This window comes from Pezoporus wallicus, unplaced genomic scaffold (assembly GCF_028554395.1).
Source record: "Pezoporus wallicus isolate ANWC-B61680 ecotype Strahan unplaced genomic scaffold, APGP_CSIRO_Pwel_v1 contig_7835, whole genome shotgun sequence".
NCBI lineage: Eukaryota > Metazoa > Chordata > Aves > Psittaciformes > Psittacidae > Pezoporus > Pezoporus wallicus.
The window spans coordinates 2,432,890-2,577,068 of NW_026636866.1; the positions used below are offsets into that span (position 1 = coordinate 2,432,890).

A 144,179-nucleotide genomic window follows, 5' to 3' on the forward strand; every position below is an offset into this window, starting at 1 on the left:
GTGGCAGTGTGTATTAGCTCAGGAACAAATTCAAAGCAGAGATGAGGCAGCCATAAACATTCATACCCCTGGATCCAGACATTCGTTTAATCCCTAACACTTTACATGCGGGGCTGAGCTTTGAGGAGATGCCCTAGATCCATCCAATGATCAAACACACTTCAATTCACTCACAAGGGAGAAGTACCTCATTTCACCAAGGAAACCCTACCCTCTTCACAGCTCCCTTCTGGGCCATCCCTCCCCACGGGGCAAGTGGGTGCTGCTGGAGGATCATCATTCTTTCCTGGCACAGCCCCTAATCCACCCAGCCTGACTGCAATGAGATAGCTGGCTGTTTGGGAAAGAGCAACCCTGTGGGGGTAGAGTTTTTAACCTATTCTTGCCTTATTCCATGTGAGGAAGCCACAAAACCTCTCTCACTGAGGCAGCTGAAAAAAATCCCCTCCTTTGTTCAGCAGTAGAGCAGAAAGGACATTTAACTGGCAAGTAACTTCAAGAGTTATTAAAATCTGCAAGCAGTTGCAGTCATTTATGTGCGCTCTACTGAATGAACATGCAATTATCAAACGATTCACCCACCTCTTCTAGGTTGTTGGGGTTATTAAGTGAAAGCGAAGGATTGCACTGCACACCTGAGATAAAAGAGCCTGCAGAAAGCTACATTAGACTTTGCTATGCTAACAGTTGCTGTCTGCAGTCAGAGTTCCTTCTCTAAGCAGTTGAGCACTATAAAGCGCTTGATGGGACACCGCCTTTGCCTAGGGATAGATTTTGGGTGAGATTTTGGAAGAAAGGTTTGCATACAAGTAGCGTTTGATCACCGCTGGAATGCTGTTTTCCTGCTAGACACACACACTGATTTTGTGACCCTGTGTTCCTTTACAAAAGAAGAGTGACCTGCAAAACCCCATCATTTCATATCTCAAAGTGGTGGGGCAATACAACCTACATAACAGTAATGAGTCATTGGGAAAGAGAAGGATCAAGCTCCAGGGATCTCCTCAGCACAGGCCTGTAAATACACTGGAATGATTTGCATTCCACAGCTTGCAGAATTCACAGATAGAAATCAGGCATGGCTAGGGTAACTGAGCAATATTTAGTGGCAGAACAACGAACCACCCGGGAAAGTACGTACCTATCTAGATTCAAGTAGGGAAGTCACTTTGGGCAAGATGGTTCCTTGGGGATTGCCTGCGCAGGGAGGTTGGTACAGGGTAAACTGAGGTTTGAAGCAGGGTGTGTAAATCCACTCCAGATAAAGGTGGTGTCAACAGTCTGGTTGTTCTCAGAGCAGTGGATGAAAATTGCCTGTGGCTTTTCTGGCTGTACTAGAGTGAAGGCCCCCAACAATCAGAGAGCTGGAACAGCACTTCCTAACTCTGCCCATAGCCTGATGTGCAGCAGCTGCAGATGTTGCCTGTTCCCTCATCCATTGCAGGGCAGAAGTTACTGCCCCCATAACAGGAACCAGAGAAGCAAACCTTCATCTCTTCAAGCCCCTCAGGCCTTTCTTTACTGGTGCAATTGAAGCAGTGCAAATGAAGCAGTGTGAAAGCTACACCAAATTTGGGATGAAAAAGCAAGACAAAAGCAGCGCAGAATCTCAGTGTGAGCCACCAGGCTGTGAATGGGCACAAATGAAGCCTGGATTCAGGTCCTGTTATGTAGGGCTCAGGCTAAAATTGCAACCAACCACTCCCTACTCCCAAAAGTCAGCGGTGTGGGTGACCTGCAGTCTCCTTCTTCAGAATGGCAACACAAACAGCAATGACCTTCAGGGAAGGAAAAAGAGAGGCAGTCCTTACTGATGCTTACTGATGGTGACTTGTAGGTATGGTTTTGCTGAGCCCTTTTAAGGGAGAAAAAAAAGGATGAAAAGACCAGAATAGGGCTAAGGAGGAGCAACAGAAAGGGAGCAAGCCCCAGGCAGATGTGCCCAAAGCCAAGAGGCTCTGATCAGACTTCCCTGTTCATGCGCCCATCAGACATATGACCTGGCATGCTAATACTGAAAGAGCATCAGAGGAAGTGGGATTTGGCACAGTGTGCCAGCACAGGGAGACAGATGCATTCAGTCCATAGTGCAAGACCGAGGCCATGAGTGTCTACAACACCACAGTGTCTCTCTCCAGCAACCTCTGGCCTTGACTGTGTTAGCTCTGGTGTGCAGCACCAGAGAGGAAAGACACATGGTGTTGTGATGAACTGCTCACCACCTCTCCATTCCCATTTTTGGGAGCAAGGCCATCTCTGCCTGCAACAGAGCCACATACAGAGCTTTTCCCACTGAGAGGCTGTTGTGGGTTTCCCTGTGGCCTGGGTGAGAGCAGCTTCTTTCTGAACAGAGCCACGATGATGCTGATGTGGCAGAACAACCCTGCTGCCACATGGGAGGGATGGATGCTGCAGCAGGAGGACTTGAGCCCAGCAAATTCCATGAGCCACCCCTGCTCCTAAATTCTCTGTCCTTTGGGAATGCTCCAGATTTGGTGCAGGTATTGGGGGACCCCTGGTAGGCTGTGGCACTCTGAGCCCCAGGAATTCAGGCTTATCTCTTGCATGCTGAGAGTAAGTTTACATACCGTTTGCATAATGCTTTGGGTGAGAAGTCTCAGAGGAGGTAAGGGTGTCACTTGTCACCAAATTGCCTTGTGAAAGCAGATTGAGATGTGTGAATCTACTAAAGAGGCTTGCTTAAATCTCTGAGGGAAGGGACTCAGCCTCGTTCCTCCTGCCATCAGAAGTGCAGAGACACTCACCTGAGGTTCATCTTGGAGATTATGGCACATTGCTGCTGGGCAGCAGAAGAGGGTTAAGGCGACCAGAAAAGCAAAGTGAGCAGGGAGGGCTAAAGGTGGAGCAGTTTCATCTTGTTCAGACTTCCTCCTTCCAGCAGCATCTCTGTGCACTGAAGCATTACAGGTGAGATCTCTGTGCATCTTGGTGGGCCCTATGGCAAAAGGAGGTACCCATCTATAACTACAGGACAGTTTCAGGGCAGGAGTATGGCAATAAACTACATATCTTACAGAAGAAGTCAGCTGACAGCAGGCTTTTCTGTGTGTCAGAAGCTCTAAGCAAAGTCCTTCCAGTTGTGGTGGTATTGGATGCTGTGTGGGCAGCCTTCCCACCTCGTGCCCTAGTCTGCACCCTGTTGTGGTAGCTCTGCTCCCCAGATAGCATCTGGAGCTACTGCAGGTGCTTCAACAGCCCCTATTCAAGGAGGGGTGAGAGCCTTTTGTCATCACAGATTAGTGCTGCACACCGGTTCAGCTCTGTTCTTTCCTATTTCAAAACAAGGAACAAGACAGAAGCATCTTCTCCAAGGAGATCAGAGGATGACCTTGAATGACTTTCTGGCATGTTCAAAGGTCAGCCTTTCTGCCAGTCACACAGATGGGGTGCAAAGGAGGACAAGGACCAGAACTGAGGCCATCAGGGAGCTGTCCTCCATCCTCAATGCTGGACCATTTGCCTTCATCTCCACTGAGTTTCTTGTAACAGTTCACCTAACTGCTACCTGCAGTTCATCTGCTGATAAGCAACACATAGGGCACTTACAGTTAGCCAAAGCAAGAACAGCAATTAACCGAAAGAAGCAGGTAAGATTTTAGATCCTGGCTCCAAACAATATATTGTCTAAACTGAGCTACTACCTTCATGGCTTTTTTTTTGGCATGGAGCAAATTTAAACTACCATAATTTCAAGTTTCTAGGAGCTTTTTGTTCATAGGAAAAAATAAATGGTTAAGATTTGAGGGCCTCAGTATAAACAAAACCAGATTGTATTTATGAGATTAGGGTTTAATATTTGTGGGCAATATTTGTGAATTTGGTGACACCCATAATTTAGTAGGAGTGCAGTGCAGAAACACTAAATCTACTGTGTGCTTTGGACAAACCACTTAATCATTCTGATTCATGGCATCCAGTGCTAATGAGAAGAGTCTCCTATGCTAAACTTATCACACATGCAAGCTTTGTTTTGCCAATCAGGACTGTGCCAGGGAAGCACAAATACCCAAAGATTATAGGCAATGGGGATGGGTGTAGCAATAAGGATGAACTTGGCAATTACGTACCTTCAAGAGAGAGGAGAAACTTGTTTTGACTTGCAAATGGAATAAACCTGTCATAGCTGTGATAAGAGTCACCCAGCCTAGCAAGAGCTAGGGGTTTTATTGAAGTCTCTTTAATAAACTGGTGTAGTGGGGGAAGAATCTGTGAGAAGCTCTGCTTAGAACACACTCACTTGGTCCTCCAGATTCCCTGATCTGTTCTGCTTTCAACCATGTGTCATTCCAGGTCCAAGCAAGGCTTCCCTGTCTGGCAGCCTCCTGCAAAGAGCCCTTGCAAAGTCAGACCAAATACAAAACCTAAGCATAGTTTGTTGGACTGGGGTCTTACTTTGCAGTCTTAATGCTGCTTATACCCCAGGATCAACCCCAAGGGCAACACTGACATGGCATGTTGGAAACAGGGTGTTGGTTCGCAGGAGTATAGATGCCTGTGGCTGTGATGATGTCTATTTCCTCTATGTAACTATGTTGTTCTAGTGTTCTCTGACTCACATAACTGTCTTTTCCAAATGGTTACATGCAGTCATAAAGAAAGACAGGGCATTTCTCTGTTCATTTAACCACAAATCCAGAACTGAACATCACAAAGAAATATTGTAGGAAGATGTTCTCTTGCAATACTGCCAATGACAACGAAAGAGTGGAAACAGAGGAGACGTCTAGTTGAAATTCACTTCTACAGATACAAAACAATTTGGAATCGTATTATACCTTCCTTTTAAAACTCAAGGATAAAGTAGGCAACAGCTATGCTACTCCAAATAATTCTTGGCATCTATTTATTTATCTATTTAGGCAAAGAAAATGTTCACTTTTAGGACCTTTAGAAAAATGCGTTTGTACAATAAAGTGCAAATCCATGGAGCATCTGTCATCTCAGAATAGGGTCAGAACTTTGTGCCATTTTAATTACAACAGCTTCAAGGAACAGGTTAAGCTAGGATAATAAAGGAACTCCAGAAAGCTGGAGTGAGCAGTCAATAACAAGTAGCAAGAAACTTATTAGATTTTGGCTTATGTCAGTCACACAGCTAATACCTGGAGAACATAAAATGTCATTCAGCATGGAGTAAAAAAGTCAGGAAATGCTGCACACACTGAACCAAGTAGTGGTGCATTGGTTCTGACGCTGACATGACACCTCTGAGCAGAGAGAAACGGAATGTGTCTGCGTTCCCCAAGATTCCAACTTGGGAAAATACTACAATGGCATAATGCTACTCCTGTACCAAGTAGTGAGTCCAGCCTATTTCTCTGAGCAGGGCCTGTTTAACCTCAGCCACCGCCCCACACCTGAGGGGTTTGTTTCAGACTGTTCCTCCTCAGCCCTTTTCTGGTCTCATTTCTTAACACGTGGGTTTCACAACCACCCGGCTGAAAACCAGTTTTGTTTTCGTTTTAGCTTGCCCAACCTTCCTGCTCCCTTTAGACATGTATAGGTAGTGGGGGGTTCTCTTTTCCAACTTCCAGTGAAATATTTGTAGTAAGATGGAAAATCCCAGGGAGCAGTTGGAAAAATGAGAAGGCTAGAATGCCGCACACCAAAGGGACGCAGCGTTTGCTAACTCCTTCGTTTTATGTGCATGTCATTCACAAACTGCTTTATGAAAATGGAAAAATGAGTGAGGAATCAGTCAGGTCCTGACAAAAAATAAACTAATAGTAACAATCTAATTTTCATGAAAACGGGCTGGTCTCCAAAGCATCTGCCAAGAGCAGACAGCACAGTGCTTGCAGCTTCCCTTTGTTGCTCTTCAAAGCAGGTAGAGTGAGGAATGTTCTCATGCCTCATGGCAAGCTCTAAGATGTGGTACATGACTTTCAGATGAGGGAATTTCATGTTTCTTCCTGAATATTTCACACTATGACAGCACGGAGAACAGCACAGACGCAGCTGAAATGAGGAGGAGATGAACTGAAAGGCTGAAAATGGATTCTTCAGCCTTAATCTGTAGTACATGGAACCGAGCAGGCAATTGAAACCAACATGAAAGAAGATGTAATTGCAAATCAGCAAAACTTGCTGAAGCACAGATAGCAAGAAGCAAAGAATCACCCCATCTGATGCCCTTCACAGAGGAGAGCATAGTTCTTAGCTCCATGGCCAGCTGATGTGAATAGATAGACCCTTTCCAAGGAGATACTCAGATCTCATAGGCACTTTCCAAGGACACATTCAGATTTCATAGGCCCTTTTCAAGGAGACGTTCAGATCTCATGGGCCCTTCCTAAGGAGACATTCCAGTCTCAGACCCAACAGCCCTTGGAGGAGCACCTCTCTCTCCTCAGCACTGGGTGAGTCACTTCAGCCATGAGCATCTCGAGATCTAGGACAAGCTAAGGAAACCACAGCACAGCCCTCCCCATCCCTGCGAGGTCGCCACATCCAACGACGCAAGCAAAACCAAGGTGAACTGCGAGCAGGCACTGATTGGAGACCACGGGGCCATACCTAACCCACTGCCTCATTGCTTCTGCACTGTGCAGTTACTGCAGTGTATGGGCCACAGCTCTTACATCTGAGCCTGCAATAAAGAGGATGAGCAGGAACATTAGGGACTCAACCATACTTGGGGAAGGGGGCTCTAGGGAAGGGCATGGAGAGGGAGAAGAGGGAGGTCTTGCTGCTGATGAGGACACAGGCAGGAGATGCTCTCCTGGATTTGAGGAGATGGGCAGCACTGCTCGAAGGAGGCATCATGGTAACACATCACCCTGTTGCTTTGGTCAGGCAGCTTTTGTCATTTCAAAGCGCTTCTGTTGTTTGGGACTCCTCCCCCTGACTGGAACAGGCGAGCAGATGTTTATGGGGTCAGCAAAACCCCTGCTGCACAGGGCCCTGAAAGGCGTCCTTATTGTCTGTCCTGAAGCAAATCTCACTGTGCTTGAAAGTGCTTCAGTGTGCTCTTACCTTTAATTGCTTTTCTATTCCCGAGGCAGGAATAAGGCACGGGAGAGCAGCAATAGGCTGTGCAGAATGTCAGGGCCATGCTGCCTGCAAGGTGAACCCTGCACTCACCGTGTCCCGGGGGTGGCAGCACTCACGCAGGCACCAGGAACAGCAAGGGATGGATGGATTCAGCCTCTTCCTGAGCAAAGCACCCAAGCCAAAAAGCAGCCCACAGTGGTAAGGACCTGACGTGTTGCAGAGGCAGCAGGGTGGGTACCGCAAGGGGGATCTGCTTTCCTCCTCAAGACAGAAAACATCAAAGTTGCCCTTAAGAATGAACAGGCTGTTAGTGCATTTAGAAAAGCAAACCAGACTGATTTCAAAGCCCTCTTCCCAGAGGTCCTTCCTGAACGCACATCACATGCAATGGAAAAGGACGGCACGCCTGGCAGTTAGCATTTTTCACCTGTGACCCGGGATTGATGTCCATTTAACTCCCTCATTTTAATCCGATGACATGCCTCAGGGAGAAAAAAAATCCCTGTCAGGAGTTTGGAAGGGAGCTGGAAAGAAACTAAAGTCACGCTCCGCACTTCCCCTTCCCTGCAGAGATAGGAGCGCTGCTTGGCCTTTCCTGGCGATAAGCATATCCTGGTGGTTAAAAATACCTTTAGCTCTTACCGTAAATTCTCCATTAGTCAACTCCTTCAGCCCAGCCCACGGTGCTGGAGTTCACAGTCCCTTAGAGGCCACACGTGACAGAGCTTGGCCTGTGGCACATCCAGATGCGCTGAAGAGGCAGGAATAATGTCACTGGTGCTGCTGGCATTGCCCGGAGCAGCAGGAGCTGGTGAGTGGCAACCACTCATCCCAACTTGCACCTTTCGCAGGACCCTGCACTACCTTTAGACTCCACCTTCACAGCAGCTTCCAGACAGAGAGCAAAGGGTTGTGTTGAATTCTGAGCAGCAATTAATTCTGTTAATCTTATGTTCGCAGTGATCAAAGGGCTGACTGAGCAACACAGAGCTCAGCCAACAGCAGGGCTTGCTGATGGATTTGTGATTCCAGAAGCCAGGAGCCACTTACCTCCTCTGCAAAGCTTCTCGTCCTTCCCACATCACCTCCTTACCTGGAGAGCCCAGCCTGGGAAAGCCTGCTCTGAGACCTCGGCTCTGCAGAGGACACAGACACCACCTCTTACCAAGGAGGCACCAGCCCTGGGAAGAACCTGGCTCAGCAGAGCCGGGGCTGCTCCCACACCCCAGCACCTCCACAGCAGCAGCATTATTGTTCCTGTTAGGACAGAGGTGGTGGGATGCTCTTCTTGCACGTTGGGATAGAAGTGGTCCTTTGTGATTCCCTGTGGCACTAACATGCCAAGCCCTGCTGTGTAAATGCAGCACCCAGCTGCCTTGGTTGGCCCAGCACGGTGCATGTGGGATGGCAGAGGGAGGCTTTGCTTCAGGCCATTGAAAGCCTTGGCTGAAAATCCTGCTCAAGGAACCATTCCTGGATTTCTTCTGCAATATTTTAGAAGAAAACTGAGGAGGTAAAAAGGTGAAGAAATGGAAACTTGAACTTTTATCTCCTCCGTGCATAAAAGGTAAAGGAAAACCAGGCAGCAGCCCTCTTCCCTTTCTGTTAGCATTCCAGGCTGTGGAATAAAGATAAATCTCAAGTTCACCCTCCTGTCTTTGTTTCCCAGGACTCAGTAAGACAGGGGAGATACGGCAGAGCCCATCTACGCAGTCATAACCATGGGAACACCAGCAACAAGGGTAAACCAACAAGAGATTCCCTATCATCAGCCCATATTTACACTGGAGGCCTCGGGCTCTCTGCACCAAACTGGCTCGTGGTTCAGGGCCTGTGCTCTGCTTGGTATGGCTGTTGAACTAAGCAGGAAAAGATTGTTACTGAGCAAATATCCACCCTTCTGTCCTAACACCCATCATCCCTGTTAAAATACTGTTCAGAGCACCCAGCACTCTGCTGTGGCGCTGCCTTCCACTCCGCTGCCCTTGCACAAGCTACCCCTAACCTTCCCCTTGACCTTGCCTTACATCTGGCCTTGCCTCAATATCCTTTCATTTAAGAAAAGGTATTCAGAGCTCTGGGTGAAATAATGTAATTTCCTGAAGCCCAGAAGCACAGGACTGCTGCAGAGTCAGTTTTTTGCAGTCAGTGCACTCCCACCTCTCACCACAGACAGTATCCCTCCCATCAATAGTCTGGTTCTTGTGCCTTGGCAGAGGCAGCAGTAGCAGAAGCAGTGGCTGGTGCATCAGTAAGGGGAGAAGTGCAGCATGAAGGAGGCAGATTGTTTAATCTGGGTTGCAGCTGCTTGGCATCTTAAGAAAGCCCTGAGCTCTGAACTCACAGAGGCCGTGTATGCATGCCGTGGTGCAACTGAGGATTGCCATAGACAGGGCAGCCCCGTAAGGAGCCGTTTGTACCCACCCCTGGGAGTGCTTGTGCTTCACATCTTTTTTCTCCTCTTCTTTTGAAGTGATGCGGAAGCACCAGGACTTGTGAAGGGGGCAAGTGAAGGTGATGCAGGGAAGAACAAAGACACAGAGAACAGTGAGGATAAGCTAAAGCTCCTTCCCATTCCCACGTCTCATGGAGTGGCCACCAAACACCCATGGGTCCACAGCCATAACATTCACTGCCCCGACAGAGTCAGAGAGGGACCGTTCAAGCCTCCCCTGATTTCCTTAGCCTTTCCTCCTCCATTTATTTCCTTTGGGTTTTCCCCTTTCATTAAACTCCTGGCATGTAGAAATGTTAAATAATAAAGCAGATAACTCATGGGAGATGGTATTTATAAAATCTACTGCTTTCTTTTTTTTAATTCCTCTTCATTTTTCATAAGACCTTGAGAGAAAATCTAGAAGTATGTCCTTCCTTCCTTTTGAAATGAGAGAGAAAAAGCATTAAGGAGCAGTCAACAGGTTTTTCAAACCATCAATGTTTTATTTGGTTAGTTTATTAAACACCTTTTAAGACAATTAATTTTGGTCTGTACCCTTCTATAAAATAATTCAAGTTCTGAACAAACCTCCGATACATAAAGCAAAGTTACTTTTACCATATGCAAATTTCAGATCAAAATACAACACTCTGATTTCTTACATTTATAAAACCCGGTCAAATACAAACGACATTAAAAAAGATAAAACACTTTCACTGATCCTTGGTACAATATTACAGCACAATTTGCACAGTGGCAACTAAGTCCCCAAAGCACAAGTCAAACACTTTAGAAAGGGAACCTCCCTTTTGTCACCCAACATTATACTGAACACGTAAACGAAGCGAGTGCTACTTAATCCAGGGAAATTCTCGTCTCCCTTTTCGTCTCGTGAGCCACAAAGCAATGCTGCAAGGGAGGTTACTGGTAAGTAACCACACAGCTTCCCTGCTCTGCTCTTCTTACACACGTTATGTGCAACTGCTCCATGAAAGTAAATGGATGGAGGTGGACCAGACTCTGCACTGGGCAATTTATGGCAACCAAAGTAAACCAAGGAAAGTGTATTTTCCTAAAATCAGATCATAAAACTATTGGGAAAAAAAAATTAAATAAATACCAAATTATCTGTGGGTACAACTGGAGTAACTGACTTTTTCTGCGCTTTCAGGACATATACTATAGACTCAGAGTGTTTTCAATTGTTGAGAGTTTGTTCCATTGCAAAACTCAATGTTCCAGCTGTAGGTCAAAGTGCCATTGAAACTGCACATTTTTTCTTCCATTATGAGAACCCACGGTAGCATGCAATGTTCATTTGCTATTATGCCTAAAGCTTGCACTTGCACTAACCTATGAACGAGGCGGGATCCCTTACAAAACAGGAACAAAAATACAGACATAAAACTATAAAATGGAGGTGTCAGTTGACAAATGTTCCGAGGAAGCCTTATAATAACACCGCGAGAAGAGAACTAAAACCAGAGCAGTAACAGAAGGGTCTGATACATCAAACTTGGGTTATACTTTGCATAGGCAGTCAGGGCAATTGCACTGCAGGGCAACTGAAGGGTATTTTTACCTGCAGTTCTGCAAACCCCTTCTTTATTTCCCCCCAGACCACTAATTTTACTTATAATTCAATTGTAAGTTCAGTTCCTGTATTCTTAGCTAATGTAAAAATGTGCATGTAATTAAATGTAAAAGTACACTATTTTTCTTTCTTCTCCCTCCCCTAAACTTATGTCTTCTCTGCTGGGATACCACACTTTCCAAAACCTTTCAGGTCTGTTAACATTAGTATTATCCCAACAGAATGCAGAAGGAGAATTACACTGCACAAATAGTACACTTAAATAATGCTCAAGTGTAAACAATACAGGATGGAAACAGCTTAAAAAATCCCAGCAAAACCTTAATTTCCTAATTTAGTCTTTTAAGTGCAATTAAAACACTGCCCTTCTCCCAAAAGATCTCTCCATAATTAAGCTACACGACTAGGCTTATTCCCTTAAAGCTACATACCCATGCTACAACTCATTATATTGACTTAATGCAAATACCTGTGGGGGAAAATTAATTTACAGGGTTAATTAAAATCTTTGTAGTATTCAAAAGGAATGGTAGTAAAGGGATCAACCATGGAAAATGTGGTAATACACATTTTTAAAAAATATTTCCAATAATTCTAACACAAAACACAAGTATATTTTGAAAAATGCATAGAAACCCTGTCAATACAAAAATCCCCACTGGAGTTACACAATTAAGCAATTTTAATCTAAATAGTTTATGTGCTTTTCCTATAAAGGCCACTTTGACATACAAATACAAAAGAATTTACATAATTCCCCCCCCCAAAATAAATTATTTGTTCCTCAATTAAAAATACTGAATATGGAAACCTAACAACGCCCTTGATGCCAGCTGCTTGTCCGCAGTGGCAACTTCCACAGAAAATCTCCAAATAGTTTCAATCATCAAAAGAAAGGAAAAACAGCTTCAGACTTTGCTCTGCCTAGCACTAGGGAAAACCTGGTTTGGGGGCTGGAATAGGCTGAACCCCTTGCACTGCATGTGCTGGGGAGGGAATGAACACACAGGCGACTGCAGAGATTTTCTGCGTGTCTCCCATGTTGTGCATGCACTGAAATCCCCTTTTGAAGTCAGAGAAGCAAATCAAGCCTAACCTGAATCAAAGAAGACCAAATAGCGAATGGTGTGAGGAGGGAGAAGCAGTGTGATGTACGACGTGGATTAAGTAAATAACAAATACTACTCAGAAAGCATGTAAAGGTGACAAGAGGTGATCAACTAGTAGCGAAGACCCATTCACGGGATGTAGAACTAGGGGAAAACAGTGTACCCGTTTCACTAGTACTTAACAGGGGGAAGAACAGGAACACAAACTTAACTGGATAAATGAAGCAACGGGAGAATAAAGAACCTTTACCAGCAGTCCTGACCACACGGCCATTTATCCCCAAATTGCTATGGAAGCAGCAAAACTCACATACAAGCGGTGGAAACGAAAGCTCAGTTGGGGTGGATTGCAGATCAAGTCACAGGTATTCTTTACTGTAAGCACCACACCCGCACCTGAACAAGACAGGATGCACTAAAGCTAGACCTACAGCTACCTGGAGGGGCACAGCAAAGCCAGAATGCCTGACATGCTCTCCAGCAGAGATGCAAACATTACAAAGTGGCCCCTAACTCGCTCCAGAGGGTAGCCCACACTGGTGGGTTTGCAAGACAATGTCCAATTGACAACAATACGAGACTGACAGGAGGGATACATTTTGACAGCACATAATTCAGGGTCAAAACACCTATAAACTGACCGGTGAGGCAGGGAGAAGTAGGAAAATCATCGAACAAGAGTTATTTGGCTGCAAGACTGCTGGGCAGCCAATGTGTTCAAGTTCTCCCAACCTTGGACCAAGGACTGGCTTTGGAAGGACACAAGAGCTGTGCAACTTCTGTATCACAAGGAATTCAGCTCTTTGTTGTGCTATATTGCATAGTTTGACTGAGGCCAAAGAGCATTTACGTCTTATTTTTCCTTGGTTTTAACAGAAATAACTCAGCATACTCATGTCTGAGGATTCCAAAGCCTGGCCCCAAGCAATTAACGGATTAATTCCTAGAGCAGTTCAGGAAGATTTTTGGGGTGGGCACACAAACGGATACAAGCAAAAACTCCACTCCCACAAAAAGCACAAAGACCCACAGAAAAGGTAGCCCATAAAAAGCCTGTAACAGTAAACACATCTGTAATATAGAAGTCCAAGCACAACAGCTGGATGATGGGAATAAACCTCGCTGCCAGGCTGCATGCCAGCGATGGTCAACAAGACCAGGTGAGTGTTTCTACCACAACACACTGATGTATTTTCTGTAGAAAAAACAGCAATATATTCTCACAATACCCTGGTACTTATCAAGATCTCAGATTTGACAGAACGCTGAACCTTTATGAGAGCAGCACCAATGTGGCAGGCATTATGTACCAACACCCTCCTATTACTCAGTTCATGGAGTACAGATAACATAGTTGGATTAATCAGTTATTTCATTCTTACTCTAAAAAAACCACATTTTTACAGTGCAAAGTCAAACTAAGTGTACTAGTCATCATTCATGTAATATATATTTCAATTCTTTAGCCCAATCCTACAAGATTTATGGTACTCAGTAAAGACGGTTTACAGAGGGAAAACTCCGAAGGTAGAGCATGTAATATAAAGTTCTGCTTTTGCCTTTTGAAGGCAAAATTAGAACAGTCTCAGCTTGTCAGGCCCCACTTCAGATTATTCTGCAGTTAGCCTACAAACTGGGACAAGATCGTACATTTCTGTTTTCTCAAAAAATCCCCCAAAAGTGGAGGGGAAAACCAGGGGACTGGCCAGGAGCTCACCAGTTATTTAGGGCCATAGTTGCTGTTCCACCCTGTAGAAACAGTTCCAAAGCCTCCAGTAATTTCAGGTTTCAACAGAACAAATGCAAAATGTTAGATCTCCTATAGCACTCAGCCCAAAAACCTGTATGTCTTATGTAAGGGACAGGGTGAACCCATCTTTACCCACCCTGCCAAGGCACAGCTGCAAGGTTCAGACTCTGTGCACAAGCCTGCCAATGAATGGAGCTGCTCTTCAGCCTTCCTTAAAACAAGAGGATCGAGGATTTCGGGGTCCCCCATTTAGTGGCTGTTTTTCAAAGCATGCTGCACGTAATGCAGATACTCCTCATAAAGGCCACCAGCCCAAGGTTCCCGGCAGTCTGGGCGAGTTAGGATGGTGCAGAGAACAGCACCCAGCATGTCCTACAATCCTAGAGCGGTTTGGGTTGGAAAGGATCTTAAAGCTCATTTAGTTCCAACCCTTTCTGCAGGTTCAGCACACTCAGGAAACTGGTGACTTCCCTCCACTCAGCACCTCTGTGCAGCAGAACGACAAGGCAATCTGTGGCCTCTTCAAAAGGCTAAAGGGCTCTTAGATTAACAAGACTGAGAAACACTAAACCAGGACTGTGAGGCCTTTTCAGGCTAACCAGGACTGTGAGGCCTTTTCAGGCTCTAACCTGGTGTCTGGAGATGGGACAAGTTCAAACATCACCCCCAGCTCCTTCCTACTGCTCCACACAGGGCAGGAATACGACTTTTTGTCCCCACAGAAAGAAAAAAGTTCTAGCAGTGATTAATCACCAAATCCACAAACCAAACTGATGGTATGGATTAAACAAAAATACAGGGCAATAAGGATGACAACAGAGTTCCTACCCAGGACTGAGGTTCAGCTCTCTACTCCGCAGCTGCACGCACAAGAGCCTCCTCATCAGTCCCATCAAGCTGATTCCACTGCAGTGATGGCAGCACTCGGTACCATCCCTCCCTCCTGTCTCCCAACCACTGGAACCAGGGGGTGAGCCAAACAGACCTTGGCAGCCAGATGGCTCCGGAACAGGCTCAACTGAGGCACAATCTTGAGCCTAAGCCACAACCCACACCTGGCCCCCTGATGGAAACAGCCACATGGGTCACAGTGTCCCAGGCAGGGAGGAAACAACACACCGCCAAGACCTTGAGAGCAACACCATGAAGACTGGTATTTACAGAAGAGACACAGTGATCCCAACAGAAGGCTCTGGAATTAGCAGGTAATTGGTAGGGAGCCTTGAATAGCTCTTTGTTTCATCCCTACTGTTTGTGCATTGGCCAGTAAGATGATTGCTACACCTAAGTCCAAGTTAACATGAGCTGCTACTTAAAAATTGTATAGGACAATGTTTCCCATAAAGCATTCAGGTTTGCCTTTATAAAGAAGGAGAAAAAGGCAAATTTTTCCCATTACATTTTGTATTCTTAAGGCCTTTGATAGTTCAGAAGCTGTCCGTATGAAGAGGGATGAATACTCCAAAAAGAAAAGACCAACCCAGGAACCAAACACGAGCCGATTATCAGCCTACCTTAAAGTCAAGCACAGTGTAAGGAATTTAAAAATATGTCAAAATAGCACCTTTAGAAGCAGAAAACACTTTTTTTTTCTAATTCTTCAAGCTAAGCAAAACCCTGCACACCTGAAGATCCTAAACAGATGGGCAAGCACATCATGACGGGTACAGAAGGTGGGTATTTATTTGGACAGTTCCTCCTCTGTAGGTGAGTAAATGGGAAACTTTATGGAAAAAAAATCCAAATTAGACATTACAGAAAAACCAGTGAATCTCTATTGAGATAACTGATCAAGTTCACAGGCAAAGCAGTGCAGAGTAGAGGCAGAGAGATAACCATATGATCTCTCCTTAAGAGAGCAGAGACTTCTACTTTCTTAGACAGATTTTCTCCCTCTTCACAAGTTGCCAGGACAGTCATTCAATTACTTCTCTCATTTACAAGTATAATAGTTACTTTCAAGTAATTTAATTTTTTATTTACTTTTTACAGCAGCTGCAGGTCAACCTTGGTCTTTTTGTACAGACAATGCAGTTAAAGTAAACTATCCTTGGACAATGGCATCATTCTGCCCCACTTCTAGTGTGCTTTTAGCTTTTTGTTGGAAGGACAATATGCAATTTGAAACAAAACAGAACAAAAGAAAGCAAAACAAAAGATCTGACAAAGTGAAAACAAATGAGGTAGGTGGGAATAAGGGTTTTTCCCCAGGGAGAAGGCAGCAGACTTCCAACCACAAGTAGCACTCATAGAGGGGAGTGGGCTACAGATGCTCTACGTACAGGATTGCTCACAGATGTTCAGGTGATCTCTGTTCTACTAACATTAGTTTTACCAGCTTGATGAAAACTCATTTAATCATTTCATCATCTCCCCACATACACCAAGTGGAGTTAGAGGATGCAGAGGTATGCAAAAAGCCAGTGCACAGAGAGGTGAGGGGTGTGTGGATGCCCCCCAACCCCTAGCAGCTCTTCCCAGTGATTTTTAGCAAAAGCAATGCATTCAGACGTACATTTGGGGCAAGAGTGAAGGCAAAATCTTGTTAATAAAAGTGACGGGCAAAACACCCGACACCAGCAAGCAGTGTTATTCATGGTGTCAGTAATCTGCATGTTTGGTCTGGACAAGGCTTTGAGGATCAATTCTCAGCCAACCACAGCCTCGACTCCCAGCAACAACCCAGACATGTTCCATACACCAAAGGCAACAAGGGGTAGCAATGACATAAGCCCTGTACAAAAACAAGGCTGTTACCCCATTAGATGCACACCAAGGCCATGTGCAGTAAAAGGAGAAGCTTGTTTTGCTGATACTTTCTTCCCCCTGGACAGAACCAGAATACATCTTGATGTTTCTATCAACTAAACTAAGATACAGAATAGTCAACATACATTGCAAAATACAATTTCAGACCCTTAAACAGAAAAAAAATTCAACTGTAAATCATTAGGTTTTGGAAGTCAGGGAGGAAAAAATGCTTAAAGTTGCCTTAGCAGCTGTTTCCCCAAGCAAACACAAGCTAGAACAGATCTTGGTTTCTCTAAGCCATCTAGAAGAGTCCTTTCAAATGCTTTAAGACCAGTTCTGAAAGAGTCTGAAATTGAAAATATTTCTTAAGAGGGTACTCCTTGGCTTCCCTTCAGAAAGAAACCTTAACAAGAGCTTTAAAGAATGCCAGCTCTGTTCAATTTGAGCACCTTGTCAGCTCCCCTGGTGTTCTGGTTTACATACTCTTAATAATTAAGCAGACTTACTTTTTAAAGACCTAAAAAAAAACAAAGCAAGTGACAAGGATGACAAAGCTTTCCTGCTATCATGTATATTAATAAAACAGATGCTGCCGAGCCAAAGCTTTAGCACGTGAGATCATTAAGGCGCAAATCCCAAGAACAGCAGAGGTTTCTACAGCATATATGCCTACCACATACCACATGCTACAATATGAAATTTGGAATTTCCAAAATCACTTTTGCTTTCATCAGGTCCAATAATATTCTAGTTCTTATTCTATTCTGAAATGAGCAGAGGTGGCAGCGTGCTAACAGAATGCACAGGAATTATACTTGGGAAAGCAGCCCACTGTGCAGCCTGCTAACATGGTATCAGACTTTGACTGGGTTTAGAACTATGGATGAGCATAAGTTGCCTTGACAAAAGCAGAGGATGTGTTAGGATTAATTGAGAAGAATAGGACATAGAAAGGCAAAGAAAACGAAAAATAAATCAAGGGCATTATGTGATTATTCAAAGCACCTGGTATTAAAATGAAGTAAAATTACATTCTCATGTTTTATCTTTAAAATAAGGTAAATTACAGAGAGGAGGTCTCTTTTTATCCTATTATTGTAACCAGATCCATCAGCTTTCACAAGGGCTCAGTATACTCTCATCTAATTATGAAAATTCAAGGGCGCAAGTAGGCAATGGCATTGAGCTCGTTCAGTTCCTGATACTCTGACAGATGTTCACTGTTTACAGGAACCCCTGCAAAGAGGTTTAGCCTTTTGCACTGGAAAGTTCCAATCTTTGTCTCACTTTTCAAGACATTTCAGTAGATTACGTCAAATAACCTTCAAATAACTCCTTTGTGTATTTTAATGATTAATAAGCAGCTACCTAGAATAAGCTGCTTAAAAAACACCTTTAAGATTTTGCATCACTAACAAAGTTACAACATAATCACCTGTTGGTAGCAGTTTATAGTTTAATTCTCCTATCACCTCACTCCTTTTAGCAGATGATTTTAGCTAGGTAGGCACTTTGCATGGTTTTAGTCTATTCTAACAGCTTACCTTTGAGAGAACTGATTACTGGAGGATAACAGCAGTTGGATTTCAGAGTCACACAGGACATGGCTGATCAGAGATGCCACCTTAAAGCCTGGCTGCAACCTTTTCTTCCCACATTAAGGAATTTCCCAGAAAATAAAACCACCAAAACCCATAGGGATTCTGGAGAGGAGGTGACCAGCCTGTCAGCAAGCTTTAGAGCACACAGCTCTGACCCCTGCAGAAAAGAAACAGGGCTTACCCAAACCTCACTGGCTTCACAGCCACGTCTCCAAGTCAGCCTTTACTGACTCACCTTCCCAATCCCAACTGACCAGACAGATCTCCCTTCTCTTTCCCAAGCAGTGTGCCACAGAAACACACGCCCTGCTGACACAGCTCTCAACTCCAACAGCAGACAAGGAAGAGCAACAGAAAATGGCAAATGTCAAAAGGCCGCAGCACTGACAGCTACAACACCAGCCTGCACTTGATCCTTAATGGTAAAAGGAAATACTCCATGTGAAGATGGAAATAGTAGCTTTAACTGCAAAACAAACATGTATACAATTAGCACCTGGCCCAACCACCTGAAGAAGCTGTTTAAGTATACCAAAGAGTTAAGAGAACACAAACACCAAAGCTTTAATGCTAACACCAGAAACAGAAAGGATCCACATCCTAAATCAAACAGAACTTGCTGGAAAACATCGCTGTGAGTGGCACCAAAACATACCTCAGTATGCCTGTGCCCCTGGGTGCAGTCATACATCCCGAGACACAGCATTCCTTCTGCTGATAAGATTAATGCAAGCAAACTGCATTTTACCTAAATATTTATAATTTTAAATAGTAAAACCTGTTGTCAGCTGCCATTTGTTAATGGACTTGCATGGCACTAGTGCTCTAACAAAGTGTCCATATGCATCACAGAGAGTGATGTCTCAAGGCAGCTGTGAAGAGCAACACAAACCTGCAGAACAGTATTAAAATAAAAGATTTACAGTGTTTTAAATAACATTCATTAAAAAAAAAACAAAACAACAACAAACCCAAACATAACAGAACCACTGGTCTTCTTTTGGAAGACAGTGAATTTTAGGCATCTTCTATATTTTAGCCAAACAGTTGAATTTTTATACACAGAGGAACCCAAAAGTTTGGCACTTGTAACAACTTGCATTTGTTATTGCATCCTACTCTTTGCATGGTGTATGCGTGTTACCAGAACCCACACAGGCTGTACAGCCACAAGAGATACAGAGCCAGGCAAAGAAACTGCACTTGAACCAGGGAACAGCTCTCCCTAAACCCCTCACTTTTGTACTCCTGCATTTACCAAATCAATCAGGCACAAGAAATACAGAAAAAAAAAGAAATTAAGCTGCTTTCTGGAAGGGGTTTTTAATACAAGCCAGGTGCTTCAGAAGCTTTGATGAAAAATCTCCTGTTTACACTAAGAACTCTGCTTCAGAAGGCAGGCTGTACCATGTGCAAGGAATATAGAGTCAAAAGCAAAAGGAATAGAGCTTGCCCACAGTTACCAGTGAGTGCATTTTGTCAATTAGCTTTTGTTTAAGATTCACTCCTGTTCTTTTGCGCAACCTCATCTAAATTTGCCTTCCATTTAAAGATGAAGTACCCTCAAAGCTACAGAAAGTCACCTGACCGGGAGCAGCCGAGCTGATAGGTTTTAGTTATTGTGGAAATGCTGCAAGGAGTAGCTGATAAAATATACGAGAACAGGTAAAACTCAACAGAAGACTCGCCAGAATGCCTCTTTTTAAAGTTATTAAAACAGAAAGGATGAGAATTTGAAATCCAACACTGACTCTTCAGGAATACGAGCATCTCACAAAGCCAGATAAGTAACAGAGACCAGGCCAAGCCTGTGCCTCCCTAAGAAACCCAAGAGATTTACTTCGAGAAGAACAGCACTTTACTCCTTTATGTCTGTAATCACTACTCCTGCTGTGGAGAGCAGCCAGAAGACTGCACACATAGGACATGCACGGAGAACACTGCTGTGTGCTTATGGTACTGTCTCTTTTTCTCCCCATTTGCACTCTCAAACTTTGGATTTTACCCTTAAATTAGCAATTCCAGAGGTTTTCAAAAAATTGCCTCTGGCACACAGAAAAAAGAAGAGGAAACTTTTGGAGGGGTTAAGAGCTGAAGTGAGGATTGAGCCACTGCTACTCCCATCTTCCACAACCCCTACCCCATATTTGGTGATTTTCTGATTACAGTCATAGAATCCTAGAATGGTTTGGGTTGGAAGGGATCTTAAAGATCACCCAGTTCCAATCCCCAGAGTGCAAACTCACAAAATGCATGGAGTTGCTTCCCGTATGGTTCAGCCATCACATAAAGGGGGTACACAGCCACCAGGACAGCTGGGGTGGTGGCATGCATCAGTGAACTCAGTTCAATCTATAGCTGTCTGCACATGCTCAGGAAACTGGTGACTTTCCTCCACACAGCACTTCTGGTATCAAAGCCTCTCTCCTCCACTGCAGTCAACTGTTTCTTCTCTCTTGGGAAAAGTCAGGTCAGTTCCCCGTACATCATCAGCTGTACAATCAGGCTCCCCCTGAGGAAAGGAGAGCCTCGGCTTCAAAGCCTTGCTCCAGACCGGGAGGCAGCAGAACCTGGTTACTGCACGTCTCAAGAAATGCATTCATCAGTGGGCTTGCAGATCAGAACTGGACAGACACAAGTCAGAGACCCTGAAAGATGCACGCACAGGGACTAGAGCATTTCCAGGGTCAGCCCCACGGACAGCAGAGATTGGCAATAATCCACACTCCCTTAAAGCAAGGCCGAGGAAGCCAACTGTGAGATCTAGGGAGTGCTTTAATCTTCTGCTTGAGCACGCACCCGGAACTCCAGGACACAGTGTCTCTACAGACTTGATCCCTGGCCACCAACATACATGGCTTAAGGAATTAAGTTTGTGCCTGTTTGAGGTGAAGAGGCTTAAATTTCTTAGTCAAATCTCACCGAGTGCATTTGCAACACACTCCAATTACTAGATTTGTTGCATTTATGTTAAAATTAAAAAGTAGGACTACTTATTGTTAATCCTACTTTAAGTGTAAACATTTCGTTCAATAACTTTAACTGCAAAACACTGCTACAGCATATACAATTTGGATTTATTATGTGCATTTATTACTTGGGGTTTCTGGATGCTGAATGACTTCAAACGTACTGGGAAGCTACAGGGACTCAAGAGATAGCAGCCTGCGATATTCTGAATAACGTTTTTCAAACATTTTGTAAGCCACTTAGAAAACAGCTCAAAAGTGAAACAGATACTTAGGAAACATCACTTTTCAACATGGGATCTTGGCACTTGTCTAAGAAAAAAAAAAATGGAACAATGTAAGATTTTTCAAAAAAGGGAAGTTTTACAGATAAACTAACAGCACTTGATTTATTTCACAAGACAGCCAAGGATGGAAATAGTTCACATTTCTGTAGTAAAGCATTATATATAAATTTAAAATCTGAAGACATATATATATATACACATACACCAAGTTTACTGCAATGCATAAATATATAAACTTTCTAATATGCCAACTAATATCGGTCAGAAAATTGATGTATATAGTTCAAGTTTTGCAGCACTTCAGCATTGTAAAAAATAAAAAATAAAATAAATAATGGTCAAGGGTTTGGCTGCTGCCCTCTTTTTATCCCCCATTCTTTTGCTCAGAGTCCCAGTAATTCCAACTACACACCAGCGGTATGGAGGGACTGAGCAGAAGTAAGTTTAAGAATGTCTCTTCAAGGAATATTTAATGAAATATAACTATTTTGTACTACTCTGGGATTGTATTTCAGCATATCTAAGATGATCCCACAAAGATGAAGGTTTACACTAGCAACTGAGGGCAGAGATTGGTTTGTCTGAGGTCCACAGAGTTGCAGAGTGGAAAGTATTGTATGTAGTTATAATACTGGTTATACAACATCTTTTCTTCTGAAGGGCAGGAGGTCTTATTTCTATTTCCATCTCCCTCTTTTTATTTGTTTTAAATAAATACAGGTTATGCCCCACCCATCACAACAATAATGAAATTAAAAATTGAGGTAAAAGTGTTCTACCAACTGATCTTGACTATGAACAAAACTCAGAAAAATACCACTACTGATGTGAACAAGACTTAGTAAGAAAAACAATGCAAGACACTAAATTCTTCACTATAACCATACCATAAAACCCAGCTTTCAAAGTCAGACAGCAGTAAACAAGACTATACCTTAGCATAGAAATCATGAGTAAACCAACTTTTGATCACAATTTAAAGTCACTGTAGAAATTTTTCTTAACTTTTAGTCCAAAAATCATGTTTTCTGAAAAAAAAAAATACAGGCTTGTCAGATTTCACCTTTGTTCTATCAGAAATAAACTGCACTTTTCTATAATCCCCAGTTTTAAAACCATTTTTAGTCAGCAAGTGATTTGAAGTACAAAGGAACACACCTATTTTCTTTAATTTGTCAAGTTTTGCTGATTTTAAACAAAAGTTGCAATCATTATTAACCACTGCAAACACTATTTCCTTTTTACTTCAAGGAAACAGCCACCAGAGCCAACACAGGAACACATCCCACCCACCTGTACACCAGTTCATCAGGCTATCCAAATGACAGCGTAGAAAAACACGGTTTACTTCTCTGTAGTATACTGTATCCATTTCAGATTAGTCCATTTTAAATATATTAAAAATATTTGTAGGAATGAAACCATTGCAAATGAATGAAAAAAACCGTATGTACACACCTCCAACATTTTTAGGCACAGACCTTAACTTTTGAGAAAGGACTAGAAATCAAAGGTGCAACAACCAACATCTCCTATGGCATTATGGTCAAACCAGTATACCACAGAGGTTGGTTATCATATAGCTTCTGTGTATTACAGCTATCCAGTCCAAGATAGCACATTAAGTCTTATCAGTTCCCCTCAGGGGAAACACATCTGAAATCTTACTGTCAATAAACTTCGCCAAAGGAATACCAATTCCCACCTATTTCAGACATAAAAAAAATCCTCCTTCGATAACACAGTTCTAATCTTCCAAATGGCTACAACTGAAGGTGTTTCATTAATCCCCTTTTAATTTCCCCCCCTCTCTTCTTTTTAATGTATACTTAAGTTATTTGCTCCCGAAACAAGAACTGAGACTCAAGCTTTTTAAGCATTTAAAACAAAAACAGTTACCATACCAAAGCACAGCATACAGTGTAAGTTTCAGCTGTAATTTCTCAGCTTTTCCTTTATATAGAGCTATATTATGGTGGACTGCGCAGAATTCTTCCAGTCTCCTCCTCTGTCAGCATACGGCTCACGGAGAAGGTACGCGGATGCGGAATAACCCCTGTTGAAGCTGCAGGCGAAAGAGCTTGCAGTTTGCGATCCGCAAAGCCGCGCAGCCGGTGCGGCGGAGGTCTGATGGGAACAGTGGTTTAGTGCGCTGCCAGGTTCCCGTGCTTCTCTTAAATTCTCTAACATAGTCATAATTTGTACCTAAAGTCACACATGCACACACAAAAAAAGAGATAAAATGCTTAAAATATAATGTAGCTACTGTCACATTTAACCTGTAATAATGCAAACACATGGATAAGAGAGTGTACAGAAACGCAAATCAGTTTCTGGATGCATGATTGAAATTATTGTTAAAAGGAAACTACTATGACATTTTTATCTACTTAAATCCACCACATTTGGAATTCTGCTCTTTTACATCTTGTAGAAAGCCACGTTACACATTCATATACCTATATATGGCCATGAAAGCACGTTGTCTTTCAAGCACCTTTTACAGTATGTGGCCAGATGTTGAAAGCTGAATATTGAATATGAATATGCTTACTAGTACACATTTATTCAGTTGGGATTTAGAGCCTAGAGTCACGATCGCATCCATATGAACCACTGGATCATGTTACCAAAACACAGAACCACCTGCTTACCACCACAAAGGCGGGAGAAGCACCTACAGGCACTAACATTTTTAATTATATTTATACAAGTGCATAACATACTCCTCGTCTTGATCTCTTATGATCTTCAAACTGCTAAGCAACCAAATGCTTTAGTGCTGAATCAGTTTCTGAAGAGCTCCAGTGTACAAAACCAAACTGTATGTTTCTGTGTGTCCAACATAATTAACCACAGTACTTTATCAGAACATAGTCCCAGCCTTTTATTCTAACAAAATGCAGTCTCATTAGTGCCAAACAGACTGGAATAATGCCAAGACTGGAAAAAGATACGCAGAAGGTTATTAGTTCTAATTCTGACCTGTATCAAGATCTCCAATCACATATATGCTGGCTCCGATGGGCACAGCTCCATACACGAAAGAAGAACTAGTTGGGATACATAGGTTCTGGTCATTTAGATAAATCCACCTGTAAAAATAGTAATTAAAAAATGGTGATTTTTATTGAGCACATTAAAACATCTGGATTATTTTTGCAACTGTAATCAGTAAAAAGTACTTTTTCAAATATATTAGCAATTAAAGGAGGGCCAAGGAGAACCTCTATCCTCTGCTGGATAATAGGGGAAACATAGTGACTGAGGATGAGGGAAAGGCTGAGGTACTTAATGCTGCTTTTGCCTTGGTTTTTAATAGACAAACCAGCCATCCTCAGGGTACTCAGTTCCCTGAGCTTGATGGCACAGATGGGGAGCTGACTGAAATCCCCATAATCCAGGAACAGACAGTGACCTCCTGCTCCACTTAGATGTATACAAGTCTAGGGAGCTGGATGGGTTCCACCCAAGAGTGCTGAAGGAGCTGGCAGAGGTAGCTTGCTAAGCCACTCTCCATCATCTATCAGCAGTCCTGGTCTAGTGGGCAGGTCCCTGAGGATTGGAGGCTGGCCAGCGTGACGCCTCTCTACAAAAAGGGCAGGAAGGAAGACCCCAAAACTCCAGGCCTGTCAGCCTGAGTTTAGTGCTGGGGAAGGTCAAGGAGCAGATCATCCTAAGTGAGATAATAAAGCACCAGCAGGAAAATGGAGGGATCAGAACCAGTCAGCATGGGTTCATGAAGGCCAGGTCCTGCCTGACCAACCTGATCTCCTTCTACAACAAGGTGACCCTCCTGGTTGATGAGGAAAAGGCTGTGGACATTGTCTATTTGTACTTAAGTAAAGCCTTTGATACTGTGTCCCACAGCATTCTCCTGGACAAACTGACTGTTCATGGCCTGGATAGGAGGATTTTTCACTGGGTTGGAAACTGTCTGGATGACCGAGCCCAAAGATTGTTGGTAAATGGTATCACATCTCATTGGCGAGCGGTCACTAGTGGTGTCCTTCAGGGCTCGGTGTCAGTGCCAGTGTTAACATCTTCGTTGATGATCTGGATGAGGGGATTGAGTGCACCCTCGGTAAATTTGCAGACAACACCAAGCTGGCTGGGAGGGTTGATCAGCTGAAGCATAGGGAGGCTCTGCAGAGGGATCTGGATAGGCTGGATCGATGGGCTATGGTCAATGTATGAGGCTCAACAAGACAAAGTGAGGGTCCTTCATTTGGGTCACAACAACCCCATGCAATGCTCCAAGCTTGGTGAAGAGTGGCTGGAAAGCTGCTTGGTTGAAAAGGTCTGGGGTTGCTGACTGACCGAGCTGAACATGAGCAGCTTGTGCCCAGGCAGCCAAGAAGCGAACATCCTGCCCTGTATCAGCAAGTGTGGCAGCAGGATCAGGGCAGTGATTGTCCCTCTGTACTGGGCACTGGTGAGGCTGCACCTCGAATCCTGTGTTCAGTTCTGGGCCCCTCACTATGAGAGAGACATTGAGGTGCCGGACTGAGTCCAGAGAAGGGCAGTGAAGCTGGCAAAGGGTCTGGATCGCGAGACTGATAGGAATGACTGAGGTACCTGGGGTTGTTTAGTCTGGAGGAAAGGATTCTGAGAGGGGCCTTATCGCTCCCTACAGCTATCTGAAAGGAAGTTGTGGTGAGGTGGGGATCAGTCTCTTCTCCCAAATAAGTGATAGGACAAGAGGTAGCAGCCTCAAGCTGTGCCAGGGGAGGTTCAGAGTGTATATTAGGAACAGTTTCTTCACAGAGAGGGTGATTAGGTATTGGAACAGGCTGCCCAGGGCAGAGGTGGAATCACTGTCCCTTGTAAGTGTTCAAAAACAAAGTAGATGAAGCCCCCAGTGATACGGTTTAGTGGTGGCCTTGGCAGTCCTAGGGGAATGGTGTATGATCTTCTGACTCAAAAGCAGAGTGTACAAGTTCATTTTTTTATGTAAAGACTGCCTAGTTCAGGACATTCTGGCACTTCCTAACCAGGAAAAGCAATTGGTACTGCTGTATGTGAAGCTCATAATACTTGATCCTGAAGTTGCTTCCTTTCAGAATCACTCCACTTATCTGTATAACCAACCCATAATGAGTTCTTGCAGCCATCCAATATGACTTTCTGGAAGGGAACAGGCATATAAGGGAGCCTTTTCTACAACAATAGATAGAAGACTGGCAATTAAAACTGCAATGGATTTGGAGGAAAAAAAATAAATGTCTATTACCTGGAATTGAAATAGACTTTCCTGATCACCCACCAGACTCTTTTTGAATCATTTTCTTGCTCCTACTGTAACCTCAGTGTTCATTTCAAGTGTATTCTCATTTCAACACTGAAATCAGCCTGACCTTTCTATCAAGGGAAAAGCAATTTTCAATGTTGAAGCCTTTGGAGACCAAGTAAGTAGTTTCCTCACCCAGTGGGACACTGACTTGTAAAGATGTCCCATTTATCTAGAGCTGTTAGCATCCTTTCTGTGGGTCTGAAACAATTTTGTACAAAATGCTGCTGCACTTCTGCAGATGCTCTCACAGTTACTGTTTAGAAAACCCTAAAAACATACAAATCAATGCTATTTTAACACAGCAATGCTATTCAGCAGTTTTAGTTACTACTCCTAGATATTTTATCAAATAATTTACAGAGAACACAAAAGCTTGAAAAACTTTTGAAAAGCATCCCATATATTTTCATGGCCATACCTGGTTAATTTGAGAGAAATTAACATTAGGAAAAAATCTTGACAGATACTGTTGACCTTTGAAAATTCTGCGTTATCTTAACCCATGATTCAGGAGCAAACCTCTTTTCCGGCACTGAAGGATATGCTGCTACTTACTAATTATCTTGGGGAAAGAGATCAAATTTTAAAGGCCAAATGAAAGGCTCAGCTGTCCAGTACTGTCTGTGCTGTACACGCAAGTATTCTGATTCTGTAGAAAGCAAGGGAACGTATTGTAGCAGTCACAGAGGAACTAACAGCAGCAGAAACAAAAAGCCCTCTACACTGGTTCAGAGCCCCTGTTAAAGAGCAAAACTTCTCACACCATGTTACATTAGCTTCTTTTCCTGACTGTGCAAGAGGACACAATATTTTCACTGGTTGTTGTGGTTTAAGCCCAGGACACTGGCTTTTAGCTACTAAGCGACCTAGAAATTATGAAAACTGATTAAGTGGCAGAAAAATGCAGGATGACTACTGTAATTCCTTTCTTTTTTCTTTTTAAAATAGTAAATACAGGCCCACATTAAGGAAGAAAAAAACAACACAATTAGACAAGTTTAGTCTAGCTACTGACGAAGTTTAGGCTTGGAAAATATGTGAATTTCATGGGCTTATCTGCACTAGATACTCAGGGCATCAAAGTTCAAATAAAAGTACCCTAAACATATGAGGCCTAAGCATCTTCCTACTGTGTATCACGGAAGGATGACATTAAAGTGTGTGCAGTTGCCTATGAAAAATCACTGTCACCCTTTCTCAACACATATACTTTAAAAATCAGGCAGAACTTTTCAGGAACAGAGGCTTTAGCAGTTAAAACTAGGAAGGAACAAAGACAGGAAGGGCAAAGGGTCACATTTCTTCAGAATTTGACTAAGTTCCAGCTCCATGTGGGTTGTGCCTGCTGTTTGAACACCATGGAAAAAACACCATGGCAAGAAATTCACAGTCTTCAGGAATCTGAAGACACTCCTTGGGACATAGCTCTTGTGTTTTTCCCTGGGAGGGCTTTACTCAACCCAAATCAGAGAGTAGCAGTGGAGGGAAGGCATGTACCTCCGTAACCACATTGCACAGACAGCAGTGATTACTCTGAACCTGAAATATGCTTCCACTAGTGTTAAAAAAAAGGAAGGAATCCTGATTCTTTTTTTCAGTCTTAAACAAAATAATCCATCCACACTGCTGTGATTAACAAGCAGGATGGCAAGTGTTTTGTTTCCAAGTGAGAAGTAAATAAAAAAGTGATACAGAATCAATGTATTCCACACATGTCACCTAAAGCTTACACCAGCTGTGAAAGGAAGCCTACAAATGAATGAGAATCTTCTCCATGTTCCTCTCCTCTGACAGTGCTGTCAGTCACTTTGTTTTCTCATCACATTTGCATAAGCATTCTTCTAATGAAATTCCTGCACACTGAATGGGAGAATCTTCCTAATTACACATACTATCAAATCTGATGGATGGACGACTCGGTGGATAAAGAACTGGCTGGATGGCCGCACACAAAGAGTTGTGGTCAATGGCGCAATGTCTGGCTGGAGACCAGTAACGAGTGGTGTCCCTCAGGGATTGGCCTTGGGACCGGTCTTGTTTAACATCTTTTTGCTGACATGGACAGTGGGATTGAGTGCGCCCTCAGCAAGTTTGCCGATGACACCAAGCTGTGTGGTTCGGTTGATACGCTGGAGGGAAGGAATGCCATCCAGAGGGACCTTGACACACTTGTGAGGTGGGCTGATGCCAACCTCATGAAGTTTAACCATGCCGAGTGCAAGGTCCTACACCTGGGTCAGAGCAATCCCAGGCACAGCTACAGGTTGGGCAGAGAAGAGATTCAGAGCAGCCCTGCGGAGAAGGACTCGGGGGTGTTGGTTGATGAGAAAATGAACATGAGCCGGCTTCAGTGTGCGCTCGCAGCCCAGAAAGCAACCGTATCCTGGGCTGCATCAAAAGGAGCGTGACCAGCAGGTCGAAGGAGGTGATCCTGCCCCTCTGCTCTGCTCTTGTGAGACCTCACTTGGAGCATAGTGTGCAGTTCTGGTGTCCTCAACATAAAAAGGACATGGAACTGTTGGAACAAGTCCAGAGAAGGCCACGAGGATGATCAGGGGACTGGAGCACCTCCTGTATGAAGACAGGCTGAGAAAGTTGGGGCTGTTCAGCCTGAAGAGAAGGCTGCATGGAGACCTCACAGCAGCCTTCCAGTATCTGAAGGGGGCCTATAGGGATGCTGGGGAGGGACTCTTTGTTAGGGACTGTAGAGATAGGACAAGGGATAAGGGGTTAAAACTTACACAGGGGAAGTTTAGACTGGATATAAGGAAGAAGTTCTTTACTGTGAGGGTGGTGAGGCCCTGGAATGGGCTGCCCAGGGAAGTTGTGAATGCTCCATCCCTGGTGGTGTTCAGGGCCAGGCTGGAAAAGGTCCTGGGTGACATGGTTTAGTGTGAGGTGTCCCTGCCCATGGCAGGGGGGTTGGACCTTGATGATCTTAAGGTCCTTTCCAACTCTTAACTATTATATGAGTGTATTATTCTACAATACTGTGTTACTAGATTTAGTTGACTACTTAAGATACTGTTGGAAGCATTCCCTTATTTTTGTGATGTTTCAGGAACAAAAATAATACTTCTAGGGAGTTTTTACCAAGTAATTCGTATTGCTTCTGAACAAGTATCTCTCCCTTATCTCCCTCAATATCTGCAAACTTTCATAATGCTTCTGAACCAGAAGCTCATGAAGAGAAGAATGCCTACCCCACTTACAGACCACCAGTGGCTATACCCCAGGACAGAGATCCATCAGCAGGTCTTGCAAAGAATCCTAAAGCCAATCTGTGCTCTATTAAATATTTCAAAATATTCACATCAAAAACAAGAAACCCAAAACACCACAGTGTTTACAGACAGCATCCAACTCTCCACACACTTATGCAACACTAAATGATATATTATAAATTAGGAACTCTGGCAGAAGGACTGACTGACCCATGAAGGTCCTTAAGATTAATAAGATTTCCTGCTGTTTACAGAGTAAAGCAATGCTGGAACATTGAGTGAAGGATACCCTTAAATACCCATGAAAGAGGAGATGGAGATGTTAATCGATTTTTAGCTCAATTGGTATTTTAAGCAGGGTACAATAAAGCACATTGAGCACAAAGAGCTCAATCCATAGCCTTTGAAGATAAGAAAAAAAAAAAAAATCTACATCCTGCAGACCTGCACTATGATATTTGCTATTTGCTATCCTTTGGTCATCTAAATTTATTCATGGTCATGACTCAAAAAATAGACTGACAAAACATTTATTAATTGAAATTAACAAAAAACTCACTTCCAGAAGTACTTCAAACGTAAGATTTGTTTTCTACATTATCCTGTCCACATTTCATATATATGCTACTACCCACACTCACTTCATTTATTTTATGATTTGCTTATACTGCGTATCTTAAGAGGAGCCTCAGTGTTTACTCTTCTGCCACCATGAAGATTTCAGCACATCTCCAGTCTTTACAGAAGTCTGCGTCATGGTCAAGAATAACAATTTTGGAAGACTGTGCACTGCGAGTTATTCTGGAGTAAGTTACTGTCAATGTAAGCAATATTAAACAAGTCTAGTCCTTTAATCCAAGTCAAGCCAGAATTATGCCAGTTTATATGAATTAGTATGTTTATATACTGATCTAAGTACACACTTAGACATGTACACTGAGTCAAACTCAGATCCTCATGGACTCTGGATGATGCCAGGCCCTGTGTTCTCAGGTAACGAGAGCCAAGGCACGTATGAAAGATGATGCCGATCACACACGTGTGCCTTGCTGCACGTACCTGCAAGCCAACAACATCTAATGGCTGAACTCACAGTACAAAACATTCCTTCTATTCAAAAAGAAAGTGAGTATGGTGGAGTTCTGCACTTACTTAAAAACAGCTGGAGAAATCTGTAGCTCATTACAAAGCATGTAGTACAGAGATGTAAAAAAGCGTTGAGTTTTAGTTTGAGACTGCTAGGATTTATACACTGAGCTTTCTGACTCACTGCTGCTAAATGATCTTGCAAACACGTTCCTCCTTCCCAGAGATCTCTTAATCCAACACTTTTAGACTTCTCTGCGCAATACACACATACACCGTCAATGCAGTATTTCAGTATTACTCCTCCACTGTGACCACAAAAAGAATATGTGCTGAAGAGTCTGAAGGTACTTGTATCAAAGAATCCAACCCCACAACCCTCCGAAGGCACCAGGGTACTGAAATCAGGGTAACTGTTCGACTCCAGGAGGTGGAGCAGTATGAGATACTGCAGTAACACTACACTCCCTCCTGGCCAGCAACAGGACTCCTGCCTCCCAGGGCTGAAACTGGGGGCCTTCCAAAGCCACAGAGCACAAACCCCTGATAGCAGCACCCACTGCAGAAGCTGGGCCATTGTCCCAGTCTTTGCTGCCTCCTATTTCCAAAGGAGGACACAAAACCTGTGTACTACCTGCAGCGCAAGCACACCTGCGGTCAGAGTTAAACGTCTAAGCTCAAATTCTATGCAGTGGCAGAACAGAAAGGCAAAGTCTGAGTATCTCAGCAGCCCTCAACACGTGCCTCCTGCAGCAACTCAAGATCCAGATTACCTGCTGCTACTGTCAGCCCTCCCTCTGCACCAGCACAGCGCTGATGCCACACTACGTATGGGGTGTAAGAACAAGATATGAAGCAACTGGATGATTATGATGATTTTACTTGAATCCTGTAACACCTCTAAGATGCCAACATCAGAAGCACTGCCGCGCTGCAGCCAGCAGGTGGCACCAAAGATTTTTTCAAACTCCACTTTGTGGGAGCTCTATCTGAAACAACCTACACAGGTTCAAACATCGATCAGCTATAAATGCTTGGAATTTCTTACCTCTAGCTTAGGAATTCCCAAGATGCGAATCCCTGGAGATAGGATTGGATCATGGAGCAGCATCCCTGTACATACTTCCACTCCTCCAGACGCACTCATAAGGAGCCTAAAGCATGAGTACCGGTAGAGGGCAGCGGTACTCTAGCACTTAGGCGAACTGCAGGGTGCAAGGGAAGAACGAGGCAAACTACCTGCATATTCAAGGAGTTTCTCCTGCTTAAGCACACTCAAGACATGGTGGCTCAGGGCTTTAGGAGTGGTATCTTAGAGAGACACGCCACTGAAGCAGACAGCCCTTTGTAACAGCCATATTGTATCATAAAAGGGAAATTGAACAACATAGGTACACAGCACAAATGTAAGATGCTTTGAAGTGCTGGAGCAAGGGCGGGGGGAGCAGACAGGTAAGTGTGTAAGGCATGTATTTTTTATCTTTATAGTTGCAGCTAGTTACCTTTTAAACTCATCATGATAAAATTCAGATTTGCACGTCACCATCTCACTGGCTTGACTGTCATCACGACTCCTGACGCCGCCAAATACATAAAGCTCAGAGGCAACTCCACAGGCCACTGCCCCAAACCTGAGAATCCAAATGAGAAAAATAAGTAAATGCAATATACCAAAACAATTTCTTATATCCTTCTGAACTTTCTTCATTTTCTAAATTTATATACACACATACATAAATGTTTAACTAGATGAGTCATAATATAAATTATAAACACCTAATTCAGACCATGTAAAAGAACAAAATAGCAGAGTATTAATCTCTGGAAAAATTCTCAAGTTCTAGTTGAACTACAATCTCTAGTTTTCATTTTGCATTAGGGAAGTATTCCTTGTAACATCAGGAGTGTGTTTCTACAAAATTCATATTTATTGCCAAGATGCTCATCTTTACTCAGCCGAGTTAACTACAGGCCACCAGAAAGACATGATGAAATCGACAGGTCATCTTCAGGGATTCATCAAGGAAAAGACAACTCCTTCTCACCAGAGTGTTAAAGGAAGAAGTTTGTACACAGCAGCCTAGCTGTCCCCTTCCATTTTCACTCACCTTCTCTCTTTCAGAGGACAGATTGCTGTCCACTGCTGAGTCCTAGGGTCATAACACTCAACAGATTCAAAGAGTTTCCCATAGGAGCCTCCACCCATTGCATAGATTTTCTTCTTCATAGCTGCATAGCAGCCAATCTTGTAGAAAAAAAGAAAAAGCAGATCTAAAATGACACGCAAATGTACCATATTGAGAGCTCAAAACTATATGCACATACACACATGTATTTAGTTGCCTGCACCACATGTCAAACAATGCCACACAAAAATATTCAGCCACAGTTTTGTTCTGGTATATGAAAAAAGCAGCTGCTCTCTCTTATTTCGAGACTGTTATAACTTCTACTTGAAGCAAAAGGTTGGAATATATACATATATGTTGGCATTAACTATTAAACATAAGCAATGTGATAACATACAATGCAGTTTTTACCTTTCTAACCATGGTCAAGTCTGGCTGCTTGGTCCAGGTCCGGCTATAAATATCGTAGCTCTCCATAGAGATGAGCTCCCTTTCACCGTCCTCACCTCCCAGGATATACAGAATTCCATCAATTTCTACCACACCAAAATTATGTCGTGCCTAAGGAATATCAATAAAGTCAAGACTGTAAAACATAAGCACCACTGGGAATAAATCAGTATGACCTTTTTTCCGTATATCTGTCTGCAAAGGGTTATTGCTATTATGCCTGAGTTTAGGTTTGATTTGGGATTTTTAATGGTGAAGTCCTAAACTCCAGAATAAGATTATTAATTTATTCAACTAAACAAAATAAAGAGTATTCAAAAAATACAGAGCAGCAAAAGCCAAAAAAGACCACACAGAAATCTAAGAAAAGGGCTTGGCCCTATTTCAGTTTGCACAGTAGCGGTCTCCATGATGAAGCTGTTGCTTTAAGGTCTCAAAAGCAGCAAAACTCAGACCCATTATCTGTGAAAAGGCAGCTCTTCTATCTTTTACGTAGGAGAATAGCTACCCTCAGTCCCACAGCAAACAGAAAACACAATATATTGTAAAGTCTTACTCCCAGTAAGCAGGAAACAATGCATCGTAACTACAAATGTAGCCAAAACTACACGTCTTTGCCAACCAGAGACTAATGAGGAAAATCCTGTGGCAAACAACAATTTCTGAATAAACACCCTATGCTGATATAAGAAGATAAAAACACAGGTGTATTAAGGATGTATGTTTACAAATAATAAACTGTACTTTTTGATGGAATGCAAATTTGAAGAAGGAAGCATTAACTCAAACCAAACCTAAACGGGTCTGTGCAAGCCAAGTTCTGTATATTGGCCAGTCCTCTCTCCACCTTTTCTACACAGTCCAATTCCTTTGTCCATTTAACAGTTTTCTTGTTTTAGAAGGCCAGTACTGGCAGAACATTAAGTATACTATATGACTGTTTGCTTATGAAATTCCTGAAATTTTGTAGTTCATTTTTACAGCTAGGTCTTCACTAATTGTTTAGTTTTTCCAGATCCAGCAGTCAGTATCGGACCAGAAGTATAACAGGTTGTAAACACAAGTCAGTCTGTAGCATGATTTTGAATGTGTAAGTTGCAAGTGACTGGAGATTCACAGTAAAATTCCCAGAAGAAAAGGAACATCTTGCCATAACAAAAACTTAAATCCCAACAGCTAGATAGAGATCTTGCCTCATTCATTGGCGGTAAGGAGCTCCATGAATTGGTATCTGGGTCGTATTTCTCTCCAGAGCTTAGCGTTCCCTTGTTTTCATCCTGACCACCAAGCACGAATAAAAACCCTTCTGTAAAACAAAATGCAACATGATCTTAAAAGCAACACTCACACTTGTACACTGAGTGAGACAAGGTGACTGGTGAGCTCTATCCTGGAATTCACTATGAGATTCAGATCAGTCACAGGTCAAACTCTGGCCTGGAGAAGGTAAAGCATATACTTACATCTCGACTAAAGTCTACCCTTGTATATACTCCTCAAGATATTCAGTGATGCAGCAACTAGAATTTCCTTAAAACATGGAATACTCCTGGAGACACAGATGTAGCAGATTCCCACAAAACGTTGGGGGAATAAGACACTCAGATGACAGGGATTTTCACAGAATTAAGTAATGTTTTGGGCAGACAAAGGGGAAGCATGAAATAACCCCAGTGCAGTCAATCTTAAAGAAAAAACATAAGCTGTATTTTGAGGCACTGGTAAGTTTTTATAATATTGACTTTACAAATACAAAGTTCCCCTTTACCTGCTGACAATACTCCATGATTGATCCTTGGAATACTCATAGGAGCAAGTTCAATCCAGAGCTGTCTATTGGGATCATAAAGAGGACACATACATCGCATCACTGAGGTTGGTTTCCGTGATCTGAACACAGTGGTGGGGAGGGAACAAACAAAAACAGAAAGACAAGACAGTTTTACGAGTTTACCATTAACAACTTGTGTCCAAAGATTGCTTGTTCATTTTCTAGTGTATCTGGCTTTCATAAAGTGCCGAATCTGGCATTTTCTGGTAGGGAGAAGACCCCCAAACCAGACGTGTGCAAACCGAGTTTTGTACAGACATGAAACCAGATGTACTTCATTTGAACTCTATCTGCCTGTAATATCTTTTATGAAGGAACTTTAAGCAAACTAAAAAGAACTGATAGAGAGTACTAGTAATGTCTGAGCAAACCAATGACAAACTGACATGCAAACTGTTATTGGACTACTTCATTACACTTCTATAAAAACCAAACATCTAAGTGCTGAATGTATTTAAACAGGACAAAAACCTCCCCTCCAGTACAGGAGGCACCCAAAAAAACAAAAAGGGATTATTGTGAGGAACAGGGATTTTCACCTGGCATCTCAGATGCACCAGTAATAACTTTTTTTGGAGACCACAGATACTATAAACGAAACAGTTAAAGCACGTTCATTATTTTTAAGATTTGTTATAGATGTTTTTCAGATCATCAGAAAAGAGCTTCTCCAATGATTTGTGCTTATTTTGAGTACAGCCTCTTCAGTTAAATAAAAACCAGTCAACACCTACCGAACAAACACCATGTCCTACTCTCTTGTACACGCTGCATGTTAGAAAATTATCACAAAATAACTATTTATTGCTGAATCACTCACAAAGGTATTTTAGGTGTGTCTGACCAACTTAAAACCAAACTCAAGTGACAGAGTAATAAGCCCATTAGGTGGACATATTCTCTCCACACTGTGTTTTCAGACATGCCACAAATACTAGACACCTGCCTCTTTACCAGGTGTGACAACCTGTGGTACCACTTCATACTTACACTCGTTCTTCTCCACCAACAGTCACTATACACTCCGAGTAGCCCCGGGGCTTGAAGGAGGCCAGCATCGCCTCTCCCTGCTGCGGTGGTGTGAGGGGAATGTTGTTGCACTCTTTGACGATCTCCCTTACCAGCGGTTCACTCATCATCTGCTCACGTAAATATGCTGAATCTAAGCCTGAAACCCACACTGCTGACATGACATCCTTCATGTGAACCTACAGGAAGAGAGAAATGTCAGAAAATCCCCGAAGCTTTACAGAACACCTCTAAGGCACTCCTATATACAGAAGCATCTATACTCATTAAAAACTTACGTTTTTTGATATTTGGAAGTAATAACAAAACTTACAACATAGTGTTATTAAGAAAATACATCATCTTCATAGTTTCACTACAGACGTGCTTTCTCCCCACAAAATCAAGATTATATCAAATGCCAGAAAGTTGCCTTCTTATTTACTACTTATTAAATAATAAAGGCAGCAGATAATACATCATGAACACAGCCCTCACCCTGTTACTGGGTGCATCCGCTGTCTGCATTTCGGGAAAAATTCAACTAGTTCTATAAATGCAAGATTATCCCTGAACTAAGTGTCTCTATTTCAAATTCCTACCAACGAAAATAAATGCTCCCATTTGGGCCACATTCAAAATATAAACATTTGGATGTCCTGACCTTTCTTGATTCAGAATCATGAGAAATCCACCTAATCACTGCTTCAAAGACGTATTTTTCATTTCCAACATTGAGCTTTTCCATCGACAGCACTTCTTTCAGTTTTTGAGGAGTCAGTTCCAAGAATTCCTCTGTGCTGCTGACATCTCGAAAGTGAGTTTCCAGATACTCTGAGGCAAGGTAGTGAACATGATGCAAACAATAGTGCAGTGCAAAGTCCCGAATACCAATACAGTTCTCAGCAGCTATGCAACCTTCTAAAAACTCACAGCAGAGAGTTTTTAAGTCTGTAAGCAGCAGGAGATCAGCTGCTTGTACCACATCTTGGATAGTTTCTTCATTTAGCCTGATCTGAAAGAATTAATTTAGAAGTTATACTACTATCTCACTCATTAGTTTAATGACATGTCCACATTCATTACAGTCATTCTCAGCGGCTACAAAAATGTATTAATGCCAAGGTAAAACTTAAGAGAAATTTGTATGATAGAACACATTCATAAATTAACACAGGGACTGAAAGGCATTTGCTTGACAGGAATTTTGTGCCTGAAGTAACCATAAAATTGCTCATCTAAACTGAGAACATAAAATTACTTTTGCCTCAATAAAGAAATAATTATTTAAAATGCATATCCAGAAGATAATGTCAAACCACATCTCCCTTTTCTTTTTCTGATGAAAACTAAACTCATTCAGCAACCTCCACCTCCAAATAAACTGGACGCACCAGCTAAGGCTACGGGCACAGAGATCTGAAGGGACATGCAACCAGAGGCCAGAGAGGTGGGCATGAGGGTCAGTAAGGGAAGATGCCTGATGTACTGCAATGTTCAGTGCCAGAGTATCAATCTCTTTTGCTCTCAAACCAGTTCTTTTTTACAGCTATCAAAGACTGCATGTTTTAAAGCAGGTTACTGAATACAGCCACAAATTTCAGTACATCTGACATTGCATGTGACATTTACTCATTTACAGCCCTTCCTGGCTGCACTAGAAGAGCAGAGACAACTCCTGCAGAGCCTATTCCCTCTACTTCACATGCACAGCCCCAGCATGACATACCACTCTATGGAAGTTTTATGACAAAGCTTTAAAAGTCAATAGGTTTATCTTTCAGGACAGCAGTGTTAAAACCCAGGTTACTTTACCAAATATTCAATTTCTGTCTAGTTTATTTGAATACCATACCTGCCCACTGAAGATGTAGTCTAGTATCTCTTTCATGATATCAACAGATATCCCTTCAAGTTCAATCTTGTACGTTGAGCCATCATCCTTTGGAGGATTATAATTCAATTTTGTTCTAAGAGAGAAGAAAAAAAAGAAAAAAAGAAAAACCTCACAACTTGGACATTTGTTGCTCTTGGTTTCCTGAAGAAACAAATGCTAGCTGTGGATCATGTGAGTGGTAACAGGTACGTTAAAACCTTACAATATGACGTGAAAATTGTCTCTCAAATTAGCACAAAAAAGATGTATGTATTGTCTTAGTATCACTCATCACATTTCCAAATTCAACAAATACATCAGCATTCTAAGCTACCCATGGCATCAGAGAGCCAAAGTTAATTTTTCCCAGCTCACTCATCACAAGCACTCAAAAATTTCACTCAGAACTTCAAACAGAACAGCAGCTCTGCTGACAGATGAAACACAAGAATTTGCTTTAATAAAGGTGGGAAAAAAAAAAACAAAACAAACTAAAACAAAAAAAAACACTTTAACAACAAAAAATATTTTCAATGAGCAGATGTGACCAGAATATACACTGGCAGCACAAATATTTGGATTGAATTACCATTTTTGTATAGTTTATGAAGTTATCAGCCTAATGCTATGCCTGGCTGTAACTAAACTAAGCTGAGCTCACAGCTGTAGGAAACAGCCCATGTGCTGCTCAGCTGAGCTTTAAATATTCATTTGCATCAGTGGACGCTTCACTTATGAGCAATTTCTTTAGAAATACCAGGGAGAGTTTGATGTACCTTTGAATAGTATGGAGGGGAGCTGGGGGAAAAGAGGAAATAAAAAAATAATACAGCAGACAGCATCATTTTCCATCTTAGAGCAAACCATTCCATTAGAGCAAACACTTTTTGCAGGAAAGACAACTCCAGGTGCTCAAAAGGGAGCAGTCTCCACCAGTCTAATGAACACAGCTACAAGAGCTAATAAAAGATCATTTTGAACACCTTTTTTTCATGCTTTAGGCAATGAAGAATACATTATATAAAGAACAGAAAACTTCTTTTACTACCTTCACATCTCTATCACAGCACATTAAAGCCTTAAAAAAAAAATTGTATTCATTTGAATATATTCCTAGACAAAGTAAATTTCTTAATGTGAAAAGCTGTAGCTTTTGTAGGATGGAAGCGTCAGTTCAGCACAGTCTTCTGCTGTCCGCACTCATACTGAGTAAATATATAAACAGGACTTAGCTAAGGACAGATTCTGCTTCATTTTTTCATATCAGAATAAATAAGTTTCTCTCAAAGTAAGATATAACTCGCATCAAACAAAATCATAGACTATACAGAGTTATTTTAGAGTGTGAATAAGGATGGCAATTTTAGCCCTGAAGTGAATCGTATTTGTGGCACTGGTCTCACATGGCTCTTCTATGCTGCAAGAGACCTATCACCAGTGAGCAGAACCTCCAGGAGATAACGCTACTCTGATGAGTGCGTAGAACTGTATGAGTTCTGAAGTTAAACTGCCTCACTACGTTTGTACAGCACCTAGCACAAGTCATAATACAAATAATAATGATATAATATGGGTGAAGAAATTGTTTATTTCCTAACACTTGGAATGAAATTAGAAAAGTTAAGCCTGTTCTCTAAAGTCTACATGACCTCCAATAAAGTACATGCTGCAATAGCTGACATTGATTTGCAACTTGTCAGCTAAGAACTCCTAAACAGAATGTACATCACAAGCAGTACTATACAACATGTAGCTCAACTCACACCATCCTTGCACATACGGAATGTGCACTTTTCATGCCTACAACCTCCAAAGGAATGAAAGAGCATGTACATACAGAGTTAACACACATTTCACTCTAAGAGAGTGAAAAGGCTTCTTTATGTGCATTTTCAAAACTATTCAAACTAGATCAGTTTTGTATCAACTAGACTCAAGTTTTGGGTTTCTTGTTTTTTAATGAAAGCTGCATCTGGGATGAAATTGTGTTTTAATTTAACACAGCATGTATCAAGGCTTGCAGCATCTGGCTTCCTTCACAAGAGAGCCAGTCAGGTGGTATCGGGGCCTTATACGTATCAGGTACTCATGAGTAGCTGGTACGGTTAACTACACAGTGGTACCTACACAGAACCTGGGTAGTCCAACACATGGTGGAGCTCATAATGGATGCAAAGCATATAACAAACATGTTTCATGCCAGCACTAATCAGGAGATTATGGAAAGGACTGGTGCTATTATTTATCACCATCTTCCATCTTAGCATCACCTGTACACACCCAACCTAAATCACCTCATTGCACGGACTTTACGCTGACGCCTCCTGGTAACAAGAAAGTGTTGTTCAGAGGTTTTGGGTCTTATCAGGCTAGGTGTTCTAATTACTGGCTACTTTTTCAGGCATCAACAGTTGTTAACCTGAAAGAAACAAACCAGCCACCACAACACAAACCCGAAGCAGAAATATAAAAAGCTTTGTCTGTCCTGAGAAGCAGTAGGTAAACATCTGTCCCATCACTTTAATTTGTTAGTTAATAAACTACTAGGTTATTTATTTCAGTACGGATTTCTGACATTAGAACCATTTCCAAACAGCAGCTGAAGGTACTTTTTGTCCCTCACGTCTAGTACTGCAGGACAGCTACTGGCTGTTGGTAAGACGGGAGGAATAAAATGATGCAAGAACTTATTATAAGCAGGTTTGGGGCTGGAAAAGTTTAAGACAGAAAATTGTTAGTCCAGTGTGGAAAGCTGGAGGAGGAGAATAAAGTAGGAGGTGTGTAAGTGGAGGGCAAGGAGCCACACGTCCTCTTGCATCACACAGCATCAGCTGTTATGAGCAACCACACCTTGCTCACAAACTGGGATCTGGGCATCTTTGCAACAGACAGAACAATGAAGTTTCAAAACACATTTGTTCCCAGTTCAGAGCAGACAGCTCACAGTGGTCCTGGTCCTCTCTTAAATTTAACTTTATAAAAACAGTTTCTAGCTGGGCTTAAGCAGATAGTTTCCAACCTGCCAATATCCCACGAGGGAGGATGCTTTCTTTCCACCATGCTCTTCCCTCCCCACAGCCTGTGATTTGTGCGGCTACAAGCAGCAATCAGCGAGCCAAGCTGCAGAGAGGTACTCAGCTGCAGCATGACTGCTTCTAACACATGCACGTGAGAGCTTCCTACTCCGGACAGCATTTATTACTTTAAAAGCACTCTAAGCTGCCAAAGCTGCCAAACCACAGTAGAAAAGGCTGCCTTAGTCTTCCTTAATTCAGATGCAAGAGCAGAACATCAAGATTCAGAAGCAAATAAAGTTCCCACAGCCAATGAGAAAACCTGTTAGCTAGGAGAGAGCCGACACATGCAGAGCTGAGGGAAACAAACCAAGGCAGCTTCTTCATCCTGTTCCCTTAAGTAATTTAATTTTGAGCAGCTTGACTCCATCCATGTTTTAAAACAATGTTTTCCATTTTTTTTATTAAGAAGATCATCACTGCAAGTTGAAACTGCTTCCAGTAACACAGTGTTCTATAAATGGATAACATCCACACCAACATCCTCTTGTAGCTGGTCAGAACTGCTTGGCACATACTGCACCTTCAATAAGTGGCATAAGAACAACTGGGTTTATATTGTGTTTTGATGTTGTGTGCCTGTGACAAATTTAGAATCTGCTCTTCCACATCACTTAAGGAATACAATCCTAATGAGTCATCTCAAATGGCACTACATGAGGTAGAATGAGGAAGAAAAATTCAATACCTCTTCTGTCTATGTAAGCAACAATATAAGCAAGGTAAATCATTAAAATGAAAGCAAGGGCTTAAGAACGAGCACTGCTGCTGCTAGGAGTGAAAATGCATATCTAATGGCATAAACCAGATTCAAATAATTTAAAAAATACCCAAACAGATAAATTTAAGACTTTCTGCAGTTCTTGTTTAAGTTAAGATGGATCTTCCAACATATTCCTAACTTTAGGAGAGGGAAAAAAAGAAAAACAGTCATACTTGCAACCTTGCAGTCAAGTTCCCTTCAAGAGCACTGTGGTGGGACAGTTAAGATGCACAAGGAGCACATAGAGAAAGGATTCATGTGGCTGAATACTCATTTTCCCTACCTTTTACAGTTGACAGTTTATAGGAGGGGAAGTAATTTACAAAACCCCAGACAAAACAACAAACAAAATGAATATCAAAACAAAATGTTCAGCCACCACCAATAACACTTGCTTACCTGATTCAAACATATTCTTGTGGGAATATTTTTACCTTTAAAACCTTCGCCTTATTTGTAAACTGTTACGAAAAGACAACAGATGTGTTTCTGCAACAGTGACATGAGTTATACTGTTCCCTTTATGAACTTTTGGAATGCTTTAATCCTTAAAGCCCTGGTGTATTGGTACTTAAACAGGTAAAGAAAACATCTGTCTGCAAAGACTGTGCCTTTGTACATGAGAATGCTCTAGACCACGTTCACCTCAGGCAGGTTTATGATATTTAGAGTGAACAACAACTGAAAAATCTGGGAAACAAAAGACAAACACTTTGCTTTTGATGCTTTGCAACACAATACTTTTTACCTGCTCCCACGTCATGGCACTGCAAACAATGCTCTTTACTGACCTACTTACACAGCTGTAGGAGGGTGCCAGGAACCAAACTGCTGGAGACAAGAGGGAAACACTTGGAAAGGAGCTCTTTCCAAATTAGTGATTTTGCTCCAGATTAACCATAAGGACTAGTCTACACAAGCTTTGCCAGGATTGCCACACCAGCAAACCTTAGTATTACAGTAGCAAAGCCATCCTTCCAATCCAAAGAGTAATAAAATTGGGGTTTGGTAATATATCCTTTACCTGCACCACTGTTTGGGTCTTCTCCAGAGAGCATTACCAATTTAAAATGAAGTTATGCCTCCAACAAATGTTTCCAGCAAAGACATGCACCAAACCCAAAACATGCTCACAAAAATGACTCAGTCCCAAAAATGACAAGCAAGTACTTTGAGATTTTGCATCATCAAGGAGAAAATGTGAAAGACTCTACTTTTGATGCAGTTTCCTCCTGACCTAGGCTTCCTTATGCAGGCTTGAGTCTTCAAGTACAAGCTTTCCATGCGAAATCTCATTAAGTCAAATTTAGGATTGACCATTTTAATGGTGAAGTTTTTTCATCTGTCTGCCTTTACCCCTGCAACATTTTCCCCCATGCAGGCTCGTTTTTTTTGCATGCAAAAAAAACCCTTAATAATCACATTATTAAACCGGTCAGGCACAAAAACATGATGCAGCAGTTCACTCCACCCACTGCCATCCTCCAAAAAGATATTTTACAACCAAATCAGAAGGTTTTCTTTGAGGTCGCACCCTGGCCTTTAGCACCACACATTAAAGACAATCTTCACCACACCCTGCAAGGGTGCCAGCTCTCAGGATTTGGCTATGCCTCTCGTATGTCTCTCTTCTTAAGATTATCTGTTAAGTGCACCTTCAGGTCTCAAAGCAGAAGTAGTCCACCTAATAGCACAAAAACGTGCAGAAGTTGCTTTGCTTGGTGTAAGAAAAACAACAATAAGGAATAACTTCATTTTTTTATCTGTCGGAAAGTTTAAATCAGGCAAAAATTTCAGGCTTCTCCCCAAACAGAAAAAGAACAAATTCCTTCAGCAACAGCAGCAGAGGGGACAGCAACAGAGCAGTAAACACCTTGTGGGCTTCACACAGTTTTTTTGTTTACCCTGAAAATCTGAAGTGACTCTGACTACACTTAGCTCATTCAGACCTAGACACAATCTAAATTGGAAATCTACCCTCAACCAGCACGTCTTGCCTAAACATGCAAGTTAGCCCTAAGTAGACAGAACACACACTTGACAAACACAGTCCCCAAGAATGGACCCTTCAGCCTCTCTGCAGCAGTAAGAACCTCCCATCTCATTTTACTTTGGAGTTTTTTAGACAACTTTGAAAACAACCAAGCTGAGCTTACAAACAAGTCAAACACAAACAATGCAGATGAGCTGGCTGCCGGGTACAGGCAGCTCGTGCCATGCACCTCGTACACAGCTTGGCCTCACCTATGTGTGCAGCTGAGTAGGCCTGGTTCAGCATTTGGCTGTTCAGCTCTTCTCACATGAAGCGCAGATCTATTATGTACCTACCAGCCTCTATTAGAAATACCTGACACTGGACTTAGAAAGGTGGTTTGGGGTGGGTTTTTTTTCTTGGTTTTTAAAAGGTGGGAAAAAATTATCTAATCTCTGTTTCTCTACAGGCAGCAGACTATCTGGCATGAAACACTCATCACAGCATCTCCTTAAGGAATTAAATCTGTATCATATTTATACCCTTTTTGTGCTACACACAACACTTGAGTATATTCACTAAATAGACAATTCCTGAGATTTCCATTCCACATCAACTGAAAATTTAGCTTTCTTCTAAACAGTACTCTTACACCCAGTAGGCAGCAGTTTGGAACTAGGACTTCATCAGAAAAGCAAAGGAATACATTCCTGGAATGCAATTTTAAACCAAGAAATTAACTGTATCTTACTTAAAGATATGTCTTCTAAACAGCTTTCTTCTAAACAGCACTATTACACCCAGTAGGTAGCAGTTCGGAACTAGGAATTCATCAGAAAAGCAAAGGAAGACATTCCTGGAATGCAATTTTAAGCCAAGAAATTAACTGTATCTTACTTAGAGATATGTCTTCTTTCAAATTAAGTCCACTTTTGATCTTGCTACAAATGCTCTTTTAGAAGGAACAGGTACAATACCATGCCCATGCTGTTAAATTTACCATTAAATACATTTAAGAAATGCAGTGCTGTGTAGATCATCTCTAACAACAATAATCTAAACATTCTTGTGACTGACTAAGATCATTATTTGGAAAACACCAATGAAGCTGCAGAGAAAACATGGTTTAACCAGGATTTTATATCTCACTTCTCCTATGGGAGAAATAAGCATCAGAGTCAGATTTTCATCACTGCTGGTAAATCCGAAGTCAAGTGGACGTTACAAGTGCATGAGTAATGCCATGGGACAGCTGGAAGATGCAACAAATGCTGTATTTCTTTGGGAATCCAACTGAGGGAGGCATCAGCTCTGGGCATGGTGGGAGCTGGAAAACACATATGTGAGACTATCACAGAAAGTGATGACACAGCCAAGAGGAAAGAGGAAGCAGGAGTGTGGATTTCACTAGCACAAGAAGGAAGAGCCAAGAGTCTGCAATTCAGAGCACTAACCGTGTCCATAAACAACAGCATGCGTTGTACGAGGCAGCTTAAAGTCATTCAGGGGATGTAAACCAATGCCTGAGGACATAAAACTGCCACTAACTACATGGTATTAAGAAGGTATTTCCTTCATAGGCAACAAGCAATTCTGAGCTGACCATAACAGTGATTTTTTTCTTAGTTTTCTCAGAAATATTAAGCAGTGGCACAGCTATAATATGGCAGATGAGGAGGAGACTGGTGACTCCCCTATGTATGGGTAACGCTACACTGGTACTCAGTACCAGCACAGGGAGAAAGCTTTGCACAGTATATAACAGGCCTAAACAGAGAGGGGAAAAAACAAATTCATTAAGTCCACCAGTTATTTTCCACGTGTCAGTCCATATGAGGAAAAAGTTCCTTTTATAACTACAGCTGAGACCAATGCAAACAAAACAGGTTCAAGGAATAAAAACAAACACAAAACCCAAAACACAAATCAAGAAATTCAGACTCATCAATTCCAGATCTTTTTCCAGACACAGAAGCACCTTCAGAGCAGCCTCGCTCCAGCCACAAAATATGTTTTAAAGCTTGTAAGAAAAGTCATTAATAAAAAAAAGATTCTTTTAATAACAGAAGTTTTGCCAAACAGGGCAATTAATGCAGGTGTGTAAAGGCAACCTACAGAGTATAAATTACCCAGACATCCCAAGCAGCTCCATCCTGCCACACCTCCTTCCACCCCAACTTGCCTCTTACATCAGGCAAGCAGATGAACCACATGTCTGCAGATACAAAGAAAGGACAAGCAATTTCATCTCAAGTTCTCCTGCGTAAACAGATGCTCTGATTTTCAGTTCTCCCTTTGTCTGACGTGTAGGAGCAGCCCAACTGTATTTTCTTACTATTTTGAGCTAAGAGCCTTATTGCTTCCTCCCTTCAGGCCATCTTTAGGGGCTTGTTCCAGCAGGAATATAATTAACAACTCCCCATTCAAGCCTGGTATAGTGATTTTTAAATCCCTTTTTAAGCCATAAGTTTTTAACACACCTTTATCACTGTTGCCCCCCAACTACTTATGCAAACATAACACACATTTAGGCACTTACGAGTTATACCAGCTAGAGAATTTCTGGACAAGGCACTATTTTGATTTATTGTGTCTCAAAGTTACAGAGACTTTACAACTCAGTTATCACTAAAGCATCACAGGTGAAATTTAGTTACTTTTTTCTTTTAAAAACAAATCCAAAACAAAACTAGGCTTTAGGAATCTGGAAGCAAATTCTGGCCCCATTTCTTCCTGACTTCCTACAGCCAGGACAGCCTGTAAAGTCCCCAGGAGGCTGTCAGAAACAGACTCCTTATAAGAAACCTTGAAGACAACATGACTTTAGAGCCCTTCTTGATAGGGCAGTAACCACAGCCCTGCCCTGCATGCCCAGTGAAGACAGAACAAGCCCTGGCACAGGCACAGCACGATTCAGCCACAGAAGAACGTGAGAGCACAGGGTCTTGACAAGCAAATACCTGCCAGCTTCAGCAATGGTTTGTATTTGTGACTTCAGTACTAGTCCCAAACAGAAAAAGGCTCTAAAACTCTACAAAAAGTCTCTATAAATGTCAGTAAAAAACAAGCAGGTACCAGGAAACGAGCAGCAGAAGCTACTGGCATGCCTTGGCTTCCACCTTGCCTTGCTCTAGAATATTTATTAACAAGTGTAACAAAAACTGGATGTCTCACCTTTTTGGTGTGCTGCAGAATGGACACCCTGTCCCACCTTTCATACTAGCACTTAGGGGTGCTCCCAGACACCCTTACACAAGGCAGGCTGTCTTCTCATGGTTTCACAGCAACTCAAAAGTGTTCCACGTGCCAGCATACAGAGGAAAGGAAAGGAGATCAATGATGGGGACATGTCCCATCACATGTCTGTGGAAGTCTGTTTTGCCACTGGCAGAGTTTTGGGGCTGTGCAAGAGTCTTACAAGGCCTGCAATGTTTTAGGGATGTCAGAATGCTGAACAGCACAAGTGAGAATATGCAAATGCCATCAGGTTACTTCTGGCCAAAAACTATTTACAAGTAGTACAGCTATTTACAAGTAAATGGAAAATAATATGAACTTAATTTTACATTTTCATTTTGTTTAGCTAAATTATGCTCATCTGGAAAAAGACGAAACTATGGTCACTGGTCCATCAATAAGCTAGAAAAGCCTTAGTGAACAGTATAGACTACATACCTCCACCTGTAATCTGTTCACACAGACGCATGAAAACCAAAGACAAAACTTGCTCAGATAACAAAAACATCTTACTGTAATTTCTAATACTGCACCATATTCTCTGCATAATGACATTAAGTGCATCTAAGAATTTGAGCTTAAATATCCTTCTTGTTAAGGTGGCTCCCAAATGCTCCCTATGATACAGGCAAGCAGACTGTAAACTAGCAAGTATGAAGAGCTGCAAGTTTCAGCTGGCCAGGAACAACTCATGCCAGGCAATGACAGATCTGTGTAGATGAGAACATCTGCTGCTACTGAGGATACCAGGAATACTTGGACCAAATCTATCCTATAAAAGGTTCACAGATACACGCTAACAGCTTACGCCAAACTTACTAGTGCAAGCATGGTTTATTCTGGTGAAAGCACTCCTATGCCACCATAACTTACACTAAATGAATTAAATCAGGGCAATAGAATTATATCTACATTAGGGCAATTGCCAGGATACAAACTGCTGGAAAGAAGCACAGGCTTCTGGTAGATTTGTTACAGAAGAGAAAATCAAGAGGTAACCTGGCTCGAACTTAACTTCTCTGGGACGCACAACAGCATCACTTTGAGTCAAAGCACTCTCTGTCCTATGGCAGTTTCTTCCTGAAGAAACCTCCTGTTCTCAGGCTCAGGAACACACCACAAGATGTTAGAGATAGGCAGGAAGACTTCCCTGTTTTGCAAACGACAGGATTTGCTTCAGGGGCAGAGGGATTAGATAAAACTTCACATATCCTGCAGTTCTGTAGGAATTCTCACGACTACCCCAAACCTCACTGAACTCAGAGAGCTACAAACAACTTGGCATTAGGCAGTTGAGGCAAGACCTCAAGAATCAAATTACCACAAAAATTTAAAGTCCTACTGCTTCCACAGGCTGAAAATGTATTCATGAAAGAGGCACTTATTTTCTTCTGTACATGCAGAAGCTACCTTATGGGCAAGAAAGCCAGATGGGACCTGCAACACCAGTAACACTTCTGTGTGTTTCTGCGTCCCCTTCATACCACCTGTCCTCTCTCCACTGAAGCTGCCGTTTTTTAGCTGCATGGATAATTCAGTTGCCAAATAACTAGAGGAAAGCCTCATCACTATAATTTACAAGTGTCCTACTCATAACCAGTCAGCCAAACAGCTTCCATGCAAAACTAAAAACAGGTAACGCTCCTCTCTCTGCGGCTTCACAAATCCTTCAGCACACACCGACTCTGCTCACACCCAACCACCCCCTGAGCCCATGCCTTACTTTCCTACTCACACCCTAAACTAAGCACTCATGCAAACCCTACAGATTCTGAACTCGTCCACCAACTTGCCCACAGCCACAAAACATAACAACACAGCCAGATACAGAAAACACCATGCCAGCTCATACTTCCACTGCTTCACTGCTGAGTACATTTGACATATCCACTCATGTTTCTTCCAAGTTTCACTTCTGAATTTAGTTTCTGGACTTTTCTGAGGTTTGTATTGGAATTTTTCAAGCGAGACCACCCCAAATCAATTGGCAGTTGGAGACTGTAACAGCCTATGGTACCAGAGCATGCCTTGGAATCATCTACCCGTAAAATACAAGGACTTAAAAGTCTTGCATCTCCTGCAATAACTCTTTATATCAAAACCTAGGCCAACTGTTTTATTTAAAAGTCAGCACTCAAAATACATGGGATTTGCACAGGCTGGAGATAAAATTCATCTCCAAAAAGAGCCACTGAAACATTACTTTTGGCTGGAAACATCATGCTCCAACACTAGTAACCTACCTGACTAATTCTACTCCATGTGGAGACCAGATGGACTAAGAGATAGATCCTGGAGCAATAAACAGGAGAGAGACAGGCAGCAGGTAAAAATTAGGCTCTGCAAAGGCAGGTAATACAAATCTGCTTCTTAATGTGCCATGCAAGAGCTAGGTGAACGTATCTTTGGTACTATACATCTTGCAAGCCCGAGGAGAAAGGATGAGTAAGCTTAAAAACAAAACAAAAAAAAAAAAACACTTAACCATATTTATATTTTAATGCATGTAACCTACTTTCACACATAGTTAATAAATTCCTTCATGGGATGTGACCCTGAACAATTCCGAGTTTAAAAAACCCACAACTCTAATGACTACAAGCTTTATTGCTACTGTAGTTATGTCTGGGGCTCTTACTCCTCATACATGCTTAACTCATGTCTCCCCAGTCCCTTTTTCAGAGATGAACAAAATGCAGTACTTAAAGATTAAAATCTGTGAACATGTACTTCTCCATGGAATAATTTACAGTATGTTTTAATTAAGCAGTCTTTCTCCACGGTAAAAAACAGCATATTTTCTGTAAACACTACAGGAAAGATACTGAGGTGCTGGAGCAGGTGCGGAGAAGGGCACCAAAGCTGGTGAAGGGTCTGGAGAATAAGTCTTACCAGGAATGGCTGAGGGAACTGAAGGAGCTTAGTCTGGAGAAGAGAAGGCTCAGAGGGGATGTTATGACTCTCCACAACTACCTGAGAGGAGGCTGTTGTGAGGTGGGGGTCGATCTCTTTTCCCAAGTTACAAGGGATATAACAAGAGGTAACAGCCTCAAGCTGTGCCAGGAGAGGTTTAGACTGGATATTAGGAAAAATTTTTTCATGGAGAAGTGCTCAGGCATTGGAAGAGGCTTCCTGGGCAAATCAGCATCCCTTGGAAGTGTTCACAGACTGTGTAGATGAGGCACTCGGTGATATGGTTTACTGGTGGTCTTGATAGTCCTGGGGCAATGGTTGGACTTGATAAAGCTCTTTTCTAATCTAGTTGATTCTATGATTCTAAACTCATCTTTCTGTTACAGCAGAACAGCAGTTTTTCCAAGAATATGGCCTTTTTCTACCTACAGCAACCCTTCTGAACCTTAATTTCAGATATGACATACAATCATCTAAAATAAGATGACCAACAACCTGAAAAGTATTCAAGCATTTTGAAGAGTATTGGATCAATGGTTCATTCCAATTTCATGTCTTCCATTTGTCTTTCACCACAGTGTACAAAACTGCTTCTTAAGCAGCAAAAAAAGTTATTGGTAGTACACAGGCTCTGCAAATTTTGCAACTTCTTGCTGATCTTCCTTCTCTGTGAATTTTATTTCATTTTACACTCAGCTCTAGCTGGGTAGGTAGACTGACTAGCTCAAACTGCTGAGGAGAACTGCTGCTCTGTCCACAGTCAGCACTCATTTAAAATTTAGTCACCAACTTAATATTCTATTTATTTTTAGTTTATTTCTGTACTTGAGAAAGTCAAAAGTTGTACTGCAGCAGTCACCCAAAATACTGCATTGCCTAACAACAGATGCCAATGTGACACTGAAGTAGGCTCCATCTTATTCTGAGAGTAGCAGACAGACTCCCCATCCCCACCTTGAGCAAATATTCAGATCTTATTACAACTTCAGAGGAAGCTACAGCTGGAAAGAATGTCCAGCCATTACCAAAAGTCTGCTACAGACTCATGATAATCCTGTGTTTAAATGATACCAAAAAGTCTTCTCCTACTTTACAGACTTAGACAAAATTAATGTCTTCATTAGCTGCAAATTATGGGACGTAAAATAAAAACCCTTTAGAATTAACCACCTGTACCTTTTGTTCACGCTTCCTGACACGTAGCTACATGCTGTGAAGATCTCCTACGGTGGGTATATCCTGACTTGGTGTCAGGGCGGATCACCACTGAGTGTGACAAGTTCAAGCTGCTGCTGACAGCTGCAGCAGGACCTTTCATTAACTGGGTTTCACTGAAAACACAGGCCAGGATAAGATGTTTGCCGGGCCACCTTGGAAACCGTGACTGTGCTAATACAGCTCACTGTCAAACGGCTTGGTTTGGCTGCACACACTGCTGGCACTCGCTGCCAGGAGTCACCGGCTCTCCCAGCTCTGGCACCTTTGGCAGCTTCCAAGTTCTGTTCCTGGATACTGTGAGGGCACATGGGAACAGGAGATGGGGAGACAAAGCAATCTTCTCTTAAATTTAGAATCGGATGTACTTCAGAATCCACCACCACCACCCGGAGCTCTGTCGTGCTAAGCGCTGCCAAGGAGAAGACAAACGAGGCTGAGGAGCAGGCGGGGGAAGCCCTGGCAGCGGGCACAGCGGGCACAGGCACCGGCCCCTCAAAGTTCCTTGTTTCTGGGTCGGTTGTTTACACCAGGCACTTGGCAGCACTTAACTTGTTCAGGGCGGTTTTACCCGGTAGTTAACCACGCCGCCTCTCGCACCTGCACGAAGCCACAGTTCAATGAGCAGGCGGCTCCTCCACGGGCACTCGGGCCGGGGGGGAAGCTCCGCAGGGCGGGTACGGCCGGGCCGCCGCTGCCACCGGGGTGCTCAAGCAAACTCCGGGCTCCGCAGGCCCGCTGCGCCCGGCCCGCCCCGGCTCCTCCGCCCTCAGACGAAGCCGAGCCTGCTCCTTACATAACCGGCCGCCCCCCGGAGCGCGGCCTCCCGCCGACTCACCGCCCGGGCAGGGCGCGGGCCCGGCTGCAGCCCTCCTCCCCCGGCCGTACCTGATGTAGGGGCTGGCAGCCGCCAGGATGTTCTTCTGCACCGGGATCTCCTCCCCCTCCAGCACCAGGTGCGCGTCGCAGAAGCGGCTCTCCTCGCGGAAGGAGCTGAGGGCCCGCAGCAGCCTCGCCGGGTGCTGGGGGTCCGACACGGCGCTCGGCCCAGACATGTTACCGAGCGAAACCGTGCCGCGCCGGGCCGGCCACCTCAATCACTGCCCTCACACCATGGCTTCCAGCCCGCCGCTGACATCATCCCCCTGCGCCGCCCCGCCGGCCTACCTCTGCGGGGCGGGGAGAGGCGAGGCGGAGGCGGCCTCGGATGCCCGGGGCGGGCTGAGGGGATGGCGGAGGGCGGGGACGGGCGGGCTGCGGGCTTAGCGGCCGACAGCCTGAGCGACAGGGAGGGAGAGCGAGCGGCTGACTGGGCGGTGGCCTGATCGGCTGAGGGACCGACTGACGGACAGGTTTATAATGTGTCTGAACCCGCCTTTATTTATGTCTTTCCCCCCTTCCTGAGGTGAACATGACAGGCGTTAGCTTGAGAGAGTGAGAATTAAATACAGTGAGACCAGTTGGGATAGCGCTGCTTTCCACAGCTGCCCGCTGGAAACAGCCTCGGCCGGCAAAAAGAGGATCTTCAGGTCGGTGCACAGGGGTTTAGGCCGTATATTTAACGTGCTTAATTGCACATTAAAAGACGACTTGATTCCATCTGCTGCTGCTTTCTTTAGCAGCATCCAGTGTTCAAGTAGCGACACCATTTACACTGAGGGGAAGTGTTTCAAAAACGGGCTTTTCCAAGGAGAGCAAATGGCTCTGCAGCCTTTGCTCCCACAGTCAAGAGCAGAAATGGGTTTCTCAAATTATGAAATACCCCAAAGGCCATCACACGTTCTGTTCCTCCATTGGGAGAATAAGATTTTCAGCCGTCCTGACCTAGCAAAGCTATGGTGGGTCACACGTATTTATTATTTGCATTTCTTTAACTCAGTGATGTAAAAATGCCTATCTTTGTAATGTGGAAAACTTTATTGTATAATTCATCCTAATCCAATCCAATGGTATCTCAAAGTGAATGAAACACTAGGAAAAAGAATAAAAGGTATCTGGAAATGTCCCCATGGGGAAAATAAATGAATGACTTCACAAAGGCAACGTTGTCCTTCCCAAGCGAGACACAAAGGTGTTTTGTTCTCCGAATGGAGATCTCAGCTGGGACATGTGCATGTGCAGATGAAGCAGATGAAGCACTGCACCAAGTCCTGCCCATGTGGAGTGTGAATAGCCCTGTTTAAGCCTGTGTTTACAGTTCAACCCTTGTTCAGGCGCTTTCTGACTGAAGAGGGGTCATTGAAAGCATACCATGCTCTGGGTTTATTGTGCAGCTTTGAACAGGGGTTTTAGGAGCAGCAGACGATGAATTTCACATCCTGATATGATGGAAGGTCTAAAATTAATCTGCATGAAACACCAGCAACTTTTTGCATCACTTCTTGTTATAACATACCCATTTAAAAATATTAGAAGGTCACTTCTGGCTAGGGTATAATTATGCAGGATGCCAAGTGTAGAATGAGGAAGAGCACAACAGATCCAGAGGACGCATCCCCAGCTCTCTTTGAGGGTAATGAAAGCAGAGAGCACTCTGCCTCTTGACTGCGGCTGAAAGATGTGTTTTGCTTGTTATTAATACTTGGGTAATTGCATACTCAAAGGAACAGTGGTTTAAATTATTGCGAAAGCTGTCATTGAGTGGCCTGGTTATTTAAAAAGAAAAACACTGGTTTGTTTCTGTGCCTCCTGCATGGGTTGTAATGTAGGAAAACATAGTTGTATTTCTGGTTTTTAACTCATCCTAGTAAACAGGGCTCCTGCTTCCTCCTGCTGCCTATGTGGGGCAATGGGACAAGGTGTAACAGATAATATCCACTTCAAGGGAACAAATTAATTATTATGCTTTGTTATTTGTTGTATTTAATGAAACATGCTGATAAAAAAAAAAAGGAGAAACCAAAGCACTCTACCAACCAAAGGGCCATTTGTAACATCCTTGAAGTAATAATATGTATGCAAACCCATGGCCTGATTCTCTTGCTCAACTATGTTTTTTTTTCCTTTAACAGAGCTATCTATCCTTACAGTCTTTATGTGTAGTCACTAAATTTAGATTTTGTTTTTATGCCATTACAGTAATTTCTGTAGTTTCATTCGGCTGATTTACGACTTAAATTGGTGCAAAAGAAGAATCAAACCTATCAGTCCCTCAAGGTTTCATTCACAGTGAAGGGTGTCAGGGAAGCAAATCAAATGACAGGCTCACTGCCTTGTGCCAAGTTACCACAAAAAAACCACAAGCTTTGCAGCCATTTGGCAAAGCCTATATGCATTCCCCCTTGCTATTGTCAGCCCATAAATGATAGTGTATTACCCTATTCAGGATAAATGTTTCATCAGATTACTGTTGCAACTGCTAAAAGCATTCTTGAACAAATCTGTGTTTAGCCATATGTTTTTTATCCATATTGTCCCTCCCATAGGAGGATACAGGGATTGGCAAACACAGATTTACATCACTGTTTTTCTCTTCAGGTTGACTACAGACTTGATGCTAATCAAATCCTGTGTAATACTCACCAAGGGACTTGTTCTGCTCACAGGCAAGGTGCACAACAAAATGACCACACATTAGCTGTATAACATGCACAGTTTATTAAACAAGCACACTAAAGCAAATAAGCATACTAAAGCAAAAAAAGCGCATTAATGCGAATCAGGTATGTATCTGTATAGGGAATAACTACAATAAAGCAAATCATATATATATATATATATATATATATATATATATATATATATGTAAGTAAAGCACAGAGGAAAATTAGCAGTGCCTCATAGAATCATAGAATAGTTAGGGCTGGAAAGGACCTTAAGATCATCTCGTTCCAACCCCCCTGCCATGGGCACGGACACCTCACACTAAACCATGCCACCCAAGGCCTTGTCCAACCTGGTCTTGAGCACTGCCAGGGATGGAGCATTCATAACCTCCCTGGGCAACCCATTCCAGTGCCTCACCACCCTAATAGTAAAGAATTTCCTCCTTATATCCAGTCTAAACTTCCCCTGTTTAAGTTTTAACCTGTTACCCCTTGTCCTATCAAATCATTACTACATAGACAGAACAAAGATTAAGAAGAAATACATTACCAATCACCACTAATCATCATCCAGGCCCATCTTCAAGCTGGATAGCCCCACTGCAGCCAATGCCAGGAGTCTCAGGGACTGGGAAGTTCCTGTGCAGTGCATCCACCTATAGGTGAGGCTCTGGATTTGGCTACAAGAGGGTCCCACTTTTATACCCTTAGAAAAACAACAGGGTTTATGCCAGATCTGTAATTGTTTACTCATGGGACTGTGCAGTTTCTTCTGATCTCACTGGTGGCTGCGCTGAGAGCACTGACCAGCTGCCGCAGCATGGCCAAGTATGAAGGTCATAGGACAGCTGCACCTCTATGTTTTCCTGCGTCTTTCCAACAAACAGGAAGCATAAACATATAGACTCTACTGAATACACTTTGGCAAAAAAACCTATTTTGTTATGTCTTTCAGTCATGAGGGGGAATCAACTCTCAGCTAGGTTCCCATTCATTACAGGAATACAGCATACTTTTTAAAAAAATCATCCAAGACAAGTTCTTATAATTTATTTTCTGTGGTCTGCGATATGCATGAATATAAGCAACACATTTGCTTTCTTGGACTGAAGAGAAAAAATCTGATTTGTTTTTATGATGAATATTCCCATCATGTGATCATCTAGAATTAGCTTCTCAGATATCAAGTAACTCCTGTATCCAAACTCATTATCATCTGAAAGCATAACATTATGAATTCTACACAAGAAATTCTGGAGACAAACTCTCAAAAGGAAATCTATAGTAACTGTTAGACTTCTGATTCATTACCACCTTATAATGCCAGAAGTATTTGTAGAGACTTATTAAATTGAAACTTTTTTGAACTAGAAAAAGCAGCCCCAGAGCTGGTGTCCTTTGCCAACATGAGAAGTCAGTTTTCTATTCCAGTGCTTGTTCCATACTACTTACAAGAATAAAACTCAGTTTCTTCAGAAGATAAAGTTCTCTTAAATAGTAGGATTAATATACCTTGAAAACACTGAAGATAACTATTTATGCAGACACACCTTACTGAAATTGTCTATTTCCACTTCATGGAATGTATAAACATCTGAATGTCCAAAACTGCATCTTTTAACTGTACAGCTGTCCACAGTGAACTCTTATTAAATGAAAAATAGCCTGTATATTCTTTATAACGTCAAACGGCAGAGGCTCAAGCAGAGAAAGGGAGGTACATTTGTTACAGAGCAAACAAGAACTGTGGATGATGTTGGTTCAGTTCCTGCTCTGCTGTAAACATCTTACATAATGACAAACCAGTCACCAAAGCCCAGATTCCCATGTGATGGGGAGATGATAAATGACACTAATTTCATCCTGTTTCCTACCTGTGTAAAACACTGAGCAGCAGAGACGTGATCAGAGTGCATATAAAAAGAGAGGTACCTGAGTAGTATGTTGATGCATACAGACCAGATGAACACCTAAAATGCATGGATGTACACCTGGTTTTCTCCATCAGTAAAAATGCCTCTAACAGTAAAGGTAGCTGTAATAGGAAAATACAATTAAAATTTAAAAAGCTCTCATTTAAAGAAAAATCAATGTCCCAAATCAGAAAACAAAAATATGTTCAGGGGATTAGGAAATGGCATTCCTGTAACAAAAGCCAGTCGTGGTATACTTGGCATTTGAACTCTGTTGAGATGTGCTTTTTAATTGTGACTATGAATGAAAGTTGTGTGCTTTTATTAGGAAGCATCTGTTACAGGCAATGATAAATCCATGTCTGAATATGGATGCTTCTAAGCATACAATAAAGCAAATGCTTGGCTATAGGAACAATAGCATGTTGTTTCAGCTACTGTGTAGTTCAGATGAGGTTTAAATTGGGTCTTTCACTCTTGTACCTAAACAATTTGTTGCACATGTGTATCTTGAGTTCTGCTGTCATTTATATATGTACTGTTATTAACAGAGACTAGGAGCAAAACTAATAAGTGCTGCATTTCTGTTTACCTTTCACACAATCTGATCATCTAGTTACATGAAATACCATGTCAGATATTCTCCTCAAGGAAAACTGATTTAAATAGGAAGTGTTTAAGATTTAATAGCACTAAAGTATAATTGAATGCTACATAAACCCATATATTCTATTTCTAGTTACCCATTTTTGTCAACATAAAAGGGAAAAACAGTGATTAATTTATTAGCAAAGCTGGGGAGGGGGGGTTAGGTTCCAAATTAGAAAGTTGTAGCACCTCAGTTTAATACTTTGGTTATGGTGGAGTTTAGGAAATCAAGCACCAAGAGAATGCATTGCCATGAGTTATTAGTATCATAGCAGATAGTGAAGTTTTATGGCAGGAGACAACTTTCATTGTGAGCTGCAGTTTTGAAACAGTCAATGAAAGTTACACGAGCTGCAGACACATGTGACTCATGGTATGCATCACCCTATAAATACAGTACTTTATTTGCTCAGAAAGCTATATTCTACTCAAATAAATCATTTGTTGTTACCTTTGTCTCCTATTCTGTGCCTCACAAGTTGTATATAACATTAGCATTTAAGACCGATTATTCTTCTTTTGGAGTAGTTATGTACCATTTGTGCATATAATTATTTGTAATAAAAGTTATCTCTTATGACATATTATATATAGTTATTGAAGAGTTTATGTTTAGTCATTTCTTCTCCTAAGATAAAGTGGTTCCTGGAAAATATTATCCCCCATTCCATATAAGGTTGTCTAAGCTTGTGTGATAGGGTAAGTAGCATTTTACTCAGTTTCAGTCTTAGAATCTTTCTCTGGTATAAAAGTTCCGTGCAGGTCCAGATGCAGTTCCACATCTATTATGGCTCGGCCCAATTCTTTGAACGTTTTAGCATCCAAGACAAGTAGGAAGGGTGCTTTCTTTGGATCAGACACCACAATACAGGTCAGAACAATACCTGTGACATACAAATGAAGAATTAGAAGCCCGTAACAGTTACACCAAGCAGAAAAACAGTTCTTGTTTCCTAAGAATCTTAGGAGACAAACTGAAAGTCTACTGAGAATGCTAAAGGACTAATGAATGCTTCCCTTCTTTCCTGCAGTTTATTGGGAAGAAAAAAGGCAAACCAACACTGAATTGTGTGCCTGGCAGTTATGGGACTCATCCTTCCAACTATTTAACATTTGCCTTTGCAAGGAGTCACTTGAGAACAGAACTGGATCAAGATTTCAGGGATACTTGTAGTGCTACTTCATGTTCTCATCTGTAACAACACTGACTTCCCACAGCTTCAACAATTCCAAACTATTGATAACTCCAGGTCCAAGGCTCTCTGAAAAGTCCTAAGCATTGGTTTGATTGTTTATGTTTGTCCTGGGACATTACACAAGCTGATTTTAGTCTAATATTGCTTTGGGTTTCTTTTCTCTGTGGGAGTAAAATGGCTGGTGCTAATTTTAACCTCACAGTGCAAGCAACAACCCAGCTTCCTCGACTAAGAACAATGAAACTTGTGAGATTTAATGCAAAACTCATGTAACCCCATCTTTCAGAATGTTGTCATCATTTTACCATCATCCTCTTCTTTTGCATCAGGGTTGGGCACAAAAACGGGCTCAGAAGGCCAGCAGTGGTCCTCTTCCCAGTGGAGCATTTCCTTTGTCTGGACATTGAATTTTTCGATCTAAATTGTTGTGACCAGAAAAGAAAAATGTCAGTGACCCAGACAGTGGTTTATTCCAAAAATACAATGTGGAGGATTAGCTAAGAGCTAAAGAGCATCAAGGCATGTGCTGTAACAAGAGGGAAACACCTGGAAAATGTTAAACTTTGGAGTTACATTTAGCGGCTGCAAAATCTAACAATGTTCTTTTAATGCCATTTCATTAGATTACAATTACACCTTTCATTTATGGGCTTTAAGTATTTTACAAATACTTAGACATCATGGGAGAACTTAAGTATAATTAATGCCCTTACTATAAAGAGGAAGAGTCAAGGGCCCAGACATTTAAGTGACATGCACCAAATCACTGCAATTCTGTAGTAATTCAGGAAACAGGATTTAAACCTTCTGGTTTCTAATTGTGTGAATGATTTTCTTTTCATTGGGACCTCAGTATTTCTCAAGTCTTTCTTATTATTAGAGAGAATATATATGCCAGAACAATGGCTATTAATAGTGATGTGTAAAGATTAAACCAATGGGGCAAGAATTCCACACAGATACTGGTATTTACTGAAGATTTTCATCTCAATACTAATGGGTAAGTGCCTGACCAAACTAATCACCAGTGGGGTTGCATGGCATTTTCAGTTCAATTCTGTTAAGGCCTTTTCTTTACCCATACAGATGCAGTTATATTCTTTTCCCTTTTGACCTTTTTAGTCAAAAGATATGTTTACACAAAAATGAATCTATCCAAATTACTGGAGGAATGATTTGGAAGAATTCTCCCTTCTAACCAAGATTACAGCAATTTTGCTATCAGAACTTACCTAAGGATTGTGCGTGGTTGTTGTGCCTCCATTCAATAAAGAGCAACTGACATGTTGTTCTTTATTGTGAAAAAACAAATGATATGAAAAAAACCTTCCAGCAGCATTTTTTATTACATTTGAGTCAAGCACCAATTATCTACATTGAAAATCACAAACTTGCATATTTGTTTGAGCTACTCTCAGAATTACTGCAATAGATTTCCTTGCATCATGCAGGAATCCAGATTTATTTTGTAATCAGTTGTGGTAATTATATACAAGAACCAACAGTGACCTCAATTTGCACTGCCTTACAGTCAGAGAATAAGAATTATAAAAAGTCTGTCCACATTATACAGCGTTTGTCCATACCTAACTGCAGTGTTTAGAAGCTTTAACTTGATGTTGAAAACAAGAGTTCAGTTTCTGGCCTCAGAGCCACACACTTTGAATTAGCATGTATGAATGAGATTAGGCTGTTTTTTTGGGGCCAAACTGGGAAAGCATGGTCTACTTATAACTGCTTTAATTTGATTTGTTGTCTACAAATACAGTTTATGACTTTGTAAATGTTAATTATACCTTTGTAGGAACCGGACTCCATTTGACTTCTGTTGCGTAGACATACTTATATTTTTTGCCATTATAGTCATAGTTGATGCGAGGCAGTTCTATCCCTGGGTAAAATAAAGTTAAAGACTTAGGAACAAGTGAAGAAAAATTACTCAAGTATACATTTACGTATGCTAAACTTCAGGATGTTATTCCCTGTGAAAAACTTTGACAGTATGTTGAATAGATTTTGTATATCTGAACTTTTAAAAAGCTGAAGATGGACAGTAACATAACAAAATTAAGCCAGGATTGTTTTTATTCTTAGGGATTCATTATACTAGAATTTATGAGGATGTGGGGGTTTTGTTTGTTTAGGTTTTTTTCTTTTTTTCTTTCTTCAGAAATACATGAGATGTCAACATCTGAGTTATAATTGGAGACTACCATTCTAAGCAATTACTTTCACTTTAGGTAAATATACATTCTTTATATATTCCTGTTACTATCCCCTGAAAAAAAGTGTAAAAAAATCACTTTCAAAGGAAATCTTTATAAAATACAACAACAGCTGAAGTTACTATTTACAACAGACCTATTTAATTAAAATTACTCTTGCAACAAGTAGATTTGCAAGCCATATTAACAGTTGTAAGATCAGAGTTGGGATCCTGTGTTAGTATTAAAATGATGTAACTTCAGACATTTAAAGGATTTCACTCTTGGTAAATGCATATATAAGAGGTTCATGGTCATACATTACTGGATAGCCCCTTAGGAGGGAAGTAAAGAAGAAAAAGATTGTCAATAGCTACACTAAACGCATTAATTAAAAGTTTTATTTCTTTTACCTTTGTAAAGATCTTACATATATAAAGAGCTGTTAGGCATTATTAGAACGCATCTATGTGTGTTTAAAATAACATATTTGAGATTTGTATAATGGGTATGTCTCACCTTCACACAGGGTTTCAGGCTGGCAATAGATGCTGCCATCTTTCTGTTTTACAGCAGTTGCGGTAGATGGAAGTTTGACTAAATTAGAACCTACTTCAGCATCCTGAAAAAGACATATGCTGAGAAAGTAATATCTCTAAGAATATGCTTCTAATTTAGATATTTCATCAGGTTTGATATTAATATAGACAATTTGGGGATTAAACAAAGACGTTCCTTTGTATGGTGTTTACCTTATAACATTATATTCTGACTTCTTCATTAGAAATCTTGTTAAATCCAGAGGATTTGAGTATATCACAGATGAATATATCACATTTTTAATAAAGCAAGCCTTTAAAAAAGTTTAGATAGACATGGCTATGCTCCAGAAGAACAATAACTTGATTTCATAGTTTGTGAATGTAATTAATGAAGATGTGTTTCAAGGAATTAGGTATCTAATTCCCATTAGAAGTCACCAAAGTTTGTTTGCACCTGCTATAAATTGAGTGCAAAAATAGGTGTAATGCACTCTCATTTTTAATACACTATTACTGAATTCTGAAGATTGAAGTGTAGTTTGGACAGCTGGTGTGATCCAACACACCCTTTGTCATTGCTGTGTAGCTGGTTTTGAGACATGAACAAAGCAGTAAGACTCTAGGATGTAGAGAGAAAAGTATTATCCCTTCCAAATGTATCAGGCTGAAACTTGCTCAAGTTGTTGGGCAGTATAAAATCCTCCCTGAAAACAATGATGTAAAATGATGTTTTAAATTAAACTGAAAGATAAAATCTTTCCTCTTCCTGCTAAATCTCTCCCTTTAATGAAATCTTCTCATTTTAATAAAACCATTTCAGCAGTTGGGAGTGTGAGTATATGTAGGCTTGAGTAAAGTGGAACAAACAGATTGTGCAAAAACTCATGCATGCCCTTCCAGTCAATGGCCAAGTTCTTAAATCTGCTCATATTTGACAACATTTTACAAATAATATCACTGGTAAAGAAATACTCAATAGCCCTGTTCTCCATAATGGATGGTATTTGAACCTGCATCCATGTGACTGTAGGTCCAGCTGTTCATTGCCATTTCTCACAATACATACACAAAACTCCTGCACACTTTGTGTATACGATATTTTTAAAGAATTAGAAATTTGCATTTAAGGGCTGGCAACTAATAATTCACCCATTATTCGCACTGATGTATTTTAGATACCTGGCCAAAGAACAGATTAAAAAGACATTTTCTTTCTACCTTGTCGTATTGTAGAGGAACAACAAATCGTTTGCAGGTTGGCATGGAGGTAAGCTTGGTATTCTCTTCAAAGTCTTTACTCAGGTTTTTTAAGTAGAACATATCATATAAGCTGTTGTCTGTATAGGCAATAACATCAAATACAATGTGGCCATCCTCTTCATAAGCATTTACATGGTGAAAAAGCACCAAAGCATCTGTATAGAACTTGGTGGATACTTCTTTTTTAGTCCTCCTGTCTACAAAATGAAACCAAGTCTGAAAGAGAGGAAACATTATTTTAAAATATTAACAAAGAGCAAATAGTTATTTAGAAAACTGTTTTCTAATGGTAGCCATCAACATTCTAATGTATTGTTTGTTTCTACTGAAGCAAATTAAGAACTCAGGATTTGCTGCTAGGAGACAGAAGGTTCCAAGCTGAAGACCAAAAAATGCCAAAGTAACATGAGTGTGAAAAAGCTTAAAGCTAATATTACTGTTGCAAATTACATCAGATTGGCTCTCCTGTCAGATGCAATACATCTGATTATTATAATACTGTATAATAATGTATATTATCCACAATACATTATATATGTGTATATATATATACACATTATATATGTATTCATGGTGCACATCTTTTTGCACAAAAAAAACCCAGAGTAGCATCCCAGACATGTAAGTTTCATTCCTGGCCCCCCAGAAATACTGTGTATTGTGGATAGTATACAGTATTATAATGTCTATTATCCAAAAAAAATATATAATGTGTATATATATACATATGTATATGCATATGCATATATATAATGTATTGTGAAAGGGATGCTAGTGTGGTTTTGAATTTCTCTGCTAGCACATAGTATTTTTAACAATGCCAAACTATCCTCTTTGTCAAGCACTTCATCATCAGATATTTATTTGTGAAACTTCTGAAGACAGGAGATAGTATTAAAAAAACTACGACTTCTAAAAAGATGTGCAACATGAAAGTCAAGGGTTGAAAAAAAATGAGGCACTACTGAAACTAATGAACCAGGTGAAAACCAGAGCAGTGTGGAAGAAACTGGCCTGGCTGATTCCATTGCTCAGCATTAGGAAAAATACCTTCTCTTCCTTATGATAGACCAGGCAGGAAGCCCAGCTCACGCCACGCATGTAAGCAGTTGCCAGTTTGACCATATCCAGTTTGAATGGCTGCTCTACGAAGACAATGTAATTTTCTGTGATTCCAAAGCTATGGTAGTAGCTTGGGTGGAGCAGAGAGCGAGAATGGATGGAGCATAGCACTTCCAGATGTTTGAAACAAGATTTCTTCTTTTCTCTTTCTGAATATAAATGATAAAAAATAAAATTATGTTTCTTAGCAATTCCAATACCATCCTGTGCTTGGATTTCTCCCATGTATGAAGTAGAACAACATGTTCTTCTCACTTTATTCCTATTAAGAAAGTGACGTGTTTACTCATGCATACCTAACATAGGTGTTTGCATCTGAGTGAAGAAACAGTAATATCTCAATGCTGGATCCATTTAGACGGAGCTCCACTGCCTTAGTATTTGATTCCACTGTTTACTGTCTTCAGAAGTTCCAGCACAGAGGAGAAAGATTTCAACTAAATCAGCAGATCAAATGCCCCTATATTTTTGAACTTCTAAGCAGATGTTCCTGTTTGGTCTATACTGAATTTGTTTGAGCCCCAGGTAGAAATGACAAACTTATCTTTCAGCTGTGGAAGGCCTCTTGGTTGTTCAACCAAGGGACAGACATCGTAGTAGCAGCTGATTTTAATAGACAATATTAAAAACAGATTGTCTTCCATTAAAAACAGAAAGCAATTTGCTCTGTGGACAAAGGGCTATTTCAGCAAGGCCTAGCGTAGGCTAGGTTGGAGAGGAATTTACTCTCTATTAGGTATTGTTTGGTATTATGCTTCCCTATAATTGCAATATCAGCATTTTAAGAGCATTTTCATTTATGAAGAAAATTAAAATTTACAACTTAAAATTATATGTACTGCCCTATAGTTAAAATTGTTTCTGTTCATTCTCTTTCTACACATCACAATACAGGGAATGCAAATTCTTCTAAAAGAGTTACTTCACTCTAGTAATATTCAAAGTCAAATTCTTCTGAATTTGTAATAGCACTTGCCCAGACCAGCTAAGCAGTTCTCAGTAAGTTAAAATTAACAAAATTAATGCTATTGTTTTCTAGAAGAGCTGTATCACCACCCCCTAACCTCAGAAGAAAAGAAATCACTAACAAGTTTCTAGAAAATACTGATGAGAAGTATCTTACCTGGCACAGAGGGAGGAATCTTAAATATAACATATTTTGTCTTCCCTTTATCAACTATTGAAGTACCCATGTTGAGAACATTTCCCACACTGTCATAGTGTGGGTGAGAAGTTGCCAGATTTACCGCCATGTATTTGCTGTAGTCAACCTGAAAAATCATACAATAGGAGATATTAGAGATGTGTAAGAGAATTAAAATTGATCTAGGCTAACACCATAAATCCACCAGCTTTTTATCACTGGCAGCCTTTATTGGTCCCCCATTTTCAAAAGGTCTTGAAATTTCAACAAGCCAAATTACTTACGTATGTAATCAAACGATTTCCTGATTCAAGGCTAAAGCAAGTTACAGAATCTGAATTACATTCACCTCTCCCTTGCAGCTACATAACACAACAGGAGGACTGGCTAAAGAAGTTACTCTGCAAATGCCCATTTAATCCTGAAAGCAGTTTATTTAATTGGGCTATGAGTCCAGCAATCTTCTGGATCAAAAGGTTTCTATTTGATTTAAAGTTTAGAAATTGTACTCATAAGAGTACTGTGTACTAGAAAAAACTCATTGTATCTTTCAAGATTTCACTTTAATAATTAAGTAATATCTTGCATAACGTATTTGACAAGTAGTCATATAACTGACCTACTGAATTGCTACTTATGTAAATCATTTGATAACTACAGAAGCATAATAATGGAAATCATCCAAAATAACCATGTCATCGTGGTATTATTCCTGCAATCTTGCTAGATTACGTACAAGTAAAAACCCAGTTTTTCCCAAACTACCTGGGATTTCGTTTTGAACTCCTGAGTTCTTAAAACAGCTGGTATCTTCCCTATTCCACTCTATCATAAATTCAGAAGTAAGAGAATGTTAGAAGAAGAAATGTGGTTTTCCAGGTTAACATGTGTCCTGCACATGTTTAACAGACCCTTATGAGCCAGCCTGAAACTTTATTCATTATCAGACAAGGAACTACAATGACCGACAGACATTTATACCTTCTCTAATGTCTCCAGAGTCTGTGGATTAATTTTCCTGATGAAGTTAGTCTCACCGGTAGCATAAAAATCATCCCCAGTTTTCATAATGTTGATGAGGCAGTTGTCTGTGAACTCAGGAATGGTGTGAGACAAATAGCAGAATGCCCTGTACAGAGGTAAAATTTGTGAAAATCTGGTCAAACAGTTTCTATCCAGAAGCTGGTGGGTTTTTTAGTGTATGCCTTCATAAAATAGATGGATTCATATAATCCCTGAAGGAATATTTTAGCTCCTGGTCCTATCCTGTAAAACAATTATGATTTCAAAGAAGATTCAACTTCACATACAGGCTTGACAGTTTTTCTTATTAGTGTAGGATTTTATCACATTTACCTGAAGCCAAAACAATGTTGCTTATATCCCTTTTGAACATAAAATGCCAGCACTACCTGATTATAACTGAAAGAAGAAAAGCATCTTATCTCAGGGTAGCAAGGTCATCAGAGGTAGTTGGGCCAGGAAGGAGGGATGGGTAAGCTACTTGCATTTATTAGGGAATACCCACGCCAATTGTACAAGACAGGTGATAGGTAACATGATGGCTTACACCTTGCCTCTCATATACACGTACAAAGCTATCATACTTCCTAACAGTATGAAAGCAGCTACTGCAGTAATCCCCAGTGGTTCTGATTTTGAATGCTGGATTAGTTCAGGCCTATTGATGTAGTTCTTGAAAGCACTGCACCTGACTCAAGAAAGAACTGTAATTTTTCATCACTTTTCTTTTTGTAAGCATGGTCTTTAATCAAAAAGTTTTCTGATTTTATTTCAATTATTGATGCTTTTCATCTTTTTGTTAAATGAAATTTAACAAATTTCTTTCATCTCTTAATCTTTTCCTTTCTGTTTCTCTTCTTACAGATTATCATTTTTATAAACTTCTGCAAAACACTTGAAAATTTTTTTTTTTCGAAATTACAACATTTTCAATAGTGAATAAAACACCCAATATTGCTCCTAAAATAAATATAAATATTTGCCTTAGAATAACCCACGGAGAATACAATGCTTGGATTTATCTCTTTCAATATTTAGCAATGGTAAACTTACAAAACAGATTTTGTGTTTGTGAATGTGAGTCCAGGGCAAACAGAAAGACATCTGTGCTGGAGAAAGAAGTAGACAGAAGAGTTTTGCTGGAAAAAAAAAACATTGCTTACTTGGCAAATATGTTTTTGCATGGATCTGGATAAGCCATAGTTCCAAACTCAGACACCACGATTCGGTTTGCTTCTATATTGCTGTTGTATGTGTCACTTCGGAGATACTTGCTTCTGTAGTAAACTTCACCTGACAAAGGACAAACAGGTTTTTATCACATTTAATGCAGAGTTCTTTCGAAAATTAGCACAGGTAGAGTCAGAGTTTCCCAAGCAGCTGTCCTTTAGCTAAGAAAAGTTTGCAGTGAAGTCAACAATGCCCGTAACTCCCTGGTTTGGAAGGCTCTCTCAGCTCTCTAAGGAGGCCAGGACTGTTGTGGCAGCTGAGATTGCTAGCAGTTTGGCTATAGTCCTCGACTCGTAACACATTTGGACAGTACTGGAAGACTGGGGAGAGGAAAGGAGGGATTTGGATGAACTATTCCAGTAAACTAAGACAATCTGTGTGAAAATGATTATTTACACGTTAATGTGAGAGTGGTGGTAAATCTCCTGTATTGACAAAATTAAGTTATGAGAAAGTAACAAATTACATGAATCAATATCCATCCTAAACAATTTAATGGTACACTAGAATTGAACTAACTGAGCTCTGTTTGCTTTAGGTGAGTAATATAAAATGTACTGGTCATTTCTTTATAGGTTATTTTGTTAAAGATGTAGAGCTGAACATGCAAGGAGATCCTGCAGTTGCATTAAATGCCTGCAGTCACAGAAACTAAAAGGTAAACACTGGGAACAGAGGATGAAAGGAGTAAAACTCAGTTCTTTTACAGATACATACTTTTTGCACGAAGAATCTAGGTGCAAAAAATCCTGCCCCACATTGTAAAAGAGCTGAATGTGTATAAAGTGCTTTAGCTGAAAACAAAATATGAGGTTGCTTTGGAGAGAGGAGCTGCCTGTTTTCTCTCCACAAATATGACAAGTAGGAGGACTGCTTGCAGGGGTGTCAAGTCTACATAAGCGAGGTTTGGTATGTTAAGTGACACAGTGGCCTAGTTTCTTTCCTGGCTGCTGTTATAGCTGCAGCCAAATCCCAAAGGGGTAATGTTAGGCTTCTTTGAAACTAGGCTGTTCATCCACAACAGAAAAACCTTTGGGTATTACAGTTCTTGTACTGGTTGATCCAGCTGGAAACTTGGAAGCTCTGGGTGGAAGGCACAGGCTGCCCTGCAGTGACCAGCTCAGAGATCAGGCTGCCCTGCAGTGCAGACAGTTTTGAGCTTTGGCACTCCAGAAAAAAGGAAAAACATTAAAAAAAAAGGGGAAATCGCTTTGCAGAGATGTTCCTGCTGCTGTGGAGAGTGAGGTGTGAGTATATGTTTGGAAAGACCTTCCCCACCTTCCCTACCACCTCACCACACATGCCACGCTGCAGACGAAACATGCAAACTGATAACACTGATCAAATTGGGAATTAGCAACACAAGGCACCAAAATATAGGTTTTCTTAGGGTTTGGTTTGGGTTTCTTTTTAATCTGATGTGCAAGAACTTACCATTTTTAAATGTAAAGCTATGCAGCAGAGCCATGCCATCAAACCAGTGATTATACTTAGTGTCCCCGATTGTGTGCATCCCTGGGCCATTTCGGAGAAGTATCCCTTGCAACCATGTGGGCAACTGACCTATAAACAAAAAGGAGATACCATCATCTATTCATTTAGGGGAGGAGCATGTTAGAGGATAATTTTCCCAACAGCATAGGCTTCATATAGGCAGCTACACTATGGATGTGTCAAGATTTGTAATAGCATATAATTATGTTGGAGTTTGGGCTTACTAAAATGTGATCTGCTCAAAAATGTGGCACTGGTAATATTCTGCATGAATATTGCTGTATGAGATCAGTATAAGAAGATGAAATTGCTGGAATAATTTGCTAAGTAACAGGAAGTAAATAAGATCAGACCTTCCTTTCCTGCACTCAGATTTTAAAATGATATATTTAAACCTTTGTCCTCAAGCCAGGAAAAGCTAGAGCTTGTCAGAAATAAACACGTTTTATAGGTTATATGACTTGCACCCGCCTTCAGGACATCAATTTAAACTTCAGGCTAAATGAATTACAGTGAAAATTTCAGTAATAAAATTACAAAGCAAAATTTAATGTCATTTGGGGAGTGATTTTGTGACACTAGTCATGATGTTGGTGTTTTGAACACAAATAAAGGGTAGGAATATTATAATGAAAATCCATAAGTACTGCTGAGGTTTGAATAAGAAATGTTCCTCATCAAAACCCTGCAAGAAATACATTGCCTAGCATTTGACACAGAGAATAACAACAATCAAAGAATTTCATTAAAGAGCTGAACAAAGCATATCAGATTGATATGCTTCACTTGCTTCTTTGTGTGTATGCCTCCTGAGGGAACACTGAAGATCATATGCTATTTATCCACACAATGCCTGCTCTGAACATTGTCTCTGCATAAAAAGCTATTTCAAACTTTTAATTCCCCTTATCATTTAATCCCACGTTGAACATATTGACACACTTTGTAATTAATATTCCCTTTACAGCAGACAGAAATGTCCTCCTATGGAAATGCTCAATTTTGTTAAAGCTGATGCAGTTGCAGAGGAGTAATAATTGTTTTTGCCCTAAGATTTTCCAAGATCTTAGAAGGACTTTGGCCACTTTCTGAGAGAATATTTCCTTTTTTGACCATTTTAGGTAAGGGAAAGAGAGTCATATGCCATATCTTTGAACAAATTACGTTAAGGACACAAGTTAAAAACATCCACCTGCAAAGGAAGGATATGGAGTTAATGTCAGCTTTACATAAAATGTAGTCTCACTCAGACTAACCAACTGCATGCCACAACACTCACACAACTTAATTACTGTTACGGTTCTGGAATGTGGGAGGGAGATAAAATATTGTGGACAGAATGGATGTACTATCATTATTATTATTACATATTGAAAGAGCCTTAAAACCAAACCTTTCTTGACTAATACAAGAAGTTCCAATGTAATAATCATAGGGGCTTTTTCATAAGATGAATAAGGTTTAATCTTTAATACAGATAACTGCACAAAACTTGAGGAGCTAAAAATAATTGATGAGAAGACAGTGAGGACTTAGCAGCAGAAAAAATCCTTCAGAGAGAATAGGATGGTGATCTTAAATAAACTATATATTCAAAATAGATATATCATTTTTGCTTGGCTGACTACTGAATATTGATTGCTGAACAAATTTAGTCTGCTTATATGCCTAAAGTACAAGCATTTCTCTTCTTGCCACTTCCCTTCTTCCTGTTTTCTGTTATTTGGCAACAGGAGACTGTAGGCCTTGCTATTTCCTCAATACTATGGGAGACTGCAGTGTAGTGAGTGTAGTCTTCTGTGCCCCTACCCTCCCACCAATGCCATTAAGCACTCTAAATCTCTGCAATGCGCATGGGCTGCAATGCTAACACTGAGTTGGGTTAACTGCATGCGGTCTTGCTGCAACCAATCTGTCTTTCACTATGGTGAAAATGTAATACTTCTGCTTCATATGAGGTCTTGCGAGATTTTGACCCAGTCCAACTGTCTTCTGCTCTGGGGCCATCGTTCAAGAAAAGCAGATATTTCTGCAATTCAGTGAACATCTTGCAGCTCCTAGGGCTAAAGAGTTTGTTTAGAGATTATTCCTCTATGTCAGAATAAAGGTGCTTATTAAGTACCAGAACAGGCAAATAAAATAATTTTTCTGGAAAAAATAAACAGGGAAAAAGGGGATCTTCTTTTTAAGGCGCTGAGGATTTGATGCAGCTCCTGAAACTTCTGGTGTAAGTCAGTGTAGTTTCAGGGACAATTCCAATATGAAAAGCACAGAGCAAAGGGTTAAGTTTTTAGATGAAAGTTCATCCTAGTGGGAATTAAGAACTTCTGTAAATGACACTGGCATCAATCAGCATCCTAAAGCCCTTAAATAGTTTCAGAAATCTGGACTTTGTATCATTTTGCCTCAGATTTTCATCTGAAGTGGAAATAATTGTACTTTTCTGTACGACATCAAGACGCAACAACGGCACCTCAGGATCTCCAAATATGTGGACATTATTAACGATCATATCAACAGAGTTTCATGGAGCCAAATACTGGCATGGCTCAGGGTTAGCAAAATATTTAAGGAGATCAAAGTTCTCTTTAGTTTTCATAATTGGGAAATAATTATTCCCATTACCAGTGAAGGAATATTTACCAAAAAATGAAGTCTTTGTTCAAATAAACCACTGCATAATACAGATCAGGTCTGATGATACATAGTTTGTTTGCAAACAACTTCAAATGTTTCAGTAATAAGTTTTTATCTTGAGGAACAAAAATTAAAATGTCATAAAACCACTGCAAATTGTGGCAAAGCACTTTGACACTAAGTCTTTTCCGATTCAGCCAGCAAACTGAACAACAACAACAAAGTCCTGCAGCACATGCTGTACTCAGGAAGTGACTTTAAAATTGATACTAGATGTGTACCTTTCTCAGACTATGTATTTCAAACAGTGCAGCATGCATTTACTAAATAGGGGTTCTCAGCAACAAACCTCTCCTGTAAACGTAGCAAAAACCTCTTCTGTAAAGTATAAAATAGCAGTGAGAATAATATATTGATCAAGTTTTTATCCCTAGAGAGCCTTTTAAAACTGCTTCGGTAAGGGATACTCTGCACAGATTGACTTCTGAACCCTCTTTTCAACGGTAGACCATTGCCTCCATTACTGCTGCTTTCCTATTTAGCAATACTACTGCTGAAGAGCCCCGGTTTTAGTGACTGTCTCCAGGAGGCAGGGAAGAGTGCGAGCAGACACAGAGAGGGTAGGGAAGGGTTACAGCAAGGAGAAACCGAAAGCCAGAGCAGAGCCATGGGGGAGGGAGCGTCTGTCACCAGATTAAACCCCAAGACTTGTCCCTCGCCAGCAACTCCAGTGAATCCCGTTCAGACTCCTTTGAAAAGTACACAGAAATATGAAAAGAGGAAAGTCCCGCAGCTGGAGCATAAATATTGTCTAAGATCAGTACTTTACACAAAACTCACTTTTCGCACTTCTGCAGTTTCCGTTTTCCAGTGCTGTGTTGGGTAAACAATGTTGAAAACACCAACATAACCACACGTATTAGAACAGGTTTTCTTCCACTTACCTTGCACCTTAGCTTTTATGGGCTCTGGGTGTTCTTCTTTATTCCTACCAAATATGATCTCCATCTCTCATGCAACAAAGGTGTTGTGGGTGCTGTGCTCAGCTGCTACTGCAGCCCTGGCGCTCCGCTGCTCTCTGGGCTTAGACCAGCGCTTGCCTCTTACGTATAAGGATAAGGTCAAACTGCGAAGAGAGCTAGTGGCTCGTGGCTTATAGATCGACAATTTATACTAGCTGATCTTTAATCCCTAGCACATACACTAGAATTTTGCCCATTCTTATTACAATGAACTTACTGATTCAAAGGAGGAGCAAGAAAAACCTGTTTGCTCTCTAGGAATCTATGTGAAGCAGCCAGGCACAAGCAGGAATCAGGCAGAATTACTCTGGAACATCACCTTCAGCATTTCAGGTGCAAGTTTAGATGCCATGAAGGGGTGCTTGCTCCATTTGGCAGGTAGGGAGAGGAAAAGAGAAGAAATCTCTACCCACTGTACTGAACTTGGCTCTTTGGGGAGTGACAAACATTTCAGAGCAGGGTGTCATCCTTTTCTTTCCATTCTGTGAAGTTTAAATCAGGCTATAGTATTAATTAACAAAATATCATTACTAACAGTCATGTGCTGTATTTCTTTGTATAGAAGCTGTTTCAGAGTGAACTGAGTGGCACATCTCTGAATTAAACATCTTTTCACAAATACTCAGTAGAACATATTCTCCCCTATATGACCTGAATCCACTCCATGTAAGCATAGCAGGCACCATTAAAAGTAAGGGGGATTTTTAACTTCATGCTTTTGTTTCTAGATAAGGTACTTAACTGAGTTCAAGGTTAATTTTAAAATCCTCTGGGAAAAGAATTATTTCAATATAAAGCATGTGATTGCAGAGCAAATCATAGGCTCCATTGAACATGATGGATAAAAAGATTCTTTGCAAAATTATATATTATGCAATTCCATGTGGTTACCCTAAAATCCAACTTTTCAGCTAAATCAGCATTGTTCCAAAAAAGTTTTAACATCACTTCTTAAGGCTGACTGATCTATTAGAAATACATATATTTGTTTAAAACAGAATTTGTGCTACAGACTGCTCTGACACACTCATTATATATTGCTTCTCTATTGCTAACCTATAGTATGTTTGGTGGTTTACCTTCATTTCAGAGCATCATCAAGACAGCACACCTTCGTCTCTGTTTGAAAAGCACTGACAGAAGTTGGTGATAACAAAATAAGAAGCCATTTAAAAAAGAAAATATATGGGGTTTGTTGGAATTAGCAGTATAACAGCAGGTCTGAACCAGGAGGCTATAGGGGATGAAGGCTATCATAGTCCGCATACATACAGATACGCAGATACATATACATACACCATATATGCATGTGTAAGTGTATATACATATATGTGAAAGAGGGGGGGTGTGTGTGTACTGAGATGTAGATTACATGTATATCCAAAGCCAAGTGAAGGATTTATCAGCACTGTTAGAGACTGAAAAGGATCTGTCCAATTCTACTTCCACTAAGCCACAGGGACACTTTCTCCGTCCATGTTCTTCTGCTTTGCTTTAGTACTATAGTTCTCTCCAGTGCACCCCCATCCATTGACATGGCCAAAGCTCTTAATGCTGCAGTTTTAATTACCTGACCTGTGAGTGGTCTAATATGTGCCAATAAGAAGATTTCCATGGAGGGAGCAAGCAAGCAATAAAAAAGATAAATTCAAGTAACTTGCCTTTCTCCACCATGATTGTTCATGTAGTTTAATGTTCAGCCAAGACAAGATAATTGGAAACCTTATTAAGAGTTGTTTGAATGGAAAAACAAGGTGCTGCAGATATCCAACAACTCTTGAAATCAACCTAAATGTGTTTTGGTAGCTAATTTCACGTGTCTGAACCTGAAATTTTGTCCCATATTTTGTTCAGTTTAAATAAGGAGGCCTTGCAAAATTCCTTTACCCTGCTTGTCAGTGAAAAATACTTCATTTACCTTTCTTTTGCCTTCTTTTTTCATCATGTTAAGGTTATGCACAGTTTATTAAGGTATGGAGAGATCAATTTTCTTGCTGAGTAATTTTCTTTTTTTTTTTTTTACACTGAAATGGAGAAATATGAAAGTATTGATTTACAATTATGATGTGTAATTGTCAGCAGAAGTACATGTGGAGTAGGTGACTTCTCTAATTTTATTATTTCACAGTATTTCTTCTCCCTTTGTAAAAAAAAAATGTGTTTGGTGGGAGGGAATGGAGGTTTATAGAGCTCCACTCTCTAGAAAAAAACAGACAAAATACAACGCTCTTTGGAGAGACTACAGCGACTCTTTGATCTTGGGTTTACCAGGCATACTGTAACTCATATGTAATGTTTACCAAAACATGGAGAGTGTGCTTACTCTTCCCATTAGGGACTATTGAAAACATAATCCTTAATGCAAGAGATCCAGTTTGCCCAGGCTCTCTTGATGCTTGACCTTATTTACAAACACTGCCCAGTTGCAGAATCCTTCAAACACAAATCTTCCCCCAACCACATCTTGCATTCCTCTTCAGTTTCCTCTTTCTCTTCACCCCTCATGACAACATTTTTGAAGTTACCAGCACCCCACCACAGGCAGGTTTTCTTCACTGTATTATTTTCTGCCTTAAACTGTGGTGAAAACTACAAACTGTTTCTTCTTGGATTCTTTCTACTTTTCACTTCCCTCTGTGGAGCAAAGCATTACCCTGCCCAGCACCGGTCTGGTGGTACCATGTGGTCGTGCAAGGCTAGGGATGACATTTAGAGTGTGATGACTGTGGTCAAAACAAAACTTCCCAAAGCAAAGGAGCTGATTCACTAATTTTCTATGATAACAATAATGCCATTGCCATGCGCCTACCTTTGTACTTTCGGTTCACTTACACAAGAAGCAGATTGTTGCCTTATAAATCAGAGAGACACCAATATTATTCCTTATCTTTATATTGAAATGTAAGTACTTAATCTCAACTTTCCTCCTATAAAATTCGAGTTTTAATTAAAGCCCATTAACAAAGGTCAAATTACCTGATACGACTTTAAGCTGCGCTAAGAACTTTCAACTATCAACTGTTATCTATTATTACCAAATAAAGAATCCAACAGTAAAACTGATAAGAGCGTTAAGAGTCATTCTTGCTGAAATCACACCAATTGCTATGTTACTGTTACTGTGACATAGATACAAGCTCTTATCTTTGTTAAATACTGACTTATTGACATGATCTCACTTCAGAAAAATACCCCCAGCGCTATATAGGAGTATGTCTCTTGCACTGTCCAAGTATAACTGCAAACACAAACTACCAATACAATTTGTTCAAATGCAAATAATAATGGTTTCCATATATTATTGTGAACAGGTTTTGTTTGATTCAAAATATTATTTTGATCAGTGTTGTTTTGATCAAAATAACTGGTTTTGTGAGGTTTTAACTATTTTCTTGAAAGATTTCACTATTTTTGTGGTAAACAAAAGAGTTTACTTGCTTTTATATATATCCATGTATTTTTAATATAATCATATTTTTAATACATATCACCAGTTAAGTACTAAAAGACCACATTTATGACCAAATGTGGGTATTTAAATGACCACACCAGAAATACTGATGCGATCATTTAAATAAAAGCACAGTTTGCTTTAGTACTAAGATGTTTCAAGTGCTGAGGCACAGAACTACTAGCCTACACATTCCAGGCTGAGCCTGCCCACTGATCATAATGCTCAAGGATTTAAATGCCCAAACATTTAAACTCGTGATATTCAAACAAGTAAACAGCCACAGTACTCACATAAACTTCCTCACCATAAGACTTTCATAACCTTATCTGCATGTTTCATCCCAAGACTATTTACATGTAATATTTAATATGTCACACAGTTCAGTAACGTGTTTCCAAGCGGGCAGAACAACATGAATGTAGGTGTTCACTTCCATGGCTGAATGTGTAGAAAAGGTGTTACAGATATTTGCAGTGGCTGAAGTTAATGCCACTACACATTGTCCTACCTTTTAGCCTACTGTCATCTTTGGACGAACACCAAAAAAAACCCTAGAAAGAACTGTTTTCTGGTTTTAGTCAGGTGGTACCTGAGTGTAGAGTGCTTAACACAAGAGCAGTGATCCTGAACAGAGAGACTGCTGGACCTCCAGTCTTCTCAGTGTGGGCATTGTGAAGCTGATCTCATTTGCGAGGTGTTGGAGATCTACTGATGTGAGACATTATTAATGACAAAAACTTGTAACACAGCTTTTTTCTTCCTGTTTTCATGTCCTGCAACTCATGACAAGCAGACAAAAAAATGTGTAACAAAATGAAATAACACAAGAGGTGGAAGCTGGACTGCCTTAGAAATATGGCCGGTCTAATGCTGACGGAAATCTGGGGTCACTGCAGAGACACCAGTGGGGTTGTGATGGCTATTGATTCAAATCCAAGCAACATATATATATTGTGTTTTGCCTCTCTGTGTGCTAGGAAAATTTCAGTTTATTTGTACCTACCAGTTAATATTTTACCCAAAGAGAGTACCTTTAATCCTTTAAACAGTTCTCTTATAAAGATACTAAGCAATGGCTCACCTAAATTGTGCCACTTAGTCATGATCACAAGAACACATGAGGTGTCAGCAGATGCTTCAGATAGTTCTGCTGCTTTCTATGTGAATTCATAAGCCATCATAATAATAATCCTACCTCAACAGTAATAACTTTAACTCAATTAATGTTCTTACGGAGCACACTTATCCTTTTCTTCCCAATACTCTGCTGTGGAAGGCAATAAACCATAGGAACCAGGTTGGAGACATCAGCTGTATGGCAGGTGGGAAAAGTCAAGCTGCCAAGAAACAGATCTTCCAAAGGGACAAATTCTAGGAGAAGATCCTCAGGGACTTATCCAGGCAGCACTCATGCCAGAAGGGAGCCATACACATCCTATAAATGGAATTTATGTCCAACCCAGCAACTCCTGAATGTAGTCCTACTTATCTTTTGCTGACCCCATCATGTCAGGCATGTGTCTAATTTAATTATTGCACCCTGTAAAGATAAGAATTGTCTTCCTTTTTTTTTCTAAACAAGATAATATCAAAATTGCAATTTGGCAGGGCTTACTGGTAAGTTCACTGTGTTGCCACATGGAAAATTAGCCAGTAGAGCAACAACAAAACCAAACCCTTTTCAGTTAGCCAATAACTGAGTATCAGGACAAACAGCCTGGGAGAGCAGCAAGGAAGGAAGTGTGACTGTGACCCAACTTCTTAAACTAATCGAGTTTTTGAAAGCCAGCTGGAGAGTTGGAAGAGGTAGGTGTACCTAGGGGCTTTTCTCCATCCCATTCTGGACAGTCTGCTCAGTACTTCCTACCTATCTGGGTTGTAATGAAACAAATGTTTTCAAGAGGCAGTGCTGCACACCACAAAGGTGTACATGATACAATAAAATGAACTCATGATCATGTCTCAGGTTAATGATACCTGAAAATAATATCTTTTTTCTACCTCAAAGTAGTATAAATCATTTTTCCATTTATATGATTATTCAGTTCATACAACAGAGATTATTTCTGTTCTTGATAAAATCTATACATTACATTCAGTAATATTCAGGAATGTAAAGATAGTAATAACCTCCTACAGAGAGTAAATTTACTTGCTCTTCCTCAAGGCAAATGAAGTACAGCCAAGATGAATAGGGATGTGCTTTACTCCTTCCTATTGGCAGCTCGTCATTTCTGAAATCTTCAAATCTAGTACTTTCTGGCTGCTGTTAAGGGTTGTCAAGCTATTCTGCTGTGCCACAATGCCCTTTGGAATCACAGGATGTTCTCAGGCTGTCATGATGCAGCTCTGATCTGCACAAGGGTACAGATCAGGACCAACCCTGAGTCAGTGGTTACACCATGCCTCTCTTCCCAGCCTGTGCACAAGCTCTCCAATAGCCCAGTGAAACTCTGGAATTCATTTTTCTTAGATCTAGACACCAACGTTCAAAAATAGAAAGGTCTTATGAATGAGCCATGTTCTAATAGCAGCTGTTGGGTCATGGAGTTATTTGCAGCTGTATTCAGCTGTATACCCTGAGCTACAGAGTTATTGATTACACTGAACAAGAACTCAGGCTTGTATTTCTCAAAGACTGCAGTCCAGTGGTTGCTGCCTGATTTGAGGCATGAAAGGCTGATTTGCAAAGGTGTCAAGGCAAGCCTACCACAGTGATAAATGTTAGATAAGCATTGTGTGTGCTCATCGCCTGTTCTATTAGAATGTAGACGTATAAAGCTAAACTTTCCAAATGGCATATAATTTACATATGTAAAAATAGAAGTTATTATGAATACTTTGAGATTTCACTACCAAAACTGAGCTGGTTTTAAGGGGTTCAATTTTAGGTGTGGTCATCACCCCCTGAAAGGTTTCCTTATAGAATCTCAGGGTAGGCCATGATAATTGTTTTAACACCTATTAACTTTTTCAGCATTATAAACAAAATATGCTTCAGAATCCTTTCACCTCAACAGCTTCAGCTTACAAAATGACAACAAAATATTAATAAAACTTGAAGGATCTATTTGAAAAACAGGAATAAATCATTCATTGCTGTCTTTTTGATGTTTTACATAGCTTCTCTGAAGAAACTTTCTCTCGATGGCCACCATCTGTTGTTACTCCTAAGGGCAAGTTAGGACTCTGTAAGAGATCTGCAGGGGCCCCTAAAACAATTCTGAGAAAAATGAAAGACTTATTCCAAGAGAGCTCACAAACAAAGGAGTTATTCATAGCTTCACTGCAGCTTGGAGTGAGGGTGTGAAAATATTGAGAGAGCTTTGTCACTGATTTCTAGTTAAAGCTTGCAATTGCTTTTCAAGCCTTATTTTAGCTGGTAATATGTTTTAGGTTAAGTCATTGGTACGTAACACGTGCTGTAGGGTGGTTGCTACCCCAGCCTTTCAGGTGGACAGCTGTAACTGAACAAGGATTAACAGGTCTTGGCTATATGCAAAAGGCTCACAATGCTTGCATACAGGCTTCTCTTACGTGAGTCTGCTCCAGTTCTTCAGAACTATGCAAAAGGCAAACAAAAAACAGCAGATGAATAGTTTTGGTGTATCCAAAATCTGTAGCTGACATTATGCCTGACACGTGCCTGAAGTTTCTGCAGTGGCTTTAAAATGCCAATTAGGAATCAGTTACACTCCCATGGGCAACCACAAGAGGAGAACTCAGTGTAATTGCCAGCCACTCGAGACAATGAGAGAGCATGGATTTTGCACGTCCAGGACTGCCTTTCCACACATGAAAAATGAGGTTATACAACAGGGTGCACCAATTTGTCTCTTGCATATAGATGACTAATAAAGTAACTTCTTAACTATTTAAATTATTTAAATTTAGCAAGCTAAACAAAGGCAAATAGCAGGGGGAAAAAACACCGCCACCACCACCTCTGCCTCATTATACTGTGGAGCTTCCATGCATATTTATGGCATAAGAAAATCGTGTCTTAAAAGTGCCTTTCTGCCGAGGAAGAATGCAAAAGGCATGTTTCCTAGAAAATGGTAAATTCAAGGAGCACTGTTTATTTGTAATCAAGCCATTTTTCACTTAGCGGTGAAAAAGGCTTTCAGGAATTTTCTTTCTTCTTGAGGACCCCAGTTGCTAATTTTGATACTTTTAAAGCAGCATTTTGTCTTCTGTAAATGCTTTTCTTTCCCTTGTGGTAAACAAAATAAACTGACTGCTTTACTGGCACTAAAATACATGAAGTCAACAAACTGCAAAAGAGGGAAACTGTCTTTCTTCCATTCCCCATCTGCTGCAGGCAGCTGAAGAGTTTCTTATAGCAATCATAGATTAGGAAGAAAAATCACATTGCTGTAGAAACTGCCAACAGTAGACTCACTTGGAGAACTTGGCTTTATTTGTAGACATTTCCAAACATTATTTGTTCTTTTTTAGGGCCTGTTTCAAAATCCATGAAAGCCAGAGACAAGACTTCCTTTAATTTCAATGGCTTTAGAGCAGATTCACATAGGATAGCCCGTGCCACCTCCAGCTCCGGCATTTTTAGGACTATGTTTATGCAGTCAGATTTCCAGTTGCAGAGAGACAACTGGAAGATGCTACAGAATGCATTCATCACAAATGTGAGCCAACAGCACCTAGTGGATAGTGATGCCTAGTCTGCACCACTGAGTACAGTCTCCTTCATCACACCTATATTTTCAGAAGCAGGCTGTTTCTCATAATGAAAAGGACAAAATGGGAGGGCCGGCTGCAAAGCCGGGCAAGTCAGCATGGCCCACGAAGAAGCAAGGAGGCTGAAGGAGGTATCATGAAAACATACAGTGACCAACAAACTGAACAGCAGCTGCCCTTACCCTGGCTTTTGCAATAGCTTCAATATAAAACAGTTGTGTTGGGAGTTCCCAAACTGCAGCCAATGAAGTTTTGCATGCAGGCCAAAAGGAACTCATTTGTGGACATCCTCAGCAGAACCCCCAGTTGATAATCACAGTTATATGGTCTCTTCCAGGAAGGGGACGCGTGTCTGGGCACTGACTGGGCCATATCCATCAGCTAATTAGAGTATGGATTGGCTTCTCCAGAGCTGGGAAATCCAGTCCGAATATTCATATCTCAGCTGTGCCATATACCCTCCCTATTAATCAGTCAGAAGTAATGGGGGATCCGCTCCAAGGGTTCCATGGTTCCATAGCTAAATTAAGTCTTGATTTTCAAGTCCACTAGGAAGAGACATCCCTCCACCACAGTGCATTTTCTCCCCCTTTCCTCTCCTCCCCACAACTGTCCTACACATTAAACACTTACGAACTTTATCTTGAAAACCCTGACCTCAGTTCTGCTTTAATTGTGAGCAAGATGAGTGAACTGAAAGTCCAGAAAGGATTTGGGATTGAAAAACACTCTCAAATGCTTACTGGATGCAGTACACATACTTTAATTTGCAAGAAAGCTTTAGAGCTAGAGCTGCCTGGCATGCTGTCCAATATGTGCATTACCTTCAGCTCAACAGTGCAGTGCAGGTGGCATTTCTGCATTGCGGGAATTCAACCAAACATCTCTGCTCCCTGCCTGTCTGTGATTCAGTAGCTGGCTCACTCATCCATGTCTAAATATAAGTGCATGTTCTTTCAGTGTCAGGTTATGGTGGTATAAATTAATAATAATTGCATCGAATTCAGTGGAGTTAATGCCAAGCACAGGAGGTTTGCAATAGCTAAAGACCCTTATTTGGACTGTATTTCTGGTCACCCAATGGCCTTGTAAACCTGATGGGTTATCTTTTGTAAGGAGGTTCAGAAGCACTTAGGGATTTCAGCTCCTAAGTGTTGGTGGGCCGGCTTCCCAAAGTCCATCAGCAGCCTTTGGAATGTGCGCATAGGGCTCCCAAGTAGTTGTGATGATTGAAGCATCTTTTCTAAATCACTGTTTTAACTTCTGGCCTTTGCTTCTACCTTCCAGCAGGTATAAATATTGTAGCTCTATATAGTTAACAGCTTAGCTTTTAACAGAATGCTTTTAAGGTATTTCATTTGGGGTGTGGAATTCTAAACAGACACACCACTTCAAAACAATGCTTACTTGGGACAGTAGAGATTAACCTGTGCATGTGTAAACAGGTGGACAGGACATGACACAATAATTATAGACTTTGCATTAGCATCCAAAAGAAGTACCTCAAATTATAATTATTGAAAATAAAGCAATCCAAAACTATTAAACGTATCTAGAGGACCACTGCTTTTTCCCATCTCATAATTCCTTGTGTTTCTCCTTTTGCTCATTCTCCTCTCATTCTTACTATTTTATTTCTTTGCTGTTGTAAAGATACCCAGTTTTAATGGTCACACAATGATGCCTTTGATGTAGGAGCTTTATCTCACTTTCCCATATGTCCAACAGCAGCATATATCAACTTTATCTTCTCGGCTCACGAGAAAAGCGATACTGTAATTAATGTCTTCTTTTCAAACTTACTTCACATGGAATGAGACATTTATACAATAGACCTCACAATGGCCATTACAATGACTTATCATCAACACCTGTGTGTCCCCTCAGACACAATCACCATTATGTGTTAGAAGCAATCTGTTTGATGTTGTATTCTCCTGTTGTTCCAAGCAGCAAAGAGAAACGCTGATGACGTGACATCTCAAGCTTTTGAAGGCAGCAGCAAAAAGAGAGGTGATGTGATAAGGGAGACGAGTGCCATGCAAGGCACTGTGCTGAGAATGTGGCTTGGGATCTCAGTTCTTATTTCTCTTGCTCTATGTTTGGCTGTGGAGGAAGCAACTGCTGATGAAGGAATTCCTTGCTCAAAGTACCAGCTAGCTTTCAACCGTTCATGCTATGAGTTTGTTAGACTCCAGCGTACCTTCGCAAGTGCCCAGAGCTGGTGTGAGAGAAGAGGAGGGCACTTGGTCTTTATTGAAAATGAGGAAACCCAAGAGTTCTTGCAAAAACATATTGCCGAGGATCAGGAATGGTGGATAGGACTGACCTCAGACTCCTTGCTGAATGAAACTTCTGACGGTGGGTGGTTTGGACATCATGTCCGCTTTAAAAATGTATGAGTGCTTGCTTCGCATGGTAACAAATGCAATGGTAACAAATGCAAAAACTTAGTCCCTCCGTAGGCACCTGCTGAAAAGCCACTGTCTCTTGGTTTTGTAACTTCAGATTTACATTAAGATGTTTTTAATTGCCTGTTTCACTTCCCAGTTGCATGTTGTCAGCCTTTCCATTGGGTCTTGTGGCTGTATGAACACATGGTGAATTAGATCAGTTTGCTGACTTAATGAAAAAAATGTGCTGTGTTAGGTCTCTAGGGGAAGAACAAGCTGAGCCAATTTATCACATCGGGAAGTGCTGCAAGATCTGATTCAAGGGAAATGATGGGATCTTGAGGCTGGGAGCACAGGGAGAAGTGGTGGTGGCTCCTGTAATGATTATATCCGATTAACATCTAGTTGAAGATCCCTACACATACTAAACTGCCTCTGCTTCAACAGGAGCAGGGCTACAGACTCTGTAATCGCATTAAATGTGGAAAATGAACATTCAGGACATGCTTACTTTGTTCACAGGGTCAATGATTTGGCTGGACACTTCAGTTATAAGCTACAGTAATTGGTACAAGGATCAGCCATCTCCCTTCTCATCCACATGTGGGTACATACTGAAGAATGCCAAGTATCAGTGGGGTGTGACTGAAAATTGCAGCCAGGAATTCAACTTCATTTGCGAGTTTGGTAAGATACACAGCAGCTGGATCTGAGGAGTGAACATGCCGCGTTCCCATCTATGCGTAAATTGCCTTGTTGCTTTGAAAGTGGCTGCTCAATAACTAAAATCAAGCTTATCAAAAGTGAACAGGCAAAAAGCCATATAACCGCTCTTTTTCCAGTGTGCTGATGTAAGATCTGACACAAAGCAAGGAAGAACCGGGAGATGTAGGTGCTTGACAGCTAGCCATTAAGGCCCAGGTTTCCAACAGAGGCTAGTAGAGTAGAAACTGGTTTGAGGGTGAATCTGAATGTGTAGCAGTCCATGTCTGCAGTGGACTTAAGCCTGCTAGTTTAAAGTCAGTTTGAGAGCAAGCTTTTCTTGTTTCTTCTCAGAGCCTTCCACCAGGTGAATTCTAAGGGCTTTCCCAGGGTAAGGAAGCAGAGAGGAACATGTACTTCCTGGTGGCATTTTAGTGCTCAGGCAGAAAATCTGCAGACCTGGAAAGGCATGCCAGCAGCATCATCCCATTCAACGTGTAGATACAAGGAAAATCAGTGTTCCTCACACTTTGCTCATAAGCCAAGTGTTTTAAACTGTAACTAGAACTAAGGTAATAAGCACTGGAAGGATAGTCTGTCTTAGGTTCCTCCATATAAAAAGCCTTCAAATCTCATATGCAAATACAGGTTTCCATAAGCCCTAGAATTGCTGCTGCTCTTGTCCAGTACTGTACTGCTTCTGGCACAATTAACAAGTCTTTCCACAATCAGCAAAATTAATAATGTTTGGTTTCCTGTCCTGACTTTCTGTTCTACATCCTCGCCCTCCCCTTCTCCTTCAGCACTTCTAGGTCATTCCATATTCCCAGCATGTCCTACCTCTACAAACACTTCTCACTCCCTCAGTTCCCTCCACTCCAGTTCTGTGACTGCTCCAGAGCTCCAGCTATATGTGCTGGCAGTTGAATCCCACATTGTGGATTCAATAGACAAGGGGCTATAATCCCTACTCCTATTAGAAGCACTGATGTGATTCTTTCTCTTCTACCTAGCTATTGATTTTTATGAAATTTTGGGGTGTTTTGAGGTTTGTATCTGTAAGTCAAACTTGGCTGAAGATGACTAACATTAAAAATAATGGGGGAGAAGAAACTGGCAGACAGCACAATTCCTGAAGCTTATTTTCCTTGCAAAAACAGACTACAATTGTTTTTCCATTACATCCATGGTAGACAACTATCTGTTTGTAAGGAAACTGTCATCTGTTACCATAGGATCTGACTTCAAGCCCATAAAATTCAAAGAGCATTTGCATTATTGAGCAACCGTGTCCTACACTACATCCATCATTCCATTACCCAGGAAACTGAGAACAGAGTGAGGCAATTATAGCCTTGTTTTCAGTATCTACAGCCCATGGCCATTCATACACTTACAGAATTTAATAACAGGGTAGACTCCTCTTTCACCAGCTCTGCATGCAAGGAATTAGATCAAATATTCCAAAGAAACAGGGACAATCTATTAGTCTCCCTAGGTGCTGAACGTATGGAAGTTCTGCAGACATAGCGATCCTTAACACCTTCATTCACAGCTACTGTGCAGCTTGGTTCACATTAACATTGAAACATCAAATGAAATGTACAGGTAGCTCCAAGTGATATCACTGTTTGAATTTAATTTCTCTGATTCCTGATAACTTATTGACTTGATCATCTGAGCTAGGTATGGGTGCAACCAGCCAAACAGACAGTGTTCTGTCTTCATCTTTTCCTTGATCATCTCTCCTAGGACTATTTGTGCTTCTCAATGCAAATAAAAACTTTCCTTATTATTATTTCTTACTATTTCTTTTCTTCCATTTGGTGCTGCGTAGGTTAGCAATTTGTTGTAATAAAAATGTACATATTGAACTAGGTTTTGTACTTAAGAACACAGACTGTTCTGTGCATTTTTCCATATAAAAGCTGTTAAGACAGCAAATACTATGAGAACACTACACAAAGCAAAGAACAAAAAAATGCTTGAGATGATAGTCTGTATGAGAATTGAACAGAAAATTACTTTTCAAGCTTATTTAGAAAGCTCTAATCTGTAAAATGATCATGTTGCTATAGTTACAGCCAGGCTTAGATTTAGCCTTTAAATAACAATAGCACACAATTACTGCAGTGTGCACACATCCCGCACTGGTAATCAAGGTTCTTAAGAGGAATGATCACAACAGCAACTGCAGGACAATGTTTAAACCTGAGACAGCTGAAACAAAAACATTCTTTTTCAACACTCTCATATGAGAGCAGCTTTTCGCATCCTCCTCTACAGGGTAATAAGTATCCTGATTACTACAGGAAACTAAGAATTCTGAAAGACAATTAACTGTCCCAGGTTAATCAGAGAATGAGGTGTATGCATTTAGAAATATGACCTTACTCTTTCGAGCAGGTGTGCTGAATGAAGTCAGTCAAATATCACACAGGAACAAAGATGTCTCTGTAGCAGAAATGGGATCACGTCCCATACTTAATATGCAAACTGTTCTCCAGAGCAATTCCCTGAATTGCCACAAGACTCTTTTGGAAGTAAGGAATAACTAAACCTTTCTTACTGCAGGTACTGCAGGTAAAAAAATGATAAATGTTTTCCACAAAAATAGATATACTTTTTGGTTAAATATTTTTATTAAAAATGTTGTCTTTTTTCATTAAAAGCAGTAAAAAAAAAAATAGATCTATTATGCTGGATTTAAAAAAAAAATCTTATTCTCTGTTCTTTTCTTTTTATAATTTTCTTAATTGTTTAGCTTAAAGGGAGAAAAGGGAAAACAGGGAAACAAACAAAAAAAAAAACATTTGCAGGAGAATTGTAGCAGGATTTTTCAGAAATTGAAAAGGTTAAATCTGATTTTTTTTTCTCTTATTAGAATCTGGCCAGAGCATTGCTTGTGATAATTACAATGCCACTGTACAGTGTGGGTCAGGAGAAGTTATTCAAATTATAGAGGGCTTCTATGGACGGAAGACCCCCCACTACTGTGTATCAGAGACTCCTCTCCAATATGATACAGATGAAGACTGTAGTTGGATCGGCGTCAAAGATGAAGTAGCAGGTAGTATGTTATGGTATTGCTTGCCAAAAGCATAGAGTGAGTGCCAAAGTTCCTGGTCCATATAATACTTTATCTTGTATTTCAGTAGAGTTAGTGAATGGGAAAGTGGATTATTCCTAAAATGAAGGGAATCACAGAGAACTTCTGACATAGAGGAGGTTCTCACAGGAGGCTGGATAGAAAGGAGGAACTTTGTGAGGAGCAAAGATAGAGGGAAGGAGAAGGGGAGCAAATGGAGAACAAGGGTGGACCTGGTTCCGCTCACTGTGTGAAGAAAATATGTGGTCACACCAATTCCCCAATGAACTCAGTGGGAGACCCTAGGTTTGACAGAGATGGAAGAGAATTTATTCACACAAACCTAACTTCAGACCAGGAGGGGTGAAAATGCTGGCACCCACAGAGACATGAGGGCAGGAGGGATCTGATGCTGCTGAGTACACAGCACACTGCAGCTACAAGGCTGCTGTCAATGTGACTATGGCCTGTCCCTATGGTGATTCTTTGGGCTTTCAGCCAAAATTAAACAAAACATGTAACTTCTTTTACCCTCTCCAAATCCAATAAAGTGGGATGGTGCTGAGAAATACCAGGCAATCAGGAACACACAAAAGTCAAAGTGATACTGGGAGCTTGTCTAGAAATCAGTGCCATGGTATTGCTCCCCTGCCCCTTTTTGTTTCTGTAATCATCTCTCACCCGAGTTGTTTTGACAAAGACAAAACCCAGTAGTCCATATAAAATGGTCCTTCTTTCCAGGCCAGTGTCATGGTCTTCAGGCCTGCCAGGTGGCAGCAGATGGTGCATTCTTTGGAGATCCTTGTCCAGCTTCCAGAAGCTATTTGTCCATTCAATACCACTGCAGGGAAGGTAAGTGGGAGGGGGCTGTCAACCCCAAAAGCCTGTTCTGCTCTTTGCCGTAACAGTGTGAACAATGATACTGAAAAATGACTGCTCCATCCTCAAGGAAGAACCTGGAGAAGCAGTGACCACTAAAAATAGGCACAAAAATGTAGCTTCCCTGTCCTAACTGAGGGGTTGTGACAGGGTGCAAAGACAGGAAATTCAGTCACATAAAACACACTTAAATGAAATTATGTTCAGAAAGAAGAATATCGATCAGTAAGTATGGAAAAGAGTCAGCTCCTTGTCACACCACTAATACACTCGAATTAGCAGCAGTATCAGCTCTGTTTTGAAGACGGCCTGCTCTCAAAAAATGAAAATGGATTAATTTTGTAAGAAATGTAGACAAACAATGGCATTGAATTTTTGCCTTATGTGTTACAGGTCTGCAACTGGTTGTAACAGATACGTGCTTTGTCTTTGAAGATATCACAGTTAGTTTGACCTGGCTGCTCTCTCCATACTCTGGCAACATTTCCTGCATCATTAGCACAGGAGATGGACACACCATTGATCCTTACTACCCTCTAACGTAAGAGATATCCTTCCTGTATCATCAAACAGCCAGTAAATTTTGCTGCTTGCATTTTATTGAACATTCCAAGTTTGTTAAGTAAGATGTCAAAAATTAAGTAGATTGATAATAGACCATACATACAAGACATCTGGATTCTACAGAAACTTGTTTTGAAATTAACACAGAATTATATGTCAAGCTGCCAACCACAATCTTTCTTCTGCTTTTATTTTGACAAGTGATTTCGTTTTTCTTACTTAGAGAATTTATTCCAGATCCTAAGACAAAAACCAACTAAAACATGTGAGTAATTGCCAAAGAAACAAGAAATCATTGATTTCTTAAATTAAAAGGGTATTTTTTTCATAATATTTAAAATAATACAATGGCATTCTGGAGGGTTTTTTTTGGTTCTAATTGCATAAAAATTTTGTCTTTAGATGATCAAACATTTTTCTGCTGGATTTAAAAGTCAAATTTTGTCCTGGTACTAGGAATAACAGAGAATGGCTCTAGAAATTAATTTGTCTACTAATGACATCCTAGTTGAGTCAACTAAAAAGGTAAGAGTAGAATGAAAACCAAAAGGAAGTAACATACTAGAAACAGGTAAAATAAATGTTCTGTCAAGCCACAGACAAGGGCTTGTAGCTGCAAAGAACCTGAAAAAAATCTTTGATAGTGAGCCTTTACAAAAAATACATTTACTAGCTGTAAGCAGAGGCTTGTTGTTCTTATGGGAAGATCTTTTACCTCACCTACTAAGTCACTCACAGTCATGCTTATCTGTTTTCTGTGTCCAGTCTGAAACTCGCTCTTAAATTGTCTTTTCTGGTCTGATCTTGTCATTGGCATGCTCTAAAATGAAACTTTTTTCTTCATTCAAACAAACAGATAATGAAAAGTATGCTTTATCAAGGATGATATGCCCTGATCTTTTTTGCATTTGCTAGGTGGTACCATGATAAGATGATAAAGAGTTCAGAGAGAATAGTGGCAAGAATAGTATTTATTTGCCTTCCATGGTGTATGTCATTCAAGAAGGACATTCTTAGGTCCACTGACTATCTCCCTAAGCTTGTTAGTAATAATAGCAGCTACCACAGACTTCATAACCATTCATCTGCTATTGCTATCATGACTGGAGCTGCACAAGACCCAGGAGTGAAAAGACGTTTTTGCTGCCTCTTCATAGGCAAGTGTATAAGTAGCTGCACATAAATAAAAACCCAAGGGAGTTCTCTGACAATGTGCTGAGCAGCTTCCACTGATTTATCTAAGAGACCATAAATAGCAAGTAAAATAAAGAATAGAGAATTAAGAGCACTGTTACATGTCCTAATGTACATAGTCACATGTCTGTGCTCAGAGCCAAAATCACAACCCAGATCTAATGTTGCGCGTTACTGAACTGTAATGTACCTACTTTACAGCACAATATACCTACCCTTATAAGATATGCTTTGAGAATGACCACCCCAGTACACAACTTTAATGACTCTGTAGCTGGAACAAAGCAACATTCTTCAGCCCTAAAAATTCTACATAAATAGATGAGGGATTACAGAGGGAGTGCTGAGTCAGAAGCTTGGGAACTGTGACCACTGTTACCACTTAAGGCTAAGGGCCTCCCAGGACAGTATTTCACAAGCAGCTGTTCCCTTTCTATTCTAGACTGGTCAGCAATGTCACATACAGATACACATCTCCTGGGGAGTTCAGTGTCTTTGCGGAATGCACCACCAGTGAATGGCACGTAGTGGCACAGAAGCAGGTGACTGTTCAAGATAAGATGGATCAACTGAGCATTACTGGGTGCTATAGCCAGTATGAAACTGGGAACAGCTCTCACTGCCGTACACTGTATGGGGAGTTGTTGTGGATTGAAGTTGAACTCAATGGAGGTGAGAGTAATTATCTGCATGATGTAAATGCCAGGATAAACATTACACCACCCATGGGATAGAAGCAGGATTTTCATTATGCAGAACAATGCTTCCTTTTAGTTAATGCTTTCCCTCTAATTGTTATATTCCTGCAACTGCATGCTCAGCTCCATTGGAGGGGTTCTTTCTCAGGGCTATTACACCACCTCAACCATAAGACCTTTTTTCCCTCTACACAGAAATGACAAAGCAAACTTTAGTCACACACATGAAGCAATTAAGAATATTTTCATGTTTCAAGATAGGAATCCATAGAATTGCTTCTCTTGGGGTATGAGGATTCCACACTGAGCTGATCACATTTTCTGGTGTACATTTAATTCCTGGAATCCACATATGTATGCTTAAAAAATAAAATTCAGCAGTGTGTGCTTGAATTCTTTTGACTCCCAGCAGAAAACATGACAGAATTCAATGGGGAGTCTAAAAGGGCACAAAAGCACTTGAAGTGACTTTATTAAAAGTGACTGCATTGCTGCAGTGCTCTTGGAACTCCTTTACAATACCTGAACACTGCACAATCCAACAGCCTATTATGCAAACTGTGAGAAATCTGAACTGTCTTTTTGCAGGCAATGGAGTGACCTACATCATACTGTCAGATAACATGACGCTCACTGAATCCAGTGCAAAGGAAGGAATTGTCCCTCACAATCTGACACTTGACAGCACCTCTCAAGAGCTGCTAGGCCCAGGGATACATCAGCTGGAAATCCGAGCATCCAGCAACACAACCGCATCAGTGATCTCTGAGTGCATTGCTATTCACCTGATTGAGCCAGTATCTGGTCTCCATGCTGCACTAGTTTCTCACACTCTGCAGCTGGGGGAGGATTTGGAGGTGAATGTCTCTGTGTCTCATGGTGCCCCAGATAAGCTGAAGTTTGAGGTGATTGGATCTAATGAAACTCACTCTCACAAAGAAGATGGCCCTCACGGGGAACCTCGGGTATACGTCATCCCCATACACTCTGAAGGTACAGCATGCTGACATCTTCTGTGTTTCCAAGACACTCACAGCTGAGGAGGGGAGTTCTCGAAACAGCATCCTGGGGAAGGGAATTACAGTACAGATGAATTTGGTAGCTTTTCTAACTGCTCAGACTTGGTCTGCAGAGCAGTGTGAACAGCACAATCTTACCCACTTGTGAGCAAATAAACTAAACTGGCAAATGGGTCTCCACACGGAGACCAAAATCAAGGATTCACCTGATTTTTGCAGTAAAAATGCATGGTGCACCAGGGTTTCTTTTTTCATGACACAAGCTAATTTAAGTACAAATGATGACCTTTTCCTCAATCACAAAGCGTTTTCCTCCTGTTTGTCCATCTGTGTAACTTTTTGAGTCTACACACCTCTGCATTTTACACCACAGCAAACAATAATCTGGGAGATCTCAGTAAAGAAAAGGGGAGCTTTTCACTGTGTCAATCTCCAACACTTAGGTTTTGTTGGATGTATGAATAAGCTTTTTACTAATTTTTTCTTTCCATTATTAAGAAATCAGAGTCTTTAAAATGTGAGATTAAGGAGATTGTACTTAAGAGTTAACTCAGTGGCAGACGATAAGAAAGTTTCTTCCTCTAATGAACTATTAAAATCCCATGCCAAAGCTGGAACAGTAAAGTGAATCATCATTTCATTTTATGTTTTAAAATTATTCAATATTGAAAGTGTTACTGGGTCTCCCTATACCCATCTGAACATCCCTTCCCTTCAGCCAGAAATTTTCAAACAAGACAGCTGCTCTCTCAAGATGCCTAAACTCATTTGGACTGCAGTATTTGCACATCCCTAGTCTCCTGTGTGGTAATATCATAGGCAGCTGACAAAGAATAGCATTGCAAGTCCTAGGACAAAGGCAGCTGAGTTATTAAAAAGCTGAGATAAAGAGGAATAACATTCCTCGAAAAGTCTTTCAGCAGTGGAAACTCACCACAAAACTCTCAAAGCTATTAACAGAAAAGAATAGGATTTTCTTCATGAATTGGATTTTATATCCCAAACATGATGGACTGGTCCCACTGCTATTCTTAACTGGCCGTTTGTCTTCTCTAGGTACTTTCCTAGTGAAAGTGGTGGCCATGAATGCCTTCTCAAACATGAGTGTGGATCTTGGGTTCATCAATGTGCTGGCAAACAGTTCTCATAAAAAAGGTAATTGCATTAATCTGACAGTGCTGGGTTTGACCACATACATGTCTTTCTGCAATCAGAACATTTCATGGAGTGTTTATGGTTTGCATCTAGTAATTGCTTTCCTTCCAGTAACAGTGCTGAAAACATATGTGGCGGCTTCTTTCTGATGAAGGCAGATTCTCTGGCTTTGAAGTAGTCATAAATTATAATCAGCCTGAATATATTACACATCGCACATTTGCTGGTTGTCCTAGAAATAATTAGTGAAATTTACAGCTTGGGACATAGCTCTGAAACCAGGGAATATTTGCATCACAGCAGTCTCATAAATTACTGTCAGTAAATGCTTCTAGATGGCTCATCCTTACGTTTGCAAAAGCAGATTATACCAGTAATATGGTGACTTTAGTACTAACCTCGCTGATACTTTGCCTGTGCTTTCCCTCATTTTTTCTTTGGATGTATATGAAACCCCATCATATGAATTTATTTTGATTTGTACCATTATGTTTGAAGAATCAGGATCATCTTTTTTATAGTATGTGACTAGCTTGTTGTTGCAATTTTACCTATTGTAACTAGGCTGCTTATCGCAGTTCTAGAGTCTGATTCTTACAGCACATCTTTCAGACTGCAGGTCATCAAATCCTGTGTATTTAAGTCACATTCACTGAATATGTCTGAAAGCCTCCTGGGTACCACTAAAATATTTGGCTCTTTTTTGTATTAAACAGATTCTGTTAAGGAAAAAGGCATCTCTGAAAGAAATACCCAAAGGACAACTGTAAGCATTATTTACAGATCTTTCTTTAAGATTGGAATGCTTAGAAATTTTTCCTATCAGTAGAAGTGCTGCATAAGACAATGAAAAGAACTATCTGTAGTATGCTCAATTATGAACTAGATTTTCTGTGCCCCATATGGTTTAACATAAAATCTACAATAAAAGCCTCTGAGACAAATGTGTTTACAGGCATTCAATCTACAATTCATAGCAGACTGCAAGTAACAATTACAAGATTAGAGAAAATGAACTCTTCGCAATGATTCAGTTTTAGAAGTTGCAATGTGCTTAGATGAATTTCTTTAATTATCTACTTGACTAAAGCAAAGCTGTCTTAGAGGGGCTATACTTCAAGCAGAGTTTAATATATTAACATATTGTTTCTAAGTGTTTTCTGCTTCTGTGTTGGAATGTTTAAGTTACTTTGCAAAGAAGACATTTCCAATTTATGGCAAGCTGAGTAACTAAGGGTACACCAATTGCTAGCAGCTGCAAAACTTTAATAAAGTTACTAAATGGAATATTTTTTTCTCATAAAGGTCCAGTTTTTAAGTATAACACTAGCAGACAATTGTCTGCTACAGAAGACGTGCTGCTTCACAAGATGGCATGATGCTTTACAGATTGCCTGTAATAATATATTGCATCAGAGAGATATAAATCTAACTCAGAACTAAGTTTATCACAGTTTGTTGCACAGAAAGACAAATTCAGCCACCTCCTTCTTTTCTTTATAGCTGTAATGTACCCAATTCAGGCAAAAAAGGAATGTTCTAGAAGAGGTACTAGAAGTCAAGTGATTAGCCAGGGGTTAAAAGTCTTCATCCAGAAGTGGAAAACTGAGAGGAATTTGTTTCCTAAACACCTGCATTAGTTTTGAAAATCGAGCTGGGCTCCTGAGCCACTTTTCATTTGGGAGTATTTTGCCACAGAAATTCTCTGTGTCATCTGCTTTTATTCCCATAGCTGTTACTCCCGTTCCACATACAGGGAGATATCATTTAAACTGCAGATCTGCATACAGTGATTTGGAGTTTAAACTTGGAGACTTTCTCATGATAAAGAAGTAAGATATGTGTTTATACATGCTTCTGTTCTAACTGATATTTACTTATTATTTAGGATCACAAAAGAAAAAGCAAAATATATATTAAACCAAGTCGCCATGTGAACCCTTTCACAACTGTTACACTTGGCTGGCCAGACAACAACAGTAATTCCAGTTTTCTTTGGTCCTGTGGTATGTGCTTTTCCTAAACTTTACAAATCATCTTCTATTTGATAAGTAACAAGCTCACTATCATGTCAGATCATGTGAAAATCTGACTAGAGGATAGTTTAGTCTCTGACCTTAATGTTTGCCACTCACTGTACATGAATGTCCTTCTACTTTACCCTGGTTTTAACACTGAACTAACTATCCTATATAATATGGATTAATACTCATTGTTTTTTTTCCAAAGGTTTCATTTTTCAAGAGCTAAGCCTTCACCCTCATAGCCAAGAACTAATCCCAGATGACTTACATAGTTAGGCATTTCCAAGGTACATGTGTCTCAATAAACCAGCAAAAATTAGCATTAAACATGATACAAAAACTTTTCTGGCTGAAAACTGATTGAGATTCAGGACATCTGTGTTCCACCCCCATATTTATCCCTGACCGCATGTATTACTTTGAAGGAGTCAGTCTGCACTCTGAACTCTGATTACCCACTCTTTAAACTGCGTCTCGGAAACTTGTTTGCTCCATAAATCTCTTTGAAACCTATGGCAGGGAAGTCCTTTATAGGGGACCTGGGATGTTATGCCTATTCTAATTATAAAGGAAATGTTTGTGCAGGAGCTTGCTGGCCTGCGTGGAACAAATGTGTGCAGCAACAGATAATCCTAACCAATCAAAGTGAGGTGCAAATCCCACCTTCCTGCCTCCCTCCTCCAAAATCAGCAGTGACTGTCACAGTTACAGTCCAAAACCATGGCAATGAAGAGTGGCAGGATGAGCAATGTCTCTATGTGACTGCAAAACAAGGACTGCAACTGGAAATCAGGTTTGTTTTAAAACCCAAGTATTCACTGCTTAATATTATTACTGCACAAAAGTAGTGCAAGGTCACTGTTACCAATAATTACAATAATAATAAAGTGATAATGTAGTTATTGTTGTAGACATATTTTAGGGATTATCATCATATAAATTACAGACAAAATGGGTCTTGCTGCATCTTCCAGTCCATATCTCTCAACAAAATCTTTTTATAAACTGAACAATATTCTTCCCAAAATCATTTAGGGTTTTTGACCTCACTATTTCCTTTCAATGTTGGACATTTCCATATGCAAATCGCAATGAAATAATGGGAAAAAATGCCATAAGGTATGTCTGATGTTTGTACTGGACACCCAGATACACATTACTGCCTTAAAAATATCTGTTCTTCAAGCCTGTTTTTCAAGAGTCTAGTGGCTTAAGAACATTGGCAGTTCAATGATCTACTGAAACAATCACGTAAGGAGCTTAAACAGAAGCAGGGTTCATTTGAGAGCCCGAATCAGTTTTGTGAAATAGTTTGCGGGTTCTGGGCCACAGTCATGTTGAAAATGGAGATGAAGGTTCCTAAAACTCTTGCTTTAAAATCAAGTATTTTACCATTTGCTAGCCATATGTCATTTGTCTCGTATTGCAGGGCTTTTGCATAAAACCAATCAGCATCAAAGACTATGACATCCCACACAGTTACCCCGTGTAATACCATCTTACTTCCTTACAGGTGTGAGGCAAACTGCAAGCCAGTGAATGTTAGTGAGGACGTTGTTTTGAGTGTCTCTGGACAGAAGGACTCTCAGGCCATACATTATAACTGGTATTTAGATAACACATTCCAAACCAAGGTGAGAGCACCCCATTCACCAGAAATACTGCGCACATTAAAACAAACATCTATCCTGAGGGAAAGCCATAAGAGTGTTATGTTGTCAGATGGATTCTCTGCAAATAACAGTGAAGACCAAGACAAGGTGGTTTCTGGTTCGGGAGGGTTTATAACAGTGGGCACCTACCACCCTGCTCCTGATACATCACAACAGAAATCAGAGCAAGTGTCTCTATTGTCATGTTTTCTTTCCTCTCTGATTTTCCAGCGTATGACCCTCCCTCCAGCCTGTGGCCTGACTGGTTTCTGGCAGAACTCTTTGAATTTGCTTCAAAGCAACACATCCTTGTTGAGAATAAACTGCTCCTTCTTGCAGGCACAGGGAGAAGCTTTTCAGATTAAAGTAACAGGTAAGGGCAAGCAGGGTTTTTCAGACTATCTTTGAGATAGTCTCTGCTGTTGTGACATCACACTGATGTTACACACACAGAGCCTTGCTGATGAATATGAAGTTAAATTAGTCCACAAGTTGAAAGGTGTTACTTTATATGTGGGTTCTTTAAAATAATTAAGAGCTAAGTTTGTTCAGGGCTATTGCACAGCAGGACAAATTCAGTTTTCTTACTCCAAGCTGTTAATAACTTTGTTAAGGCCCATGTGGTAATGAAGCTATGCTAAATGCTTGAACAAATAATACAGCTTTGCTTCATAATGCAAACACTACTGTGTTTATAATGAGAAAGTTCTTTACTGTGAGGTAGTGAGGTACTGGCACAGGTTGCCCAAAGAAGTGGTAAATGCTCCATCCTTGGCAGTGTTCAAGGCCAGGCTGCACAGAGCCTTGGGTGACATGGTCTAGGGTGAGATATCCCTGCACATGGTAGGGGGTTGGAATTTGATGATCTTAAGGTCCTTTACAACCCAAACCATCCTGTGACTCTATGCTGTTAATAGTACTTTTCCTCTTATGGCTTATTCGGTAGCAGGTTTTCATTTCTGATTAGGCCCACCTGATGTTCCTGGTGCCTGCACAAACAGCATCACTGCTAAGCAGGCTAGATTAATGTCTGAAGATCGGTGCTGCTGAGGCAAGATCAATTGCTGACGCTCTGCTCCTTCCACTCCCAGCAATGACTCAGCGTGGCTACGGGGAGGAAACATACCTTGTCAGCACCGTGCCTCCGCCCCACATCCCCACTTGTACTGTGTCTCCCAAGCAGGGATCAGTGCTCACCATGTTCACAGTCTCCTGCAGTGCTCCTTGCTTGGCAGGTTCATGCCAATCTAGTCACAACAGGCAGCTCACATACTGCTTCTACCTGAAACCAAGTAAGTCCTGAGGTGAACTGTTTGACTAACTGCTTCTCCCTGTTCCTAGTGAGCTCTGTTAACTGATGCAAACAAGAGCAAAGGCACAAGCTGCTCTGCTCCCAGGGAGACTAACAATGATTCAGTTGGGCCTGTATAGAGCATGTCGGGAGTCCCATGTTTAAAGACACATTGGTTTTAAACAGGAGATATTGTTTAAAAATATACCAACATATGTGGTATCTGGTAGGTGACTCCCTCTTTCTTGTTTCAGATTCTCTCCTGGACTGTGGTCCGGATCCTGAACTCTTCCCAGTTTATCTTCCACTTGGAGAAGAGGAAAATGATTTCATTTTACATCTGACAATTACTGTTAGCAACGTCTTTGGAGATACAGTTCAAACTAATGCTTCAGTGAAGGTCCACAGTAGAATAACTTAATTTCAAGACCTCTCAAGTAGATACCTAACCCACAATTCACTTTTGGAGCTTATTCCTATTTTATACATATCACTTCCTTCTTAATGTGCCGTAATGACCATTTTCCTATCTAACAGAGAGTATTCCCTACGGACTCAAGGTAGTCAAAAGAACCTCCCACTGTCCTTTTTCTAGAATAAAGTTTAAAAGACGATCTCTTTGGACATTGGGCAGCATAAGCTGTATTTAGTGAGACTGGAGCTATTCTATGTAGACCCCAGAAAATTGCTTCTTCCCCAGTGCTCAAGTAAGGAGATCCTCATCAGACCACTAAAACTAAACCATTAAAAACTGGGGAACACAAAGTTTTCTGTTCCACTCCAGCAAGGCTGTCAGTAAGATGATCATGAAAGGAGTTCAAAGATAATTATAACAGTGCTGGCAATGTTAAGAGCGTATCCGATTTCTTCACAGGTTGGACATGCAGATATGATTGATGGGAACATGACCCTGCAGGCTATTGTATCTGAGAAGGCAAACACCATCCTGAAAGACAGCAACAACAGCATGAGTCTTTTCCAGCTATATAAGTCAGTGACCTCCATCCTTAACCAGGAGAGCCAAGAGGAAAGCTTTAACGTATCTTTACAGACAAACACACGAAAAGAGGTCAGCCAGCCACTTGTTTTCTTGCAGTACCGTGCGATATAATGGGCTGTTCATATTCTTTGACAGCTCTTAAGTAATAAAAAACTCATATATCACCACCTGAAATCAATGGAGGTTTCAAGTTTCCAGCATCTGTCTCAATGTTTGGGACAGGTTTCAGCTATTTTTCACTATTTCCCCCCATAAATAATTTGGCTTATCATCCATCAGTAAAATAATTTATTCTCAATTCTTATTTCATTAATGTAAACTAATTTGGACGGTGTTTGAAAACTTAAAATCAACTTGATTTTCCACAAACAATTTAAATATTAATAAAACGGCCTCTTCTGTGGGATAAATATCTTATCTAATTTTCCCCAAAAGTACTAAATGACAGATAATTTTAGTTTGTTCATTTAAGCTACCAGCTTATGCTTCAGTTAATATTTGTACAGTGCTTTGAGTCCTTCAGATTAAAAGATCTAGGGAAATGCAATGTATCCTTCAGTTATGATTCATTACTGGAGTAACATCAATCATAGCTCTGGTTTCTCTGGAAGTGGCATTTATAAAGTAATTCACATACATTAGTACAAATTCTCACAAGTAAATCTCCTTGCTATTAATGGTTGTTAAATATATAAATTCTCTGTACTGGAAGGTAACATAAATCTCATGATTACACAGTTACTAAGGCAAGTGGCATCTTGTCAGTAGACCTAGTATCAGTTCAAATGATCCTTGTTGTAGAGTCTTACTCTACCACATAATTTACAGCAAGCCTAGCTGTCAATGTACAGCACTATTTGTACAGTCCTAATAAGCATCTTATTCTTTTGCCTAATTATGTCTTTTCATCCCAAGCTCCGAGGGCTGATGCTGACAACTCTCTCTGCTGTTAATGTGACATCAATGAAGACTGCTCTTAAGATGTCAGAAGTATTGAAAGAAATCACTTACAGGAGTGAAGAGCTGTCTGTCTCAGCACAAGTAAGAAGCAATCTGTATTATACCTTCTCACACTAACAGTATAGACTCTATCGCACCCCGCTGACCTTGGAAGAGTTTCAGTGCCTTACGATTATCTGTTCTTACCCATTTTTTCAACTGCACCAGCATGTGTATTTTGACCAGAAGGAAATATATTTTTGCTGTATAGAGTAAGTGAATTTAGTCAGATTTTTACTCAGATATTTATTCTACAATTCAGGGTATAAGCATCTTACATTTTAGGATACATTTTTAAGAGAGAAATCTTCACTTAGTCAGAGGCTTGTTAGGATGTATGTTTTATCTTGAAGAAAAACTGTCCAGCAGTGTTTATCTACAGTTTCCCAGATCCATTTGTCCCTGATCCATGTGCTGTCACGAAATGAATGTAGCAAGCTCTCAATGAGACAGGGACTTGTCAGCACTCAGGGGAACTGGGCACAAATGCTCAGATTAGCCTCATGAAAGTATTTCTTGAATGTCATGGCAACATGGCACTATCAGTAGATTATGCTATTTATGCATAAGGAGTGAGTGAGCACATGGGAGGACAGAACAAACTGTTACTGGGGAAGTTTCACAAATACGCTGGCAATAAAAGGAGCTGTCCTGATTTCTGATGTATTATACAGTTGCAGCCAGACAATGGCTTGGGAGCATTTCAGCAGTATGTGGTTAACTTTGGCAAGACAAGAGCATAGCTCAGATTCAGCACTCACCCTACAGTAAGGCTGCTAAATGTTTGCAGACTGTGGGAATGGCTATGTTCAGGCTAGCAATGAATTTGCTTGGCTCCCTCACCATCCTGGGCTGAAAGCTGGCCAGTGCTTTCACAATCACAAAGCAATCACTGGCTGCATTCAGGCACCAAATACAAACTGTAAGACTTATTCTCCCTTGGCACTCAGCACAGCATAAGGCCAAAGGTACTACTTGCTGTTAATCCAATAGGTTTTGTGAAAACTGAGATTGAAATACACAGTCACTTGACATTATAGTGGTATTTTTTGGACATACCACTCAAGAATATAACCTAATTTACAACATTACTGTATATCTAAACTGTATCCTTGCCCAGTGTTTGACACACAAGCTTCATTCAGATGTTATTAATCTTGATTATGGAATAAACTTGTAGAAGCAGGCTGCATTTTTCACACCTGTGTTATGTTTTAGTGTACCATCTAGTATATCATCTTTATTGGTGTTTGAATATTACCCCAGCACAAATAATTATAGTAAAAACAGCATTAGACACAAATATAATGTGATTACCTATGTTGCAATGTTCAGTAAATGACACGTGTCGCTTTTGTCATTTACGGCACCAACATATATAAAACTTTTCCCCTTGTTTCCCATGCAGGTGGAGGCGAGCAACATCCTAAAAGCTGTCAGTACTTCCTTGCTCACTGTAAACACAGAGGACAGTAGAGATGATCAGAAGCTAAAAGATGCAGCTGATTACCTATTTAATGCAGTAAGCAATGTTCTTAAAGCTTCTGTAGGAACCAGAGCTCTCAACACTTCAGTGCCAGAGGCAGAACAGGTAATTTTGCTTTGGTTCAGGTTGTAGTGGATTGTTTGGGTGAACATTCGCTTCCTCTGGAGGGTCTGTAAGAGGTCTGCTGGCTCTCATATTTTTAAATTGGCACTGGGTAGGGTTCATGGTGTCACACCATGATGGACTTGGAACAGCCAAAACTCCACAGTTAGTTAGACCTGTTAGACGAGGTCTGCTAACAAAGATGATAGAAGCCTCTTAAGATTTGTTACATTTGAGGCTGAACAAGACAGAGTACCAGGGAACACAGCAGCAGTGTAGGATCTCTAATGGATGACAAGCACACACAGACGTTATTCAGATCTCCTTCTATACCCTCCTTTCCCCCCATAATTCAGGGAAGCCAAGGGTATTCAATATTCCTGAGTGGCCCCACTGCTTCAAAGCTGGAATCAGCTCTGATTGCTGCTTACACTTTTCCAGAAAGCCCACTCTGTTTTTCTACTCAGAATTATGCAATGTTTGTTTTGTCCTATCCTTTCCTATCGAAACATGAATTGTCACAGTTTCCTTTGTGTGACTGTACATACTTTAGGGTATGTCCAGTTTATTAATTTTCAGTTTATTAATTATCATCACTGCAAGGGAGTAGGGCATGAAATAAATCTAACCTGAGAGAAAAGGTTATGAACTGTTCAGACTCCCCTGGGATAACACACTAATAACACACAATGCATTCTTGCTTCTGCAAGTAACTAAACCCTAAAGTTTGCTGCTAAAGGGCATCAGTGTTCAGAAGTACAAGAATATATTGAATTAAATTGATGTCATGTTTGTAGTGCTTCAAATTTCATTGCATAGAGGTATAAATAATAGACCATAAAAGTAAAAGCTGTAAAATATTTATTTCCTCTCTGCAATGTTTTAATAAGAATTACAGAAATTGAACTGCTGATTGATTGGAATAACTTTCTCTGAGTTAAAGTAGCACATCACCAAGTTTGCCAGCTTTGTAGGACACTGAACATCAGTATTTATTCCTTAAAGGATGTAAAGGATGTAATGTGCCTTTTGATGATTCTGAAGAGCTCTGTTGCAAGTTTTACCCTCTAATCCTGTTCCAGACTTCAGTGTCCTACCAGCTCCTGAATACAGTTGAGAATCTACAGAGTGCCCTTCTGCTGGGTAAAGAACCAGATGGTGAACCAACAGTCCTTACCACTCCCTCTGCCACAATGTATACACACAGGTAACAGTAACAGGGTCTCCCACCCAGGCTCCTCCCAGTTAATCAAATTTGCCCAAGTATTCATTATGTTGCCCTTAAATGGAACTACCCAACTAAATATGTGGCATAATGACAACTTATATGACAACAGCATGTTTTTGTAGTTTATTTGACAAAAGTGCAAAGAGGCTGTCATTACTGATACTAATAACAGCTTGGACTCTGATTAGCTTCAATAACAGCACCTTAGAAAAATGCTCAAGCTGTGTCTTCTTTGACCAGTAGAGAATTTACTACTATTTCCTGGATGAGGCAGTAGTCGCTTACCTTTGAAATTACGTGGAAAATTCATGTCATGTCAGTTAAGCTTTCTTTCTTTCCAAGTTTCCAATGACATGCTATACACAATTGTAACCAGCTTGGCAGAAACAAATAAAAGAAATTAATTAAAAAAATTTAAAAAAGCATCCTGACAAGCATTTGCCATTCCCTGGAATCATCCCTAAATTGTTTCCCTAGAGCCTGGGTTTCATCCATCTACATTTAACTGTATATTTAAATCAAGAGCACGTTCACAGAGAAACCAGGTACGTCTTTCACATAAGTACACATCGTTGGGTACAAGCTCCTATACAGATAAACCAATTCCATCTTTTTTTCTTATGCTTCTGTGGTAGCATTGTGTGGAATACAGATTAATGTACAAAGCATTTACTGGCAGAGTTAGAAATAGTTCTGCAACTAAGTAATACTCATGGAGTTAGAAAGCTTTTCCTCCAGAGATGAAGTCCATGCTATTGACGTTCTTTTCTGTTGTTTGTTCCTTCCCTCTGCCTCCTCTTTCTTTTACTCTGTTTTGCTTGCCTCCAACCCTAACTGTACAGATTACAAACAGAAAACATGGATCGCACATCCATTAGTATCTCCGACTCCAGCTCTGCTAGCTTTACTCTCCCATCTGCTTCCTCTCTCAGTGTTTCAGGAGTTGATGATGAAACAGTGGATATAAGGGCAAGTAAACAGCTTTTGTCTGAATCAATATGATACGCAACTTACATTTGTAATCTAGCAGTTTTAGAATCTTTTCTCCTTTTACAGTAAATACACAAACACACAAGTCATCCCTCCTGTCATGCCAAGAAAGTAATTTGAAATAATTTTGGTCAAAGAAGACTTCATTTAGCTTAATTGCATGAGGTTGGTTCAGCAAGCTAAGGAGAAAAGCTTAAATTCCCCATTCCATCAGCCCCTCACATACACCCATGATTCATACTTGCATGGCTAGATGAGGCAATGGAATGAATCAACACCTATAAACCTATTTGCTGTTTGTTTACATCTCATGCTCTGTGGAGGACACAACAGCTCAGAATCCATGTCACCATTAACACTAACCTGCAGCAATCCTGTCTCGTCCCAGCTAGAAATAGGTGAGTTTAAGGAACTCAGATCCTACAGAAGACAAAAGTTCTGCAAATATCCTGCTAATAACACATCCCCCATCTGAATTAGGAGATGGTGTTTTCCCCCTCAGAGCAATAGACTTTATATTATTGTCATATTTTTATAATACATTTTTAAAGACCTCTCTGGTCGATCTGACACTCTCAGGAAATACATGCAAAAAAAAATATTTTTCACTGCAAGTTTTTCAGCTGTGCTAGAAAATGCCCAGAGCCCACTGAAACTAATGGAAAAACACATCCATTGACTCACCTGAGCACTAGAAGAGGCTCCTGAATTGTTGGACCAATGACTTTAACATACTCTTCCACGTATTGCTATCACAGCAGATGCAGACTTCTGTTCCTAATTCCAAGAGGGGTGCCACAGCCTAGCTTTGGTGCAGTTAATTCAAAAAGGCTTATGCAATTGTGTTTTGATATCTGGTGTCTAAAAGGCAAAAGGGTGACAACGAATGGACAACAATAAACATTGCTGTACACATAGCACATTTCACAACCAAAATCACTTTCAAGGTTTGTGTTTAACCTACCTTAGAGATAAGGCCACTTCTTACTTAAATCTGGATGCAGGCCTCTTTTAGGTTGTGTTTGGATGTGAACTCAAGCTTTCACTATTCAGCAATTTAAGGTGTGAATATAAGAAATATGGGCAACAGCTCAACTGACTGTCAATGTCTTACTAACAGATGGTGAGCTTTGCCATGAATCCATTTTTCTCCAGTGACACCAGTTTTGACATTAGTGGAACAGTGGGAGGTCTAAGTCTAACCAGTCTGGATGGCTTGATGATACCAGTCAGCAATCTCAAAGAGAACATTGAGGTAAATGCACTATTTCCTATTCCTCTCCCTCTTTTTTCATTTTTTCCTTTTTCTGTTAATGAACACCCATTTGTGTTATCATCTTCTGTGAGATGACTGCAAATGGTGGTAGTGTTCATTACATCACATAACAGGATGTTGGTCTCTGCATTTGTGATAGTGGATGTGTGTGATGTGACAAATGAAATAATAGGTATCTATGTCTTAGAGAGGAGGTATCTTATTCTTCATTTAAATGGATATGAGAATGCTAATGGTTGTAGAAAAAGAGTCCAGATTACAGTCATTCCAAAACACACTGTAATACCTTATTTCATTACCCAGCAACTATGTGTTTGTATTACTAGTGTTTGGACGTCTTAGCTGATGTATAAGCTGACATCCAAATCATTTGTATATGCACTTCATGTAGTCAGTGTTTCAGTTATAATCTCAGCTTTTAGCTGAGAAATGCACCACGTATTATAGTCTTTGGGATGAGTCTACACAGGTTTCAAATGAACTTTTCAGAGGTTAGCTGAGAGTATTGAGAAAATTGCTTTGAAGCCAGTATTTCTGCTGGCCATGCTGTCCCTATATTATGAAAAAAGATAATCTAGCATGTGGCTTTATTGTGCTCACAGATAATAGAAGCAAGATGCTTTGCTGTATTTAAAGCTATGTCTTTCTGTTTTAAAATAGATAATGTTACCAAGGCTTTCAGCAACTCAGGAAGATAAGATTCTGTTAAATCTCGGCAATTTTAGCACTTTCCAAGTCAATGTTACCTCAGAAAACACATCGATAGTCATCCACCTGGAATCGGAACGTGACATTCCACTAATACTCTACTTAGGGTATGCTTATCATCCGAATGAAACTAACTACGTTTTGAAAAATCATCTGTTCTGTAAGAAAACTGCTGGAGGTAAGATAACCTGTTAATGACCCGTGGACACTGTGCATTCTGAGCTCATATAAACAAAAGGCATTCACCACCCATAGCAAGCCAGGTACAGTCAGTATGGGGAGTGCTCATCCACAACTTCACACCACATGCATATATTTGGAGAATGAACCTTGACCATGAGTTCAGGCATCTGACTGGAAAGAAACCTCTCAAAGGAGTTTCAGTCTGTCATGCTTCAGGGTTCCAGTCTCTAGTATTATGTTCTATTAGAGTTCACTAACAGAAGCAAAGGGTGGGATGCTTTGAACAATGAGTTGCTAAGAATTATTTCATCCCTGTTTCTTCAGTTTGTTTATTTGATTATATGCAATACAGCTGCATACTACTTCTTAGCATTTCTATATTTACATTGAAACTAAAATATTTACGTTCAAGGTGAGACAAACACCTGGGTTCTTAGCCCAGAAGAACTCATTTTTGGAGAGGGAACCTACTATTTCATGGTTTTACAAGATATGGGAATGGATTCCACAGCCTATGACAGGCTAACTATAGCTGTCACTTGTTTTGCATCCCGCTGTGTGTTTTGGGATGAGCACCAGTTGGACTGGAACAGCTATGGATGTCATGTAAGTAGACCCATATAAAACAATGTTTATATTATACTCTTCAAAGCCAGCTATTATAACCACCATCTTGTAGTAAAATGATAGCACTGAACTCACACCATAAAAAAAGATAATTCTGAGATGTTTAAATAAACTGAAGAAGTTTAGTCATACTGGGCTAAGCTCCAAATGACATTTCTATTTCAATTTCTTGGAATGGGCTCTTATATAAGAAGAAATAGGACCATTCTGACAAGGTTGTACTATATTATAATGCCTGCTTCTGGCTGACATTGGAACTAATATTCCTTATTGGAACTCAAGCAATTCTTTTCTGTATAGTAGTTCTTCACAGTAACTTACCAATCTCAGCACTGTCTTTTCATTTGCTTGGTAAGTTATGTAACTACTTAATCAGGATTTTTTTTCTGTTTTTTAGGTAGGACCAAAAACAAATCCTAGAAGCACACAGTGCCTCTGTAACCATCTGACCTTCTTCGGGAGTTCCTTCTTTGTCATACCCAATGCTATAGACATTAGCAAAACTGCACAGCTTTTTGGTACATTTGTGGACAACCCTGTTGTGGTGACAACCGTGGGATGCATCTTTCTGATATACGTGCTTGTGGTTATTTGGGCTAGAAGGAAAGACATCCAGGATGATGCCAAAGTAAGTCTTCAGCTAATAAAGACTGAATGTATTTAGGCCAATTCCTACTTTGCCTAGCCTGTTTTAATAGGAAGTCTTCAACCAGTCCTACTCCCTTCCCTATAATTCTGTTTACTAGTAAGTATATGCATTGATCATGAGAGGACAAACTCCTATCCACAGCTTAAAGGAATTCATACTTACAGAACACCTAACACAACACTTGTATTGTGTCACTCTGCAGGTGAAAATCACAGTACTGGAAGACAATGACCCCTTTGCTCAGTATCGTTATCTTGTGACAGTTTTTACAGGACACCGCCGTGGGGCAGCCACAACCTCTAAGGTATCAATGGCATTGTGCGGAAAGACAGTTTAGGCACTCATTTAGGACAGCTCAAATGGAATGTCTAATCCACAAAATCCTTAGATTTGATGAAAACAGGAAGAGCATGACAGAGGAATAATCATACATAGGATCCAGACGTGCAAGTCCTCACTTTGCCATCTTATTCTCCAGGTGACTCTTACCCTCTATGGACTGGAAGGAGAGAGTGAGCCACACCATCTAACTGATCCTGATACACCAGTCTTTGAACGTGGAGGAGTGGACGTTTTCCTACTCTGTACCTTCTTCCCTCTTGGGGAACTACAGAGTATTAGATTGTGGCATGATAATTCAGGGGACAGTCCATCCTGGTAAGTGGAGATCTGGAGATCTTGGGAAATAAAGATCCACAAGTATTTTTTTATAATGATAACAGTTTTCCTTCTCTAGCACTTGATAATTATACTTTTTACAGTTCTAGAAAGGAAAGAAGTGTTAGTTTCTCATTTTTGCAGGTCAAGTCATAAGCTAAACTGCAGGACCAGGAGTGCTTTCCATATCCTGCATCCAAACAGGATGGAATGCTTTCTGTGCCTTACAGTTTAGACACAGCCTGAGAAGCCAAAGGCCAGAATTTGTCCTCCATAGTCCTGTTGAGTTCTGAATTTCACGCAACTCAGTTACAGATAAGTGTGCCCTGTATGTTTTTTCCAACAGGTATGTGAATCGAGTGTTGGTCCATGATCTGGCATGGGATCAGAAATGGTACTTCCTCTGTAACTCTTGGCTAGCTGTTGATATTGGTGAATGTGTCCTAGATAAAGTGTTCCCGGTAGCTACAGAACAGGACATGAAGCAGTTCAGGTACCTTCTATTTTATGTACATTTTTTTTTACTCTTGATAGCAATCAGTCTAGAAAAGCAAGTATGCAAAAAAGGTCACACTCTAGACAAAAATGAAAACAAGGGAGGTCTTTCCATTGCCCTCAAATTGCTCTGGACACGGAAAAGAGGAAGTATGTTTAAGTAAGTCTAATAGTAACCCTAACAGTAATACCACACTGGAAATGTTGATGTTAAAGGATAGTCTGACAAGACCTATAAAAACCTAAACATCTTCTCTTCTGTGTAATTTCCCTAACAATTTATATAGAAACTGTTCACAATTAGCTCACCCTCCATGCTGAGGCCAGAAGGAAATGACAAAAGTAGCTATGACCATTCAACACAAATTCAGTCATGATATTTGGTAATTTCTGATAGTTATTATTTCATCTAATAATGTCTAGAAGCATGAACAGGTCAGGACTCTGAACTACTGCATTATTCTTCCCCTCTTTTCTAAGTATCCATTTCCCTCTCCTCCTTCCCAGCAATCTGTTTTTCATGAAGACCTCCAAGGGTTTCCAAGACGGACACATCTGGTACTCCATTTTCAGCCGCTCCCCACGCAGCTCCTTCACAAGAGCCCAACGTGTGTCATGTTGCTTCTCACTGCTTCTCTGCACCATGCTGACCAGCATCATGTTCTGGGGAGTGCCAAAGGATCCAGCTGAGCAGAAAATGGATTTGGGTAACACTCCTCACCATTGCTTGGGCAGGAAAATAGACGCAGCAGAATTCAGAGGCAGAATAGTTGAACAAAGTGGTCCTGGGGTTATTTTTACTTATCCCCTCCATTTGATCTTGACAGGAAAGATCGAGTTCACATGGCAGGAAGTGATGATTGGCTTTGAGAGCTCCCTCCTCATGTTCCCCATCAACCTGATCATTGTGCAGATCTTCAGGAACGTACGATCCCGGCCAGCCACACAGGGGAGAGAGAAGAAGCCGGGAAAGAACGGACGAGTGTCCCCAAACCTACCTTCCACCCCACAGGTCACCCAGGCTGTCTTACTCACTCCAGAGACCGTGACGAAGGCAAGTCACTGTAGCTGCTCCCTACTGAGTCCTGCACTGCCCTCTGCTGCCATGCACTACCCTATATCCCCAGTTTAACAGCAGAAATCTTCCATCAGATATCTTCAGTTTGTCTGAAGCGAAAAGCCAATTATGCACTGGTGGTGCAAAGCACTCATTTACCCATCTACATGGAATCACCGGCTTTGTTAAGATCTGCCTATTTACGTTCCAGCCCTGGCACAATTATTGTATGCAACCAACATCATTGCATTCAGGGGTTAAAGCAAACATTAAGCAAGACAGTGGAGATAAAAGGTACCAGAGACTTCATGTTTCTCATCTTAGGTCCTCAAGCTGTACTTTTGAATGCTGTCCTGCTGAACTCATTGAAATCTGCCTGTCACATCCAGCTCTGTAGGATGTGCTATCCCTATCTGTTCTGGAGATTTGAGCAATTAGTGCAACTCCCAGCCAGTGGTGCCTTCAGATCACATTAGCTTAAGTCACTGCAGCCAGAGTTACTGCTGTGTTGCTGCTGTCTTTTCTAGGACATAAGAAGAATTGCCAACTCACTCTGTAAAGCCCTGAAGGCTCCATCTCTCACTTCAGTATCAGATCTTGGAAAATCAACTAACATCAACACACTTCTGGCATTGGTTGAAGACATCATCTGCCAGCAGAACAGAGCTGGGCAAGAGCTTTATGATGAGAGCAAGAAGGATGACCCTATAATTGTCACATTAGGTGCTATGGATATACAAGGTAATCAACACAATGCGACATGCTTACTGAAAATTTTGTAGTGAAAATGATGGTCATCATAGAATAGTTAGGGTTGGAAAGGACTTTAAGATCATTCAGTTGCAACCCCCCTGCCATGGGCAGGGACACCTCACACTAAAGCATGCCACCCAAGGCTCTGTCCAACCTGGCCTTGAACACCACCAGGGATGGAGCATTCACAACTTCCCTGGGCAACCCATTCCAGTGCCTCACCACCCTCACAGTGTAGAACTTCTTCCTTATATCCAATCTAAACTTCCCCTTGTTTAAGTTTTAACCTGTTACCCCTTGTGCTATCACTGGATGTCATGACCCAAGTTCTTCTTACATTCTGACTCAAAGGCAAATATGGAATCACAGAGTAGTTGAGGTTGGAAGGGATCTCTGGAGATTGTCTAGTCCATAATCCTGCTCAGAGCAGGGTCAGCTGGAGTAGGTTACCCAGTCAGATGTTTAAGATCTGCACAGATGAAGACTTCACCAATTCTCTGAGCAACCAACTCCACTGTCCAACAGCCCTCACAATATTGGAAGTTTTTCCTTATGTTTAGACAGAATTTCCCATGTCTTAAGTTGTGCCCATTGCCTCTTGTCCTTTTGCTGCACCACTGAGTGCCCAACTGAGTAGACACTGAAATCTCCATTCCTATGCTATAGAATTAAATGTTAGCCACCATCCAGTCTTGGGAGCAGGATCAGTATCCAATAGCAAAAAGATTCACAAATACCAGTCCTTTTGTTCTATCCTTTATTTTCTTCTTGGCCTTGTGCTGTTGTTCCTTTCCATCTGACTTTTAAGTTAGGCATTCATTTATTTTCAACTAAACAACAATATATGAGTAAACAATCCCACTGATTTCATTAAGACTCACGTTTGGCTTTTCCAATGAGCATAACAAGCTACTAATTGAACAGGTAAACTATGAACAAATTAACATTGATCTTACCTGACTTCTCTGTTGAGGTTTAGGATCTCTGTCTAACCAAGTTGCCTTCTGGCAATGCTTCCAGCTCATTCCAGCAGAAAAGAATTAAGCTCTACTACTAAAGCTGCTTTTACATATCCCTTCAAATGTTGCTCTTCACTTTGTCACATTCATAATCTTAAGCTCCAGTTCTGCTACTCTTTGTACTGAACAGTTATTTTAATCTAGTAATAGCTATGCTGATTTTCTTTTAATATAAAGAAATAATTTTCGGCCTGCAGAAAAAACAAGAAGCCCAACTCCAGAGAAGGGAATGTGTGAGCGACTGAAATCTAGTGATTACAATCGCTGCTTGTACATGCAACTCCAGCATGTAGAGCTGGAGCTAGAATTACTGGGGCCCCATAAATTTCAGATGCCTCAGAGTTACGCACAAGCTGTTTGTCAGGTTCAGCACTTGAAGAATCTCCTGGAGAACAGGATCTGCTCATCAGCATCCATCAGTGAGAGGTAACTAGTTCTCTTCTCGTTCTCAGAATAAGTGAATTCAGGTCGTAAATTCCAAACTGGTCAGGATGACGGAGCCCAAACAATTACTGCTTAATATGTGCTAGAAAACGGTTTTTATAGCTGTAGAAACATATTTTACTATAATACTATTGTAGGAGCAACAAAGAAATGTCAATGCACTGTGTACTGCACGCAAAAGCAATAATGACACATCATCACTCTTTGTCATTTTGCCACCAAAATGGAATGTTACAATAAAATGCTACTAAAGGGCTGGGATAATCACTGGCTCCAAAGTCTCTGTACTCTCTTAAAAGGTCTGGATAAAGACAAATTAATAAGTAGACTGAAGTATTTCAGTGAAATACAATAATTAAGCTGGAAGTATTGAAAACAATAGCACTAATTATCTCTCTCTGGCCTTTATATGGTGATCACAAGAGATCTTCGCTTCTGTTCCACTACAAACTGACTTTTCCTCTTCTGGTTGACTCTCAAGGCTGTCCCTTACTCCAAGCTCCTCCAGTGATGGCAAGAAAAGTTCTTCTTTCAAAGGGCTGCCCTGGTGGTTTGTGTTCATTGCTTGGTTCCTGGTTGCAGCCACCAGTGGTGTATCTGGGTTCTTTACCATGCTCTATGGGCTGCATTACGGCAAGGAGAACTCCATCAAATGGCTGATCTCCATGGCCATCTCCTTCTTGGAAAGTCTTTTCATCACACAGCCCTTAAAGGTGAGTTCCTCAGAAATACAGCCATCGGCCATTCTATTTATCATTTCAGGAAGACAAGTATTCTAAAGAACCACAGGATTTAACATGTAAAATGAAAAGTCTTTGCCCTTAAAACAAGAGCTAGCAGGGGGTTTACAGGGGTCTGTTGTCTTTTGCTGATATTCACTCCATTAGTTTCATCTCCCTTGTTTTGTCAGAGTTTAAAAGGTGATAATGTTTCTGATCAGGGACGATGTATAATACAGCAAAGTCAATTTAGCTGGATGTGCACTGTGCACTTGTTCTCTGGTTTATCAGCTTCAACTGCATGAGTTCAACAAAGCCAAAGTACACGTGCTCTCCTGCAGTGCCTGGATCCAAAGAGATCCAGGTCAAAGACTGAGCTTCTTCATATGAAATGGACATATGGTGAATCTATAGCTAATTCTTTCCAGGTGCTGGGATTTGCTGCTTTCTTTGCTCTGGTTCTGAAGAAGGTGGAACATGAGGATGAAGAAAACACAGCTGTTGATGGGCCTTTAGCTGCACCAGGTAACTGCCTATAAAGTGAGAAATTATTAAAGGGAGTGTTCTGCAAGCTTTTGGGGTACTTTATGCACAAATACGTGACTCAGTTCAACTGAGAACTTCACTGTTTGTCTTTATATACCTGAATCTTGGCTAGTAAGGTTAGCAGAAATCACTAAAGCCACAAGAGTTGTGTTTTTTATGTGCCTACCTAACAGCATTCCCAAGATCAACATGGAAGTGGAAACAAACCTAAATAACTAGTTTTGTGCCAGTTGAAGAACATACAAAGAACATCTCCATACCATTGTACGCTGGATAAATCTTGCAGAACACTTAATGTAAGAGATCAAAAGGTGAAAAAGATTTATGAAAAGAAGTTCTGGATCAAAAGAATAATATCTTGTTGTTTATCCTTTTACTGCTGCAAATGCACATAGACATGCACAATCTCCCCAGGCCCTTTTGTGACATTTTTCCTGTTACTAGAGGACATACTTGCTGCTAGGATACCCAGCTCCTTCCTCCCCTACATCCCTGGCTTGCCTATGTCAGGAAAAAATATTCTCCTATATTGATTCATATTAGAGCAAGAATTGTACAAGAGCTGCAAATCGCTTTTCAGAACTTACAAGAACTGTAAATTCTTGCACAAGAATCACTTGCAAGAACTGTAAATCACTTTTCAGTCTGTCAATGTTCAAGTAACACCTACAGAAGAAAATAATAAAATGTGACAAACTGACTGAAGCCACTATAGTAAAATGAATGAATCAGTGCTATTAGTATGCAGTAACCATGCTTAAATATTTTACTCTCACATCAGATGTAAGAAAAAACAGATATACAAGGAGGCTTGGTTTAGTTCTGTACAGACATCTCAGCATTCATGTCTGTAACTATTCCACAACCTAGTGAAAATAGACATGTGATGCAGCACAAAATACACTCTTCAACTAGACTGGTAGATCTTTATCTTGCAGGCATATCTAGAACTTCCTCTCAGGGAAATTTCCCACCTCCTTTAAGTTTCTCATGAAAGTTCTCAGTTCACATACTTTCCCACAAGCACAATTATCTGTATTATTCCATTTAATCAGTGGATTCTGCAATCACAATCATGTCTAAAAAAAAGCCGACACCAGCAGACAGGAGTCCTAGGGCACAGCAAAGAATCCTGATATATAGCTTCCTCCCTGATCAGCCTCAGGCTCTGGATACATCATCTTCTGAGATGCTCAGCCTAGAGACAGACTGGACTACACCTGCTCCTAAACCTAACACACTGTGTTTGTGAGCTCCTTTCCTCCTGTTTGCCTTACTATACTAACTGTTTAAATCACATTCCCTGTCTTCATAAGGGAAAGCATTAAAGAGAAATGTTACTTAAGATGTTAAAAGAAACAAAAAGCAGGACATACATAGACAATCTGTTGAGTAATTCCAGGGTTACTGCTCTCACCCACAGGGGATTCACACCCTCTCTTTGGAGCCCGACGGGACAGTAAAAGTAATATTTACCTGCCACCTCCTGCGGCTGATGTGGAGAAAATGAAAATCAGCTGCATGAAGGAGCAGAAAGCATTTGCCCTCATCAGAGAAATCCTAGGTATTATCCATATGTAGATTATCTCGATGTATTCAGTAGTATTCATTGGTACTTTTATCAGTGAAAATATTGCTCTCTTGGGTGAAAAAGTTTTGGCGTATCTTTAGCTTTCTTCCAGCCATTACAGCATAGAGACAGCTGTTCAGTGGTAGCTGGAGCTGAAGGGAGGTGGGAATATTAGCTGGGTAGCTGGAGATAAAAGTGTGGCTAAGACTTGATTTTATGGTAAAGAAACAGATTACATGTGAGGTTACAGAAGAATTAGAAAGTGGAGAATGAGGAGGTCAGTGATAAGAAGTTGAAATAAAAAAATAAATAAATAAACAGATGGAGGCCATCTTTCTAAAAGCAGAGAGTATCTACAGATAATGATTTAAATCCCAGTTTTACTTCCTCTAAAAACAATGGAAAAAGATTACCTCAACTTTACTTGGAACAAAGTTAGACTTCTCATTTTATTTACAGTTGCCATTCCAAATGTGATATGCTTGTAGCTTGTGTAAATTTATTAGTACTCGTCAGTCAGAGTCTAGCAAAGCATCTCCTTAACCTAGTAAGTTATGATAATAAGCAGTAACCATCCATGCAATCTCTTCTGAACAGCAGTATTAAATCTGAGCTCACATGCATTGTCTCTTCTTGTTTTCCAGCCTATCTGGGTTTTTTATGGATGCTGTTACTTGTTGCCTATGGGCAGAGAGATCCCAATTCCTACTACCTAAACAAACACATTGAGAACAGCTTTACAGATGGATTCCACAGTGTCTACAGTTATCGGGATTTTTTCACATGGGCAAACACTACCTTGGTCAAAAATCTTTATGGATCATATAAAGGTGCAGAGTCACATTGTTTCACTTCAGCTTGCCAGATTCTGAAACATTATCTTTTATACATACCCCTTACTTGCACATGCATATTTGACTGGAGAAGGAGACTGGAAGTATGGATTCTTATAATATGAATATTCATGAATTACAAAAACCCTACAGCTTGATGCCAAGTTTAATGTGCTCTGATATTTTCCTTATATTTAATATAAACCAAAAGTTCTGCACTGTAATGTTTTTACATAGTTTTTTTCAGATATTCATATATATGCCTCAATTTTACATGAGTTTCTTCCTGTAATTCAAAAAAATAATGGCAGACAGGTGGCCCTATAAAGCTTTTCCTAGGAGAGCTCTGTTTGCATCATGCCTTAGGTCACTGTGAAAGCTAATTATGCAATATCCCTGTGTTTCCTTAGGCATATCCAGTAACAAATATGGCCCATTTTCCTGCTTACAAGTAAATACTGAAATACATTAGCAGAGCTGTTTATTGGACATGACAGGCACTGACCAGTTGTGGCCAAATGAACACTGCATACAGCTACTCTGCTGTGTGATTCAAAGCAAGTCCCTTTCCTCTCCAGACCTCACTTTCCTTCTGTATAAAACACAGGTAGTGATACTGACCTCTGTTACATATGGATGTAATCTAAGAATTCAGTTCAAATCAACACAAGGGCTTAATTTTCATAACTATTTTACTTACAGTGTTTCTCAGTAAAGAATCTGTAGCAAAATATTAATGTGTCAGCAAATTCTGAATGAAATTAAGAAATATTAGTAATTCTGTCATATTGCCAGTGCTGCTCTTTTCCATCTCCTGTTTAGGATTCATTACAGATGGCAACTCCAAGCTGGTGGGTAGTGCTCGAATTCGCCAAGTAAGAGTGAAAGGAGACACCTGCCCTGTTTCTCCCGAACTCCAGCATGTAATTCAGGAATGCCATGCTCCATATTCCACAAAAACAGAAGATACATCAGTGTATGGGGAGCGCTGGAACACTTCAGTTGTTGATAACTCCTCTGACTTGAGCTCAGCATGGCAGTATCAGAGTCAGTCCAAACTGAGAGGGCAGCCCACCTGGGGCAAACTTGCCATCTACAGAGGAGGGGGATATGTGGTTCACCTGGGAACTGATCCTAAGAATGCCTCCAGGTACCACTTGTGGTCTTGTAAATTACTGGTGTATTTGCTGTGGTGTCAGTGATGCTCTTTACCCTAGTTAAGATTCATTTCAGATTGCATCCTGAGTTTTTCTGCTATGCATTGTGCTGAATATTGTAGATACTATTGTGGTGCCATCATTGTAGTTTATGATCCTGTCATCTTGCTCCATGTTAGGTAACAACCAGAGCCCCAAATCAGAACCTTTTCTGCCTAACCTATATGAGGTAAATGGCTGGATACCTGATGCATCTCAGGTTTAGCACTGGCCAATATCTGGTACCTGTTTCTCCAGAAGAGGCAAAAAGAAACCTACATTAATAGTAAAAACATCCTCTATACCCAGACTTGACAGACCAGATGTCCTCTTGATAATCTTACCTCTGTTTTTCTCTGTGAGTATATCCAAAAACCCCTATCCTCCATTTGATACTGTACATTTTTATGCAGAATTCTCCAGTACCTTTTCAACAATGTCTGGCTAGACACCTTCACAAGAGCAGTGTTTGTTGAATTCACAGTCTACAATGCCAATGTGAACCTGTTCTGCATTGTATGCCTGATGTTTGAAACCAATGCTTTAGGTGAGAACCTTTTGTAAGTTACACATTTCTGAACATAGCAAGCAATGCACCTACAGAGGGTAGATTTACATGTTCTCAATGTTTACCTACTTTATTCAGTAAACAGAAGTGTTTTAATAAGTCTACTCATAACAGAATCAATACAAAATTTATAAGCCACTTAGGAAAATGTAGTATCACATTAATACAGACCATAATGGAATATCTTATGTTTGCTTATGCTGTGGTCATCTGCTGAGGAAGAAAACATACTGAAACTTATTTCCAGAATTTACACAACAGGAACAAGAAAAATTATGTTTACCAATATCTCAGCTAATCAATACAAAATTAAGACAAAAAAGTACAAATAACAGTCTGTCTTTTTTGTTCCAGAAGACTTCTAATATATAGCTGTGTAACCATATAATACATAACCTGGATACAACAAAGGAAATAGTGAAACTAGATTCTGGTTTGAAGGCATAGAAAAGCATTTAATCTGAGCAGTAGCCTCTTCCAGTATTGCAAAATGCCCAAACCAGGCCTCAAAACTGAGCCCAGTTTCTTTCGAGAATGAGATTCAGATTTACATATCCAGCTTCTCCTCACTTCTGCATTTGTAATCCAATCCAAATTCAGCCCTGCTGAGACTGTTGTCATACAAGAAAGACTAGCACTCTAACAGCCATCGACTGAAATTCTTATTCAAGGAAAATTTTAAAGAACACTTATAAGGCTACTCACATAATCAAGTATGAATCTAAGTTTAGTAATTGGATTCAGTCTCACACTGATATGAATGTGAGTATTGAAGTCTTACTGATGAACTTAGTTGTTTGAATGAAAACAAGAAGATGTAATTAACAGAGCACCAAGGTGAATGTTGCTTGTTTTTTAGGGGCCTTCTTCACAAGCGCAGAGCTGCAAAGTGTCCAGCTTTACCCATACACCAACAGTCTCCACATCTTTGTGGTTGCAGCAGAAGTAATTTATTTCCTCTTTATTGTGTACTACATGATCATACAGGTGAGGCCCAATAGAAAGGTCAGTTGACAGCAGCATCTCATGTCTGGTTTTGATTTTACTTACAGAAACTTTAAGACTGTACTTGATTTCAGGAGTGCTGCTGTTGACCTGTTTCAGTGGAGGTGAAGTCTTGACTTCAATGGAAGACTGAATCAGATACTATATCTGTATTAAATAACAGGAAGGCAACACTTTATTTGGACAGAATGCTTCTTTTGAGAAAGATAATGAAAAGATAGTGTAAAATGTAGCTTTATTGATGTGCAGCAGTCTGCTTTATTGCAGAGAGGACAGACCTGCAGAGATGTCTTGTATGATATAGAGACACAAGACTGAAATAGCAAAGCTGTTCTTTTCACAGGGAAAACTGATGAAGACTCAGAGATGGAGATACTACCAGAGTAAGTGGAATCTCCTGGAGATGACCATCATACTGATTAGCTGGAGTGCTCTGTCAGTGTTTGTGAAGCGGACAATCCTTGGGACCAGAGACATCAGCTACTACCAGGAACACAAAGAGGAGTAAGTACTAGTGCTATTTAGTGCAATATTTGTTGGTGCTACTTATGCAGAAACAATTCTGTTTTTCATCTTCCCAGACAGCAGCTTGTCTGTGCTAGATAATGCTACCCCATATGGCTATGCTCATGAAGCATGTAAGTATTTCTGGGCTTAGATGTGTGTCAGCAACAGGATTTTCTTCTGATACTGCTCTAATAAAATCCAGCAGACTTGAGCACCAAGTCCCTATCTTAGCTGCTGGTTTCCCATCTATCTGCATCACACTCCTCTCAATCAACAATTGTTTATAAGACAGTAATGGACTATTAAATACAGAGTGGAAAATGGTAACATCTGTTAAAAAATGTTCAACTCAGGAAATAGATGACAGAATCGCAGGATAATTTAGGAAGGAAAAGACCTCTGGGGGTCCCTGCTCCAACCCCCTCCTGTGGAATTAGATCAAGTTGCTCAGGGCTTGCTTTGGTTGAATTTTCAGTATCTCCAAGTACAGAGGTTCTACAGCCTCCCCGGACCCCTGTTCCAGTGCTGAACCACTCTCACGGGGGGAAATAAAAGAACATGTTTTTTTTCATGTCCAGATGGAATTCCTCTTGCTTGTGGCTGTTGTCTTGCATCCTTTCATTGTGCATCCTCTCTGTAAACACTGACTAGGTATTTACAGACTGTAATTAGAGGCCTTACTTAGCTTTCTTTTCTCCATGCTGAACCGACCCAGCTCTGACATCCTTCTCTTGTCCCGTACCCTGACTCCCAACCATGCCAGTGCCACTTTACTGGACTCTATGTCCTCCTTGCACTGGGGAGCCCAAAACTGGACTCAATATTCTATATGCCACCTCATAAGTGCTCAATGAAAGAACAAACACTTCCCTTAACCTGATAGCTGTATTCTTGCCAGTGCAGCATGCATAGATCATCTAGGTTATAGGTCATGTCCTGTATTAGCATACAAGATTTATAAAATCTATTTGTGGTCACCTCTGTTGTAAACAAAATCGTAAGCACAATGTGCTACCTTTATAAAGGGCAAGTAAGTATTACCAAGGTTTTTTTTCAGCTAACAAATTCAGTCACAGATCACAGTTCTGACCTTCAGTCTTTTACTTACTTTACAGTAGCTTCTCACACAACTGGTTGGAATTTGGCTAATCCTGTCACACCTGGTGCATCCTGCTAGCTGCACTGCACCATCCTCTCAACTACACATGCACAGAAGAACCTATCTTTCTAAAAGTCAGAATTTTGATAGTAAGTTTGCATTAGCTGGCTTTAAGCTGTGACTTGCTGAAACTGAGCAGCACTTGGGCTACAGCCTAAACCCTTTCTCAGCTCTAGCTAACATTGATAAAAAGCTCTGCTGTATGTAACTGAAATTTTTGTGTGCTCACAGCAGGAAGTACAGATGGGAACATTGAAGTAGGAACTCAAGTTAGCTTGCCACTGGAAACAAGGACAGCACGATTGGGTTTTCCAGCATACTCATTCATGCACTTAACAGCTTCTGTATGCAGGGTCTACTACGTCTTTTCTTTTTTCTTACCAGCTGCATAAGCTTTAATGAAACAGCAAGAGCCGATGCAGTTCTTGGCTACCTGATTGCATTCCTAGTGCTTCTCTCCACAGTGAAACTGTGGCATCTCCTGAGGCTCAATCCTAAAATAAACATGATTACTTCAACCCTAAGAAGGGCGTGGGGTGATATCTCTGGATTCATCACTGTTATTGCAATCATGTTCCTCGCTTATTCCATTGCTGTGAGTATCGCTGTGGTTTCTGTTGTATGCAGTCTGTATCCACATACTGTCAAGTTAAATTAATTATTTCTGAATGGTGAAAGCAACATAGCTTTGAAATTTAAAATTGAATAAAGCTGCCTACCTACATCTTAGGTTAGCAGCTTGGAGCCCAATTCTTTAGTACGAAAACCAAACACGGAGATGAAAAACTGGATTATCTCAGTGTAACAGGCGTGACAAAAAAAGAAAGTATAGAAAAATTTTCTGGATAAAGCCTAAATTCGGGAGAGTGCAGCAAGTGTCATTTTCTATTTGGCTAGTTTTTAAGTGGGAAATAATTATTCTTCTGCCTGTTTCAGGAATACTTATGCAAATAAAATGGTATTTTAATTCTAACAAGATTAAAGAATTATTGGACTGCAACTGTTTATGTATATTTACTGATTTAGCTGAAATGTTTCATGTAAATGTTCTGGCAGACTGATGGAGGAAATTCGGCACATCTCAATTGCAAAATCTCTGTAAATGGGGAAATCATCTGAGCCAAATCCAAACTGTCCTACAAAGGGCAGTCCTGTGACAAATGGAACCTGCTGTGCCCTCACACTGCCTGACTTCACATTCCTCATCTCTTCCTCCAGCATTGACACTTTAGCAACTGAGTAGCTTTAGGCACTGGTGTAGCCAAAGGCAAAGTAAGTGATCAAATCAGTTCCACAGCAAAGCCTGTTGTCACATCATGCAAATGATGAAGCTGTAAAAGAAAGCAGCAGAGGGATGGAGAAAAGTTGAGATTGCAGCAACCCCTATTTAAAATCAGACACAGTAGGCCCACAAATTAAGAAAATAGCATCTTGGTCACTGAGGGCAAACAAGAGGGTTGCCTATTTGGAAGGATCTATGCACTGAAAGGTATGTGTTTGTGACTGTGATTAATTTGGTTAATTATGCAGGGATAAATCTGCTTCATGAAGGTAGGCTAAAATATGACATGTTTTGTCATGTATTTCCATATTTTTTACATATATAGTGAGTGAGCAGATATAAGACATTCTCATAGCCATGATAAAAGGTCTGACAGCTAAACACAGTTCAGGAAGTGTAAACCCAGTTCTCAGTTCTAAGCTAGTCTTCTGTGACCTTATCTAGTGTTTCCCCTGTTTGTAAACAAACAAAAAAAAACCCCAAACTGCAGAAAAAGCTTCATGGCTCTGGTAACAAGGTGGGAGAGCTTCCTCTGCATAAAGCAGTCATTAGCTGATTTTGCAGCAAGGACTCAGATTGTGACACAAGGTATGTCTTCTTCCCTCTGCAGACAAACCTGATATTCGGCTGGAAGCTCTCCTCTTACAAAACTCTCTTTAATTCAGCAGAGACCATGGTCAGTCTTCAGCTGGGAATCTTCAACTATGAGGAGGTATCACCTCTAATTTTCAATGTTTATCACTGTATAATTGGCATCTCAGCTATCAAATGTGCTTTGACCCAGCAAATAGAAAGACTTTCAGTTAGTGCTAGAAATTAATCTAATTTTGGAAGCTCCACAGCTTCCTAAAGCTTTTCTCATCAAGAAATAGACCCCAGGCAAAATGTATCTCACATCCCATTTTGAGCATCAGTCTCAGATGCAGAATGAACCTTGCATTGACAGAAGCGCTCACATTTTAGCTAGATTTGTTACTTATTGATTACAGAAATTTTTCAGTAATTTCCTTAGAAAGCTACAGACAGAAATGAGCACACACTCATCAGCTTCCTGAGAAAGGCAAGGCCTTCCACAAGGGAACTTTACATTTGATTTTATTATTCTTGAACTTTCCATGAAGTTCTTTCAAATATTACATTGTCTTTTGAACAGCTCTTTGTGGATTAAGCCAGTTCACAGACATCTCTGACTGAAGTCCTCCTTGGCAGATCTCCTACCACAGATAAAACAGGGTATGGGTAGCTTTGAAGATCAGTAATTGGACACAAAGTTTTTCACATGTTCATCCCACTGATGTTGTTAATAATCAAAACATATTCCTAGGATATAGCTTACATGCAAATTATAGGTTTTTACTTTTACACAACACTTAGTTTATGTCTGTGACAATCTGACTGGGCTTCTTTGTAAAGCATACAAGAAAATAAAATAAGAACATAGAGATTTCACTTCTACTTTGAAAGCTGAAGCATGATGGAGCTGTTCTGTGCATAAACATGCCTCCAGGCTTGTCAACCCTTCACATGAAACTTTCATACTAACACAGTCAAATGCAAATACTTAAAAAACCCCAAAGATTATCCATAGTCATATATCATAGATATAAAATATTCTATCAGCATAGGAAATTGATTAGAGAAGAAAATGCATATACATACATGTAGTATAATTTATTAGCCACAAGGATTTTCAAAGAGACAAACTCCTTACTGTGTCTTAACTGCTTGTGTGTATGCTTTTTTGCTTTTACAATCAATATACAATGTCTTACATTATGAATACTACAGGTCTTGGACTACAATCCAATTTTAGGCTCCTTCTTGATTGGATCCTGCATAATTTTCATGACATTTGTGGTACTGAATCTGTTCATCTCAGTGATTCTGGTTGCTTTCAGTGATGAGCAGAAGCACCACCAGGTATGCTCATGTATGCTCTCCCTTTGTGTTTAACATTTATTGCGCAGTGCTTACTCATGATTTAGGTATTCCACCATTGGATGAAACCCTTGTAAACTCAGTCCAACTCATTTACTTATAAATCACACTTCAGATTTTCCAGATTTACACTGTCCATTCCTGTTCAGACAAATCCCTACTCAGATTCAGCACAAGATCTGATTTGTAGCCTTCTGTTCACTCATTAAATCCAGCAAAAGTCTTAGACTTGTGCCTGGCTCCATTGAAATCAGTGCCAAAACAGACATCAAAGTCCATGAGGACTTTACAGCTCCTTTTAAAAGTGTCACTGTGTCTGACCCATCTAAGCTATTGACAGCACAGAGCAAAATCCAGGTTAGTACTCCGGTACTATCCAAAATTCCGTGTTTTAAATAAAGTCAAGCAAGATGAAAACAAAGTACACAGCCAATAGAAAACAAGTGTTTTTTATTTTTTCTCATTTGCTTCATGTAGAAATGTTGGGTGGCTCACTGTATGTATACACCACCAGCTGCAGGGTAGCCACCAAAGGAACTCCAGGCTCCCGTAACCAGATTTCCATGGGATTTGGCAGAGCCCAGACTTCCTCACCCACGTTCATAGAATCCCGCAACACGAGGTTGGAAAGGACCTCAAGGCTCATCTGGTCCATCTGGGACTTTTGTCTTGATAAAAATACTGGCATGATGCTCTGCTTTGGCAGTTACTCATAGTTGTGGTTTAACTCATGCTTTGCTGGAGTGAAAGTTAGTTTATCTCACCTCAAATTGTGATCCCCTCTTATGGCAGAGGCTGTATCCACTTCCGGTCTGTGCATCCAAGTAACTTACTTCTTAACTGTTATTTCAGGCTTCAGAAGAAGAGGAGATTGTTGACCTAATGCTATTGAAACTTTTCAGTTTCTTTGGGATTAAATGCAAGAAGGAAGAGACACCAGTCACTAACGACCAACTGGAACAACCTGCCAACGACTGAATAATAATCACATCGAAAAGTCCCCTTGGGGGTGGAAGATTTACTTTTTAACTACCAGCTGCAATCACTTGACTTAGGTTACCATAGCTTCTGACTGAAACGTTGTGGTATTCAACCAATAAACCATAGTCGACATGTTATTTAGGAGCATCAGCTAAGAAACAGCGCTAAACCTAAAACAGAGCGTCGTGCATGCGCGTACTGTGGATTTGTATGTAATAAACAATGAGCGTTTGTTGCACGGTTTGGGTTAAAAACCACTCTTTCCACCGAGCAAGCGCCAGAGGCAGACGCCGACCCCGGGCTCGGGGCCGTTGCGCTGAGGGGACCCATCACGGCCGCCCCTGACGCGCTCCCGTGGGGCGGGCGCTCTGCGCGGCTCCGCCCGCTCGCCGCTGCAAGATGGCGTTGCGAGCGCTCCGGCGGGTCGGGCCGGGCCTGGCGCCGCGCTGCCCGCGCCTCTCGCCGCCGCCGCCGCGGGTGCTCGCGGCCAGGAGGCTGGCCACCAGCTCGCTGGTGCTGTCTGGTGAGCTGCCTGGGGAGCCGTCGGTCCCGCTCTGACAGAGCTGCCAGGAGGGGAGGGTGGGCTGCGGCTGCGGCCGGGCCGGCCTTGTGGGGAGCGGTGCCGCCGCCGCCCGGGGCTGAGGTGAGCCCCCTGCTCGGTGCGCGGAGCAGCGCCAGCGGTCGCTCTCCGCCTGCTGGCCCCGGCGAGCGCGGGTACTCCGTGTGCGGCGCGCACGGGGCCTGCGGGGAGCGGGGTGCCGCATCTCCCTGGGGCTGCAGCCGGACATCTCCATCCCGGGTGCCCGTGTGGGGACCTGGAGGGCCCCGCAAGATGGCTGAAGGCCGGCGAGGGTTTGTAGCCGCAAGGGGCAATGAGAGCGCGGTTTCACCTGCCCCTGGTGCTGACACCTTCCCGGTGCCTCCTCCCCTGAGGAGCAGGTTCGCCTCCGTTAGATGGCAGGAAACTTTTAACCTCCTATCCATGCTGCAGCAAAAAGCCAAGTGGCCCTGTCCCTTTCCAGCCTCAGCCAGGGTGCAGAGCGGGGCGAGCATGGAGACGTGAACTTGACAAAGGAAGTGGGTATCTTGTCAAGCGGGAAGCAGGATCCTTGTCTGAGGAGCATCAGTAGCAGGACCAGAAAGGGGCACAGCCGGGAGGAGGGAAGCCGGCAGCAATTAGTTTAGGTGTGCTGACAGGAAACATAACCAGGGTTTTAGGGCCTTGGGGCTGTTTGAGCTAAAGTTTGGCGCTGCCTCAGCAGCTCCTGTGCAGCACAGCTACAGAAAGGGTAAGGCAGGAGATGGGGTTGCACATTGGTGCTTGGTGTGATTTTGTACTTGAAGTAGTTAATTCTGAAGGTGTCTTCTGCTGTCAAAGCTCCCTGTGAGTGAAAGCCTGAAAAATATTGATACCCCAGCAAACAAATTTTGAAAAGGTAAAGAGGACAATATGCTATAAAAGAAATGATTGCCACTAAGAAAAGGTCGTAAACGTCCTTCCAGATAGGTTGGAAGACTATCTTTTTAAATGTCTTCTGCACCAAGTGAGAGAAATTATTAGTCATTAGTTGCAATTTGACTCAAAATCAGCTTTTTTTTTACTATTCTAATTGTTTAATATACCCATTGCTTTTCTGTAGCTATAAATTGAAACAAAACCATAAACTATGATTTTGTTTTAGGCAGAGAGGAAAAATGTTGTATGCCTCTTTGTGGAGGTGTGAGTTTTCCTTCACTCTTCAGATATATATTTATGAAATACTTAATAGATGCAGGCTAAGTTAAATGACGGTCTGAATTCGGAATGTGCTGGTTAAGCTGATAACAAGGTCCTGTTGAAATGAATGAAACTAGAGTAAATTTTGCTGCTTTCCTGGAAAAGAATGCTCACAGAAGAGACATGGTGTGCTTTGACAGTTCATATTTGTTTAGTTTGATTTATTTAGTGAGCTGATTACATAAGATCGAAGGTCAGATTTTGAGATTACTTATTAACTCTTTAATTTGACCTTTATTTACAGTGGTTTTGTTGCGTGCTTAGAATTGTTCAAGTCTAATTTTTTAATTTGTCCTTCAACAAACTTCAGTGCTCTTCCAGCTGTTGAGAACATTTTATTGCTCTGTTCTGAACTGATTGTGGAAGTCTTCTGGATTTCTTTTTATTATCTTTTTTTAACCTTGACTTATAAACTAATCATATGCTATATTGTTATCCTGCATAAAAAAAAAGACAGAGGTTGGCTTCGTTGTGACATGTAGTGTCACAGATGCTCACCTTGGGTTTGAGATTGCATCATTGTCCATTCTTATGGTTTGTTACTCATTTCCAAAGAAATTCCTGTGGATTTAATGTCATGACCTAAAATGATTTAAGACTTTTGGTTTCTTTTATTAGAATGTGTCCTGAGGGATTTTCGTAGGTAGAAATAGTGCTACCTGAAATTCTCTGGGGTTTTGGAAAATTTAGAAAATACTTAATATTTGCATTTTACTCTAAATTTTTTGTGTACTATACTTGCAAAAACATGTATTGCTCTACTGAGGTCTGTAAAACTTGGATTGTCTTCAAAGATAAACCACTTTACCTGAGACTTACTTCTCTTAAACATATTCAGACATAAATGAGAAGATCACTACAACTGAAACAGCTCAAAATATGACTGACTTAGAGAGGAAAGATTGTAGCAGGTCTACAGTGAGAACTTCTGTTCTCCTTCATGTGTAGACAATGGAGAAGGATTTGTGCCAGTGTAGTTTCTCCATCCAGCATAAGGAGTCCAGCCTAGAGGAGGAGCCTGAGAGGAGAATTTGGAACTCAAGAGAAGGTCCAGCTGTGCTATTCTGGTGCTTGTCACACAGGGAGCTCTGTTTAAGAAGTTGTATTCTCCAGCTTCTAGCCCATCCCTTGCCTGATTGGATAGGTGCTACAAGTGAAAATTAAAAATAAGTTAATAAAAAAGGGGGAAAGTTCCATGTGGAAACCATGGAACTGAGAAAGCAGACAAACCAGGCTGAAAATGCTCCGAGTAAGAAAAGTTCCAGGTAAAATGTGAGTGAGAAAAGTGTTACCTATTTCAATTAATTCTTCTGAAGTCTCTCTGTATGACTTTATAGGAAGAAATAAAAGCTGGTACAAGCTGCCCCAAATGTTATAGATCTAAAATATATGTAGAATTGCCAGATTGCTGTGAAAAGACTGAACAGGGTCTTAATTATGCTGATTTTAAAACTATACAGAATAATCATGGTGTTCCTACAGTAACAGTGATAACAGCAAGCGCATTTTCTTAAGTAAGTTGTCTGGATGAGTAGCTTTGTTAATTTGGTCTGTATCAATTTGCCTCAATTTTCCACAGATCTGTGACAACATTAAGCTGGGAGAAATAGACTCTATAGGATGTATCAGGGGAGGGAAGGGAATCAGCCCCTTTTGCTAGGCTGCAACTTTTTTACTTCATGGCTCTGTAAGTACTTTGTGTAAGATGCTGTAGTGCTGACAGTTTCTAATGCGTCATTAACACTGGCCTTCCCTGGAATAATAAAGTGGTTGTCAGAAACAAGCAGTAAATATGCTTGAAAAGCCACGATGCCATCATAGGAATGAGTACACATATGCTTCAGACTTAGACTTTTGTTTGAAGTAGAATTACTCCTTTCGCTCCTGTGTTTTATCAGTCTCTAGATGATTGCATGTCATAAAATACTCTCAGCGGAACACCTAGTGAGGTTCTACTGCATCACTAAGAATGTCACGAGCAGAACAAAATGCTTCTGTAAATTTTATATCCTGTTTTCCAAGAAAAGCTAACAAAACAGACCTCACTAAAAAAGCAAGCACAGTTTGACAGTGTAAATGTGTTACTGTATCTAAGTGAACAATGTCACTTATTTCTGAAATACCAAGTTTGTTTCATTTTAGCCCGCAAATTCACAGACAAGCATGAATGGATATCTGTTGAAAATGGCATTGGAACAGTAGGAATCAGCAATTTTGCACAGGTATCGATCCCTCCCCCTTTACCCAAGTCTGCAATATTTATTTATGCATACCTGTTCTTGTCCTTGCACCATGGACAGGTGGTTTTTTTTACTGTTTTTTACTGTTCTAACTGCATATGCTGTCTGCTAGACATGATTTTTGGACTTGGATCTTTCACAGTTTTTGTGAATGTTGCTTCAGCATCCTGATAAATTCTTAATCATTTCAGATTGAGCCTATGGAGAGCTGAACTTGATGAGAAACTCAGTGGTTCAGCAGAATTCAAAACCTCCTCTATTACCCGAGTTCATAAAGGCCTGAGGAGTTTGTGGCTACATAGAGGATATTGTGCACTTTTTATGTCAAATTTCCCTTGAACGGGAATATGGTGCACTCCCTCTGGTTAAAGAACAATTGTGAATACTGGTACAACATGGCATATATTTATTACTCTAGGTTAGGAATTCCTCTGGGTTGTTTTGTACTCGTGCAAGTACTTGATTTGGAATGGTCACGGGCAAATTCAGGTTAAGATTCACTGTATGTGAAACTTGAGAAACTGTTACATGAGAAGCTATCAGTGAAGTGGAATTAATGCTTTGTAGGACAAGCAGCATTTCCCATGATCTCTGTTTTTTCTAAGTAACACGAATACACTGTAAGATCTCTAGTCTTTTGTGAGATAGGGTACATTTGTCAGTGAAGAGGCAGGCGCCTGTTCTGGTTGAGCTGATTCTTGTGGTGATAAGGCTCCTCATTAAGTCTGTGAGGACAAACTGTCCAGCTGTCCATGTCTGGAGAGGAAACACTGGATTTTCTTTCAAACTGCACTGGAAGTAACAAAAAGGGTATTCCTCCAATCACTGGGATCATTGTCCTTTAAAACAGTCGTTACTCTAGCTGATGTGAAGATGAGCTGATATATACATGCCTTGTAACTCAGCCTGTGGGTTATTAACACTGTAATACATGAACAGTAATTGGGCATTTAAAGCATTATTTTCCAAGTTAAATGTTTAAAAAGAAGTGGAAAAAAATATGTATGCCTAAAAGAATGAGACCTAATTTAGAGCCAGAGATTACATATATACACATTCTAGAGTTACTATATCAGGTCTCTCCTATGTATAGTTTCTTTAATGTACGCTTTGTGCTTTTGTTTTTCTTTTAAGGAGGCATTAGGAGATGTTGTTTACTGTAGTCTTCCAGAAATTGGGACAAAATTGAGTAAACATGGTAAGTTTTGGCTCTGATTTCTAATGAAGTAAGTATTCTAGTCATCCCACTCACTCTTTGCAGAGATTAATTTTATGAAGTAATCTTTATGTTCATTAATACCATTACAAATCATCTGGATGCAAAACAAATCCAGGTTATTTCTACCAAAGAGCTTTATTTCAAATTCTCACTGTCAGACCATTTGTGGTAGCAGAAAATACCTGCTTATTAAACTGTGAAGAAATTATTTTAAAAATATTTGAGGTTTTTTGGTAATGATTTTACCTATGCTCTGTTTTTAAAATATTTATGCTTTAATTTGGACTTGCTAGTGTTCAGGCTGGCTTATTTGTGATTCTGCATTTAGGCACTTCATGAGTTCTACAATGTGAAGCATCTAATTGATATCAAGCTCTAATTTTTCTGTGAACATACAGACTCAGTAATTTTGGGGTATCATCTGTAATCATAGGTTTTTGCTCATTAGCAATGTACAAATTGTTACATTTTAAATCATTCAGTTGGGTAGTTTTCTACGTTAGAAAAGGGTGGGCACTAACAGGTAGAAAATAAAAGCCTATTTACAGAGAGCTCTTTTGCTAGTATATGAAGAAAAGGTGGTCATTAGCTTTAGACATTGCAGAAAAAGAAAGTATAGTGGTAAAGTAGCAGGCCTCTCTTTTGCCATCCTACTTGTGGAATAGGTTCATATGGAACTGTTTTGGCCAAACCTAGTACATCACATTGAATGGTGAAACCCTAAACAAAAGGTCTTTTTGTTTAGGGCTTTAATTAACCAACTTGTAGTTTTATCTGAAGGAATTTCATTTCCATTTAGTTCTTTTCTACTTATTCTGGCTTTAGTCTAATTCCAAGCTTTCTCAGAACATGTTGTTCCCTGATTCCTCTTGCTCATGCCTATCTACTCTTGTGACAGCTCTGTGTTCCTCCGCCTGTGTCTTGTTTGCTTGTGGCTTGGAGTTACACTGCTCCAAGCATTGTTTCCATAACTGACTACAAAACAGAAAAAAGGGGAACGGCAGCTGGGTGACTCTATCATGGTGCTTGTGAATACTAATGTGTGCTTTCTGAGTGCAAACGTAGCACTCAGTAGTGTTTCTGAAACAAAACTGTCATTTCCCAAATAGTGGCTGTGTCTATTTTGTAACCGAATTACATATAAAAAGGTTTGAATTGTAGTTAGAGGGTTTATTTAGGTCTCTTGCCCCAAGGGCTGGAGGTGGTTCCTTCCAACCTGATATCAAACCATATGCTACAGGGCTTTAGCCAAAGGATCAGACTACGTGTAAGAAATTTCCATCCCTTCTGTAGTAGCCAGCTAGCTACTAGCATGAATTACCAAATTTAATACTGCTAATTGTTGTCATAAAGTTGGTGAATTCAATATCTGACAGTTTTCCTTGCTCAAGATCCAGGCATTGTTCGATGGCTAGGTCATCACCAGAACATCTGACTAAAAAAACCTAAAGTGCTTTGTATTTTCCTTTAAAAAATGTTCCACCATATTCTATGTTTCAGATGAGTTTGGAGCTTTGGAAAGTGTGAAAGCTGCTAGTGAACTCTACTCGCCTCTCTCGGGAGAAGTGACTGCAGTTAATGATGCCCTTGCAGATAATCCAGGGCTTGTCAATAAATCCTGTTATCAAGATGGTAAGATGTCATTTTTATCTTTGGATAATGAATACCACCTGGGTTCTTGCTAGCAAAAATGGCTCTTCAGTTCCTAGTTCTTTCCGTTCAATGGTGTGAAGATTTAAATGGAATATGTTGAATACAGTTCAAGCGCAGTAGAATTTAACATGAAAGCATTAGTGTAGTCTGGTCTTTGCTGGCGCCTGTTTTTTACACCATGTTCTCTTCAGACATAGACTGTGGTTGCATTTAAATCTGTTTCCCTTCATCACATTTCTCTTCCCCTCTTGTAGCAGCTTATGATACCAAGAGGTCAGGCTGTCTTTCTAGACAGTGTCTCCTTGATGCCACTATCAGACAGTACTAAATTAGATAGCTGGTCTGGCTCAAAGGCCATTTCTTATGACAGGTTGGTTGTTCATTTTATTAAAAAAAAAAGTATTAAAACATTGTTTTGCCTGCACAAGAAATCCTGTTGATTGTACCAGTGTTAGAGGGCTTGTAGCCTACTGGGGGCACTTTTCTAAGACGTGAATGAATCTTTCTTGTAGGATATTAGCAACTGTTTTTCATTTCCTAACTTCAGGTTGGCTTATCAAGATGACTGTGGAAAACCCTGCTGAACTTGATGAACTGATGAATGAAGACGCCTATGAGAAGTACATAAAATCCATTGAGGACTGAGCTGGAATAATGAAATAAATCCATATAAAATATTTCAATATAGTTTGTCATCAATCAGTGAAGTACAGAATATCCTGTTTTGGCAACCTGAAAAATCCCACTTGTGATCCCACATGTATACAGTGCCATAAATAATTACAGTGATGAAAATGTTTAACATCTGTATAGCTGCAAGGGTGTTTTACTCTGTCTGATTTATGTAACTTCAGGATGTTCTCTGTAATATATTGGGAAACAAAATTTATTTGCTAAAATACATACTTTCCAAGAATTATTTGACAATCAAGTTTATTAACAACAGCCTTAATATGCTAACAAGTGGACGCATGATTGTTCTCTTAACCTGGACTAGAGCTTTCGTTGAAATACTTTTCTAATGCTCCCAAGATACTGAAAAGGGGTGTCTGCCTAACCTCCTAATATTTTTCCTAATTATAGTTGCAGAGATAATACCAAAAAAAGAAGCCATATCAGCTACCTCTTTGCATGACTTTTACTTCTTTACAGAATTTATTAATCCTTTGTTTTCCTTTTTCACTGTACTATGTAGTCAAATAGTTCTGTCTTAGAGGCAGAAGGTGTGGTCCTTGTCTTCTGATTTATATGCTTTCTTAATACACAAAACTCATGTGATGATAGTTTATCAGCATTTTAAAGGGGATTGTTCAGGCTGTATCTTTTTTTGTCTAGTGAATAGTAAACACTACCTATGTCACAAGTAATTAAGGAATTCTACATTTTTTTTTCCTAGCAACTGGTGATTTCAGAAGGGTAGATATTTGTGGGAATTGTGTGATCAGTCATAGTTTGGCATGTAATGGCAGACACATGTAATGTGTCTGTCAGATCCAGTCGTCACACTGCTGTAAGGACATTACGGGCATGCAACTAAAACTTTCACTTGGCAAGCCATTAACTGAAGCAGCTGATCCCATTAGATGTAATAGTTAATGAATCTGCCAATGTGCATTCAAAGTTGCTGTGACATCTAAGGCTAAGGTTGAGTTATACAGACCTGCACTCCAGGGAAACATAATAGTACAGCAAAGTTTTGGTCTAAAATTTTTGTTCCACAATTTTAAAGTAATGATTGGAAGCGAAGCACAAAATGGGGATGAAAGGCAAGTATCTGTAAGTTAATCTAAGAGGAAGGAGGGGAATGTTTAAGCCATATAAGATGACAAAGGCAAAATTCACATTCCTTTGGAAGTTCCTTTCAAAAGCACAGCTCTTCTAAAGGGCAGAAATACACTGCAGGTTATACAGAAACCTTTATAATATGTAAAAATGTAGGGCTTTATTATGATCTATGAGGATGTCAAAGTGATTGGTGTTTTTTTGACATCTGAGGGGCTGACTTTTCCTACTGAAGTCACAGATAAAAGCCCTGCCAAGAGATGCTCCACTGCATATTTAAGATCAAACTATCTTCTCCATTGGAGTTAAACTGCAAAGTACCTGAAAGGAGAGAGTGGGTTTAGCTGTGTCACAGGAGTCCTGGCTTGGCAGTGTTGGATAAGCAAAAGGCCCCAGTAAACCTGGTGTAAATGCTTTAAAAACTGCCAGTGCTTATCCATTATTCACAGCATCATGCACTATTTACTGTAACGGGCTGAGAGAGCTGGGAGCTTGATCCTGGCCTCTTTACAAGCTCCCTGTGTAAGCTTGGGTCTTCGACCTCCCTGTGCGCTTTCCAGAGGGAAAGGCAAAGTTTGTTTCTAATTAGGCTGAGTGCAGGCAGATGGAGGTAGGAATGCATGAAAATGTTTCTGTTTGATACTGTTTCTTCTACCTTACTGTTTCCAACTTCACTAAAGAAATAGGCCCTTCAGTCATTGCCATGTAATGTATGAGACTTGTGCATCTTACTTTAAAGGTTAGTCTAGAGCATTCTAATACATTTTAATACATTTTTTTCCCTTGAAGTGTTTGTATTTCCTTTTGATGAATTAAATGTGGAATAATTTCTGTACTCCCCTAAAGAACCTGGGAAATAGTAAAACCTTGCAAATGTGATCTCTTCCTCAGGCTTTGTCCTCATCTGTGTATTAGCAGTGGTTATGAGAATCGTGATCAGTCACAGTCTGACATGTAATGTACCCATGTGTCTGTCAGATCCAGCAGGCACACTGCTGTAAGAACATCACAGCAATGAAACTGAAACTTTCACTTGGCAAACCATTAAACAGAAGCAGCTGATCCCGTTAGACTTAATGAATCCACAAATGTGCACCCAAAGTTGATGTGACATCTGAGGGTCAGGTTGAGCTACACACCAATGTGGCTAAATGACAACTTCCCAGAGAAACGACCTGAAACCATTAATTCAGCCTTTCCTTCCTGGTGCGCAGTTGGAGAATGGACATTCACTTGCTTAAAGAGAAGGACCAGGAGCCTCTCTATCCCTACTACTTTCAGGATTTTTATATGACCTTAAAGTGATCTATTAAATTTCCCAGTTCCTCTTAAAATGGGAACAGTAATACATAGGTGCTTTTCTTGTGTGGTTTAGGCCGAGAGCTCGGGTGTTCTGCAGTTATTTAGGCTGAAGGATGTCTATTGGAGCAAATATTTGTATCTTTCTACAATTCACTCAAGCTGAGTTATGCTGCCAAAAGGATGTGTTTGTTCTTGTTTGATGTATGCTACTCAAGCAGAGCTCCTAGCTATCAAACAATCCTATAGCCTCACCACACTGAGCAGCAGCAGGAAGGCTCAGGTAGGCTACCATCCACTGCATGGAGCCAGACTCTGCAAGGGCATGAATGCAAACTTGCCAGCATGAATCCGTAGTGAGTGCCTTTCCTCAAAGTGAAAAGATGGAGTGAATGTGCATTAGCTTTGGTCTGTGACACAATTTGAAATGCTTTTCTATAAATCATAGGGGAGAAAATCAAAGTTGTTCACCAGTATGTGCTCCTACAGAAAATGAATAAAGGAGATGAGTTTTACAAAATAACCTTTTATCTGTGACCTCTTAAGTCTTCATCCTGAACTCACAACTATTGGATGCTAAATGTTGCAGACTCAGTGGATTGGTTTTGTGGGAAATTATGTTTTACTTACTTTTCCTACAACCAATAATTATGTCTCTGTATCCCCTAGGGGTTAATTATATCATCACCTTTCTTCTTGCCAACACTTCCTTTCTGTACAACAATTACCAACCCCTTTATCTCTCCATATATCTAGCTGAGTAATATAAACTAAACTTGTAATTAATTTTTTTGTATATTCTATTTTCTAATCTGTATTTAGTTTTCAAAGACTTTTATCAACATCGGTCCTGGAAAAGATTGCATACCTAAGATTTGGTCTGGTTTTCAGTCAGTGAAGTTCTGCCTCTCCTTGTGAATCTTCACCCGTCATGTATATAAATACATATCATGTAATTGTTACTTCTCACCAGAGGGGAAAGAATCCATGGGATAAAACTAGAGCAGCCGAAGTTCATAAATAATACTTGGTGATGTTTTGATGAGCACAAAATAAGGGCAATGACAACTTCACTTATGAAATTAGCAGTAAGACAATTACCTCAGCAGCTCTGGTGATTGGTTTAGAGGTGCAGCAGATCTCAGTTTCTACTGCTCCTATTCAGATGTCTCCAGACACTTGATGCCCTATGGATGAGGATCCTCTTTACTTCACACTGATAGACTGGGAAGTCACAATCTTACTGTAGTAATGGTTTCCATCACAGTGTTCTCAGACACCAGACAGACACATAAGGAACATGATGTCTATCTTTGCATCAGCCTAGTCATGTGAATAAACAAAACTGTGCCGATAAATAGATCAATAATGATCCTCAGCTCCTCACCGGCACATGTGAGGCTTTTCTGGTGTGATGCTGGGAGACATCACCCAGAGAGAGGCAAAGAAGTCGCACCACCTGCACTGTGTGTGCTGGGGAATAAAACGGAAAGCTAAGAACAGCGCACGATTCCGTAACAACACGGGTTCACCCGTGGGTGGAAGCTCCGGTTGTCAAACAGTGACGGGCGGATTTATCAACTCCGTGTTAAAAAGCCGTTATTGCACAACTTGTCCACACGGTGGCACTCAGAACGTTGAAGATGGGAGCGGCAGGGAAGGGCGGGTTATCTGGTTCACCGCTCGGTCGCCGATCAACGACAGCTCAGCTCCGTGCAGACAGCTCCGTGCGTCAGCTTCAGGATCAGAAACAGAATTAACCACATCTTGCTTCACTGAAAATGCTTAAAATTCTCTCCTCACTGCACCAGATGTCACACAGGAATTATCTCGAACCTCATTTTATTGTACCTATCACGTTAGCATCTCTCTCCTCCCTCAGACTGCTCTTACTCCTTCTTGCAGCACATCTAAAACCTGGCCTGGTGCAGAAGGGGTGTCCATAGCAGGCTAAAATGTTACCAAGTTCCAAACTTGATGCCAGCCATTAAATCAGTAGGACCCTTTCAATAATAGAGCAGAGATTGACTGAGAACTTAGGGGAAAACCAAGTCAAAGGGGAAACTGCTTTAACATTAATGAAGCTGCATCAAGCATAGGGAGACAACAAAAACCACCTACGTGACACAGTGCCATTTCTGCAGACAAATGTATTTTAGTGTGGTGAAACGGGACTGGACTAATTGGGCCCTGAACACCTCTGGGTAAGCCATTTCCAGGGAATATGACCTCATGGCTTTAAAACAATATTAGGAGACTCCTGAGCAATGTCCATCAGCATAAATTATCCGCACACTGCATGCAGATGGCCCAGACAGGCTTTGAGAGTATCCTCAATGTAACCTTCTCCACTTTCCCCACACTACTTGAGACACAGTCTTAGAGGAGCAGTCCTTGGCAGGAGAATTTAATCTGTGGTATCTGGATTGGCTAGAGTGTGTCCCACGATATTGATATCCCTCTCTTCCTGACATAGCATAATTGAGCCACTTGATCTATTTTAATGCAGTACAAGCATCCTACATCCTCTGCTATTAGGATGTTTTATTTGTCATTTGTTTATAATGTTAAATTATTTATGCTATTGAATGTATTTTTTCTGAAGAGATGTATTTTAATGGAGGTACTTGTACCTTTCTCTAACCATTAAAATCAATCCACAGGATAGGATGAGTCTGCACTTCTCAGGATTCAAGAGCACTTCTGGTTTTCAGCCATCATGCCTCCCTCCTCTTCACTGCTTAAGTATTCTTGGCCACTCCTGTCTGTTCTGACAACCCCCACGTGTGCCACAACTGGCAAGGCAATGCCAGTGATAAAGCTGTGCAGGACCACCATTGCACAGCTCTTTTCTTTCCGCAATGTTATCATCCTCATTTACAACTGAAGCATGTTTTTGTCCATTTCCCATGCCTTCCATAGGTGTAACAAGCAACTGAAGGACATTGTGGTCCTTTAATGCATGCCTCTGCTTCTATGTGATCTAAAGTAGTATTTCTAATTGGGAATCTAACACAGTTTTGCAACAGGCTACTCTTTAGAGGAAGCACAGAACCCCCTATTTCTCCTTTCAACCGGCCCCTGTATACATGGAGGGATGCAAGGAAGAAGAGGCTGTCATCCTCAGGCCAAAGAAAAAGGTTGGGGACCATGGCTCTAGACCGTGACAACAACTCTAGCTCCTGCAATGAGGTTGTATGAGAACCTGAGCTGCCCATGGCAGGGAGTTGGAACTGGATGATCACAAGTTCCTTCCCAACCCAAACCATTCTTTGATTCTACTATCTCACAGTCCCTGCTGTGGAAAGACCAGGCTCTTGCTCTCTCCCCTTCCTCTTTGCCCTCTCCCTTCTCTCTGTACCTGACCCTCCTCACTCCTGCTGCCTCTGCCCGTCACAGGGCTCCCCATCCATGAGATGGCCATGGCATTCAGCCATGGCCCAGCCCCTCAGCCAATTCAACTCATCATTCAGACCAAAAGGTGTTGGTAGAAAGCACCCAGAGTGGGACATTAAGAAACAGGGACTATTATTATCATTGTCAGTAGCACTACTATATGAATACTTCATACATTTTAACACTTGTTATTAGTAAGGTTCTTTCATCTACTGTAATTCTGGCTAGTAGTCAGATGAATTACTGTAGCAATATTTTACCCTGTGAGTAAAAAAGTAAAGAAAAATTAATCCAAGATGAAAGAACAATTTAAAACTATTCCTGTTTTTTTCTTATTTTAGAGCTCCATGACTTCGTTATGATCTTCACCCAGAACTGTAATCTCTTTATTTCAGGATCACTCAAGCATAGCAGCAGTTCTAAATTCAAAGCATATGCCTCACCAAAAAGAAAAGTGAAATTACATTGTATTATACAAATTATGCAGTATAATATTTATATAATGGCTCCTCCATAAAACAGTTCTGGATTCTGTAGTTTATGTGAGTTAAGAGTTCATTTTTACTTGAATAAAAAGATTAGATGTTAAATCAGGAAATATTAGTTGTACTAATTACATAAGAACAAATATGGAATATTCCTTCTCCTTGTGGCTATATAGCTTTTATCTGTATTTCAAAAAAGGCTTCAGAAGTGTTGCTCAAGACAAGCTGGAAACTGTTCTGGCCATTTTAAGGTAAGATGCTGTCTACAGTGAAAGACTATGAAAACTAGCACATTGTAACAATGCGAGAAGCAAATACTTTGAACTCAGCGATTAGCAGAGAAAGAATATTTGGAAGAGTATTTACAGTTCATTCTGCCAATACCTAGATAGCTTCTGTTCTGCCTCACCACTGGAGGAAGACAAGCTCATTAAAGAAACTGCTGCATACACATGGGGCTTAGAAACCTTTCTCCTAGTCCTTCAGCACCGAAAAGGACTGAAGGCTGGAGAAGGCTGAGGTTCTCAATCACTTTGCCTCAGTCTTCACTGGCAAAGGCTCTGACCACACCAACCAACTCTCGGAAGGCAGAGGCAGGGACTGTGAGAATGAAGATCTTGGGCCCACGGTAGGAGAGGATCTGGTTTGAGACCATCTTAAGAACCTGAATGTGCACAAGTCCATGGGACCTGATGAAATCCATCCATGGGTCCTGAAGGAGCTGGAGAATGAAGTTGCTAAGCCGCTGTCCATCGTATATGAAAAATCCTGGCAGTCAGGTGAAGTTCCCGATGACAGGAAAAAGGGAAATATAACCCCCATTTTCCAGAAGGGGAAAATGGATGACCCAGGGAACTACAGACCAGTCAGTCTCACCTCTGTGCCTGGCAACATCTTGGAGCAGATTCTCCTGGAAGGCATGCTAAGGCACATGAAAATCAACGAGGTGCTTGGTGACAGCCAGCATGGCTTCACTAAGGGGAAATCCTGCCTGACCAATTTGGTGGCCTTCTATGATGGGGCTACAGAACTGATGGACAGGGGTAGAGCAGTTGATGTCATCTACCTGGACTTGTGCAAAGCGTTCGACACTGTCCCACACGACATCCTTGTCTCTAAATTGGAGAGACATCAATTTGATGGATGGACCACTCGGTGGATAAAGAACTGGCTGGATGGCCGCACACAAAGAGTTGTGGTCAATGGCTCAGTGTCCGGATGGAGACCAGTAACGAGTGGAGTCCCTCAGGGATCGGCGTTGGGACCGGTCTTGTTCAACATCTTTGTCACTGACATGGACAGCGGTATTGAGTGCGCCCTCAGCAAGTTTGCCGATGACACCGAGCTGTGTGGTTCGGTTGATACCCTGGAGGGAAGGAATGCCATCCAGAGGGACCTTGACACACTTGTGAGGTGGGCTGATGCCAACCTCATGAAGTTTAACCATGCCAAGTGCAAGGTCCTACACCTGGGTCAGAGCAATCCCAGGCACAGCTACAGGTTGGGCAGAGAAGAGATTCAGAGCAGCCCTGCGGAGAAGGACTTGGGGGTGTTGGTTGATGAGAAAATGAACATGAGCCGGCTTCAGTGTGCGCTCGCAGCCCAGAAAGCAACCGTATCCTGGGCTGCATCAAAAGGAGCGTGACCAGCAGGTCGAAGAAGGTGATCCTGCCCCTCTACTCTGCTCTCGTGAGACCTCACCTGGAGCATTGTGTGCAGTTCTGGTGTCCTCAACATAAAAAGGACATGGAACTGTTGGAACAAGTCCAGAGGAGGCCACGAGGACGATCAGGGGACTGGAGCACCTCCTGTATGAAGACAGGCTGAGGAAGTTGGGGCTGTTCAGCCTGGAGAAGAGAAGGCTGCGTGGAGACCTCATAGCAGCCTTCCAGTGTCTGAAGGGGGCCTGTAGGGATGCTGGGGAGGGACTCTTCATTAGGGACTGTAGTGACAGGACAAGGGGTAAGGGGTTAAAACTTAAACATGGGAAGTTTAGATTGGATATAAGGAAGAAGTTCTTTACTGCGAGGGTGGTGAGGCACTGGAATGGGTTGCCCAGGGAAGTTGCGAATGCTCCATCCCTGGCAGTGTTCAAGGCCAGGTTGGACAGAGCCTTGAGTGATACGGTTTAGTGTGAGGTGTCCCTCCCATGGCAGGGGGTTGGAACTTGATGATCTTAAGGTCCTTTCCAACCCTAAATATTCCATGATTCTATAATTCTATGAAAAACCGTTATTTTTTAAATATACAAATCACAGTCATTTTCACATATCCCACGTCTTCTCTCACACCTATCACTCCCTCCTCTGATGTTCCTGTGCATTCTAGCACCTAGCACAGGCTTTTGGCAGCTAGATGTTGAATTGCTCTTGAGGACGTTTCAGCTGTTACTAGTGACCATCAGGACACAAAGCTGGGAAGGAGTAAAGTCACAACTAGCTGAAGTAAAGTCACCCCTTCCTGAACTACAGACTGCTAAACCATGCCTGAAAAGGTGTTAAGGATACACCACTATAAAGACAGCTCCATGCATCTACACTCACTGATAATCTCATTCCATCTTCTTGAAAGATGGTTACTGTTCAAAGACCAGATTACCACCATAACTCATCACACTGCACCTTCCACAGAGAACACTCTTCAATGGAGACTGCCTGAAATCAGCTGGCTGGAAAATCAGGCCCAAATATTGGATATTTTTTCACAGAAATATGGATACAGTACATGTATTCACACATCCACTATGGATGAATAGAACACAATTGTTTCAGATTCTCAAAAAAAAGGTCTCATGGTTTGTCAGTTAAAAAAAAAGGTTTATATTCACCACATGCTCACAATTTTTATCATTAACCTTTAATGACAGTTCAAATCTACAGGCTTATAAATATATATTTTCATAATTGTGACAATCAGTGACTAGATGCGGTTTTGGTGGAAAAATCATCTGAAATACTGTAAGGCTAGGTAAATTACAAGGCAATATTATAAAACACTGATGTTGAATTTTTGGTGATATTACATTACTTTTACAAACGTTAGAAACAAACATTACTTGGTGAAATACAAACATTGCAGAAGAAACTACAACCAAAAGTAATTTACCAGTTAAATACACAGTTAGAAACAATTTTCATTTTTAAACAAAGTCAAGGTAAATCAAAGAAACAGTAATAAAAACCGTCTTCAACAGACAGCATCTCCCTTACAGAGAGAAGTAGCTTGTGTAACACCATAAGGAAGGGGATGGGTTTCTTTAAATCCTTCCAAGAACAGTAACTTTCTGTCACAGCAGTCATTTTTCCCCATTACAACATGGATTCATGTCCAGATGTAGGCAGGTTTTGCACCCAGGTAGAGATCATTTTGTATCAGCCTTAAAATGCATTAAGTTCACATCAGGGTGCACTTCCATGAAGCCAATTGCAAGATGTACATGTATGCTTGCTATACCAGAGCTTAGAAACTGGACTTGAAGTAACCCCAACTCAATTTTTAATATTTTTCATCAGCTTTATAAACAAATCTTAGCTTTTTGAGTTTAAAAGCATAATACAATTTGGCTTATTTTAAAGACACAAATACAAAAAAAATTATAACTCACAACAGTAACACAACTTTTTGTCCTAGAAGTGATAAAGAGTGAAGTATAACATGTGAGACTTCATTACCCAATTTTATGAAATATTGTCTTCTTACTGTCATTCAGAGGACTATGATTATGATCTAGTGAAGTCAGATCGGACACGAAAGAGCCTAACAATAAACACTATTTGAGACATACAGTTTCCTTACTGACACTTTAAACATAGTATTTTATAGACAACACACCAATACATCAACTATACCAATCAAGTTAATTTCTAAAAAAACAGGTGCACCATAATATTGCATAGAAAAAAATCCCCAGCATTAATACACTTGCACTGAAGACTAGGATTTTCTCCCTGCTTTACTAAATCAAAGCACATATGTTTTATTAAAGCATATCTCACATTTGCCATTTTTCTTAGCTATACTCTTTGGAATCGCTAGTGTATATTATTTCAAGCACATTTTTATTCTGCATGCTGTTGTTATTAAAAAACTAAAATTGAAAGGAAAATGGTCTTCCTGTCTTATCCCCTTAAAAATGTAATGTAAAATAATCTTCCTATGTCACATAAAAATAAAATCAGACCTTTTTCAATAACAGAAAGCCCAAACAAAACCCAGGATAGCTGAATGAGGTGGATATTCATACACAATATGTATGAAATCCAGGGTCAAAAATCCTCTCTGTAGAATAATTTAACAGATGTATTTATAAATTGGCTAAACCAATAGCCCGTGGTTTTATAGCTCAGTATTCATTTTGATCATGGAAGACATACATTCAAGTCCATACACTGATTTAGGAAGTACTCTGACCACTTAATTATTTTAGGGCAATTCTCTCATATAAGCTGAACCTGAGAAAACCTTTCTAATGACACAGGTATGTTTCCCTGAACATGTTTCATTTTAGAGATGTCACCATCTTCCATTTTAGAAAAACACTGATCAGTTCTGCGTAAGGCTAGGGTTCTGCATTTTACAGCACAAATGTCTATATTTACTCCCTACCTTAAACTACTTGTTCGAAAAACCTTAATTTCAGTGCTCAAAAATATTTTCATTTCAGTAAGTAATCCCTTCTTGTATTCAGAATAGGTACATGTGAAGTGCATACAAGAAACAAAATTAGTTTATGGAGATTTGCCAAAAAAGCCATGCAGTATAACTGGAAGGTAAAAGCCATTTTCTTCAGATATTCTTTACAGTGAGCACTTTCATCTCATGTTATAAACCGTGCAGACAGATTGAATCCATCCAAAAGTTTTTATGGTACGCATTATGCAGCATCAGATAAATAGCAGTAAAAGCTGAACAGTCCATGTCTCCACAAATAGAGTTCATAAAAAACTAGAACTTCTGATTTCAGATAGAATATATATTCATAATATCTGTGTAAGAGGTTAATATATACAATAAATATATTTTGTTATATTAACTATAGTCACAGTTTTGGGTTTTTTTACTTAACTACATAACTGTAGAGGTGTACCAGGAAGACAGATTTCTGACTGTAATTTCTTTCACTGTAAGACAGGAAAATATTAGCAAATCCTTCTGGCTGTTACAGATACAGGATTTCTGGCACAGCTGAAAATGCATCATGAATTAGAATTGATTATTATATTTTTAGTACAAATTTCATTTTAATGACAAAAGCATTACTGGACTTTTGGAGAGAGAACTTGGGAACCCATGAGATTTCTTCCTAGGAAATGTTGAAAGGCACATAAAAATTTCAATATATATTTGATATTATGTTAAAAAGCAGGTTCTAAGTATTTCTGTAGGTTACATTAAAATATACAATTAGAAGATTGCCTGTTGATGCTATGGAAAAGCATTTCATGTCTCTGTAAAGAGATCATGTGTACGCATGAACAGACATTTGTTCATTCAAGTGATACATTTTTCCTTCACATATGCTGAAACAACAAAAAGTGTGCACTGATTTTCTTGCACACATATCTGCATCAAAAAGTTACCTGCTAATGGTAAAATGACAAAAATATATTTTACCTGAAAGTATGTGCATTTATTAAAAATGAGTGCAACAGTTTCAATTACTGATTTTATGCTAGTAAATAATAATATGCTTAGCTAGCTGAAATTCCATTTGCAGTCACTTAATTGTTCTGATTCCTTTTAGGATTTCTAACAATATAGGTAAAATTCAAAAATACTGCCATGAAAGGCATAGAATCCCATGCAAAATATCTACCAATTTTGGTGTGAAGCAGCAAACATCAATGTATATCAGACATACAGTACAATTTGACCCACTGTATAAAGTATCTTTATAGTGGACATAAAACACCGTGGCACATCTCATAGAGCTACAACTTTGCACAACTAATGACAGACACATTTTTACATCCACAGAGACATTAGCAATGAATAACTCACTTAAAAGTGAAGTACACAACCTAAGGATTATTTCCTTGCCTAAACCATTCTAGTATCACTTGGAAAGGAAGGTGGCACAGGCTCTATTCATGCATATAAAAATAAAAAGAGCTGACATATTCTCCAGAAAAAGGTTGGCTTGAAAATTTTCACATATTTTGCTTTGCCTGTGACAGTGCATTTTGTGGAACTATATTCTTTAGAAATGTGATATTAAAAAGTTGGTTTGCTCCAGCTCCTATTAAAATGATTGTTGTCTCGTAAACTTGAACACTATCCTCTCCAGGTTTTCCTCCTCAGAGTCACCATTTATGTAAATATTATATAATTATTCTTTTGAATTCTTATTTCATCTCCACTGATCGTAATACTTCCAGTAAGCCACACATAGGTAACATCAGGTTGAAGTCTAAAGGACTGGAAACTGTACATGCATTCTGCTGGGGGGAAAACAATCACAGTCATTGCAACTGAACACTGAATAAGTGTTTGGAAATCTGAATAAATCTCAAATGGAAATAGATTAATATGATAGAAGTGAAAAATACGTATTCAAAGCAGGGCAGCTTTGACACATACCTGATAAATTTCTATTAAAACACTGCAAACTTCTTCCACAGACTTCATTAACAACCTTCTCCAGTCAAAGTTGACCAGGCACCACCTTACCTTTCCAGACTTTAAAAAGCAGGTGTTTATAAATGCTTCCAGGAGGCCATGTCTTTTACTGGACTTGCACATATCGATAACCTGTGATCATGTTCAAACCCATATTGTTACTCACAAAATTTAGTGATGAGGACAGGCTTAACTGCTTGAGACTCTGTTTTGCAAAATGCTGCTCTGGTACTCTGCATCCTCAAAATGGTTAATATTCAGACCCGTGTATAACAAAAGGGGGAATAAATTATAGAGCAACAATCCCTGAACAGAATTAAAAAGCCATAGCTCAATTCTGCCTAGAACATTTCAACAGA

At 40.5% G+C, this 144,179-nt stretch overlaps 4 protein-coding genes across 6 annotated transcripts; 2 read left to right on the forward strand and 2 right to left on the reverse strand.

Annotated features, from left to right (window-relative positions):
* Positions 1 to 21,326: 21,326 nt before the first annotated feature.
* On the reverse strand, positions 21,327 to 52,728 carry GAN (gigaxonin). 2 transcript variants are annotated; one of them, XM_057401937.1, is made up of 11 exons: positions 52,472 to 52,728; positions 38,389 to 38,503; positions 37,198 to 37,548; positions 36,516 to 36,733; positions 35,463 to 35,584; positions 34,888 to 35,000; positions 33,656 to 33,805; positions 33,224 to 33,360; positions 32,618 to 32,746; positions 24,498 to 24,607; positions 21,327 to 23,717 (listed from the first exon to the last, which is right to left on the reverse strand). In XM_057401937.1, the coding sequence occupies exons 1-11, from the start codon at positions 52,636 to 52,638 to the stop codon at positions 23,536 to 23,538; spliced, it is 1,794 nt and encodes a 597-aa protein (XP_057257920.1). In that variant the 5' UTR covers positions 52,639 to 52,728; the 3' UTR covers positions 21,327 to 23,535. The 2 variants fall into 2 exon arrangements, with proteins under 2 accessions (XP_057257920.1, XP_057257921.1); XM_057401938.1 differs by having other exon boundaries at positions 33,656 to 33,798; positions 34,881 to 35,000.
* Positions 52,729 to 56,156: 3,428 nt separating this feature from the next.
* Positions 56,157 to 72,771, reverse strand: BCO1 (beta-carotene oxygenase 1). The gene is made up of 11 exons (XM_057401939.1): positions 72,486 to 72,771; positions 68,845 to 68,973; positions 67,344 to 67,473; positions 66,139 to 66,286; positions 65,137 to 65,284; positions 63,942 to 64,162; positions 62,850 to 63,107; positions 61,609 to 61,711; positions 60,682 to 60,776; positions 59,191 to 59,302; positions 56,157 to 58,573 (listed from the first exon to the last, which is right to left on the reverse strand). The coding sequence occupies exons 1-11, from the start codon at positions 72,547 to 72,549 to the stop codon at positions 58,401 to 58,403; spliced, it is 1,581 nt and encodes a 526-aa protein (XP_057257922.1). The 5' UTR covers positions 72,550 to 72,771; the 3' UTR covers positions 56,157 to 58,400.
* A 7,993-nt stretch (positions 72,772 to 80,764) lies between these two features.
* Positions 80,765 to 123,486, forward strand: PKD1L3 (polycystin 1 like 3, transient receptor potential channel interacting). The gene is made up of 44 exons (XM_057401945.1): positions 80,765 to 80,846; positions 82,666 to 83,076; positions 83,631 to 83,795; positions 86,695 to 86,880; positions 87,640 to 87,750; positions 88,171 to 88,318; positions 89,978 to 90,207; positions 90,822 to 91,226; positions 92,309 to 92,407; positions 93,124 to 93,173; positions 94,296 to 94,413; positions 95,017 to 95,224; positions 95,945 to 96,065; positions 96,315 to 96,456; positions 97,175 to 97,375; positions 97,629 to 97,774; positions 98,249 to 98,443; positions 99,290 to 99,415; positions 100,782 to 100,964; positions 102,044 to 102,168; positions 103,032 to 103,158; positions 104,300 to 104,434; positions 105,116 to 105,341; positions 105,759 to 105,952; positions 106,371 to 106,601; positions 106,825 to 106,926; positions 107,101 to 107,279; positions 107,626 to 107,772; positions 108,282 to 108,481; positions 108,602 to 108,828; positions 109,359 to 109,572; positions 110,801 to 111,029; positions 111,529 to 111,760; positions 112,195 to 112,291; positions 113,736 to 113,876; positions 114,527 to 114,712; positions 115,538 to 115,865; positions 116,325 to 116,458; positions 117,339 to 117,466; positions 117,828 to 117,988; positions 119,535 to 119,745; positions 121,043 to 121,144; positions 122,221 to 122,352; positions 123,223 to 123,486. Exons 1-44 carry the CDS (start codon positions 80,765 to 80,767, stop codon positions 123,346 to 123,348), a joined length of 7,641 nt encoding a protein of 2,546 aa, XP_057257928.1. The 3' UTR covers positions 123,349 to 123,486.
* Positions 123,487 to 123,742: 256 nt separating this feature from the next.
* Positions 123,743 to 130,917, forward strand: GCSH (glycine cleavage system protein H). 2 transcript variants are annotated; one of them, XM_057401940.1, is made up of 5 exons: positions 123,743 to 123,874; positions 127,256 to 127,350; positions 128,503 to 128,566; positions 130,088 to 130,219; positions 130,788 to 130,917. In XM_057401940.1, exons 1-5 carry the CDS (start codon positions 123,751 to 123,753, stop codon positions 130,883 to 130,885), a joined length of 513 nt encoding a protein of 170 aa, XP_057257923.1. In that variant the 5' UTR covers positions 123,743 to 123,750; the 3' UTR covers positions 130,886 to 130,917. The 2 variants fall into 2 exon arrangements, with proteins under 2 accessions (XP_057257923.1, XP_057257924.1); XM_057401941.1 differs by having other exon boundaries at positions 127,271 to 127,350.
* Positions 130,918 to 144,179: the final 13,262 nt, after the last annotated feature.

Bases quoted from the DNA above. Each gene is read 5' to 3' on its own strand.
- PKD1L3 (XM_057401945.1), top strand. From the start codon at position 80,765: ATGAAAAGGACAAAATGGGAGGGCCGGCTGCAAAGCCGGGCAAGTCAG. The intron at 83,077-83,630 runs GTGGGTGGTTTG...CTTTGTTCACAG, and splicing joins GCTGAATGAAACTTCTGACG to GGTCAATGATTTGGCTGGAC. The intron at 105,953-106,370 runs GTAAGTAGACCC...TCTGTTTTTTAG, and splicing joins GGAACAGCTATGGATGTCAT to GTAGGACCAAAAACAAATCC.
- GAN (XM_057401937.1), bottom strand. From the start codon at position 52,638: ATGTCTGGGCCGAGCGCCGTGTCGGACCCCCAGCACCCGGCGAGGCTG. The intron at 38,504-52,471 runs GTACGGCCGGGG...CTTCTCTCTTAG, and splicing joins GCTGCCAGCCCCTACATCAG to AACAAAATTGAATTATAATC. The intron at 33,806-34,887 runs GCAAGATCTCTA...GATATTCCTTAG, and splicing joins CCTTACCGCCAATGAATGAG to GCACGACATAATTTTGGTGT.
- BCO1 (XM_057401939.1), bottom strand. From the start codon at position 72,549: ATGGAGATCATATTTGGTAGGAATAAAGAAGAACACCCAGAGCCCATA. The intron at 68,974-72,485 runs GTAAGTGGAAGA...TTTTGTTTATAG, and splicing joins CATAAAAGCTAAGGTGCAAG to GTCAGTTGCCCACATGGTTG. The intron at 61,712-62,849 runs GTAGAAAGAAAA...TGTCTTTTTCAG, and splicing joins TTCCTCTACAATACGACAAG to GATGCTGAAGTAGGTTCTAA.
- GCSH (XM_057401940.1), top strand. From the start codon at position 123,751: ATGGCGTTGCGAGCGCTCCGGCGGGTCGGGCCGGGCCTGGCGCCGCGC. The intron at 123,875-127,255 runs GTGAGCTGCCTG...TGAAATACCAAG, and splicing joins CAGCTCGCTGGTGCTGTCTG to TTTGTTTCATTTTAGCCCGC. The intron at 128,567-130,087 runs GTAAGTTTTGGC...TCTATGTTTCAG, and splicing joins GACAAAATTGAGTAAACATG to ATGAGTTTGGAGCTTTGGAA.